The 104,599-nt window shown below is 43.5% G+C and overlaps 4 protein-coding genes and 1 pseudogene across 8 annotated transcripts; 2 read left to right on the top strand and 3 right to left on the bottom strand.

Moving 5' to 3' along the window:
- Positions 1 to 19,115: 19,115 nt before the first annotated feature.
- On the bottom strand, positions 19,116 to 21,218 carry LOC129853420 (60S ribosomal protein L35). The gene is made up of 4 exons (XM_055919444.1): positions 21,120 to 21,218; positions 20,505 to 20,641; positions 19,607 to 19,688; positions 19,116 to 19,305 (listed from the first exon to the last, which is right to left on the bottom strand). The coding sequence occupies exons 1-4, from the start codon at positions 21,120 to 21,122 to the stop codon at positions 19,156 to 19,158; spliced, it is 372 nt and encodes a 123-aa protein (XP_055775419.1). The 5' UTR covers positions 21,123 to 21,218; the 3' UTR covers positions 19,116 to 19,155.
- Positions 21,219 to 22,362: 1,144 nt separating this feature from the next.
- On the bottom strand, positions 22,363 to 34,868 carry LOC129853419 (golgin subfamily A member 1-like). Of its 3 annotated transcripts, none has more exons than XM_055919440.1 (24): positions 34,621 to 34,868; positions 33,740 to 34,060; positions 32,275 to 32,365; positions 31,527 to 31,601; positions 30,670 to 30,767; positions 30,557 to 30,589; positions 30,307 to 30,435; positions 29,896 to 30,065; positions 29,544 to 29,655; positions 29,301 to 29,384; positions 29,047 to 29,172; positions 28,836 to 28,931; positions 28,597 to 28,692; positions 28,397 to 28,492; positions 28,110 to 28,262; positions 27,614 to 27,709; positions 27,294 to 27,383; positions 26,960 to 27,062; positions 26,689 to 26,849; positions 26,379 to 26,534; positions 26,172 to 26,231; positions 25,839 to 26,063; positions 24,651 to 24,737; positions 22,363 to 24,350 (listed from the first exon to the last, which is right to left on the bottom strand). In XM_055919440.1, the coding sequence occupies exons 2-24, from the start codon at positions 33,866 to 33,868 to the stop codon at positions 24,270 to 24,272; spliced, it is 2,547 nt and encodes an 848-aa protein (XP_055775415.1). In that variant the 5' UTR covers positions 33,869 to 34,060; positions 34,621 to 34,868; the 3' UTR covers positions 22,363 to 24,269. The 3 variants fall into 3 exon arrangements, with proteins under 3 accessions (XP_055775415.1, XP_055775416.1, XP_055775417.1); XM_055919441.1 differs by having other exon boundaries at positions 28,110 to 28,259; XM_055919442.1 differs by lacking the exon at positions 31,527 to 31,601.
- A 3,732-nt stretch (positions 34,869 to 38,600) lies between these two features.
- Positions 38,601 to 41,481, bottom strand: LOC129853418 (serine/threonine-protein phosphatase 6 catalytic subunit-like). 2 transcript variants are annotated; one of them, XM_055919438.1, is made up of 7 exons: positions 41,324 to 41,475; positions 40,860 to 40,955; positions 40,667 to 40,732; positions 40,391 to 40,532; positions 40,167 to 40,246; positions 39,789 to 39,998; positions 38,601 to 39,626 (listed from the first exon to the last, which is right to left on the bottom strand). In XM_055919438.1, the coding sequence occupies exons 1-7, from the start codon at positions 41,396 to 41,398 to the stop codon at positions 39,378 to 39,380; spliced, it is 918 nt and encodes a 305-aa protein (XP_055775413.1). In that variant the 5' UTR covers positions 41,399 to 41,475; the 3' UTR covers positions 38,601 to 39,377. The 2 variants fall into 2 exon arrangements, with proteins under 2 accessions (XP_055775413.1, XP_055775414.1); XM_055919439.1 differs by lacking the exon at positions 40,860 to 40,955 and having other exon boundaries at positions 41,324 to 41,481.
- A 1,484-nt stretch (positions 41,482 to 42,965) lies between these two features.
- LOC129853417 (multiple epidermal growth factor-like domains protein 9) lies at positions 42,966 to 87,100 on the top strand. 2 transcript variants are annotated; one of them, XM_055919437.1, is made up of 6 exons: positions 42,966 to 43,701; positions 46,921 to 47,119; positions 76,441 to 76,580; positions 77,522 to 77,671; positions 84,455 to 84,724; positions 84,837 to 87,100. In XM_055919437.1, exons 1-6 carry the CDS (start codon positions 43,149 to 43,151, stop codon positions 85,349 to 85,351), a joined length of 1,827 nt encoding a protein of 608 aa, XP_055775412.1. In that variant the 5' UTR covers positions 42,966 to 43,148; the 3' UTR covers positions 85,352 to 87,100. The 2 variants fall into 2 exon arrangements, with proteins under 2 accessions (XP_055775412.1, XP_055775411.1); XM_055919436.1 differs by having other exon boundaries at positions 84,834 to 87,100.
- A 2,650-nt stretch (positions 87,101 to 89,750) lies between these two features.
- LOC129852774 (DNA primase small subunit-like) lies at positions 89,751 to 90,971 on the top strand (annotated as a pseudogene).
- Positions 90,972 to 104,599: the final 13,628 nt, after the last annotated feature.

The raw sequence follows: 104,599 nt of genomic DNA, 5'->3' as shown, positions 1-104,599 counted from the left end.
CCCTCAAGGACTTGGGAGAGCAGGCAAGAATGGTTTGGAAAACGTTGTGGTGGAAATGCTGAAAGGCTCTGTGTTACAGACACACTTTTTTCCCAATGCACTAAAACAAAATATCATTACTGAATCCATTCCAGAATGACAAGCCTTGTATATTGATTATAATGTATTGAGATAGAAGTTAGGTTACGAGAGAGCAGTTCTTGGGATTTGGGTCTGAATTGTTCCCAGGTTAAACTGTATCTCTTGCATTGAGATATTCCCATCTAGTTAGATTGACACCAGACCTGTAATCAAAGTGACAGTTCCATCCACTGTGATCCTCTAATCAGGGCCTGCTCTGTAAACTCACCTCACAACTGGTTATGATCATCACTGAAACCTTAGCCAAACATTTACCCTTCAGGTATTAGGCCTGATTACTGCCCACTGTCATTCTCACAAACAAAAAATAAAGGCAGACATAGTAGACCACAATGTATACAGTACTGCTTCCAGTGACAGGATCATGTTGTATGATTATATGTATATGCATATACATGTGTAAATCTTTGATATATAAGTGTTGGATTGTTTCTATTATGATATTGCATTGATATATGTTTTTAATACCTTTGCAAAGCAAAAAAGCTAAACATATTCACTTTTCTATTTGAATGCACTCATACATACATGTTCTCATTGTATCAGGCATTTTAATAAAATGTTTTGTGTTAAAATAAAGAAAATGATATGTGCCTAATTTGCATAATATGCTGGGCGTATTTGCATATATGAATGAATTTAACACAAAGGGGTTGAACATGGCTGCAACCACCAACCACTTGCACCTGTGCGGTCTAGACTGCCTCATTAGTTACTGTTGTTGTTACATTATGTTGCATAATTCAACAAGTGCCAATTGCAGGATACCCTTGGAATAAAAATCAATACCTATTTAAATAATAATAATTTTTTGGCACACGCGCCGAATACAACAGGTGTAGACCTTACAGTGAAATGCTTACATACAAGCCCTAAACCAACAATGCAGTTTTAAGAAAAATAAGTGTGAAGAATGTATTTACTAAAATAAATTATGAGAAAAATTTAAAGAGCAGCAATAAAATAACAGAAGCGAGGCTATGTACAGGGGGTACTGGTACAGAGTCAATGTCAGGGGGCACCGGTTAGTCGAGGTAATTGAGGTAAAATGTACATGTAGGTAGAGGTAAAGTAGAGAGGGGGGGGGGGGCAATGCAACTGGTCCGGGTAGCCATTTGATTAGATGTTCAGGAGTCTTATGGCTTGGGGGGTAGAAGCTGTTAGGAATCTAATCTTGGTGCTCCGGTATCACTAGCCGTGCAGTAGCAGGGAGAACAGTCTATGACTAAGGTGGCAGAAGTCTTGGCAATTTTTAGGGACTTCCTCTGACACCGCCTGGTATAGAGGTCCTGGATGGCAGGAAGCTTGGCCCCAGTGATGTACTGGGCCGTACACACTATCCTCTGTAGTGCCTTGCGGTCGGAGGCCGAGCAATTGCCATACTAGGTGGTGATGCAACCAGTCAGGATGCTCTCAATGGTGCAGCTGTATAACTTTTTGAGGATCTGAGAACCCATGCAAAATCTTTTCAGTCTTCTGAGGGGGAATAGGCATTGTCGTGCCTTCACAACTGTTTTGGTGAGTTTGGACCATTTATAGTTTGTTTATGATGTGGACACCAAGGACCTTGAAGCTCTCAACCTGCTCCACTACAGCACATCGATGAGAATGGGGGCGTCCTCGGTCCTCCTTTTCCTGTATTTATATATACTTTACACTGTTTGTGAGATCTGACATAATATCGCTACAATCCTACTCAGTGGCGATTTTAGCATGTAAATCTTGGTGGGGCAAAACATAAAATACAATTGGGATGCATGCTAGCAAAGCCAATACACAACACAACACTAAACAATATATTACTGGCACTATAACGTTGACAAACGGTGCCCACATATTGTTAGGGCCTACATAAAGCTGTCCCAACAGCAGTCCCAACAGCAGTCCCAACATCTTACCACTGCTACACCTGGCTATCAGCGGAGCCTTGTCTGGCAGTGGAACAGTTCATTCAGCGTCTGCCTTTACTGCCTTTAAAAAAAACATAGCTGATATGGCTTAAACAAATGTGGTTTCTAATGACAATTGAGATGTATAAACTATGGCATAAGGCAGGGGTGGGAATCTCCAGTCCTCGGGCGCCTGATTGGTGTCACACTTTTCCCCCATCCCTAGCACCATCTCCATAGATACACAGTGTTAGTGTTCAGTCTGTGTATGTATTGATAGTGTTCTGACAGACATGTTCAAACATCACTATACTCAAACATCTGCATTTCCTATGTGTTTGCAGGCATGTGTGTGTAATGCTCCAGAAATGAAGTTTCATCTTCTTTTGCAGATGTTGTGTCCTTGGCGATTCAGGTTTAAGAATTGTGCAGCATCTACTGTACCATGAGTCACAGCCAGCTGCACTCTAATTGTATGCATTTGATTTTAATAAGGATTTTTTTATGAAATGAGCCAAAGAGAAAAGTTTAATATACTTCAGAGACCGAAGTCTGTTTCTATCAACAAATAGGGTGTACTCTGCATGGTTACCAAGGCCAACATCCTAGTTACAAAGACCAACATGCTGTTTCCAGAGGGGATCCCTCCGAGCAATACCTTCACATCCACAGCCACAAAATCAGAACACCTCATTCCTGATTCAGTACTCACACAGGGGTGGGGTGGAAATTAGTTTTGTGCATTAAAGCAATATCAAAACTCTGTTGGCGTTAGTTTCATTGTAAGAGCCTGTTCTACCTCTGCCTGTGTTCTCTCAGCCTAGTACTAACGATGCACTCTGCAGCAGAGGCCCAGCAGCAACAGAGCTAGGGTGACTCCCAGGAACAATGCCAGCGAAGCGGGAGGGAGAGGGATGCCAGATAGCAGTTCTCTGGGTAGACTGGAGAACAGCCTGTTACTACACCTGGGGGAGGAGGAGGGCGCAAAGGTCCGGGCCATGGAGCTGAAATCAGGTACAGGACTAGTAAACACCCTCGCCTTAGTGGAAAATATTGAATATATTCCAACAGTCAATTTTTTTCTGACATACAAATCATATGATCTTCTTCTATCAGGGCAATAAATGACAGGACGTGCAACTCTTTCTAGCATAGACCTGCCATGCCTCCTCTCCTCTTACCTCTCCACCAATGTAAACATTGTTATCAGCTTCAGAACTATATCTCCTCATTTTTCATCTCCTGTTTCTATTCCGCTTGCTTACACAGTCCCTTAATCCACAAAGCAAACATGGAAGGCACGCTAGCTTCTTTGCCTGTAACAAATCAAACTATCTAAAGCCCAATTAATACTGCTTAAGTGGCTAACCTGACCCAGACTGCAGCATCTGCAGCTAATGTATAATCATCACTGCCATAATGGGCGACTGAGGCTGCTGTTTACCCTCAGTGCTAACCACTCAAAATGCACTTTGATCAGAGGGCTGTCTTGAGAGTCAACACTAGAGCTAGACACACAGGCTTCCATCTGCCTCACAAATCCCCATAAACATAACCAAACAACTAACATTTTCACTTTCTGACTTCAGTCAAAACAGCTGTGGTTCAGTTGTGGTTTCCCTAACAAATAATCAACCAATTTTATTACACTCACATGAAGTTGTCTGTGTGTGTGTTAGTTGTGCGGTGGTGTGGGTTTTTGAGCTGCAGCTTTTGTTAATGACTTTCGAAATCTTCTATCAATAATGGTCACACTGTCTTAACACTGCTTCAGATATAGTCATGCTCAATCTCTTATACGCTGACCATGCTAATTTCAAGATGTTGTTTTTGGGACATCAGCCAGAAGTGAATTTCATCAAACATCTGCAGCTGTAGTTTCATAGAGTAGCTGTTGACACTCCAAAACCACATACCTCACATTCAGACTGATTGACTTTGAAACACATTTCTTGTAAGAATGTCCCAGAGTGCCCTGCAACGCCAAACATGACAACACTCCTGGACAGCAGCAGGACACGTGGTGTGGAGAAGGCCTTTCTCAACATCATTCACACTGCATCTGTATCTGCCCTCGTCATCGTACTATGAGGATGAAGTGCAGGAGATGGAGATAGGGATAGAGTTGGAGAATGAGGAGGATGTGAGGTATGGTTTCAGTTATGAATGTTACATGGGTGTTATTTCATACATACACATTATACGTAAGCATCTGACCATCTGCATTGTTAGTATGGGTTGTTCCTCAGATAATATACACTGCTCAAAAAAATAAAGGGAACACTTAAACAACAAAATGTAATTCCAAGTCAATCACACTTCTGTGAAATCAAACTGTCCACTTAGGAAGCAACACTGATTGACAATAAATTTCACATGCTGTTGTGCAAATGGAATAGACAAAAGGTGGAAATTAGCAAGACACCCCCCAAAACAGGAGTGATTCTGCAGGTGGTGACCACAGACCACTTCTCAGTTCCTATGCTTCCTGGCTGATGTTTTGGTCACTTTTGAATGCTGGTGGTGCTTTCACTCTAGTGGTAGCATGAGACGGAGTCTACAACCCACACAAGTGGCTCAGGGAGTGCAGTTCATCCAGGATGGCACATCAATGCGAACTGTGGCAAAAAGGTTTGCTGTGTCTGTCAGCGTAGTGGCCAGAGCATGCAGGCGCTACCAGGAGACAGGCCAGTACATCAGGAGACGTGGAGGAGGCCGTAGGAGGGCAACAACCCAGCAGCAGGACTGCTACCTCCGCCTTTGTGCAAGGAGGTGCACTGCCAGCGCCCTGCAAAATGACCTCCAGCAGGCCACAAATGTGCATGTGTCTGCTCAAACGGTCAGAAACAGACTCCATGAGGGTGGTATGAGGGCCCGACGTCCACAGGTGGGGGTTGTGCTTACAACCCAACACCGTGCAGGACGTTTGGCATTTGCCAGAGAACACCAAGATTGGCAAATTCGCAACTGGCGCCCTGTGCTCTTCACAGATGAAAGCAGGTTCACACTGAGCACATGAGCACATGTGACAGACGTGACAGTGTCTGGAGACGCTGTGGAGAACGTTCTGGTGCCTGCAACATCCTCCAGCATGACCGGTTTGGCGATGGGTCAGTCATGGTGTGGGGTGGCATTTCTTTGTGGGGCCGCACAGCCCTCCATGTGCTCGCCAGAGGTAGCCTGACTGCCATTAGGTACCGAGATGAGTTCCTCAGACCCCTTGTGAGACCATATGCTGACACATGCACATTTGTGGCCTGCTGGAGGTCATTTTGCAGGGCTCTGGCAGTGCACCTCCTTGCACAAAGGCGGAGGTAGCGGTCCTGCTGCTGGGTTGTTGCCCTCCTACGGCCTCATCCACGTCTCCTGATGTACTGGCCTGTCTCCTGGTAGGGCCTCCATGCTCTGGACACTACGCTGACAGACACAGCAAACCTTTTTGCCACAGTTCGCATTGATGTGCCATCCTGGATGAACTGCACTCCCTGAGCCACTTGTGTGGGTTGTAGACTCCGTCTCATGCTACCACTAGAGTGAGAGCACCGCCAGCATTCAAAAGTGACCAAAACATCAGCCAGGAAGCATAGGAACTGAGAAGTGGTCTGTGGTCACCACCTGCAGAATCACTCCTGTTTTGGGGGGTGTCTTGCTAATTTCCACCTTTTGTCTATTCCATTTGCACAACAGCATGTGAAATTTATTGTCAATCAGTGTTGCTTCCTAAGTGGACAGTTTGATTTCACAGAAGTGTGATTGACTTGGAGTTACATTGTGTTGTTTTAGTGTTCCCTTTATTTTTTTGAGCAGTGTATTTCTCGTCATAGCTGTGCTTTTGCCCTCCTTACAGAAATAACAGCCCTGAAATAGATCTCATTAGTGATGTCACTGAGTGGGTGGGGAGACAAAAAAGCTTTTGATAGAGACATGCAGGGAACACCACATGAACAAGTTTGCCCATAGGCCCTCAGCAGGAATTCATGAGAATGTGTCATATCTCCCATGGTATCTTGCGTAGAAATACGATAACCACTGATCAAATTATAGCAGAGGAACACATATGGTGAGAAGTTTCGCAATACATGTTAACTTAGTGAGGCCAAATTAAACATTTGTCATCCATTTACAGTCTAATCATTATCTGTTTACCACAGGCCTAGAGTAAAAAAACAACAGCCTACAAGACACAACAAACATCATCAGAATGCTGACCACCTCAAAAGAGTTAACTATGCAGAACCCTAATAAAAACAACAGTCTACAACCGGATCATACTGAAACCGTCCGAATACAGTAGGCCCCTACATTAAAACCCAGTCTACAGGGCCCCTCAGAGGACATCATCAGGCCACAGGTCCCTACAGAAGACATCAGCTGTATGGATCCCACTGACAACCCAGGATAAGATACTATATTGCAGAACAGCTGGCGTTGTGGTCCCAAAGCAGAGGGCACTTGGACAAGACATGGAACAGGAACAGAAATGCATCCCTCTCCAAATAATGCCTGCAGCTGTTCATAAAGAGAGGGGCCCTACGTCTGTTAGGCAGCATGTGGTCAGACTCCCCAAAATAAAAATCACTAAGACCTTTTGTATGGTGCCTCTCTGGACCCCTGGAGATGAAGAGTGTATCTGTTCTGCAGAGCCGTATTGGCAGATACACAACAAATCAGACATGATAACAACATTCACATCAAATCCCTTGTCAATCCATATCTTAGGTTGGAATATCTTACCTGCAATGGAGACCAAACAGATTCATTCCAACCATAAGAATGAGTCAGCTGAAAGGTTAGACCTTACATACAGAGGGAGCTGTGATTGCATAAAAACACAATCTCACATAACCTGACCAAAGGGAATGCCAGAGGCAAAAAAGATATTGTGATCTTACTTCCAGTTAAAGAAAAGGCAAATATTTCTGTTGGTCTCTTTTTTGAGTGGAAGAGGGTGTAGGTTTCCTGATGATAAAGCATGTAAACATACAGTGCATTTGGAAAGAATTCAGGCCCAATTACTTTTTCCACATTTTGTTACATTACAGTCTTATTCTAAAATGGATCAAAATAAAAAACAATCCCTCATCAATCTACTCACAATACCACATAATGACAAAGTTAAACTTATAAACATGTTTTACATAAGTATTCAGACCATCTGCTATGAGACTAGAAAATGAGCTCTGGTGCATCCTGTTGCTATTGATCATCCTTGAGATGTTTCTACAACTTGATTGGAGTACACCTGTGGTAAATTCAATTTATTGGACATGATTTGGAAAGGCACACACCTGTCTATATAAGGTCCCACAGTTGACAGTGCATGTCAGAGCAAAAGCCAAGCCATGAGGTCAAAGGAATTGTCCATAGAGCTCTGAGACAGGATTGTGTCGAGGCATAGATCTGGGAAAGGGTACCAAAACATTTCTGCAGCATTGAAGGTCCCCAAGAACACAGTGGCCTCCATCATTCTTAAATGGAAGAAGTTTGGAACCACCAAGACTCTTCCCAGAGCTTGCCCCCTGGCCAAACTGAAAAATCGGGTGAGAAGGGCTTTGGTCAGGGAGGTGACCAAGAACCAGATGGTCACTCTGACAGAGCTCCAGAGTTCCTCTGTGGAGATGGGAGAACATTCCAGAAGGACAATCATCTCTGCAGCACTCCACCAATCAGGCCTTTATGGTAAAGTGGCCAGACAGAAGCCACTCCTCAGTAAAAGGCACATGACAGCCCACTTGGAGTTTGCCAAAAGGCACCTAAAGGACTCTCAGACCATGAGAAACAAGATTCTCTGGTCTGATGAAACCAAGATCGAACTCTTTGACCTGAATTCCACGCGTCACATCTGTAGGAAACCTGGTACCATCCCTACGGTGAAGCACGGTGGTGGCAGCATCATGCTGTGGGGATGTTTTTCAGTAGCAGGGACTGGGAGACTAGTCAGGATCGAGAGAAAGATGAACGGAGCAAAATAAAGAGAGATCCTTGATGAAAACCTGTTCCAGAGCACTCAGGACCTCAGACTGGGGTGAAGGTTCACCTTCCAACAGGACAATGACCCTAAGCACACAGCCAAGACAACGCTGGAGTGGCTTTAGGACACGTCTCTGAATGTCCTTGAGTGGCCCAGCCAGAGCCCGGACTTGAACCTGATTGAACATCTCTGGAGAGACCTGAAAATAGCTGTGCAGCGACGCTCCCCATCCAACCTGATAGAGCTTGAGAGGATCTGCTGAGAAGAATGGGAGAAACTTCCCAAATACAGGTGTGCCAAGCTTGTAGCGTCATACCCAAGAAGACTTATGTAAATGTGATATTTCAGTAAAAAAAAAAAATTACACTTGCAAAAATGTCTAAAAAACATTTTTTGCTTTGTCATTACAGGGTATTGTGTGTAGATTGATGAGGGGGGGGGGGGGACTATTTAATTAGTTTTAGAATAAGGCTGTAATGTAACAAAATGTGGATAAAGGGGTCTGAAAACTTCTCAAATGCACTGTACATATATATTACACACTTAGCTCTGGGCTAACAGAGACCTGGCTCATGTTATCATATGAGATATCATGAAAGTATGCAAATAGATCACAAACAAAAGGGCACTGTGTCCATGTCATGACTGGGTTCTTAAATTTTCCATATCCCTTTAGACATAATATAAATAACATTAAAATAATGGTGTAGCGAATACAGAACTGAAACAAGAGACGTAGGAAAATACAAATGTACTCCATGGAAAACAGCAAATGGATGGGAATCACATAATATTTTGTTCAATCTCACTGTTTCTGTGTGCCATGGCCAGCAGCTGAGACTTTTCCCATCGCCGTATAAGCAGAGCAGTGGAAAATTCTGGCAAATCAAATTCCTTAAGCTACTGACTTAGTAATGCCTATTCCCGGAGCCCCTTGTTTCAGCTTTCCTTATCCAAATGTCACACGGGCACAAATAACATTACTTACTACCTTACTTTGGTTGATACCTTACCGTAGAGTCGGCCCTATGGCCTAGTTACATCAAAGTATGTGTGGATACATTTTGCCCCCTTGTGGTGGAGTATGTACATGCATCCTAGAGTAAATCTTGGTGGGGGAAAAAAACTAAATGTGGGGTGCATGCCAGAAAAGCCACTACACAGCACAACACTAAACAATACATTAATTGCACTATAACGGTGACAAACGGCTCCCACAAACTGTTAGGGCCTACATAAAGCTGTCCCAACAGTAGTCCCAACACCTTTCCCCTGCTACACCTGGCTATCAGCGGAGCCTTATACAGTTAATTCAGCCTCATTTACTGCCTTTTAAAAAACATAGCTGATATGGCTGACTTGTAATAATTCTACGGCTGGCCATGCTTTCCACCTGGCTACTCCTACCCCGGTCAACAGCCCTGCACCCCCCACAGCAACTAGCCAGAGCCTCCCCCATTTCTCCTTCTCCCAAATCCAGTTAGCTGATGTTCTGAAAGAGTTGCAAAATCTGGACCCCTACAAATCAGCCGGGCTAGACAATCTGGATCCTCTCTTACTAAAATTATCTGCCGAAATTGTTGCAACCCCTATTACTAGCCTGATCAACCTCTTTTTCGTGTCGTCTGAGATTCCCAAAGATTGAAAAGCAGCTGCAGTCACCCCCCCTCTTCAAAAGGGGGGACACTCTTGACCCAAACTGCTACAGACCTATATCTATCCTACCCTGCCTTTCTAAGGTTTTTGAAAGCCAAGTTAACAAACAGATTACCGACCATTTCGAATCCCACCTTACCTTCTCCGCTATGCAATCTGGTTTCAGAGCTGGTCACGAGTACACCTCAGCCACGCTCAAGGTCCTAAACGATATCATAACCGCCATTGATAAGAGACATTACTGTGCAGCCGTTTTCATCGACCTGGCTAAGGCTTTCGACTCTGTAAATCACCACATCCTTATCGGCAGACTCAACAGCCTTGGTTTCTCAAATGATTGCCTCGCCTGGTTCACCAACTACTTCTCCGATAGAGTTCAGTGTGTCAAATCGGAGGGCCTGTTGTCCGGGCCTCTGGAAGTCCCTATGGAGGTGCCACAGGGTTCAATTCTTGGGCCGACTCTCTTCTCTGTATACATCAATGATGTCGCTCTTACATTTACATTTACATTTAAGTCATTTAGCAGACGCTCTTATCCAGAGCGACTTACAAATTGGTGCATTCACTCTTGCTGCTGGTGAGTCTCTGATCCACCTCTACGCAGACGACACCATTCTGTGTACTTCTGGCCCTTCTTTGGACACTGTGTTTTAACTACCCTCCAGACGAGCTTCAATGCCATACAACTCTCCTTCCGTGGCCTCCAACTGCTCTTAAATACAAGTAAAACTAATGCATGCTCTTCAACCGATCGCTGCCCGCACCTGCCCGCCCGTCCAGCATCACTACTCTGGACGGTTCTGACTTAGAATATGTGGACAACTACAAATACCTAGGTGTCTGGTTAGACTGTAAACTCTCCTTCCAGACTCACATCAAACATCTCCAGTCCAAAATTAAATCTAGAATTGGCTTCCTATTTCTCAACAAAGAATCCTTCACTCATGCTGCCAAACATACCCTAGTAAAACTGACCATCTTACAGATCCTCGACTTTGGCGATGTCATTTACAAAATAGCCTCCAACACTCTACTCAACAAATTGGATGCAGTCTATCACAGTGCCATCCGTTTTGTCACCAAAGCCCCATATACTACCCACCACTGCGACCTGTACACTCTCGTTGGCTGAACCTCGCTTCATGCTCGTCGCCAAACCCACTGGCTCCAGGTCATCTATAAGACCCTGCTATGTAAAGCCCCGCCTTATCTCAGTTTGCTGGTCACCATAGCAGCACCCACTCTTAGCACGCGCTCCAGCAGGTATATCTCACTGGTCACCCCCAAGCAAATTCCTCGTTTGGCCGCCTCTCCTTCCAGTTCTCTGCTGCAAATGACTGGAACGAACTACAAAAATCACTGAAACTGGAGACACTTATCTCCCTCACTAGCTTTAAGCATCAGCTGTAAGAGCAGCTCACAGATCACTGCACCTGTACATAGCTCATCTGTAAATAGCCCAAACAACTACCTCATCCCCTACTCTATTTATTTATTTATCTTGCTCCTTTGCACCCCAGTATTTCTACTTTGCACATTCATCTACTGCATATCTACCAGTGTTAAAGTGTTAAAGTACCAGTGTTAAAGTGTTAAAGTACCAGTGTTAAAGTACCAGTGTTAAAGTGTTCCAGTGTTAAATTGCTATATTGTATTTACTTTGCCACCACAGCCTATTTATTGCCTTACCTCCTTACCTCACCTAATTTGCACACATTGTATATAGATTTGTTTTTCTACTGTATTATTGACTTATTGTTTGTTTACTCCATGTGTAACTCTGTGTTGTTGTATGTGTCGAACTGCTTTGCTTTATCTTGGCCCATTCGCAGTTGTAAATGAGAACGTGTTCTCAAATTGCCTACCTGGTTAAATAAAGGTTAAATAAATGTTTAAAAAATTTAAAAAGGGAGGTTTTCCAATGCATCACAAAGAAGGGCACCTATTGGAAGATGGGTAAAAAATAAAACAAAGCGGACGTTGAATATCCCTTTAATTATGGTGAAGTTATTAAGTACGCTTTGGATGGTGTACCAATAGACCCAGTCACTACAAAGATACAGGTGTCTTTACTTACTCAGTTGCCGGAGAGGAAGGGTTTTCACCATGAGGACAATGGTGAGTTTAAAGGCTGTGATTGGTGAAAAATACGGATGGATCAACAACATTGTTTTTACTACACAATGCTAACCTAATTGACAGAGTGAAAAGACGGAAGCTTGTACAGAATAAAAATACTCCAAAACATGAATTCTGTTTTCAACATGGCACATAAGTAATACTGTAAAATGTGTCAAAGCAAATAACTTTTTGTCCTGAATGCAAAGTGTTATGTTTGGGGCAAATCCAATGAAACACTTTACTGAGTACCACTCTGCATATTTTCAAGTATAGTGGTGGCTGCATCATGTTATGGGTATGCTTGTAATTGTTAAGAACTGGGGAGTTTTTCAGGATAAAATAGAAACTAAATGGAGCTAAGCACAGGCTAAATCCTAGAGGAAAACCTGGTTCAGTCTGCTTTCCACCAGACACTGGGAGATAAATTCACCTTTTAGCAGGACTGTGGTAGGCCTGATCACCGACAACAATGACCCAGCCTATAGGGAGGAGGTCAGAGACCTGGCCGGGTGGTGCCAGGACAACAACCTATCCCTCAATGTGATCAAGACAAAGGAGATGATTGTGGACTACAGGAAAAAGAGGACCGAGCACGCCCCCGTTCTCATCGACGGGGCTGTAGTGGAGCAGGTTGAGAGCTTCAAGTTCCTTGGTGTCCACATCACCAACAAACTAACATGGTCCAAGCACACCAAGACAGTCGTGAAGCGGGCACAACAAAACCTATTACCCCTCAGGACTGAAAAGATTTGTCATGAGTCCTCAGATCCTCAAAAGGTTATACAGCTGCACCATCGAGAGCATCCTGACTGGTTGCATCACTTTCTGGTATGGCAACTGCTCGGCCTCTGACCGCAAGGCCATATCTACAATGGAGTTGCTTACCAAGAAGACAGTGAATGTTGCTGAGTGGCTGAGTTACATTTGACTTAAATCTGCTTGAAAATCTATGTTAAGACCTGAAAATGGTTGTCTAGCAATGATCAACAACCAATTTGTCAAAGCTTGAAGAATTTTTAAAAGAATAATGGGCAAATGTTGCACAATCCAGGTGTGGAAAGCTCTTAGAGACTTACACAGAAAGACTCACAGCTGTAATCGCTGCCAAAGGTGATTCTAACATGTATTGACTAAGGGGGTTGAATACTTATCTAATCAATATATATTAGTGTTTGTTTTTCATACATTGTGTACAAATGTTAGAATTTTTCTTCCATTTCGACATTACAGAGTATTTTGTGTAAATGGTTGTCCAAACATGACAATTAAATCCATTTTAATCACACTTTGCAACAGAACAAAATGTGTATAAAGTCAAGGGATGTGAATACTTTCTGAAGGCACTGTATGTGTGTGGAGCTGTGCTATGTCCCTCATAACCAATGTTTCAGCGAGCCTAGTGGTTAGAGCGTTGGGCCAGTAACCGAAAGATTGCTGGATCAAATCTCTGAGCTGACAAGGTAAAAAATTTGTAGTTCTGTCCCTAAGCAAGGCAGTTAACCCACTGTTCCCTGGGTGCTGTGGATGTTGATTTAGGCAGCCCCCCCGCACCTCTCTGATTCAGAGGGGTTGGGTTAAATGCAGAAGACACATTTCAGTTGAAGGCATTCAGTTGTACAACTGACTAGGTATCCCCTTTCCCCATAGTCTATGACCTACACTCTAAGTAACCTGAGGTCACTCTCACTGGTTCTGTCACTCACTCACTGGTTCTGCCCTAGACTGTAAATATTCGCCAAATAATCATCCTACCTGACTTCAAAAGGAATATGTTGCAGGTGATCTGCAGGACTTTTTCCACATTCAAAATAAACAATTATGTGTTGGAAAGATCTAAGGGCAAATCTGTTTGTAACAGCACTTCCACAATCTCCCCTTCACAACCAGACAACCAACCATTCCACTAGTTGAGTATCCCCAGCATCATTCAAGCTGAGATAACATTCCAGTTCATTGGCATGCAAGCTGCATCTGCTAAGTGCCTGCATCCAACTGTTATAGAAATAGAAACTGATCACCACACTGCCTTGAATATCCTACCAGTCATACAGGGAGGATACTGCCCTTGTCACTGCAGCTTGCCCAGAATGACCAGTTAGCTGTGCTACCTGTTCAGGCCCCAGAACTACAACCACTACTGGCTACTGGTCAGGCCCCAGAACTACAACCACTACTGGCTACTGGTCAGGCCCTAGAACTACAACCACTACTGGCTACTGGTCAGCTCTCAGAACTACAACCACTACTGGCTACTGGTCAGGCCCCAGAACTACAACCACTACTGGCTACTGGTCAGGCCCCAGAACTACAACCACTACTGGCTACTGGTCAGGCCCCAGAACTACAACCACTACTGGCTACTGATCAGGTCTCAGAACTACAACCACTACTGGCTACTGGTCAGCTCTCAGAACTACAACCACTACTGGCTACTGATCAGGTCTCAGAACTACAACCACTACTGGCTACTGGTCAGCTCTCAGAACTACAACCACTACTGGCTACTGATCAGGCCCCAGATCTACAACCACTACTGGCTACTGATCAGACCCCAGAACTACAACCACTACTGGCTACTGGTCAGGCCCCAGAACTACAACCACTACTGGCTACTGGTCAGACCCCAGAACTACAACCACTACTGGCTACTGATCAGGCCCCAGATCTACAACCACTACTGGGTACTGGTCAGGCCCCAGAACTACAACCACTACTGGCTACTGGCCAGGCCCCAGAACTAAAACCATTACTGGCTACTGGTCAGGCCCCAGAACTACAACCACTACTGGCTACTGGTCAGGCCCCAGAACTACAACCACTACTGGCTACTGGTCAGGCCCCAGAACTACAACCACTACTGGCTACTGGTCAGGCCCCAGAACTACAACCACTACTGGCTACTGATCAGGTCTCAGAACTACAACCACTACTGGCTACTGGTCAGCTCTCAGAACTACAACCACTACTGGCTACTGATCAGGTCTCAGAACTACAACCACTACTGGCTACTGGTCAGCTCTCAGAACTACAACCACTACTGGCTACTGATCAGGCCCCAGATCTACAACCACTACTGGCTACTGATCAGACCCCAGAACTACAACCACTACTGGCTACTGGTCAGGCCCCAGAACTACAACCACTACTGGCTACTGGTCAGACCCCAGAACTACAACCACTACTGGCTACTGGTCAGGCCCCAGAACTACAACCACTACTGGCTACTGATCAGGCCCCAGAACTACAACCACTACTGGCTACTGATCAGGCCCCAGAACTACAACCACTACTGGCTACTGATCAGGCCCCAGATCTACAACCACTACTGGGTACTGGTCAGGCCCCAGAACTACAACCACTACTGGCTACTGGCCAGGCCCCAGAACTAAAACCATTACTGGCTACTGGTCAGGCCCCAGAACTACAACCACTACTGGCGACTTTGTCTCCTCCCCCTGTTAGGACACACTCATGTCCAAAGACTGAATCAACCTTGCACACTGTTCCAGTGGGGAAAAGAGGGGAGATGTTAGAGCTGTACATATACCCTACACGAGTGGCTGGCTGCTGCATTACTATTGCTTTCCTTTAACTTGGTTACACCCCTATGCGCTTGAATTGTGAAAAACATGAACACACATTGAAAAGGTAGTTGGCTTCAGCTATTTAAACACAACAGAGACATTCTAGTGTCACTCATAATCCTAGTTATACCAAGAGATCGTATGAAACCCTTTTAAAGACAGAAAAATGCAATACAAAATAAATCAGGGCAATTTATATGCAGGTGAACGTGTTTGAGTGTAATTATGTCGGCCTTATTCGATTCAGAATAACATTGATTTACACCAAAACAGTCTTTATGGGCATGAGTGTTATACACCATTCTGAAAAAATGCCTCATCTACAAAATTCATATTTATACGTGATTTGACCACCATCAAACGGTATTATGGCAGCCATATTCGATTTCTGATGCCATATTTTATATTAAATTGCAAGAGTAGGGGCAAAGCTACAGAATTGTTCAAGGATGTAGTTTAGATGTCTGAGCTCACTTGTTTCCTTAGTGCAGATTACAATAGCCACAACATCAAAATACATTTGTCACGCAGGACCATACAGCACTCAATGAGAACACAGACTTAGAAAGTTGTCTATTAATTTTTTTTTTATCACTTTGGTACTTTCACAAGTATGTGGTAAAAACATAAAACAGATTATCAAAAAGGCTGTTTTTCAAAAATTTAACCACATTTTTAATTGACTAAGTACAACACACAAAATCACACAGTGCCTTTTTCATCAAACCTCATTAGTTTTTCATCTAGAAATACCTTTCATATAAAGTAATTGCCTTTCACAATGCAATGCTCTCAATACTTTTCATATGATTCTCTTCTCATTTGTTTAAATACATTTGACCATCACTTAATCCAACTGTGCTTAACAGTTAATCACTTAACTGTTTGGTAAACCTATAGATTTTAAACTGGTTTGTCTACTATATGTGGATTTTGAGAACTATAGAAATAATATTTGTGCTTGCAAACTATAAACATCTAAATGACATGTATGATATATACCCATACATAATGACTACTTGTTATTGCTAATTGATTTAACATAGTGGTAACCACAATTGGTCACCATATAAAAGGTTGTGTGTGAACATGGAGCAGGATAGACAGCAAGGGGGAGGAAGAAATCAAAGAGCTCGTGGACAAGGGCCCCGTCAAAGAGATGGGCATGGGCCCCGTCAAAGAGGTGGGCATGGGCCCCGTCAAAAAGGTGGACAGAGAGAGACAGGCAGACGGCAGGGAACTGTTGTCTAATGAAGTCCGGGCCATCGTCGTTGACCATGTGGTAAACAGAGGACTTACCATGGCAGAGGCTGCCAGATTAGTTCACCCCAATCTGCAAAGATCCCTGTCAATTCGATCATGAGAACATTTCACCAAGAAAACTGGTAAGTCTGCAGGATATGCACTTTGCTTTAGCATTACATTTATAGTAAATGACACATTGTAATGCATCTAAATTCACAAAACATGTTAGTATTCTTACAGTATGATCTATTGACAGTATACTCTGTTCTACTCTCAGAATTGACAGAAGACCCCATGGTGGTTCCTGTGGCCGTGTGCTGACCGACCAGCAGGAGTGGGCAGTGGTGGAAATGGTGAGGGCCAGGAATGACGTACGGCTGTCCGAAATAAATTAGGACATTGAAGAGAAGGATGACACCTTTGCCAATGTGTCATCCATCAGCCTACCAACAATCACCTATGTCACCTATGTCATTGTGTGGGACAATGTCAGGCCCATCCCTGGTTCGTGACCCTATACCTGCCCCCATCCTCTCCTTTCCTCAACACTATTGAGAATTTTTTTTCAGCATGGAGGTGGAAGGTGTACGATCGCCATCCCCACGACGTGCCACCCTCCTTCTGGCCATGGATGATGCATGCGACAACGTCAATGCAGACCAATGTCAAGCTTGGATTTGCCATGACAAAACATTTTTCCCACGGTGCATGAACAATGAGGACATTCACTGTGATGTGGATGAGAATTTATGGCCAAATGCATTTCATTTCTTACATTTGATTACAGACAGTACACCTATGTTGAAATTATATCTGAAAAATACGTTTTTTTGCATAAATGATTGTAGAGGATGTCTTCATTGATCACACCTTTGATTAAACATTGGAAAGATATTATGGAAATTCGTTTTTCTGTCAATTTTGTTGGGTAATGTAAGTGCATTGCCTAATGTGAAAACTGTAATCTACTGTAATTTACTGTACTGTAGCATATTACTTTCAGCACTTCTAAGGACAATTTTAAACACGTATCTTGCATTGCTTGCTATTGAATTAACTGGTAGTTAAAACAACTAAATTGCAAAGATTTGTGTTTTGGTGATTAAACCAATGTTCTCTTTACATTTCACAATACTTACATTCATCATAAATATTCATAGTTTACATTTCCGCCTATAGTATCTCTGCATTTAGGGGTCTATATTTCCAATATGCATTAAGATATCCTATTGTTTATTTTGTGTAGTGCAGACAACTGACTACATCAAATTTCAGCAACGTCAGAGCTTGCAATGAACTTACATGGCCCATCCTCTCCCCAGCCATTATTCTGCACTTTTTGAGTTTATGGGGTCTCACAATATCTATCAATTTAACCCTTTTTGTAATAAAATTAGAAATATTTAACATTTCATAAATGGAAGACAAAGATTTGAAAAAAACATTGTTTTACCTCAGGTAAGGGCATCTTAAAAAAGTGGAGGCCTTGCCACTAGCCTAATATGCCCCGCGTTAACCCATCTCCCATTACAAACCAGTGCAATTAGGGTGAAGTACTGGTATGTCCCAAATGAATTTGGTAATGTGCTTAGAGATTTAAAATGTGTGGATCTGCAAACAAATGTCTTCTCCTGAACACATGAAATCAGTTCCGTGTTCCCGGAGCGGTCCAGATGACGTTAAATGACATTTTATGGCCAGCTGTAATATCTGCTGTGTGGACACATTTCAAGAGACTCACCAAATCAAAATGGAAAACATTGCACTTTACAAGACAGGTGTGGGACGCATGCTGTCCTTGCAGACAAATGTCTGACGTTTCCCCAACAACCTTCCAAGTTTCCTGGTACCAAAAACTATTTTTTTCTCCCTACTTTCATCTGAGTATTATAAAGATATTGCACATAGAATATAGATGGATAAGACAGGAAGTATGGTACCAGGCTTGTTCATATAGCCCTATGATTCCTTTCATCATAATTTCATACCTCAAATACACAAACCAATATGCAGGGGCGCAACAGTCACTGAGGACACCCCATATTTTATAATTGGATTGTGATACAAAACTAGGCAACGGTGTGCTTTAGGACCATGCGGACGCCTCCGAGTGGTCGGGTAGGCTGTTTGGAGTGTTCATCCAACTGGATATAAAAAAAATTGTCCCCCACTTCTAAAACCAAAGTTGCACCCTTGTCAATGAATACATGCCACAGGTCTTTACAGTCCTGCTATGAAATACAACATTCTTCAGATCAGTATTTTAGCAAAGGCATTGCTGCTGTCCCAATTCCAACTAAGAGCATTTTCTAGCACAACAGGATCCTCGTCAGCATACATACCATCCATTAACAGTGCATATTCACATTACTAAGCGGATATAAAACATCTCACCAAATATTTACTCTAAATATTTGCAATCGATATTCCACCTGCTCACTGAAGCAGATATATTACCACTAATGATTCACAATTTGGAGTGCCATCCCTTTACAGAAGACAACACACTTCTCTTTTTAGTCAATTTATTTGTACAAGAGAAACAGCCTTAAGCCTTGACAGCAAATTTGCGAATGGAATACAGGCGGTCCTTCCTCTGCATCTTCTTGGTTCTGAGAGACTCCTCATGCTTGTTAAGTCTCCTGCGGATGGCACGGGTCTTTCTGGGTCTCAGATCCAGGGGCTTGTACTTTTTACCCTGAAATGGCATTCACAATCAAATTAAAGTAAACACTACATGGCCATTTAAACCAATACAAAAAAAAAAAATCAGAACTGTTGCTGCTATTGCATTTTGTTCAATTATGGTCTTCAGCACTTAGATGGGCTGAATAGTCAGGGTAGGCACTCATCCTAGTGCCCAAATATTGAGGTTACATGGGTCACTTTACAAACGAATCTGCAGAATGTTTAACAAGTGGTCAAGGTTGACAAGAGACAGGTTCTGTTTTGCTTAACAGATTTGTTAAATACGTGTGTATGGATGGCATTGCTCTTACCTTGTAGAACTTCCTCAGGTTCTCCTTCTGCGTCTGGTTGATGACAGTCAGAACGCGGGCGATGGACTTGCGGACGACACAGCTAGAGGAAACAGAACCAAAAATAAGGGTTAATTAAAATGCAAGGAAAAGAAGCCTCAACTTAAAGGGCGTTTGAGATTTGAGTAAAAGCGAAGCACATTTTATTGCCCTACTACACCTAAATACCTTGACTAATAAATACAAATTGAATACCAAATATTGGTACACAGTTAAACACTGCAAAATCATGGAGATTTAAATTTCAAGCCTGAATATTGAATCTAATTACATTTGAACTTGCTCTACCGCTTTGTCTGTGTGCTTGGTACTTTAGTTGCTCGAAATTTGAGACAATTTCCACAGGAATATCTATCGCCTGACATGCACAAAACCATGGTAGTATGCATGCATCGAATGCATGTACTTCAGTCTTGTTTGCTCATGACTGAAGACACGTGCACATCTCGATTGCCACACAGACCCGTGTCTGAATTCTGTTTAATAATACCTTGCTGGGGATATTTAAACCTCACATTTTGACCACTTGAAGGACCAACACCACAGACAATCGGCAGAGTAAATTCAAATAAAATTGTATTCAACATTCGTGACAAACGGGAAGTGTCGTTCTTTTTATCCCCCAGTGTAAATGTGCATGGCGTTGCCTACACAATTGAAGGCATGCCATCTTCGGTGACTAAAATATCTGCATACCAATAATATAATAATATACCCACCGCCTTACTCAGATTACAACTGAGAAACCACTCATTTCTCCACCATGATGTAGCCATAGATTGTGTGACAGTGATAACTACAGCCCACTCAGAACACAGGCCAAACTAACTAGCATTTACGTAGTGCAAATAATACTCACATCTTGGAGAGCTTGGAGGCAGCTCCACCAGTAACCTTGGCTACGCGGAGCTGGGACAGCTCTACCTTTAGGTCGTCTAGCTGCTTGAGCAACTCCTCCTTCTTCTTGCCCCGCAGATCTCTAGCCTTGATCTTGCCCTGTGAAGATTGACAAACGGTCATACATCTAATTCTTTTTTAACGTTAACTTACTTAGCCAGCGACCTACCCCTTTTGTCCACAAAACGTCAACGTGAGCTGAAAATGAATATAATTATTCTAAGTGGCAACATACGTTAACTACATCGAAAGCATTGTTCTGAAATATTTGAAAGTTAACCGACGTAACTAGTTAGATAGCGAACCACCATTTAATTTGCAAGTAGTATAGCTAGACATGTTTGATAGCCGACGTTGCTAACTAGACATCCATGCATTTGCTAGTCGCGGTAGCTTTTAGCTTGCTCGCGTTTGGTTATTATGGTGGCAAGTGACAGATGAAGGACCTCTTTCGAGCAGTCACAAACAAGTGGCAAGACAAGATATTTATGCTCATGGATGTTATCAACTGTGGTCGATTTATGTGGACTAGACAGCGCAATTTTACTGAATTGAACGAAAGACGCGACCCTCTCACCATGTTCCTCGTTGCTGCCACAGGAAAAGAAAGACCGACAACGTGTTAGCTTTGAAGCCAGCTTCCGGTCCGAGGCGTTCTTTTGTTGCGTATCGGTGAAAATGCCCACAGCGCCACTCAGTGGATTTAGTTTGGAATTATTATTCCTTACTTTGTTCTGCTGCATCTCTGCTTAGAATCACGTGGAAAGAACCAAAAAACGTCCCCAAGAAAAAGTAATGAAAACAAAGCTTTATGCTTTTTAACATTTATTAACAAGAAATTAAGACAAAACAAAATACTTTGTAGTGGTAGCGCTTGTTAAAATGAGAATTAATAGAATCTGTTGTGATTTATTAGATTGTTTGTTAAAAACCAGAGTTGAACACATAGCGGAATCAAACAGAAATGAAAAAAAATAAGTGCATAAGGTTTTTTTATGGTGACCTTGCAGTAGTCATAGCCACCTGTGCTGTGATATTATTGTAGTTCTATGGAATTATACTAAATTTCTGGTACCAGATACTATTCAATAACAGGTCACTTAACACAGTGTGGTGATTTGACATTGAATGTAGACCGTGTCCATTTTATGAAGAAGCGGAGGACCTTGTTCACACAATGCATCATTGTCACCTTCCTCTTCGACCTCCCAGCCCCAGAGTTGACTGACCGCACAAACCCAATGAATGTGACATCAAATGCTACAGTACTGTACTGTAACATAACCAGACACATGGATATTTCTCACATGATATGGGAGTAGAATTCAGAGTGCAGACTGGTGTGTTGCAGCCTCACACCTTAGCCATTAATATGGTTCACATTCTATTCAGAATGTAAGGAGACAGTTTTTCCCTCTGCAGAGATCCAATGCATTCTGCTATAAGGCATGCATACTGTATTAAAGGGTCTTTCCTCCAGTACATTGTTAATGCCCTCACATTGTAAGCACACACAAATGGTCACTTAGTTCTGACAGGATGTCAATGAACAGTGAGACAGAACATCAAGCCAAGACTGGCTACATGGACAGACAGGTAAAACATGGTGTAAAATACTGCAAGAGGTTAAACAAAATTATTTACACCCAGTGATTTATAAAGTTCTCAATGTATATGTACAGTTATCATATATAAATAGACATGGAATGTACTGTCATTTACACAAACACAAGGCAGGTAAAGGTAGAGCACATCCTTCGATAATATTCTGATTTAGATAGCTTTCAATAATTATTTAACATATTTAAAAAGTACTTTCCCAACCATAGAGACGGGATCATCAACTGGATCTAGCCGCAGGCTCATTTTTTGGGATGGTCGGGGGGCTGGAACATAATTACAAATATTTGTAGACTGCAAATTGACTGCAAGAATCCCAAACAGAAATAATATTAGACTAAAACAATTTCAGGAGGATATTTGGGAACAGATGTCCAAAATTAAAATAACTTGGAGCTGATTTCCTGGCGTTTTTACAGTCTTATGTCCAACAATATAAAAAAAACAAAAAAAATAATAATAGCGTTTTTGCTCAGAAAACATTGGGGGCCAAATAAAATCACACGCAGGCCAAATTCAGGCTATCACACGCAGGCTAGTTGGGGAACCCTGCCGTAGGTAGTCATCGGCAGTAAATACCGTTTTCTGTCTAAATTAAAGAAAAAACATTGGAGCACAGAAACAGAAATAATCTTCTCTGTCAAAAAGAGTTGTGACAGCCTGGTAGGCCTGACCCATCTCACTCTTAATAACACCTGGAGAATAAGACATACACCATATATACACAAAAGTATGTGGACACCCCTACAAATGAGTGGATTCGGCTATTTCAGCCACACCCGTTGCTGACATGTGTATCAAATTGAGTACATTGAGCCACACAAACTCACAGAACAGGACCACTGAGTGCTGAAGCGCATGGCATGTAAAAAATGTCTGTCCTCGGTTGCATCACTCACTACCAAGTTCCAAACTGCTTCTGGAATCAACGTCAGCACAATAAACTGTTCGTTGGAAGCTTCATGAAATGAGTTCCCATGACTGAGCAGCCGCGCGATCACTATACGCAATGCCAAGCTTTGGCTGGAGTGGTGTAAAGCTCACTGCCATTGAACTCTGGACTAGTAGAAACGCGTTAGTGAATCACGCGTCACCATCTGGCAGTCCGACGGACAAATCTGGGTTTGGCAGATTCCAGGAGAACGCTACCTGCCTCGATGCATAGTGCCAACTGTAAGTTTGGTGAAGGAGGAATAATGGTCTGGGTCTGTTTTTCATGGTTCGGGCTAGGCCCCTTAGTTCCAGTGAAGGGATATCTTAATGCTACAGCATACAATTACATTCTAGACGATTCTGTGCTTCCAACTTTGTGGCAACAATTTGGAAAAGGCCCTTTCCTGTTTCAGGATGACAATGCCCACGTGCCCAAGATGAGGTTCATACAGAACTGGTTTGTTGAGATCGGTGTGGAAGAACTTGACTGGCGTGCACAGAGCCCTGACCTCAACCCCATCAAACACCTTTGGTAGGAATTGGAACGCCGACTGCAAGCCTGGCCTAATCACCCAACATCTGTGCCCGACTTCACTAATGTTTTTTTATCTGAATGTAAGCAAGTCCCCGGCGTCAATGTTCCAACGTCTAGTGGAAAGCCTTCCCAGAAGAGTAGAGGCTGTTATAGCAGCAAAGGTGGGACCAACTCCATATTAATGCCCATGAATTTGGAATGAGATGTTCGACAAACAGATGTCCACATACTTTTGGTAATGTAGTGTACTTGTACTGTGTCCATGACAGAGCTAGATCTAATGTTAAACTCATTCCAAGGGGAGGGAGGAGCGTTTCTCTTAAGGTTAACATTTTACATGTAAATAAAAATCACCCCCCCCCCCCCAAACAAAAACAGACCATATTAAAAAGACTTTGCCCCTCTAAGTCATTGTAGAGCCATTCTCTTTTCTCTTGAAGATGAAGATTTTTTTTTTCTCAGGAGTGATTGAGGAGCTACAGTACATAGGAATCTGTGTCATGTCAGAAACCATTTTAAAGCTTGGGTTGTGTCCTCTTTACAATGTTCATTTGGTTGCCACAGTGGTGGGAGCAGTCATGCAAACACATGATAAAAGTACTGTTTGTGTGTCTGTCCCCTCTTCCTCTCTTGGTCCCCTCAGCTCCAGTGAGCAGGTGCCCCTGAAAGTGATGGCCGGACAATACCTTTCGGAGAAGGCTTGGATCCAAACCAGGACATCTGAAAAACACAACGATAGTGACAATTATATCAAATGAAATATCATTGGACTATTAAAACTAGTATTACAACTGGTGAAGGGTCTATAGGTAGCAAAAATAACAATTTCCCTCCAGATGCAGCTTAAGTCATTCTAAAAGAAACAACAGATAGCTCGCACATTTAAGAAATGACAACATTTGAGGACAAAATAGGGTCATGGCCTATTTCATGTGATACACACTGGCTGTGGTTCAGGCCATAACATCCACTCATTTGACATGAGTTTCAGGGGAACGAGATGTGAAAGGAGAAAGCCACCTTGTACTCCAGAGTCTGCTTCAACATGTCCTCTTCCTCACCAGTGAAGTTCAGCAACACAGACACTGCTCTGATCAGCTGATAGGCCTAATACACAAAGAGATGGGGACACAGAGAGAGAGAGATTTAGACTTCATCCATGACCATAGACATCAGATACACTCACCAGGAATTTTATTAGGTACACCCATCTAGCACAGTCAGTTGAATCTGGAGTGCCTGGCACCGACGATCATACCATGCTCAGTCGCTTAAGTCACAAATTTTGCCCATTCTAAAGTTGAATCGAACAGTAACTGAATGCCTCGATGCCTGTTTTATATAGCAAGCCACGGCAACGTGACGCACTGTCTGTAGGAGCGAACCATTTTTGTGAATGGGGAGTTGTATCTAATAAACTGGCCGGTGACTGTATACACAGAGTATACCAAACATTAGGAGCACCATCCTAATATTGAGTTGCACCCCCTTTTTCCCTCAGAACATCCTAAATTCACCAGGGCATGGACTCTACAAGGTGTTGAAAGCTTTCCACAGGGATGCTGGCCCATGTTGACTACAATGCTTCCCACAGTTGTCTGGATGTCCTCTGGGTGGTGGACCATTTTTGATACACACGGGAAACTGTTGAGTGTGAAAAACCCAGCAGCATTGCAGTTCTTGACACAAACGGGTACACCTGGCACTTACAAACATAACCTGTTCAAAGGCATAAATATTTTGTCTAGCCCATTCACCCTCTGAATGGCACACATACACAATCCATGTCTCAATTTATTTTTTATTTAACTAGGCAAGTCAGTTAAAAACAAATTCTTATTTACAATGACGACCTACCCCGGCCAAACCCGGACGACACTGGGCCAATTGTGCGCCGCCCTATGGGACTCCCAATCACGACCGGATGTGATACAGCCTGGATTCGAACCAGGGACTGTAGTGACGCCTCTTGCACTGAGATGCAGTGCCTTAGCCCGCTGCACCTCTCAAGCATTAAAAATACTTATTTAACCTGTCTCCTCCCCTTCATCTACACAGATTAAAGTGGATTTAACAAGTGACATCAATAAGGGATCATAGCTTTCACCTGGAAAAAGCAGGTGTTCTTAATGTTTTGTATACTCAGTGTATATGGCCTAGCTGTGTATATGGCCTAGCTATAACAGCGACCAGGTGGACTGCTCTCACCTCAGCCTCTCTGGATGACATGAATTTTAGCACCACGTGTTTGAGGTACTCAAAGTTGATCTCTCGTGAGTCATTGAGATCAGATGTGTTGGTGACAGTGGTGTTTGGGCCCGGGGCCGGGCCTGGAGTGGGCTCTGTAAAGATTCTGTCTGGCCTCTCTTGCCTCTCTCCTCTCCCTTCTTGGGCCCTCTCTTTCCCATCGGACTCTGTTTCAGGTTTCAGCTTCTGCACCAGAAACACACACCATCACAAACAAAACAATATTTTAATGAACTGAGAAAAATCTATTTGATTTAAATATAATACCCATACTAAGTTATCTAAATGTCTCACCAGCTCCTTCTGCAAGGTCCTCTTTAGCTCTGCTAGCCTCTGCTGCAGCTGCTTAATGGTCTGTAAAGCAACAGTCATCCAATCAATAACAGCACACAAAACACACAGGAATAATGAAATGGTCCTGCTCCAGCTATTTCAGACAAGCATTAATTATCTGACCATGCCTGTGTGGTGATCATGGTTTCTGGTTCGTCCAGTACTGACCTTGTTCTTGTCACTGAGCTGCTGCTCCAGGTCTCGGTTGGCCTTCTGCATGTAGTCCAGGTCATCCACCGTCACAGTCCCATTCTGGTCCAGTTCACACAGCTCTGGAGTCTGCTGCAACGTCAGAGTCTCTACCTCTACCTCCAGCTCTGATACCTGGGAGGGACACAGACACACACAGAGGCACAGTCAGACAACTATAGACTACACAGTCAGACGACCTAACTTGATATGTAATGACAGACTTTGGACTTATGTACAGTATGTGAGTTAAAAGCTTAATGGCTGTGCTCCCTGTGTGTGTTCTGACCCGTAACTGGCAGGAGTCCAACTGCTCGTTCTGGGTTAGGAGCTCCTGCCTCAAGCTGACCAGCTGGCTGTCCTTCTCCTCCTGTCTCTCCTGGGCTGCTGCCTGCAGCCCCTCCGCCTCCTCTTGCAGCTGGGACAGGGAGCTCTGGCCGCTCTGCAGCTCTGCAAAACAAACAGCGTGGAAGGGAACATCAGACAAACACGACAACCTCTGAATTCACAGAGCATGGGAGATGGAGGAAAAGGCACCTGTGGACAGAGAAAGTGTTTACCATTGCGAAGTGTTTGGAGATCCTCTTCTTTCCGCTTCAGCTGCTCAGTGACGTGGGCCAGTTCCTGCGATGTTGTTTGAAGTGACGCCATCATCTCTACTACCTGGAAAAGGAGAAACATTATCATGTATTTACGAGCACATAATCAACACAAGCTGAATTCATGGCTTTGTAACAGATAACTCCCATACTGCCTGAGTATGATTAAGGCAAATGCATCTGCAATTGTTTTAAACCTCGTTCCAACACAGTGTATAGAATCTTGTTTGTTATTTCAAAGAGTACAGTAAAAATGTATGATGTGAGAGTAAGTATGTATCATGCATCTCCAGACCTGTAGTTGGAGCTCCTCCTTCTGTCTCCTGGTGTCCTCCAGAGCCATGGCTATCTCCACACTCACTGTCTGCCTGCTGCTCAGCTCTGACTGGGGACACATATAGTGACATCATTACCCCGTTTGTACAGGCAACAGGACAATTTTTGGGGAGTTGTAACGTAGGAATGCAGTTCTCATAGAAATGGTGTGGCACAGTATGCAAAATATCTGGAGTGACTGAAGAACACAATTTAATTCAAAAACTCTTGTTCCTCAGGAAATCTGTGACTTCCTGTTTTCAACTGACTGCCTAATATAAAGCAGGAAGTGTGTCTGACCCTGGCCTGCTCGAGCTCCTCTGCCTGCCTCCTCAGAGCCACGTCAGCTTTCTCCCTCCCCCTCAGCAGAGACGCTCTCTCTTGCTCCAACTCACTCTGGGAAATACAACACAGATGGGTGAGACAGAGCGAGAGAGAGAGGTTGGTGAGGGAGAGAGAAGCAGAGACAAAGGGATGTTTGAGAAAGAAAAGCAGAAATTAGAATACATAGGAACACAGTCCAATATCGATAGATAAATATTTGATGGCCTTGTTTGATAGTCCAGTTTCATGCCAGCCACGTAGCAGAGAAATTACATGGCAACCGATTATGGACAATTAACAATGCACAGAGACCAATGGATAAGCTGATCAAAATCTGCATAGAAATGATCAAATACCAAAGATACAGTTGACCTTAATATTCAGGTTACAAGACTACGCAGCACATTTCACTAAGAACAGTATTGTGAATTAAAATGTACAGAGCAAGTGAGAGCTGAGAACTGTAACTCACAATCCTGGCTTGGGCAGAGGTGTGTTCGGTGTCTCTCTCTGTCTGCAGTGCAGTGAGCTGCTCCTCCAGCCAACCTGCCCTCTCCTGGCCCTGTTGCCGCTCTGCAGACACCTGCTGCTGCAGACTGTCCCTCTCCACACTCCACTCTGCCTGCTGGGGGAGGGGACCACAGGGGAAAGGGCCGTCTTAGCATCACACATACTCACATTAACTGTCTCTACATGTTCAACTTAATCCATGAACAGTGGTGGCAGAGCATCTTTCACCGTAATCTGACATTTATTTACCAGTTTGTCTAGATGTGCTTGTTTGTCAGAGATCTGCTGCTCAGTGTTCTTGAGCCTCTCATTGCTCTCCTGCACCTGCTGTTCCAGACCTGCTATCTGAGACAGAGACATGAGGCTGTGTGAGAGACTGAAGGTAGAGAGAGAGCGCAGGTCTTAAATGCTTACATTGTTCTCTCCCACCAGTGTGCCTGTTCTCTTACCTGTGCGTCCGTTCTCTCTCTGTAATTCTTGGAGGAGTCGTCTTTGTGTCGTAGCAGGGTCTGTAGTTCAGTCACGTTGTTGTTGAGTCTGGATATCTGGGGGAGTTGAGATACAATATGCTTAACAGCCGAGTTCATACAGTTTTTCATGTATTACTGTTAACTAATGGAGCATCTAAGCCAGTGGCATGTGAAGAAGTATATCATTCTGATGAAGAGGTAGAGAGAGGAATGTTTACCTGAGTCTCCAAAGAGCTAACCGTGTCTGCATGGTTGGTGCGTGCCTCCAGCAGCTCAACTCTCGTTTCCTCCAGCCTCTGCTCCAGAGTGGACTTCTACATATCAGGAAAAAGGAGCTAAGAAATGAATTACCATTCTCTGTGGTATTTTCTTTAAACTAATTCCACTGGAGTCCCTCTGTCTTTAGGATTAGCTGACTGTTTAAGTTACCTCTTTGAGCAGCTCCTGGAGGAGCTCGTCTTCACTCAGGTTACCATGCAGATGTCTCTCCAGAGATGAGTTCTTCTCCTGCAGGTCCAGCAGCACACGCTCCTTGTCCTCATCAGTCACTGCAGCCTGGGGACCACAGCAAGGATAGAGAGGATTGGGTCAATACACAGCATACTGTACCTCCCTCCACAGGGCAAGGTGAGGAGAAAGAATAGGGGGTAGATATAGGTAGCTACATGGCGGTCTGGTCTTACTTTGTGTTGCTCCAGCTTCAGGGCATTGTTCTCCATTTGTAACGTACGGAGAGACTTCTCTACAGCTGCTGCCCTGCTCTGCGACTGAGAACATACACAATTAGATCACTAAATCTGAAATATTTGATAAAATATTATCACTTTTAGTTTACCGTATTCATATGCTGTCATTACAGATCTGTACCATATCAATACAGTGAAAGGATTTTGGTAAAGGATTTATCTCAGGGTTAGAGGGCTCACCTTCTGGAAGTCCTCAGATACCTGTTGGGTGACCTTCTGCAGGTTCTGGCCTCTGCCCTCCAGCTCACTAATCTTTTTCTCAGCCTCCTCCCTGAACTCCAGCAGGTCCTCTCTAAAGGAGACCACACACACCCTGTACTGTTAGACAACCACCAAAACCACAGACATACCCGGAAGAAAACAGGCAGACTTCATCAAAAGAATTGACATACTAACTCTCCCTTATAGAAAAGAGGTGAGGGGAGCAAGCTCTACAATGAGTAAGGTCATTACTTTCAGTCATCAAGACCAGCATCTCTGCAACTATTGAATTCATGGCATTATCAAGGCAATCTCTGTGTCCTGTCCTTACCTCTCCATCTCCAGCTCCGTGTTGAGCCTGCAACTTTCCTGATGCTCCTCTCGCAGAGCCCGCAGCTGCTCCTGGGCTTCGGCCAGAACCTTCTTGGCCATCTGCAGCTCGGCACCCTTCTGGTGGAGCACTCGCTCCCTTTGGACCAGCTGCTCCTCCTTGCTCAGTAACTACCATAACATAACAGAATCAACCACAGAAAGGACTTCACTATAACAAATGTTGAAATACAATTATTGTCTAGGGTAATAGGAAAATGTGTGATGGATCATTACTGACACAGCTACAGCTTGAATCAGAATAGGCAGACAGATAAAGCATAAACGGACAAGTCTACGTTTAACTTTCCTCATACATGCAATGTGGTGGGTTAGAGTTAGACAGCGGGACCTTGTTGTCCGTAGTGTGTACCATGTGTTTGACTTTGGCGAGCTCCTGCTGCTGGAAGCCCTCCAGCTCGTCCAGGTCATCCCTCTTCTGGAACAGAGTAAGGCTCTGCTCCATCATATCATCTAGCCTCACAGACAGAGACGCTTTCTCCTGAGGAACAGACAGGATGACCCCAGTTAGATCTCTCATCTACACATGCAAAGACTGACTGGCTGAATGAGAACCTATAACTTTTGTTAGATGTTAGAATGCAGTTTAGATGTTAGCGTACCTGCTCCAGCGTAGATATCCTTTCCATCCATTCCTACAGACAAAGACAGGAATTAATCTAAGTATAAACACACACAAATGAATGCCTTGTGGTGCAAAGGATATGATGCTCACCTGATCCTTCTTGTCCAGTGCCAAAGCCATGCCTTCGGCCATTTTGGCTCTATTGGCCTGGTGAGTCTCATTCTGGTCCTGCAGTTTCCTCATGGAGGCTGGATAGTGAAAGAAAGACAGACAGACACGAAAGAGGATGAACACAACAGGCTAGCCAAAGATGGCTTGGTTCAAACAGCTGGTTGTGGAATTGTCAGTGGTTAGTAGCTGCTAGCTGAGAAAGGGTGGTAAAATTGACCATAGAATGTGTCCAGTATGCCAAACTAAGTGTTCCCCAGAAGCAAAGGCAAGCTGTGCATCTAAGCATGGCCAACACAGACATCCCACCTGGACTTACACGGAGTATACAAAACATTAAGAACGCACGCTCTTTTCATGACACACTGACCAGGTGAATCCAGGTGAAAGCTATGATCCCTTACTGATGTCACTTGTAAAATCCACTTCAAATCAGTAAAGATGAAGGGGAGAAGACAGGTTAGACAGATTTTTAAGGCTTGAGATAATTGGAGACATGGATTGTGTATGCGTGTCATTCAGAGGGTGGATGGACAAGACAAAAGATTTAAGTGCCTTTGAACGGGATATGGTAGTAGATGCCAGGCCAACCGGTTTGTGTCAAGAACTGTAACGCTGCTGAGTGCCACAAACATTTATAAACAATTATATATGAACAAGCATGTAAGTCCTTGGTTTCATCAATTTATTTGTTTATATGGAAAGCTATAGAAGTGACAGCATGATTCTCAACCCCTCCGCGAGCGACTGATGGTGCTTCGGGTGACCATTACCCCAGCTAGCAGACAAACAAATGAGACAGAAAGGAAGCAAAATGGGAGGAGAATAAAGGTACGTACAATCCTGATGTTTTTCTAATGCAATTTCAAGCTTGTCCTTGGTCTTCTGCATAAGTCGGAGCTGCTCAGCGTAGTCTATTGGCAGGAGGTGGGGTGATGGGATACCAACATCACAGAAACACACAAGTACACACACACCCAGGAAAGGGGGATGGGTGTATGAGAGTAAAGGGTAAAGGGACAGGGAGGAGTAGGAATAGAATAAATGAAGAGAGGCATACAAAAGGAAAGAAAACAATGATTTTCTTAGATGAGTAATCCATCCTGGTTAAGACGCTGCATGAGGACGTGCAACTTTTAACCTCTTCTAAGGGGTCACACACACACCACATCTGAGGGAGGAGTAGCTATCACATTAATCTGGGAGAGAAGACACACAGAACACCCAAAGGTAGACTAAAAGCCATGGCATTTGCTCTTAACGTTCACCGAATGGGAATGTGGTAAAGAATAAAGAAACATTGTAAGAGTTACCCCCATCATACCTTATGAGGGTCAGTGTTGAGAACAAAGACCTTGGAGGTCTGAAACCAGACATCACCCGTGGGTTATGTGACCTTTGACCTGAGTGAACTGCTCTGGGTAGAAGTTGTCTCTAAATACATTAGACACAGATCTAAAATCAGCTTATCCACCACCAAACCTAACCTTAACTATTGAATGGGGAAATGTAAAACTAATCTTAGATCAGTGTGTAGGCCACCTCATCTTACTCTGTTTATACTGGCTCAATACAAACATGTTTTACCTGATAGTTTGGCCTCCAGCTTGCGAATCTGATCATTCCTTCTGAGGATCTGGGAGGAGAGGTCATCCCTGGAGCTACTGCCATCAGAGGCCTGGAGGTCAACACAAACACACAGAACAGAGGGATCCTCATCAGCACAGCAACTCAGCAGGTCACACTGGAGCTTCCATAGTAATGGGTCAGCAGGTACTAGAAACATCTACGTTGTGGGTGTTGTAGAGTCTATGAAATATCACACTGAGAAGATCAACACTGACTATACCAAACATTAGGAACACATTCCTAATATTGAGTTGCCCCCCCCCCCCCCCTTTTGCCCTCAAAACAGACTAATTTCGTCAGGGCATGGACTCTACAAGGTGTCGAAAGTGTTCCACAGGCATGCTGGCCCTTATTGACTCCAATGCTTCGCACAGTTGGCTGGAAGTCATTTGCGAGATGGACTATTCTTGATCCACACGGGAAACTGTTGAGCGTGAACAACCCAGCAACATTGCAGTTCAACACAAACTGGTGTGCCTGTGTGTTATATGTGTCATGTGCGGTCAAGTGAACAGAGCATTGCAGAGCAGACACCCGAGCATGGCTTCAGGTTACACAGGTTTGCGCCTACAATTTTAGAATTCATGTCATCATTTACAAAAGAGCGGTCGTATCGTACTTGTATATTTACACTACACCGTGGCATCCACTGGCTTCTGGATGCCAATCTCCAGACACACCCAACCATATAACAATAAGCTAGCTGACTCACAGACCTAACTCATAATCCAAAAGACAATGTCATCAAAATATAGGCAGGGCTACTCGTTAATAAAGGACAAACTTAGAAATGCAGCAAATGACTTTACTGCTCTTTCCCTGGCTCTGCATAATGTAAGTCTTGTACATTAGGCCTACAATTTTGCTGAAATTCATAAAGCCATTATTAGATATTGATCTCATAAAATGTAGGGCTATTGACATCACGGTACAGGGGATATCTGATATGCTCCATGTATATGGTGACTTACAGCATCATGACAGTCCCAGGGGCTCCATTACATAGGAGAGAGCCACTGAAATGCTTTTACCAGGCCACAGAGAGAAACACTAATGGAGGGCCTGGGCCATTACTGTCTGGGAGGGGCCTCAGAATATCTCTAAACACGGAGAGAACTGTAATATAATAATACAATAGCCTATGTTGAATTGAAAGAGTGTACAGGATAAAAAATTATCATTGTTTGCATTTCATAAGTGCAAAGTTAAAGCCTAATAAAATTAGAGGCCAAAAGTAATAATTTAAAAGAAACCTCCCTTCTCTTCCATGATGCCTCCTTTATAGAATAGCTCTGGAAAACTTCTTAAGCGAACAGAATCGTGTGTGATTGTGTTTCGTATCATGTGACCAACTACTCTTGGTGGGTTCAAAAGATGACTGGCATGGACAGAGTGACAGTGAGGTAACAAAACTGGTACTTACAAAATCATCCCCCGAGTCTGCCCCCACTGACGTAATGGACTCTTTGCTGTAGGAGCGAAGCATGCGGACTCCGGTCCGGGGGGCTGTGGCTGCCTCCTCAGCAATCTTCTTTTTCAGTTTGGCAAACATCTCCACCTTGCCTTAGTGTTTCTTTACCCAAGTGTACTGCTTGCTACTCTCCCAAAAAACTCCACAATGCAAGTCCTCTGTCACACAGGCTGTGGTTCTTCAAGGTCCCTTGTTTTGGTCACAGAACAGCTGTATTCCAGTGTAGCCTCCTCTCACAGGCAAGGGAACTGTCATTGTCATTCCTCCTTCAATCTGAAACAGACAACAGAGAGAGTGTCACAGTAATCAGCATGAAGACTATTACTATTAGAGATGTGGAATGAGGATATAATGAGTGATGCATGTTTCCTGGTAGTTGGAAAAACTTGGTTGCAGATAGTCCTTTTGTGCCGCCCTTATGATTTGACATGTCACCAGATCAGTTGACAGATACGTGACTGCAGGTTTAACTAGTAAGTTTGCTAAAAGAGACATCTAAAAGAGGCTAATGATATTTTAGCTGGATAATAAGATGAGAGACGATGTAGCTAGCTACTCACAGTGTTGGCAATGGCTGCTCGCTACAAATTAGCTACAGTTAGCAGTTTGCCAACTAGATAGCTAACTGAATAGTTCATTATAATTCTGTAAATATTTCAACATTTCGAGATTTAAGAAATCCGTCAGTCCCAGTTTAGTTAACTGTTCACGACTTGATCATGAAAAGACAGATGGTTTCAACAATGAAGATGGCTAGCTAGTATAGCTGACGCTGTTATGGTTACTGTTATCCTCTAGCTAACAGTAGCTAGCTAATCAATGGAATCTCTTACCGTATGAACTTCGAGAAAGTAAAACAATCCAAGTGAAGTCCATTGTGTTAAACGTATTCTCTGCAACGAATATAAACTCTACCGTTTCCCAATGTAATAACTCTACAAATATACTGCTTTACGACAAATGTCTTTCTATGTCTGGACTGTATTTTACTAGGCTAGCTCGCTAACATCAATACGTAAACTGCTACTACACTCACTGTGCTGACGTTTCATATGGGTCCATGTTCATTTGACATATCCGATGAGAGAGGGGGGGGGGGGGGGGGGTGGTAGTGGTGGTGGTGGTGGTGGTGGTGGTGGTGGTGGTGGTGGTGTTATTCTTCTTTGTTTGTGGGATTTATCGGGGGTTGTTATCCAACGTTATGGAGCATTCCTGCCACCTACTGTACTGGAGTGTGGGCCGGAGACAGGGAGAAAGTAAATCCTACCTGCCAGCCCTCTTTCTCTTATTTAGACTGCATCTAAAAGCGAGGTGTGAAAAATATTCACTCTACTTCATGTCAGTCAACTAAAACAGGGCGATGGACACTGGGGGGATTACACCTGTGTGTGCATAAAATGGCACAGACAGATATGGCAGCTCTGCTCCTAGCTCCTAAGCAACTTTGCAGGTTTTTTGTTGTTGTGTGTGTTATTTCTTACATTATTACCCCAGAATGTTTTTTGTGTTATTACATTCAGCCTTGTATTTTTGTTGGTATATCAGAGTGGCGGTAACTCACCAGCATTACGACCAGTAATACGATTTTCCCGAATGATATCCTTTGTTCGTACCCCCCAGGGCAATTGAACTTATTCCAGAGGCTGCTCCAAAACCGCCAGTGGAGAAGAGGTATTCGGAGTGGACTTATAGTACGGTAGAACTTCTACCATCACATTGACTGTTGTACTCGCTCTGATCAACTTTTCGAAATGCCTACAAGGCCCTCCCCCGCCCTCCATTTGGCAAATCTTATCACAAATCCATTTTGCTCCTCCCTTCCTATAGGTATAAACTCAAACAAGAAGTATCCGTGCTAAGGTCTATTCAACGCTGGCCTGACCAATCGGAATCCATGCTTCAAGATTGTTTTGATCACGCAGACTGGGATATGTTCCGGGAATAACATTGACGAATAACATTGACCAATACACGGATACGGTGACTGAGTTTATCCAGAAGTGTATAGGAGATGTTGTACCCATTGTGACTCTTAAAACCTACCTAACCCAGAAACCGTGGATAGATGGCAGCATTCGCGCAAAACTGAAAACGCGAACCACCGCATTTACCAATGACAAGGTGACTGGGAATATAGCCAAATGCAAACAGTGTAGTTAATCCCTCCGTAAGGCAATCAAACAGGCAAAACGTCAGTACAGAGACAAAGTTGAGTTAGAATTCAACGGCTCAGACACGAGTATGTGGCAGGGTCTACTAACAATCAAGGACAGCAAAGGGAAAACCAGCCACATCGCGGACACCAACGTCTTGCTAAACACCTTCTTCGCCCGCTTTGAGGATAACACAGTGCCACCGACGTGGCCCGCTACCAAGGACTGTGGGCTCTCCTTCTCCGTGGCCGACGTGAGTAAGACATTTAAAAGTGTTAACCCTGGCAAGGTTGCCGGCCCAGACGGCATCCCTAGCCGCATCCTCAAAGCATTCCCAGACCAGCTGGCTGGAGTGTTTACGGACATATTCAATCTTTCCCTATCCCAGTCTGCTATCCCCACTTGCTTCAAGATGTCCACCATTGTTCCTGTATCCAAGAAAGCAAAGGTAACTGAACTGAATGACTATCGTCCAGTAGTACTCACTTCTGTCATCATGAAGTGCTTTAAGAGGCTCTACCTTACCTGACACCCTAAACCCTCTTCAATCTGCTTACCACCCCAATAGATCCACAGACGATGCAATTGCAATCACACTGCAAACTGCCCTGTTCCATCTTGAAAAGAGGAATCAATATGTAAGAATGCTGTTCATTGTTCATTGACTATAGCTCAGCAGTACCCTCCAAGCTCATCATTAAGCTCGTTGGCCCTGGGTGTGAACCCTGCCATGTGCAACTGGGTCCTGGACTTCCTGATGGGCCTCCCACCAGGTGGTGAAGGTAGGAAACAACACCTCCACTTCGCTGATCCTCAACACAGGGCCCCCACAAGGGTGCGTGTTTAGCCCCCTCCTGTACTCCCTGTTCACCCATGACTGAGTGGCCACACACGCCTCCAACTCAATCATCAAGTTCGCAGATGACACAACAGTAGTAGGCCTGATTACCAACAATGACGAGACAGCCTACAGGGAGGAGGAGAGGGAGAGTGGTGCCAGAAAAGAACCTCTCACTCAACATCAACTAAACAAAGTAGCTGATTGTGGACTTCTGGAAACAGCAGAGGGAGCACACCCCTATCCACATCAACGGGACCGCAGAGGAAAAGGTAGAAAGCTTCAAGTTCCTCTGCGTACACATCACTGACAATCTGAAATGGTCCACCCACACAGACAGTGTGGTGAAGAAGGCGCAACAGTGCCTCTTCAAACTCAGGAGTTTGAATAAATTTGGCTTGGCCCCTAAAACCCTCACAAACTTTTACAGATGCACAATTGAGAGCATCCTGTTGGGCTGTATCACTTTATGGTACGACAAATTCACCGCCCGCAACCGCTGGGCTCTCCAGAAGGTGGTGCGCTCTGCCCAATGCATCACCGGGGACAAACTACCTGCCCTCCAGGACACCTACAGCACTGTCACAGGAAGGCCAAAAAAATCATCAAGGACAACAACCACCCGAGCCACGGCCTGTTCACCCCGCTGTCACCCAGAAGGCGAGGTCAGTACAGGTGCATCAAAGCTGGGGCCGAGAGACTGAAAAACATCTTCTATCTCAAGGCCATCGGACTGTTAAACAGCTATCACTAGCCGGCTTCCACCCGGTTATGCAACCATGCACCTTAGAGGCTGCTGCCCTATATCCATAGACTTGGAATTACTGGCCACTTTAATAACGGAACACTAGTCGCTTTAATAATGTTTAAATCATATTTACATACTGCTTACTCATCTCATATGTATATACTGTATTCTATTCTACTGTATTTTAGTCTATGCCACTCCGACATTGCTGGATCTAATATTTATATATTTCTTAATTCCATTTGTGTGTGTTGTTGTGAATTGTTTTAGATACTACTGCACTGTTAGATACAACTGCTCTGTTGGAGCTAGGAACACAAGCATTTTGCTACACCTGTAATAACATCTGCTAAATATGTGTATGTGACCAATACATTTTGATTTGATGTGAAAATGACATTTCTCTGTGAACATAAGATCCATTGATAGTATTTCTACATATTTAATGATTTACAGTAATAGCATCATCCCTCATTTTGATAGCCTACGAGCTCACAAGCTCATTCTGTATCACAGACAGTTCCCACAAATAACCACAGCCAGGCTTACTGCTGAATCAGGTTATCTACAGACATATTAACTGTTGTGGAAATTCTTACACAGGGACACTCGAAGTCAATCTTAAATGAATCCTTGTTTTTATCAGCTTGCTGGAGAGGTTCCAACAAAGTTGATGCACCATCGTGAACGTTTGTCAGGAGCTCTAACGGGGCAGTCCTGATTTAGCTTATTCATAATTAATGAATCACATTTATTTCATTCATGTGACTGACCAATACTGGGTCATGCATGTGACAGACTAATACCTCACAAGGCTTCTTCTCTCTAAGCTGAGACCTTGAAACTGAGATATCCCTTTCTCTAAACAAGGGTCTGGGCGTACTGCCAAATTGTAGACACTAACAGTGAGGATTCTTTCAATCAGTCACTTGCATGAACACAGAAATTGGTTTGTAGAAAAGCACAAACACAGAAATTGATAAATAGAAAAGCACCAACATACAATTTTCCATCACAGAACCTATCTATATGTTTTAGATCAGTGATGTTCATTATAATAATTTCTCACCTCAATTATCAGGCTTATAGCTTTATTATAAGACTACATAAGACAACTAAGTCAAGTGCATGAGTAAATTCTCATTTAAACATATTTCTAATTTGAGTGCTTTATACTGTATATATATCTACACGATGCATGAAATTCAATAAATATACATTACAAAAATAAAAACTAACATCTGACAAATAACATCTTCTACAGTATATTCCTAATAGGTTGCAAAAAGACCGAAGTCAAACTGAAACGGTGACCTCTCCCTGTAAAGTGGCTAAAATAAGTGTTCCTGTTTCACTTCACGTGTTCTTATTGTAATCTACCATGATTCATTAAATCTAACATGTGTTTGATAAAAACATTAAATATTGACACTGCTATCACCTAAAACATTTGAAACAGAGTAGTGGCATTACTTGATAGAGTACTTCTGTGTGAACACACGTGTTGGCACACAGAGCTACAGCAGACACAAAAACACACAGTGCTGTAGCCTACAGTAAAATACAGTGGAGGCTACTGATGGGACGATGGCTCATAAGAATGGCTGGAATGGAGTCAATGGAATGGTATCAAACATGTGGTTTCCATGTGGTTGACACCATTCCATTGGCTCCATTCCAGCCATTCTTATGAGCCGTCCTCCCCTCAGCAGCCTCCACTGGTAAAATATGAATGACATAATCAGTAGTGTCACTTCAACGGGAGTTGTTGTCGCTCCACTGTATGTGATGCATTACAAATGTGGTGCTTGATAACAGTGCGGCCAAAGATGATGATAGTTAGTGCAGTGTTTACAGGAAATATGGTGTCGTTGTTCTGGGTGGAATGACTCTCTCCGAGTCGGGCACCGCCCGGAACAGTTTGGGCTCCCTTGTATTGGCGTCTTTGAAGACCATGATGGAGGCAATGTTGCCACAGCGATAGCAGTAGTTAGGAGCTGACCAGACTGTGACCAGCTTCTCATCAAACATGAACTTGTAACCTTCATGGACTAGTTGATGTGCCCGACAGATCAACGTCAAGTTGTTGATGTGAACAAACTGCACATCGAGGGATATATAAACAAAAAAATAAAGAGAGTGAGATGAATGTGAAAAATAAAACATGACTATTATCCATTTCATATATATTGCTGTGTGAAATTGACAATGTATGTACTGCAGTGTGCATCTCTAATCAGTGGTGAACAAGACTAATCTTACCTCATTGGTGACCTTTGCACCAAACAGCCACCCAGCTCCCCTGGGGCTGATGGCCCAGGTGTCGACGTCCTCGGGGTCTGACCAGACAAGGTCACAGAATGCTCCCTTGTGGGGGATCTCCTGGTTCCGCTCAATGGTTCTGATTTGGTCCAGGGTCTTTATGTCTGGGGAGAGGCCCCCATGAACACACAGAATCTGCTCATCCATCAGCTGGCACAAGAAAACAACCAAAGTACAGCATTAGAATAACTGTGATAGTAGAACATTTCTTAAGGCTCATGTGTAATCATCTCCATGTTGGCTTGATATGCTAAAATTGTGACATGGGGGATTTGACTGCAGGAAATCAGAAATACAAAGCAATAGAGTTGTACTCACCGCTGCAACTGTTAACATATCAAACACTTTGGTACAGTAGCGCCAGGCATTGGCATTTCCATATTTGGTTTGGCATTCATCTGAAAGGAAAAATAGACCGGGGACATCCCATTTACAACCAGTGCACCTGGAGTCAATGGTTTGGATTGAACGATAACTACTAATGTAGCCTATTATTGCAACATTTGGTTGGGCTGGATATGGTGAAGTAATGAAAATCTCACCATAAAAGCCATATACTTGGGTTATTTGTCTGCTTTCGTGGTTTCCTCTTAAAAGCGTGATGCGGTCAGGCCATTTGGCTTTTAACACCAGCAGGTATGTGAATGTCTCCAAGCTGTAATATCCCCGGTCAACAAAGTCACCCTGTAGAGACACAGACACCAAATCATGATGGGGTGATTCTTGATGGACGTTGTAAACATGAAAAAACAATAACAGTCAAATCAATTAAGATAAATGGGAGTGGACAAGAGGAGAATAGTTGAGTTTTAACCAACCATGAAAATATAGTTTGTGTCTGGGACCTGTCCTCCGGTTCTGAAGAGTTCACACAGATCATAAAACTGAAAGAAGAAGAAACAACCAAGTTAACTTCATAACTACTGAAAATAAATGTAAAATCCATCAGCTTCAAACACAAATATCTAGCAATGTTGCTGTAAAGCTGTGATGGTCAATAAAGTAGCCTACCTGTCCATGTATATCTCCACACACAGTCACAGGGGTGGACACAGGCTGGACATTGGATTCCTCCAGCAATAGGTCACATACATAATCACATAACCTCTGAGGAAAAACCCACACTTGGTAAGAATAAGAAGCCTAATGTAACAGTTTCAGAGACTTCAATGTGATGTGTCATGCAATCGTTTAATGAATGAATGGCATAGTAGAGAAATTCACAAGTGACAACTAAGCTACTGTAAATAACACTCTCATACCAATCATTTCGTCAAGCATGATGATGGCATCCGTTGAATTATAATTCTAGGCTATGGCATCACAGTCTGTGATTTCAGGTCAGGATGCTTTGATATGATTAGAAGTGATACTGATTTGGCTGTTGCTCATATCTGATAAGTAGGCTTCTATGCGTGCTGCTCATCAGGGTTATTTTTAGAGGTGATTGCCATTGCTAAGGCATTGATTCTCACCTTGAGGTCGTTTTCAGGTAAATATTTACACTGCTTGGCAATCTCCGCGTATTTATCCAGGTCCAGTGGCGCCATTGTATCAGCTGTTCGCTAATGTTTCTACTACTATGCATGTTCGGTTCCGTCAGTCAGATTTACTGAACAGTTTGCGTTGTGCTGCCATCTGCTGTGTGGGATACGCACATGCATACTATAGGCCTTAGAATTTGGTTTTATATCCTCCAGACCCGGACAGTGCATATTGTGAGCTCTTTAAGTCTTGTTAAATTATAGTCAAATGAGTAATTATTGGATGTAACAGTTCTGTAGCTCTTGGCTTCATAACTAGCGTCTGGTATCATGTTGTGCAGCTCATGTCACTCCTGATCAATGTAAATACTGCTGACAACAAGTGTTAAGGCCTGTAGCCGCATAACGTAGTGTTAAGGCCTGTAGCCGCAAGTGTTAAGGCCTGTAGCCGCATCACAAGTTGCACATATTGAATATATTGGACAATATTGAATGAGCCAGCACTGCTAATACACACCAATACAGCACTATGTACACATTCAGAGGGTAGCTGTTTTCTGTATTACAGTTCTACCTAGTATTCATACCACAGACAGACTTTTATGAGCTGTTTTGACTGTAACTAAACATATATCTAAGGTCATTTTTGATTTTGTACACGTTCATACATAGTTATAACCATAGGCAAGTACATTAGGTTCTCCATTTCTGCAGGTGATCTGTCTATCAGGCCAAGATCACTCCAACAGGTCCCCCTCCACCCTCTGAGGATATGTATAATTTAATATTATGTCTCCAGAGAAACCAGAAGGCACAAAAATAAGGTTGTTTTTGGTTTTGTACACAGCCATACGATGTTGTATAGAAAAGTACAATCTCAGGCAAGTACATGGAGACCTATATCTCTACAGATTATCTGTCTATCTGGTCAAAATAACTGATACAGGTCCCCCTCCACCCTCTGGTGGTATGGATAACTTGTTATTATGTCTCCAAAGAAACCTAAATTCAAATAAAGGTCATATCTATCAAATTACTATAGGCAGAATTAGTGTTTTGGGCTGGGGGCAAAATTGCCCCAGCAGATTAGATTTTTTTAAAGTACAGAAACATTAAATAATGATTTTGATCAAGTTGGTTGACAAAGTCATGAAAAATTTGAAGAATTAAAAAAAAAAACATTTGGGTTATGATTAAAAAAAAGACCCTAATCAGTAGTATGAGGGTTAAATGTACCTTTTTTGGCCTACACTCACTTTCTATACATGTTGTTGCTTATATGTGGAAATCGTTAAAGAGGGGCCTCAGTTATTTATTGAGTAGCCTAGCCTAGGCCGAATGTCCCAGAAACGAATTGATGTCGGCTCGCAGCCTAGGAACATAAAGTTATGTAATCTTAGAATGTAATATTATTATTTGATTTGAGTGTATCCCATGATGTTATCTTTGGGCTAATGAGGAAAAGTAAAACAGACTTCTCATTGCACTCAATGTGCACTCGCTCAGATTAGGCTACGCATTGAACCAATCAAATGCCTTTACGAAAGGAAAACAAACGCACCTTAACGTACCACGAGACCTCCCATCAATGTCCTCATTGGCTGAAGAGTGTAACAATTTAGAGCGTTTCATTGCGCTGTGCTAGACTGAACGGAAAGTGAAGCCAAGAAACTGCGGGTAGTTCGGTTCACAATCACTGAGAACAGCCGCTGAGGACGTCAATGGTGGAGTGGAGTACGCGAGCTAGTCCATTCGGGGAAAGGTCTGAGACAGACCCTTACTAGGTAGGGCTTTACATGGAGAGCTGAAATTTAATATGAGGTTAACGACCTTAATGATGTACATATCCCCGGCTTTGCTATTTATTTTGTATATTGGATTTTCTGATGCTGCACCTCGCGTCAACTCCTACGATGCTTCGCCTATCTCCAGGAAGCCTCGCTCAGCCTCCGAGAGCTTGGAACCGCTCTACACCACCTTGCCTAATCGTTTACCTGAGAGCAGGTTTGTGCTCGGCCAACTAACTGGGCTCACGCCGTCCCCTACTATTGGTTTCACCGGAGTTGCCAGCAAAACGATACGGGTCTCCACGACTCCTGTCTCGCCAACTGCAACCACCATTCAGCCACCAACAACTGACCCTACAACCCCAAGGCCAAGCACAGAAATGCTTTTCAACACTAGAAAAAAAAATACGTTTTTGAGCTCCAGAACATCCAATTCAAGCAAAATATCTACTGATGGGCAAGCATTAGTTTTTCCTCCAGAAAAAACGAACATGGTCTCCATGGTTTCTCGGCGGACGACTAATGATGCATGGTCTTCAGATAACATCGATGCATCGATTTCCTCCTCCGAGAATGGTCAAGGTGAGTAGCCTATGTTTGTTCTTGGGTGTGATTCTAAAATATATAATGTTCGAAGAAGCATGCAATTGTCATTTTATCTTGTGTATTGTACAGAATATCCTTAGACTGCCACACCTGGTTACACGTAATTATAAATAGACGGATATATGAACGGATTGAGTCACTGGACTTTAATTAATCACCTCACACATTCACCTAGGTTTGCAGAAATTGCCCTTTTGATACAGAAACTCAATTCATATGTGGCCAAAGGCACAGTCAAAACAATGTCGGTATTATGGCTTTTGACGCAGAGCACAGGCGGGCTAAGAAACTGACAGCTTGTAGAAACAATAGATCACGGACCTCAAACCATGGACGGCAGTCTCCTTGTAAAATGATCAAATAACCGAATGATCCATATTAATTACAACACACCGTTTCAATGTTTACCAATTGAGCACGTTTTGCGCTCACAGAGATGGGGCCCTTATTCTGAGGTAGGCTATGTGACAAGTGTGTCAGATATTATGGTGATTGAATCGGGGGGGGGGGGGGGGGGGGGGGGGGGGGGGCATTTAAGCCATGTTTTTAGTTATCCATTCCCAGACTTCTCCATGTCCGCATAAAACCATGAGATTGTATTTTTCATACAAGCAGACAATAACACATGTCGTTTGGATAGTGGTTTGATCCCTTTGTGTCTATTCAACATCCTTAGACCACGGAAGAGGGATAGGGGAATGTGCTACTCCGCATCCAATCAAAATGACCAGACCAAGACATGAATGAGCCAGCACTGCTATATGCTCAGCGGCTTGTCTCTCACCTCCGCTGCTCCGCTATTCGTATGCATCGCAGATGATAAACGTCCCGACAGAGCCTCTGTGCAGGTTGGGGTGGGCAACACTTGTTTAACAGCTATTTGTCACTGTATAAAATGGTCTCCCAGGTGAGTATCAGGGGGCTATGAAATTATACCAGTCCGATTTGGGGGTAGTTAGCTAGTCAGCGATTCTACAACCTTGTCGAGGCTCCGTTGTTCTCGGGTAAAGGTCACTCTGATAACAATATCAACAACCTGGGTTAATGCCTCACCTCACTGACACAAATTCTCTGCTTGATGTAACACATTTCTGGTGTGTCACTGTTAGTGTGTTGACATGTACAGGCTTTATTTTTACCCCTCCAAATCATTCAATGCAAATCATGGTGATAAACTATCACACTCTATGCTTCCCACATTTCCCGGAGTTTAAAGCACAGTAGCCTACAGTTGGAGAGGTGGTACCACCCTCCCATGTTTTTTGTTAGTAGCATAAACACTGTCATAGGAGGGTGTGTAACTTCAGACAGAGGTCATTTTACAGCAGCAGTTTGTTTTGAATCATCTCTGTCACATGTGTCCGTCTGTATACTTGAACCATGCCGCCACACTGCTTCACTTTGCTGGAACTAATTACTATGAGGAAGATGGACATTTCCTCATCTCCTTTTTTCACTGTGCTTACATTTCCCCTCAAACCAATTTTCTGCCGCTTTGAAATGTAACACAAACAGACATCAGTCATGTGCACATTTCCTCTGCACACACATTGCATGGGTTTTTGATCCTCCATTCTTATAGTATGTGGTTTGCACCTGTACTTATTATTGCGTAATTTGGTTCCAAGGTTAACCTCTCTTCCTCTGTGCTTTGTGCCCAGATAGGAAGTAACAAGTAACTTGATGTGATGGATCCTACAGCAGCTCAGTGCTATTTATTTGTGTGTAACATGGTTATAAATGTGTGTGTGTGTGTGTGTGTGTGTGTGTGTGTGTGTGTGTGTGTGTGTGTGTGTGTGTGTGTGTGTGTGTGTGTGTGTGTGTGTGTGTGTGTGTGTGTGTGTGTGTGTGTGTGTGTGTGTGTGTGTGTGTGTGTGTGTGTGTGTGTGTGTGTGTGTGTGTGTGTGTGTGTGTGTGTGTGTGTGTGTGTGTGTGTGTGTGTGTGTGTGTGTGTGTGTGTGTGTGAGAGAGAGAGAGGGAGCTGCACGGCCCAAGATCTCACAGAGTCTGGGGTGTGATCTTGGCTGACAGTTGTACAGGGAAGATGACTTCAGTGAACAAATGGAAAGCTGACAGTGCTCTCCATGCTTGCGTAACCGTGCCCTTTCCCTATTACATAAAGCTGGAACAGTGGCCAGAGATGGAGAGGGCTAATCTGAGGAGGAGGAGGCGACTGTTTCAGAAAAGGACATTAAGTCCTCTCGAATGGCCAAGCTGATGTCTGAGAAGATGGCACAACAATAGAGTACAGTGTTCTGAAAGTTTGAAGGTGTTTAAAGACGTTCCGCGGTAAACTGCGATTGAACCGCGAGAAAATCCGCCTACCGTGTGTAGAGACCAGCGGTCCTGGTTTTTATCAGCTCGAATTGACATTGAAACATTGTTTGATTGGTTGTCAAGATGAACTCTGCTCATTGGTCAACCATGCGCGGCGGCCGCTCAAGACTTCAGCTAATTTAATCTTTTGGCGCTTCGAGCCAGTGGCACCACCAACCATGCCTCTTGTAAAACAGTACCCTGTTGGATCATAGGACACACTTCTATTTCAAACCCATCATTCTCAGTTTCAATCTCCTACATGGACCTTGCAAGGACAAGCAACCTAGTCAACACACTATCAATGTCCAACTGTTCATTTTCTCTAGTCATGTGTATAATATGACACATATTCAACAATTAACAATTTCCACAATCCTCTGTTTTGTTCTCAGCTTTCAACGTACAGTATTGTATAATGGTTTACAGTATGCAGCAGCCCTGCCTGCTTCTCACATCATTCCTGGAAATTAGGCTATGTGAATAACAGCAACCTGTCTCCTCTCCTGTAAGAACAGCCCACATGTGTTCAACACCACACCAATGGCAGCCTGGTATTTCCTCTGCATGTCATGACTGTTGTGTCTCCCAGAAAAAAAACAGAGTAATCTCATACTCCAACAGCAGCAGTCTGTATCCTACCTCCTCATCCTCCTCCTTCCCCTCCATCTCTCTCTTAGAAACAGACGGGAGAGAAACACTCAGACTCTATGCTCATCATGCCTGAGCTCAAATAAATAATACATGCCCACTCAGCAGAGTCTACACGGTCATGCAGATATCTGGCACCTCTCATTGTGTGTGTGTGTATTTACAGAATATCCAAGTGGTGGTGTATTATAACAGTCTCCCCCTCTTTCTTGCTGTCTGTCCCTGCAGAGTCTCTGTGTAACTGCAGCAGTGAGGGGGCTCTAGATGTGGATGACTGTGACAAGAAGACAGGTCAGTGTGTCTGCATGTCAGGGTACACTGGGCTGCTGTGTGAGGACTGTGAGGAAGGACACTTCACCAATGGCACCACCGGCTGCATACCCTGTGGCTGTGATTCCTACGGAGCTGTCAACCACCTCTGTGACAGGTAAGAGCTCTCGCTTCCCATGGGCACTAATGGCACTGGGAATGAAACACTAGACACCTATTTTTATTTTATTTTACTCGGCAAGTCAGTTAAGAACAAATTCTTATTTACAATGACGGCCTACCAAAAGGCCTCCTGCGGGGACGGGGGCCTGGGATTAAAAATAAATACAATATAAATATTGCACAAAACACATCACACAACAAGAGACAACACTACATAAAGAGAGACCCAAGACAACAACATAGCAAGGCAGCAACACAACATGACAACAACATGGGAGCAGCACAACATGGTACAAACATTTATTTGGCACAGACAACAGCACAAAGGGCAAGAAGGTAGAGACAATAATACATCATACTCAGCAGCCACACATGTCAATAGGAGTGTCCATGATTGAGTCTTTGAATGAAGAGATTGAGATAAAACTGTCCAGTTTGAGTGTTTGTTGCAGCTCGTTCCAGTCGCTAGCTGCAGCGAACTGAAAAGAGGAGCCACCCAGGGATGTGTATGCTTTGGGAACCTTTAACAGAATGTGACTGGCAGAACGGATGTTGTATGTGGAGGATGAGGGCTGCAGTAGATATCTCAGATAGGGGGGAGTGAGGCCTAAAGAGTTTTATAAATAAGCATCAACCAGTGTGTCTTGCGACAGGTATACAGAGATGACCAGTTTACAGAGGACTATAGAGTGCAGTGATGTGTCCTATAAGGAGCATTGGTGGCAAATCTGATGGTCGAATGGTGAAGAACATCTAGCCGCTCGAGAGAACCCTTACCTGCCGATCTATAAATTATGTCTCCGTAATCTAGCATGGTCATCTGAATCAAGGTTAGTTTGGCAGCTGGGGTGAAAGAGGAGCGATTACGATAGAGGAAACCAAGTCAAGATGTAACTTTAGCCTGCAGCTTTGATATGTGCTCAGAGAAGGACAGTGCACCGTCTCGCCATACTCCCAAGTACTTGTATGAGGTGATTACCTCAAGCTCTAAACTCGCAGAGGTAGTAATCACACCTGTGGAAAGAGGGGCATTCTTCTTACCAAACTAGATGACCTTTGTTTTGGAGGTGTTCAGAACAAGGTTAAGGGCAGAGAAAGCTTGTTGGACACTAAGAAATCTTTGTTGTAGAGCATTTGACACAACATCCAGGGAGGGGCCAGCTGAGTATAAGACTGTATCGTCTGCATATAAATGGATGAGAGAGCTTCCAACTACCTGCACTATGTTATTGATGTAAATTAAGAAGATCGTGGAGCCTAGGATTGAGCCTTGGGTACTCCCTTGGTGACAGGCAGTGGCTGAGACAGCAGATCTTCTGATTTTATACACTGCACTTGTTGAGAGGTAGTTAGCGGACCAGGCCAAAGACCTCTGAGACACCAATACTCCATAGCCGGCCCACAAGAATGGAATGGTCTACTGTATCAAAAAAGCAGCACAATATTGCATTGTATAATATTGCAACCTTTAAGGTTGCAGTGATACATCCATAATCTGAGCAGAAACTAGATTACATACCAGAGAGAATACTATAGACATCAAGAAAGCCAGTCAGTTGATTATTGACAAGTTTTTCCAACACTTTTGATAAACAGGACAAAATAGAAATATGCTTATAACAGTTAGGATCAGCTTCATCTCCCCCTTTACATATTGGATGAACTGTGGCTGGCTTCCAAGCAATGGGAACATCCCCAGAGAGGAGAGACATGTTAAAAAGGTTGGAGATAGGCTTGGCGATGATAGGGGCAGCAACCTTAAAGAAGAAAGGGTCTAAAACATCTGACCCAGGTGGTTTTTTGGGATCAAATTTAAGAAGCTCCTTTAGCACCTTGGACTCAGTGACTGCCTGCAGGGAGAAACTTGGCAGGGGGAAAAGAGGGAGAAGCATCGGGGATACTCACATTAGAAGGGGTGGGAGATGAGGAAATGTTGGACAGGCAAGGAGACATGGCTGAGTCAAATAGGAATCCTGACTTAATGAAGTGGTGATTTAAAGAGCTCAGCCATGTGCTTCTTGTCAGTAACAACCACATCATCAACATTAAGGGACATGGACAGCTGTGAGGAGGAGGGTTTATTCTCCAGGTCTTTAACTGTTTTCCAGAACTTCTTGGGGTTAGACCCACAGAGAGAGAACTGCTCCTTAAAGTAACTAACTTTGGCCTTCCGGATAGCCTGAGTGCACTTATTTCTCACTTGCCTGAACGAGAGCCAGTCATCCTGAGTATGGTTGTGCCGAGCCTTTCGCCAAATGGAATTCTTGAGGTGAAGAAACTGCCAGATCACGGTCGAACCAGGGGCTGAACCTGTTTTTAATTCTCATGTTCTTTATGGGGGCGTGTTTGTTAACAATACCACTGAAAATATCAAAAAAAGAAGGTCCAAGTGTCTTCGACAGAGGGGATCAAGCTGATTCTATACCACTTTATAGAGGCGACTTCATGAAGGAAGGCTTGCTCATTAAAGTTTTTTTATCAAGCGTCTATGACAAGTCAGGGCAGGCCGTTTGTGATCACTAAGGTCATTACAGAAAGCACCAGACTGATACCTATCAGGATTATTTGAGGATAACATCGAGGAGAGTAGCCTTTTCCGGGTGTTTGGAGTCATACCTTGTGGGATTGGTAATAATCTGAGAAAGATTATGGGAGTCCCATTGCTTTAGGACTTGGTCATGTGGTTTAAGCGTGTCCCAGTTTAGGTCACCTAGCAGGACAAATTCAGACTTCGTGTAAGGGGCCAGGAGAGAGCTTAGGGCAGGTAGGGTACAGGCCGGTGCTGATGGAGGACGATAGCACCCAGCAACAGTCAACAGAGTATTTGAAAGGATATTTCTAGCTAATAGCTACCAAGCCAGAATTAATTTAAATTTTTCAGTCCATATATACTGCATCTTTGGCAAACATTTAGGGAGATGTAGTTTAGAAGTCAAATCTGTTTGAATAACTGATTTAGCAGATGCTGTTGTGCATAAAGATACTGCTCTGAAATGTATATTTATCTTGTCACAGAGGAAGTTGTAGAGTTAGAGCTGCTCCAAATAGCTAGTGTTTATGATATACCGGATCCATCTTGTGGAGTCATTATCCTCCTGGTCTTGTTCAGCAGCCATGCCACCATACCCCTGGCCTTTGTAGGAAGACACAGTGGGGCTGCTATACCTCGGTTTGGTCTCATATCTTGAGCTAAACAACACACTGCCACAGATGCAGCCTTACAGTTTGTGGGAAAGAGTGTGACTTGGAGAGAGGCAGCGTGTGTAGCTTAGGAACACGGTAAAAATAGCTGTCATATTTTTAATTTTAAACCGTTGAAAGAGATGTGTCTGGTCAGAAATCTGAGTAAACATCCTTGAAATCCGTGTGATGTTTCTAATCCCTAGTGGCAGTGAATCAGCTGTCAGAATATACAGCAGGTTGGGCCTCCCGAGTGGCGCCGTGGTCTAAGGCGTCACTACAGACCCGGGTTTGATCCCAGGCTGTGTCACAATTGACTGTGACCAGGAGTCCCATAGGGTGGCGCACATTTGGCCTAGCGTCATCTGGGTTAAGGGAGGGTTTGGCAGGGGAGGCTTTACTTGGCTCATCGTGCTCTAGCGACTCCTTGTGGTTGGCTGTGCGTCTGCAGAATGATTTCGTTCGTCAGTTGAATGGTGTTTCCTCCGACACATTGGTGCTGCTGGCTTCCAGATTATGCGAGCGGGTGTTAAGAAGTATGGATTGGTGTGTCATGTTTCGGAGGACACATAACTCAACGCCTCTCCCGAGCATGTTGGGGAGTTGCAGCGTTGAGACAAGATTGCAATTGCATATCATGAAATTGGGGAGAAAGACAGTAAAATACAAAATACAGTTGAAGTCGCAAGTTTACATACACCTTAGCCTTAGTTTTTCACAATTCCTGACATTTAATCAGAGTAAAAATTCCCTGTCTTAGGTAGGTGAATTTTGGCCTGTTTCTCCTGACAGAGCTGGTGTAACTGAGTCAGGTTTGTAGGCCTCCTTGCAATCACACGCTTTTTCAGTTCTGCCCACAAATGTTCTATAGGATTGAGGTCAGGGCTTTGTGATGGCCACTCCAATACCTTGACTTTGTTGTCCTTAAGCCATTTTTCCACAACTTTGAAAGTATGCTTGGGGTCATTGTCCATTTGGAAGACCCATTTGCGACCAAGCTTTAACTTCCTGACTGATGTCTTGAGATGTTGCTTCAATATATCCACAGAATGTTCCTTCCTCATGATGCCATCTATTTTTGAAGTGCACCAGTCACTCCTGCAGCAAAGCACCCCCATAACATGATGCTGCCACCCCCGTTCTTCATGTTTGGGATGGTGTTCTTCGGCCTGCAAGCATCCCCCTTTTTCCTCCAAACATAACGATGGTCATTATGGCCAAACAGTTCTATTTTTGTTTCATCAGACCAAAGAATATTTCTCCAAAAAGTACAATCTTTGTCCCAGCATCTTCACAAGGTCCTTTGCTGTTGTTCTGGGATTGATTTGCACTTTTACCAAAGTATGTTCATCTCAAGGAGACAGAATGCATCTCCTTCCTGAGCGGCATGACGGCTGCGTGGTCCCATGGTGTTTATACTTGCGTACTATTGTTTGTTCAGATGAACGTAGTACCTTCAGGCATTTGGTCCCAAATTGCTCCCAAGGATGAACCAGACTTGGAGGTCTGCAATTTTTTTCTGAGGTCTTGGCTGATTTCTTTTGATTTTCCCATGATGTCAAGCAAAGAGGCACGGAGTTTGAAGGTAGGCCTTGAAATACATCCACTTGTACACTTCCTATTGACTCAAATTATGTCAATTAGCCTATCAGAAGCTTCTAAAGCCATGACATAATTTTCTGGAATTTTCCAAGCTGTTTAAAAGGCACAGTCAATTTAGTGTATGTACACTTCTGACCCACTGGAATTGTGATACAATGAATTCTAAGTGAAATAATCGGTCTGTAAACAATTTTTGGAAAAATGACTTGTGTCATGCACAAAGTAGATGTCCTAACCGACTTGCCAAAACTATAGTTTGTTAACAAGAAATTTGTGGAGTGGTTGAAAAACGAGTTTTAATGACTCCAACCTAAGTGTATGTAAACTTCCGACTTCAACTGTATATATATTTCTTTAATATACAGCAGGTCGACAACCTGTAGCTTTATATTTTATTGTGCCAAAGTAAGTCTATGACAAACATTCAACATATATGTTGCTGTTTTATACATGAATGTAAGTATATACAGTACATAGGACTCACGTTGTAGAATTAGGGTTACAAAGGGAGGGTATATTACTAGAAACTTTCAAAGTTTACCTGTAAACTACCAGACTTTTGGTAACTTTCAAGTTTTTATTTTATCAGATGACATCTAGTGGCCTTTGAGTACCTCAAATTATCACAGGTGTCTGTAATTTTCTCTGGCTCTCTGTTTGGCCTTATCACATGTAAAGTATATAAAATACTCAAATAAGATTTGAAAATAATAAATAGAATGACAAAGCTGTGAAACATTATCCTAAGTAAAAACCATCAACTTAGTGAGTACCAAATGAGGGTTTCAGCATGAAATATCCCCAACATTTTTTTAATGCACTTTTTATTTTACTATGTCAATATGTTTTGGCACCAAACTGGTGGCAGTTGTGAACAGTCAATAGTTGGAAGAGTTGCCGAGTTCATTGAAGATAATTCCGTTGTTTATTAGATGCTTTTTTCAATAAGGCTATTTTCTCTCGAACTATATGGTCTATCCACTAGAAACAACATGGACACATATCTATATATATATATACGTATGTATGTATATATACATATATATAAAAAAATACTATGAATAACTTCAAAAACGTTATTCAAGTATAAAATACCAAAGTTACCATAGATTAACTGTTATTTACCAATATTATAGAAGATTCCAGTCAATTTGGTAAATTACAAGTATCTTTACAACCCTATGTAGGATAAAAATGTCCACCTTTTGCCTCGTTGTCTCATTTGCCACAGAAAATGAATCAATAGAGCAGGTATCATCAACAAGATTCAGCCGCGGGACGATTTTTTTTCTTGAGTAGATGGTCAGGGGGCCAGAACATAATTACAAATCATTTGTAGACTGCAAATTCACCACAAGAAGCCCAAACATATTGACTAAACATAATAATTTCAAACCATGTTAACATTTGTATTGGATCCAATATCATCCAATATCATTGGAATACTTTGGAAAATAATACTTTGGAACAGATTTCCATAATTACAAATCACTTAGAGCTGATTTGCTGGTGTTTTTTATGTTTTTTATGTCCAACAATAAAAAATTAAAACGTAAAGAAAAATGTTTTTACTTGTGCCGAAAAATAAATCACTTGCCGGTAGGCCAGTTGGGGAACCCTGCATTATAGTATAGATCAAGTGAGAAGTGGGTGAAGGGTCAACTAGGCCAGGGGGTTATTCTGAGGGCAGGGACATATGGGGCTAGCCCTGCCCTCACACAATAATACTACCACACATAATATGATCCTGCTCAGACAGTCTGAGCCAACAGTGCTAACCCAGCTAATGTAGCAGTAGTCTAACCTAGGTCTCTCCCAGCTGGTAAGCACTGTGATTTACACAGATTAGCTGGCTCCCAGACCCCCCAGTCTCACGCTTTAGGGGATTTCTCTCATATACTGATGGACCATCCAGCTTTTCTGTATTACAGTCATAGTCCTACTCATATTTAACTTTGGCATTCTATCACATTTGCTATTGGAACTTTGTCAGTGTGTCTGTGTGTTGTTCTCACTTAGGTCTATTTAATTGCATGGCCAGGAACCGAGGGCTAGGATTACATTTATAACCTACTGGTTCCAGAACACAGCATACTGACCTGATCCAGCCTGGAACCTGGGGGAGGACCAAGATGTAATAGTCTTGCAGACACCTGGATCAGAGCTGCCTGCCTGGTATTTCTTCGCATTTCATCAAGGACATATGAACTGATCGGGTCTAGGATGAGCATACTTCTGATCTGTAAAGTGTCTCTAGTAGTGCCACAGTTCTCTTCATAAAGACCAAAACAGGGTCAATCAAATGAAAAGATTTGTCATGGGTCTTCAGATCCTCAAAAGGTTCTATAGCTGCACCATCGTGAGCATCCTGACTGGTTGCATCACTGCCTGGTATGGCAACTGCTCGGCCTCCGACTGCAAGGCACTACAGAGGGTAGTGCAAACGGCCCAGTACATCACTGGGGCCAAGCTTCCTGCCATCCAGGACCTCTATACCCGGCGGTGTCAGAGGAAGGCCCTAAAAATGGTCAGACTCCAGCCACCCTAGTCATAGACTGTTCTCTCTGCTACCACACGGCAAGCGGTACCGGAGCGCCAAGTCTCGGTCCAAGAGGCTTCTAAACAGCTTCTACCCCCAAGCCATAAGACTCCTGAACATCTAGTCAAATGGCTGCCCAGACTATTTGTATTGCCCCCCCCCCCCCCTCTCCACATCACTGCCACTCTCTGTTGTCCTCACTTTAATTAACTCTACCTGCATGTACATACTACCTCAACTAACTGGTTCCCCCGCACATTGATTCTGTACTGGCACCCCCCTATATATATATAAAACATTTTTTTACTGCTGCTCTTTAATTACTTGTTACTTTTCTCTTATTGTTATTTGTATTTTTTGAAACTGTACTGTTGGTTAGGGGCTCGTGAGTAATTATTTCACTGTAAGGTCTACACCGGTCTACACCATTCGGCGCATGTGACTAATAAAATTTTATTTGAAAGTAGTTGACGATGAGGTACTCTATGTGGATGTAGCACGGTATGAGATGTACTGTTTCAGTTATCTTGCATAGGAAGGATGAGCTCCTCTTTGTAGCGCCACTATATTGCAATAAGAATCTGCTTGGCTCCCAGACCACTAGACCATGTTGGTAGGAAGTTGTTACTTTTTAATTCACTCGTCTGTAAGAAGCTATATTTTACTGTGTCCCCGCTGTGCTCTTTACCAAAATAATTCCACAGGGGACCAACAACAAACAGGGAATATATCCTTGGCCACAGGGCTCATCAGTCAAAACAAAGCTACTGAGCTGTGAGCTCGTCTTAGAGCCTTTGTTTTCAGGCATGATGATTAGTGCTAATGACTTGACCTGTACCCATTAGGCTGACAATATGCTCATTAGCACATACAATATGTGCACACTGCACATATACAGACAGCCGAATGCAGGAGGTGAAACATACATGAACCTGGCCAGTCTTTTCTTTAGCACTTCTCTAAATCATGATGTGCGTTAGCAACTGGTCAATTCCATGCTAACGGAATTACGCTGAGACTATTTTTTCTCTTTAAAATGTATACCAAACAAAAACCATTGAAATCAAATACGGAGTCTCACCGTAATTCCATTACCATGGAATTGCCCAACCTTAACATGTGAATGTGATATGATGCCAATCCTCGGCCAAACAGGATGGGTTTTATACCAGTTCGTACTGCTGACTAGCTCTTGTACGCTGATTCATCTTGGTCCTCAATCATTGGCGATTTGAGCATGTACATCTTGGTGGGGCAAACTCCCCAAGCAAAGCCACTACACAAGACTAAACAATACATTAATTGTGCTATAATGGTGACAAATGGTACACACAAACTGTTAGGGCCTACATAAAGCTGTCCCAACAGCAGAGCTTTCTTTTCAGCACCATGAAATGAATCCTTACCACTGCTACACCTGGCTATCAGCGGAGCCTTGTCTGGCAGCGAAACAGTTTACTGCCCTTTTAAAAAACATAGCTGATATGGCTGACTTTGTCACACCCTGATCTGTTTCACCTGTCATTGTGCTCGTCTCCACTCCCCTCCAGGTGTCGCCCATCTTCCCCATTATCCCCTGGGTACTTATACCTGTGTTCTCTGTTTGTCTGTTGCCAGCTCGTCTTGTTTGTCAAGTCAACCAACGATGTCTCAGCTCCTGTTTTTCCCCAGTCTCTCTTTTTCTTGCCCTCCTGGTTTTGACCCTTGCCTGTCCTGACTCTGAGCCCGCCTGCCTTGACCTGTTATTTAACACAGTCTGCACTTGGGTCTTACCTGAAACCTGGTAATACGACTGACCCAGCAGACTTGGACCAGCTCCTGCAACGCCATCTCCTCCCAAGGAGCCACCATTGATAGGCACGAGGAGTTGCTTCGCGGTCTGATGGAAGGGTTCCAGGCCATGGCCGAACATCACAACCTAGCATTGGATGCATTGTGGGAGAAATTCCATGGGTTGCCTACTAGGCAGCCTACCACGATGGTAACCTCCCAGCCCCTCAGTAACCCGGCGGGTAGCCGTTCCCCTCGGACCGCTCGAGGATAGCGCACATCATTATGCTGATGTCCGGGAGGGCACTCACCTGGGCCACGGCGGTGTGGGAGCAACAATTCGCCGTCTGCCTCAGTCTGGAGGAATTCGTGGCAGAGGTGAAAAAAGTTTAAGGTTCCGATGTCCGGGCGAGAGGCTGCCCGGAAGTTACTCCAGCTTTGGCAGGACTCCCTCAGTGTGGCAGACTATGCAGTGGATTTTCACACGCTAGCAGCGGCGGGTGCCTGGAACCTGGAAGCGCTGTTCGATACGTTCCTGCATGGATTATCGGAGGAAGTAAAGGACGAGCTTTCAGCCCAAGAACTACCGATAGATCTCGACTCACTCATCGCTTTAACCATCCGGATCGATGGTTGCTATGGGAACGTAGAAAGGAGAAGAGGTCTGATTGCGGTCCCAATCGCTCACTCAAGGATCCCACCTTGCATCTGATGAACTCCGGAAGTCCCCGGCGTCTACATTCCCGAGAGGATCAGAGCTTCCCCGAGTTCTTCCAAGAGCCCTCGAAGTCAGCCGATTTGCTTCTTCCTGAGCCGATCCAGCTCAGCAGGGATAGGCTGTCTCCAGCCGAACGCCTACGCAGACATAACACCCAGAGTTGTCTGTATTGCGGTACTGCCAGTCATTGTGTGTCTACCTGTCCCTTCAAGAGACATAGCTCATTGGTAGGAATGAGGACTCTGGTGGTCTTAAAAATAATTTTGCTTCTCCCCTTACTCGCCCCCCTCTCCATGCCACCCTGCTGTGGGACGACCAGTCCAAGTCTCTCCAGATACTCATCGACTCGGGGGCCGATATGAGTCTTATGGACGTTATCCTGGCGTCCGAGCTGGGCATCCCCACTCAACCCCTCTCCATTCCCATGGATGGTAGAGCACTGGACGGTTCACTCTATAGGCCGGTTCACCCACTATACCACCCCCATCAACCTACGAGTGTCAGGGAACCACAGTTAGACGATCCAATTCCTGTTAATTGAGTCTCTGCAGGTTCCCTCGATTGACTGGTCTACTGGTGCCATCGTGGGCTGGTACCCGTTCTCTCACACTCATTGCCTGAAGTCAGCTCTGCCTGCCCCAGGACGTCTTCCTGGGGGCATGGAAATTTCCCTGAACCTCTCTGCCATTCCCGCGGAGTACCAGGACCTCTGGGGTTCAGTAAGACCCGGGCCACTGCGCTTCCACAGCACCGACCGGTATCCAAGAAGGTCAAGCCAGATGCGCCGGCACGCCGCTATAGCCCCATGACTACACCCCCGGACCCCGAGACCTTCCCGCTCCAAGATCATTAGTCCCTCTGCTGTTCGTCCTCTGTTGCCCCATACCCTCCGTATACTTCCTACCTTTCCTGTGTCTAGAATTAAAGCCATGTCTCACAGCCCTGTGTCTCCTGTTTCCACGTGATAGACTTGCTTAAACAAATGTGGTTTCTACTGACAATTGAGATGTACAAACTATAGAACAGGGGACAACGAGTGGATAGAGTTGGTTCAGAGGCTATCCCTAATTTTGATTAAGACATTAATGACCGAGCTAGGACGGACGTAGTCAATATAATTAGTTGTTCAGCACTTTTGAAATGTACAGTGACAGAATTCAGAACATAGAGTATTCTATGTACCGTTCTTAGAGTATTCTCCCTGTTCACCAAGTCAAACCCTTGGATAAATATAAGCACACAAAGAAAGCTCTTACAATATTCAATGATTACATTTCTCTAAAACAGGCTATAGGTTTCAAAAAAGACCCAAGTGCAAACTGTTGAAGTAACAATGTTTATTGTAACAAAAGGGGCAGGCAAACGACAGGTCAAGGCAGGCAGGGGTCGATAATCCAGAGTAGTGGGGCCAAGGTACAGGACGGCAGGCCCAGGGTCAGGTCAGGCAGAGGTTGGTAATCCAGAATAGGGGCAAAGGCACAGGATGGCAGGCAGGCTCAGAGTCAGGATATGCCAGGGTCAACACCAGGAGGACAAGAAAGAGACTGGGTAAAAGCAGGAGCCGAGACAAAACGCTGGTTGACTTGAACAAACAAGACAAACTGACCCAGACAGACAGAAAATATAGTTAAAAATACCCAGGGGATAAGTGTGGAAGATGAGCGACACCTGGAGGGGGGTGGAGACAAGCACAAGGACAGGTGAAACAGATCAGGCCGTGACAGATCTTCAGGTCGGAGCTCTAGAAAGCCGCCCGAGTTGGATTACCATTCAAAACGTATTTTCCCAGTCGGAGCTATTATTTTTCCATAGTTACCAGTTGTCTTGAACTCACTGAAGTCTGAGATTTCCCAGTTCTGAGTTTCCAATTGTTTTGAACATGACATACAGCTGAAATTGGAAGTTTACATACACCTTAGCCAAACACATTTAAACTCAGTTTTTCACAATTCCTGACATTTAATCCTTGAAAAAATTCCCTGTCTTAGGTCAGTTAGGATCACTACTTTATTTTAAGAATGGGAAATGTCAGAATAATAGTAGAAAGAATGATTTATTTCAGCTTTTATTTCTTTCATCACATTCCCAGTGGGTCAGAAGTTTACATACACTCAATTAGTATTTGGTAGCATTGCCTTTAAATTGTTTAACTTGGGTCAAATATTTTGGGTAGCCTTCCACAAGCTTCCCACAACAACTTGGGTGAATTTTGGCCCATTTCTCCTGACCGAGCTGGTGTAACTGAGTCAGGTTTGTAGGCCTCCTTACTCGCACACGCTTTTTCAGTTCTGTCCACAAATGTTCTATAGGATTGAGGTCAGGGCTTTGTGATGGCCACTCCAATACCTTGACTTTGTTGTCCTTAAGCCATTTTGCCACATCCTTGGAAGTATGCTTGGGGTCATTGTCCATTTGGAAGACCCATTTGTGTAACGGCAGCCTTTCCTCTCTTCACTAGAAGAGGGGGTGTAACAGGGATCAGACCAACACGCAGCGTAGCCAGTGCTCAACATGTTTTAATTAAACGAATAAACACTTACAAATACAAAATGTGGCAAACCGATACAGCCCTATCTGGTGCAGAGAAAACACAGAGACAGGAAACAACCACCCACAAAAACCAACACAAAACAAGCCACCTATATATGATTCCCAATCAGAGACAACACAAAACATCTGCCTCTGATTGAGAACCATATTAGGCCAAACATAGAAACGGACAAACTAGACACATAACATAGAATGCCCACCCAGCTCACGTCCTGACCAACACTAAAACAAGCACAACACACAAGAACTATGGTCAGAACGTGACAATTTGCGACCAAGCTTTAACTTCCTGACTGATGTCTTGAGCTGTTGCTTCAATATATCCACAGAATTTTCCTTCCTCATGAAGCCATCTATTTTGTGAAATGCACCAGTCCCTCCTGCAGCAAAGCACCCCCACAACATGATGCTGCCACCCCCGTGCTTCACGGTTGGGGTGGTGTTCTTCGGCTTGCAAGCATCCCCATTTTCCTCCCAACATAACGATGGTCATTATGGCCAAACAGTTCTATTTGTGTTTCTTAAGACCAGAGGACATTTCTCCATAAAGTATGATCTTTGTCCCCATGTGCAGTTGCAAACCGTAGACTGGCTTTTTTATGGCGGTTTTGGCGCAGTGGCTTTTTCCTTGCTGTGCGGCCTTTCAGGTTATGTCGATATAGGGCTTGTTTTACTGTGGATATAGATACTTTTGTACCTGTTTCCTCCAGCATCTTCACAAGGTCCTTTGCTGTTGTTCTGGGATTGATTTGCACTTTTACCAAAGTATGTTCATCTCTAGGAGACAGAACGCGTCACCTTCCAGAGTGGTATGACGGCTGCATGGTTCCATGGTGTTTATACTTGCATACTATTGTTTGTAAAGATGAACGTGGTACCTTCAGGCGTTTGGAGATTGCTCCCAAGGATGAACCAGACTTGTGGAGGCCCACAATTTTTTTCTGAGGTCTTAGCTGATTTCTTTTGATTTTCCCATGATGTCAAGCAAAGAGGCACTGAGTTTGAAGGTAGGCCTTGAAATACATCCACAGGTACACCTCCAATTGACTCGAATGATGTCAATTAGCCTATCAGAAGCTTCTAAAGCCATGACATAATTTTCCAAGCTGTTTAAAGGCACAGTCAACTTAGTGTATGTCAACTTCTGACCCATTGGAATTGTGATACAGTGAATTCTAAGTGAAATAATCTGTAAACAATTGTTGGAAAAATGACTTGTGTCATGAATAAAGTAGATGTCCTAACCGACTTGCCAGAACTATAGTTTGTTAACAAGAAATTGGTGGTTGAAAAACGAGTTTTAATGAATCGAACCTAAGTGTATGTAAACTTCCGACTTCAACTGTAAGTCATGCTTGATTGACAGCATGGCCAATGTATTCAACCTTTTCTGGCCCATGGTGTTGAATGTTTATCCTTTTAAGCTTGGAAAAGAGACCCTTAAACCCAGACTACGATCACACACCCACTCCACTGAATAGCAGGCTAGTGATTGCTTTGCAATGCTTGCAGTTAGCCACTGATTCCTTCCAATCCACTCATTGTTGAATATGAGATTTCCAACTTGTTGTGTAATGTTTATATCCAATGGCCAATGAGTACCGATACCTGTTATCTATAATTTACCTTCATATGAAAAGGATTGACACGATTTTCCAGTCGATTGTCGACGTGATTCAAATCAAATTGTATTTGTCACATGCGCCGAATACAACCGGTGTAGACCTTACTGTGAAATGCTTACTTACAAGCCCTTAACAAACAATTCAGTTTGAGAAAGAGTTAAGAAAATATTTACTAAATAAACTAAAGTATAAAATGTGCAATAAAATAACAATAACGAGGCTATATACAGGGAGTACCAGTACTGAGTCAATGTGCGGAGGTACAGGTTAGTCAAGGTAATTTGTACATGGAGGTAGGGGTAAAGTAACTATGCATAGATAATGAACAGTGAGTAGCAGCAGTGTAAATACAAAGGGGTGGGTGTCAATCTAAATAATGAATAAAGAAGTTGTTGTGCTCTCTTCATGACTGTCTTGGTATGTTTGGACCATGATAGTTTGTTGGTGATTTGGACACCAAGGAACTTGAAACTCTCGACCCGCTCCACTACAGCCTTGTCAATGTTAATTACAGCCCCGTCGATGTTAATGGGGGCCTGTTCAGCCCTCCTTTTCCTGTAGTCCACGATCAGCTCCTTTGTCTTGCTCACATTGAGGGAGAGGTTGTTGTCCTGACACCAGACTGCTATGTCTCTGACCTCCTCCCTATAGGCTGTCTCATCGTTGTCTGTGATCAAGCCTACCACTGTTGTGTCGTCAGTAAACTTAATGATGGTGTTGGAGTAGTGTTTGGCCATGCAGTCGTGGGTGAACAGGGAGTACAGGAGGGGACTGCGCATACAGCACTCCAACCAGACATGCTTTATCTACTAATTTGCTGGATGCAGAGTTCAACAGAGTACAAGTGAAGGTCAAGCAAATCATAGAGAAAGCAGACTGTATTGCAATCATCTCTGATGGGTGGTCGAATGTTTGTGGGCAAGGAATAATTAACTACAACATCTCCACCCCTCAACCAGTATTCTACAAGAGCACAGCCACAAGTGACAACAGACACACCGGCCTCTACATTGCAGATGAGCTGGTAGTCATCAATGACCTTGGACCACAGAAGATATTTGCACCCGGTCACAGACAATGCTACGAACATGAAGGCTGCTGGGTTAAAGTGAAGGAGTCCTACCCTCACATCACACCCATTGGCTGTGCTGATCATGCATTGAATCTGCTCCTCAAGGACATCATAGCACTGAAAACAATGGATATACTCTACAAGAGAGCCAAGGAAATGGTTAGGTTTGTGAAGGGTCAACAAGTTACAGCAGCAATCTTTCTCACCAAGGAAAGTGAAAAGAATAAGAGCACCACATTGGAGCTGCCCAGCAACACCCGTTGGGGTTGAGTTGTCATCATGTTTGACAGTCTCCTGGAGGGGAAGGAGTCTCTCCAAGAAATGGCGACATCACAGTCTGCCATATGGACGGCCCCATCAAGAGGATCCTCCTGGATGATGTATTTTTTGGAGAGAGGGGTAAGCAGCCTGAAACTCCTGAAACCTATAGCAGTAGCTATTGCATGGATTAAGGGAGACAATGCCATCCTGTCTGATGTTCAGACTCTGCTTGTAGATGTAGGAGAAGAAATCCATACTGCCCGCCCACTTCACTGTTGCTCCAAGCAGATGAAACTGCAGTTCTGAAATACATCAAAAAGCGTGAAGACTTCTGCCTGAAGCCCATCCACGCCGCAGCGTACATGTTGAACGTATATGCTGGCAAGAGCATCCTGTCTGGTGCAGAGATCAACAAGGCCTATGGTGTCATTACTACCGTGTCTCGCCACCTTGGCCTGGATGAGGGCAAGGTTCTTGGCAGTCTGGCAAAGTACACTTCCAAGAAAGGGCTTTGGGATGGAGATGCAATATGGTAGTCGTGCCAACATATCTCATCAGCCACCTGGTGGAAGGGACTTTGTGGATCTGAGGCTCTTTCCCCTGTTGCCTCTGTCATCCTCCAAATCCAACCAACATCAACCGCCTCAGAGCACAACTGGTCCTTGTTTGGGAACACACACACCAAAGCATGCACCAGGCTGACCAATACAAGGGGTTGAAAAATTGGTAGTCATCCGGGCAAATTTTAGGCTTTTTGAGCCTGACAACGAGCCATCCTCAACAAGGTTGGAAAGTGACAGTGAAGATGAGGTCTCAGAGTCTGATGTTCAAGAGGTGGACATTAAGGAGGTCCAGGGAGAAGACATGGAAGCCTGAGAGGAAGACAACCAAAGCTTTAGTTTCTAGACTATCATTTTACAGATGTGTGTTGAAAACATTTTTGGGAGATGCGATGGATCATTGGGGATCATTCAATATTACCTTTCTTTTGTTGTTCGGTGAAATCATCCCATGTGAAGAGTCAACTCAATTAATTAATGTTCAATTCTTAACTAAATAGTTTTTTTGATTTCTATTGCAAGGTTTAATCATTTGCAATTATGTTTCTGTCTCCATATGATATGGTAAATATAACCAATGCAAAAAAAACAGCTAAATTTAAATGTATTAATATTGCATATATATCAGTTAATTCCCATGTATTCCTGTTAATTCCCACAGAAAGTTTCCATCTCTGAATATTCCCCAAGTGAAGACACTTGCCAGTTGGTCCGCGCATGCTTTGAGTACACGTCCTGGTAATCCGCCTGGCCCCGCGGCCTTGTGAATGTTGACCTGTTTAAAGTTCTTGCTCACATCGGCTATAGAGAGACGTGATCACACGGTCGTCCGGAAAAGCTGGTGCTCTCATGCATGCTTCAGTATTGTTTAACTCAAAGCAAGCATAAAAGACATTTAGCTCGTCTGGTAGGCTCACGTCACTGGTTAGCTCAGGCCTGGGCTTCCCTTTTGTAGTCTGTAATAGTTTGCAAGCCCTTTAGTAGGATTAAATCTTAGTCCTGTATTGACGCTTTGCCTGTTTGATGGTTCGTCTGAGGGCATGGCAGGATTTCCTATAAGAATCCGGATTAGTGTCCCACTCCTTGAAAGTGGCAGCTCTAGGCTTTAACTCGGTATGGATGTTGCCTGTAATCCATGGCTTCTGGTTGGGATATATACGCACGGTCACTGTGGGGATGATGTCGTCGATGCACTTATTGATGAAGCCGGTGACTGAGGTGGTATACTCCTCAATGTCATTGGATGAATCCCGGAACTTATTCCAGTCTGTGCTAGCAAAATAGTCCTGTAGCGTAGCATCTACATCATCTGACCACTTCCGTATTGAGCGAGTCACTGGTACGTCCTGCTTTAGTTTTTGCTTGTAAACAAGAATCAGGAGATTTGCCAAATGGAGGGCGAGGGAGAGCTTTGTATGCGTCTCTGTGTGTGGAGTAAAGGTGGTCTAGAGTTGTTTTTCCTCTGGTTGCACATGTGACATGCTGGGAGAAATGACATTAAACAGATTTAAGTTTGCCTTCATTAAACTCCCCACTTGGAGCACCGCTTCTGGATGAGCATTTTCTTGTTTGCTTATGACCATACACAGCTCATTGAGTGCAGTCTTAGTGCCAGCATACAGCTTATCATGAGGTACTCTACCTCAGGTGAGCATAACCTCGAGACTTATTTTAATATTAGACATCGTGCACTAGCTGTTATTGACAAATAGACACCCTCGTCTTACCAGACATAGCTGTTCTGTCCTGCCGATACACGGAAAACCCAGCCAGCTTTATATTATCCGTGTCGTTGTTCAGCCACGACTCGGTGAAACATAAGATATTACCGTTTTCAATGTCCGGTTGGTAGGATAGTCTCGAAAGTAGAATCATCCAGTTTATTTTCCAGTGATTGCACGTTGGCCAATAGAACGGATGGTAGAGGCGAGTTACCCACTTGTCGACAAATTCTCTTAAGGCACCCCGATCTCCGCCCCCTGTATTTCCATATTTTCATCACGCGAATGACAGGGATTTGGGCCTGGTCTCAGAGAAGCAGTACATCCTTCGCGTCGGAATCATTAAAGAAAAAATCTTCGTCCAGTTCGAGGTGAGTAAATGCTGTTCTGATATCCAGAAGCTATTTTCCGTCATAAGAGACGGTAGCAGCAACATTATGTACAAAAAAGTTACAACAATGCGAAAAAACAAACAAAATAGCACAATTGGTTAGGAGTCTGTAAAACGTCAGCCATCCCCTCCAGCGCCATTATCTTGATCATTCATGATGAAGTCTGCTTGTCTAGCATGCTAGCTAACATTTTGGAAGTATGTGGTTGACATGATCAGTCCAATCAAAGCTACGGTAGATATGACGTGATTTGACGTAATTTTATCTGTGGCCAATGACCTAGTGCCTTTTTGTATGGGCACTTCCAAGGTAACTCTATGGCAGCACCCAAGGGGCTTGAATTTTTGAGCTCTCCCCATAGATTTTGCAGTGACGTAGTGTCCCCATGAATGACAGAACACTGAGCCAATCACGGCGCAACTAGAGAACATTACCAACCCCTACATTCCGTATTTTCCGTTGGCTGTCCCACCACCACAGAAAGCACTAAGCTAGGCTGAAACACCTGCATTTTGGAGCTTCGTTACTCAAGAAAGCAAAAAAGAGACCATGTTTGAATGCAGATATTATTATTTTTTTTACATTGCTTGCAAACTAATATGTGACATGTATTAAAGCCAAAATGTCTTGCTTAACAGGTGGGGCTATCACGGCTCAGGCTAAGACCCAGATGCAGATACAGGAGGCGGATAGTACAGGTCTCAGAGTTTATTATAGTACAAGAGGCAGGAAAAAGATAAGTGAAGGCAGGCAAATAGTCATAATCCAAATCAGAGTCAGGCAGGTACAGAACGGCAGGCAAGATCAGGGTCATTGCAGGCAGAAAGGTCAAAACTGTGAAAACTAGGAAAAACAAAAACTAGAGCACAGGAAACACAGGAACATGCTGGTAGGACTTGACTGGGACGAACTAGCAATAGTTTGATGTATACGAGGTATAAATACACAGGGGATAATAGGGGAAGATGGGAGACAACCGAGTGGTGCAACGGTCTAAGGCACTGCATCTCAGTATGCCGTCATTGTAAATAAGAATTTGTTCTTAACCGACTTGCTTAGTTAAAAAAAAAAGTTTAAAAAAAAAAAAAAACACTTGGTTGGGGGTGGAGATAAGCACAAAGTCAGGTGAAACAGATCAGGGTGTGACAAGAGCTCTAAACAGGTGGTCCACCTGCCCTAAATTAATACTAAACAATTAGGAGTGTAGCATTGGAAACAGTGCCAACTGCACTTTCTGTCTCCGTGTGTATAGGCTGGGGGCTTGATGAACAGATAAACTGTACAAGGACAGTAGGATGTCTGATAAATGTGTTTTTATTACCATTTTCATTATTTTATTTCACCTAGTCCTGCATGTTTTCACTGTACCCTGCAATCACACCTGCAACCCTGTACATGTGACTATTAAGCACTCTGAATTTGAATCTAAAAATGAGACTAATCTCAAGCCTGTGGAAAACTAGCTGTTGCTAAGAGACAGTAGTATCGAGCCCCAGATGATATTATAGGGGGCTTCATAATGCTGTATCTTAGCAACTTAGTTAATGATTGTATTCTGATATGAAATGGTACAGCTCTGTAATCGCACTACCATTATTTAGCTCCACAGTTAAATCAATATACTACCAAAAACAATAATGTTCTAGCTCAGATTAATTCCTTTTGCCATAAATATCAATAGTTTATTTGGGTGAATTCTTAGGGGCACTGTTTTCAAAGTTGCACATTTATTTTTCACCCTCGTCCTCTATGGAATGGGAACAGTCTGTAATTAAATATTGATTTGGGTGCAGCTGTTTCCGCCTATTCCTTTAGTCTCACGCTCTCATACAGTGGATTAAGCAAATTACAATAACAATTTGTTTGCATATTTCTTGTCAGGAAGGAATTGAGAGATTGTGAGCCATTTTGAAAGAATACAAAAACACGTCTTGGTGTAAATGTGTTTCAGGTGCTTGAATTTCTTTATTTTGGGATATTCCGTTGAAAAAGCTCTCTGTTTTCAAGGATCACAGAGCAAGTATCTCCCTTTTCCTGTAGGTTTGATTGAACAACTTAGAATTACTGGGGCAATCAATGGAAACCCGGGGAGCTCACTCTCAATATCCTCCCTTCCCTGTGATGGGGTCATGTCATTATGAACCAGCTTAGCAGAGCACAGTGGGGTAGCCGAGGTGGTTGGCACCAAAGTGATGCATCAGTTCACGCAGTGAAGTCCTTTGCTCAGACCTGAAATAAACTGTTATTCTTTCCTCCAGAGTGACAAGCTAGCCTCTTGATCTAGTGGTGCATGCAATTCGCTCTGGAGTGCAGGTTGTAGGTAGGTGCATGGTATCCAAACCTGACAGGACTCATCTGGTATATGCTAGACCGGCCCAGCTGTGTGCTTTCTTTGACAGGGAGGAAGAAAGAAGAAGAGAGTGCTGTGTAGTAAGAAGCCTAGTGACAGGGCACTGCAGACGACCCCACACTCACATTAGCAAGTGGCAGGCCGCATCCCAGGCTGTATTAGTGTAAGGAACCCAGTGGGGAGGCTTTGTTGCTCTAATGGCTGGAGTGCAGTGCAGTGGCCTTGACTGCCAGCACATTCTGTCTGGCTTTACTCTGAGCTCAGTTACATAACTGGCCCAGTGTGTGATCCTGAGCCAGGGGCTCTGCGGAATGGATCACAACTCTTGACCCTTGTTGTTGAACATTCTCTCTTTGAAGATCTGACAGAGTGAGCCCTGAATCTAAAACCTGCTTGGTATAAAACGGTGTATGTTTGTCCTGACTGACGACCCTGCTCCCACCCCGCATGGTCTTATACACCCTGTGGCTAAAGAGGATGCAGCCAGTGCTGCTGCATCACAGATATGTGCTCAGTCTATTGTGATTCCCCAGACATACACGAGCAACGTATTGGAGGCATCGTCACGGCAGCAGCAGAACGGGGTTAAGCTAAGCCTGGTTGCCATGTAATACTGACCTAGTTAGTATGCGGCTGTAACGCGGAACTTAGTGGCTGGGCTACCCTACCACAGCGCAGCCTGCAGCCCAGTGAAACCCCTCCAAAAACAATAATAAGCCCCTCCTTCCCCTTCCTCTTTCCCCCTAGCCACACTCTCACTGGAGAAAACACAGCCCGGTCTATGGGACCATGAGCTGTAACCTGGGCCTTTAGTAAAACTGCTCATTGACAAGCTAGGTAGGTGGTCATTGTGAGTGTGACTAGCTTTTCAACCATATCCTGGTCGTAGGAGGCATTTCCATAGAGGCCCCAGCCCTGCTCCCCATACCAACCTTTCTAATCTAAGGTCTGTTTTGCCCTAAATGTCTGTTTGAATGGATCCTGTGGTTTTTATTTCCTCCAGTCATAACTACTCACAGAATGACTTTTATATATATTAAATATTTGTCATATCATCATCTATATTTTAGATTCAATTTGAAAGAGTTTCATTGTGACTCAATAGATGTCATCACAGATGGTGGCTTCTAGGGTGTGTGTCATCGCAGGTTGGTTTGGAGGTGATATCAGTCAGGGAGAATTGGGCCACCAAGGATGAGATCAGTGCTGTAGTATAACACTGATTACGTCCTGTCAAACATATAAAACTCTGATTTTTTCACCATCTGCTCTCTTTGGCAAGAAAAGAAAAGCCTCTTACATCAGAGAGACCGAATCACTGACAGTGACGCTGGGAACCTGCCTCCATATTCCTATGTGATTTTTACCAAATAAGAGGGCTGTCAGGAATCGAAGCAGCGCCACAACGTGTTATATTTTATAGCGAAGGCTGCAGCAGAAGTCAACTCCTTTGTCTGTGAATCTTTCGTCCGCCCGTGTGTGCACAATTGGCTGGGGAACAACGTGTGTGTGCGCTGGTGGCTCCGTGGCACTGCGGGGTTCACTTATATATTGGTTCACTTATGTCCTAAAATAAATGTGTTCATATGAGCAGAATATTGTATAAAATGAATAAATAAAAATGGGCTGCAATCGTTGCCTTCCTTTTAGACAGAATAAATAAAACAAGGTTGGGCGAATAACTTGAAAAATGTCATCTATAAGTCTAATAATACATTCATTAATCAATAAAAAAAATCCTCATATCAAAAAAATATATTTCAACATTGTAATAATAACTGCTGCACTGCATCTCAGTGTAAGAGGTGTCACTAAAGTCCCTGGTTCGAATCCAGGCTGTATCACATCCAACTGTGATTGGGAGTCCCATAGGGCGGTGCACAATTGGTCCAGTGTCGTCCGGGGGTAGGTCGTCATTGTAAATAAGAATTTGTTTTTAACTGAATTGCCTGGTTAAATAAATAAATACACTTTTTTTTAAAGTTTGTCAGCAGCACACTAAAGCTTGGAAGAGTATTCTATATGAAAAGGAGAGGGAATTATGAATGACCTGCACTGCACATAGGAAAGTGTCCAGACTAGATTGTGCTATTAACGGCAGCACCACTATTTGAGGCTACACCATGAAAACTGTTTTAATGGACACACAAACCCAAAATGATGTATGCAATTGCAAAATTGAAATCTTCTAACCAAAAGAGTCACCTAACTTGTGTGGTTCTCCAATAGGCTTTGTGTAGACTAATATACATATTTGTTGGGTGCGCATTTTGTATCCAGCTGTTTAGTTAGGCCTAGTGATATTGTCGACCATCATCAGCTGATCCAGGAAATATTTTTCTGAATGACAGTCAAGTGACAGCTGTTGTGATCAGCCTATAGCACCCGATACAAAAACAGCCAGTGCGTAAAATACTGTTCGGGAAGAATGTCCAGAATATTATGATGTCTCGTTCGTTGTGCCAGTGAAGACTGTTCCAATGACCCTACAGTTATGTTGATTATCTACTATTGTCTGCTTGAATTACAGCAGGGTCTGACAACTTGGATGGAAAATTACTGAGGATAATAGCGGACGATATTGTCACTCCTATTTGCCATGTCTTCAATCTAAGCCTACAAGAAGGTGTGTGCTCTCAGGTCTAGAGGGAAGCTAAAGTCATTCTGCTACCCAAGAATACTAAAGCCCCCTTTACTGGCTCAAATAGCTGACTAATCAGCCTGTTACCAACCCTTAGTAAACTTTTGTGGAAAATGGTGCTTTACCAGATACAATGCTATTTTACAGTAAACAAATTGACAACAGACTTTCAGCACACTTATAGGGAAAGACATCCAACATGCACACCACTTACACAAATGACTGATGATTGGCTGAGAGAAATGTATGCAAAAAAATATTGTGGGAGCTGTTTTTTTAGACTTCAGTGCGGCTTTTGTCATTATCGATCATAGTCTGCTGATGGAAAATGTATCTGTTAGGATTTTACAACCCCTGCTATATTGTGGATCAAGAGTTACCTGTCTAACAGAACACAGAGGTTGTTCTTTAATGGAAGCCTCTCCAACATAATCCAGGTAAAATCAGGAATTCTCTAGGGCAACTGTCTAGGCCCCTTACTTTTTTTCAATCTTTACTAATGACATGCCACTGGCTTTGAGTAAAGCCAGTGTGTCTATGTAACAGTTTACACGTCAGCTAGTACAGCAAGTGAAATTATTGCAACACTTAACAAAGAGCTTTCCGAGAGTTTCAGAATGGGTGGCAAGAAATAAGTTAGTCCTAAATATTTTCAAAACTAAAAGCATTGTATTTGGGACAAATAAACTAAATCCTAACCCTCAACTAAATCTTGTAAGGAATAATGTGGAAATTGATAAAGTTGAGGTCAAAACATGTTGATGCAACAGTAGATAAGATGGGGAGAAGTGTGTCCATAATAAAGCGCTGCTCTGCCTTCTTAACAGCAGGTCCTACAGGCCCTAGTTTTGTCGCACCTGGACTACTGTCCAGTCATTTGGTCAGGTGCCACAAAGAGGGACTTTAAATGGGGCATACAACAATCTCAGCTCTGTAGATGCAAAGAGACAGAATCACTAGATCATTTATTCTGGCATTGCCCCTATGTAGCTTGTTTCTGGTCACAGGTTCAGGAATTGAAAAAAATCACAACATTCACTTAAAAGGAACCTTACAAATAGCTGTGTTGGGAGATTTGGAAAGCCATTGTCAGTCAATAAATAATATAGTAATACTCGTAGGAAAGGTTTTCATCTTTAGTTCACAATCTGTGAATACTATGCGATTAGAAAGGTTAAAAATGTATGTAAAACATCACAGCACAATTGAAACATGTATGGCACATGGAAACTAAACGAGGGTGGTCTATGGTGATAGGTGGGATGGGCTGAGAGTGGCTGAGGGTTGGGATTAAAGAACTTATGTTTGGTCATGTTTATTGTTATGTGACTGCTTTTTATAAAAGTACCATGTATGTAAAATGTATGTATATGTAGGAGAAAAGTTGTAAAAACTCCAAAAGATGTGTCCTCTGAAGAGTGGCAGTGGTGGATGGCTTAAAAATAATGTAAAAATTTAAAAAGAGGGACTTTGGAAAATTACAATAGGCTCAGAACAGGGCAGCACGGCTGGCCCTTAAATGTACACGGAGAGCTAACATTAATAATATGCATGTAAATCTCTCATGGCTCAAAGTGGAGGAGAGATTGGCTTCATTACTACTTGTTTTTGTAAGAAGTGTTGACATGCTGAATGTACCGAGGTGTCTGTTTAAACTACTAGCACACAGTTCGGACACCCATGCATACCCCACAAGACATGCCACCAAAGGTCTCTTCACAATCCCCAAGTCCAGAACAGACTATGAGAGGCGCAAAGTACGACATAGAGCCATGGCTACATGGAACTCTATTCCACATCAGGTAAAAACAGATAAAAATACACCTTATGGAACAGTGGGGACTGTGAAGAGACACATACTCACAGGCACAGACACACACATACACATGATAACACATGCACTCTACACACACATACAGTATGTATTTTGTATTGTATATACACTATATATAGAACAGTATGTGGACACCTTCAAATTAGTGGATTTGGCTATTTCAGCCACACCAGTTGCTGACAGGTGTATAAAATCGAGGACACAGCCATGAAATCTCCATAGACAAACATTGGCAGTAGAATGGCCTTACTGAAGAGCTCAGTGACTTCCAACATGGCATCGTCATAGGATGCCACCTTTCCAAAGTCAGTTAGTCAAATTTCTGCCCTGCTAGAGCTGCCCTGGTCAACTGTAAGTTCTGTTATTGTGAAGTGGAAACATCTAGGAGCAACAACGGCTCAGCCGCAAAATGGTAGGCCACACAAGCGCACAGAACGGGACCGCCGAGTGGTGAAGCGCATAGCACTTAAAAATCGTCTGATCTCGGTTGCAACATTCACTACCGAGTTCCAAACGGCCTCTGGAAGAAACATCGGCACAATAACTGTTCTTCGGGAGCTTCATGAAATGGGTTTCCATGGTCGAGCAGCCGCACACAAGCCTAAGATCGCCATGCGCAATGCGAAGGGTCGGCTGAAGTGGGGTAAAGCTCACCGCCATTGGACTCTGGAGCAGTGGAAACGCGTTCTCTGGAGTGATGAATCTTGCTTCACCATCTGGCAGTCTGACGGACAAATCTGGGTTTGGCGGATGCCAGGCGAACGCTACCTGCCCGACTGCATAGTGCCAACTGTAATGTTTGGTGGAGGAGGAATAATGGTCTGGGGCTGTTTTTCATGGTTCGGGCTAGGCCCCTTTGGAAATCTTAACACTACAGCATACAATGACATTCTAGGCAATTCTGTGCTTCAAACTTTGTGGCAACAGTTTGGCCCTTTCCTGTTTCAGCATGACAATAACTTGACTGGCCTGCACAGAGCCCTGACCTCAACCCCATCAAACACCTTTGGGATGAATTGGAATGCCGACTGCAAGCCAACCATAATCGCCCAACATCAGTGCCTTACGTCACTAATGCTCTTGTGGCTGAATGGAAGCAAGGTCTGTACGCAGTGTAGTTCTTTCCACAAAAGTTTTGCTCATCAAGATGGAAGCGTCAGGAATAGCCCTACGGTATTAGCAGTGCTATTGATTCTGCAACACTTTAACAGAAAATAGCTGTCACTTCCCTACTGTGTCACGTCCCTATTGCTCACTGTCCCAGTCTACTGCTACTGTAGCATTCTCCTCTCTGCCTCCACTCCCATGGAGTCATATGATTGTACACGTGTGTTTTTCTTCTTTAAAAAATATCTAGATCTTTTTTCTTATTTTTTTACACATGCCCCACTAAGCATTACCATCAACATTAGAATTGCATGAAGAGCAGTGTTTTAACAAAGCCTCATTTGAATAAGGCCCACGCACTCATGGGAAGGCATTGAGGCAACTGCTCTGTCACTTCTTGGGAGCTGGATTGCTATTTGCTGGTTGTAGTCCACAGATCTATTTTGTTGATTGTTTTTGATGAAAGGGAGTGATCAGGCGTGACTCATCGCTGTGTGTTTTTCCTTTGAGACTCTGGGATCAGCACACATGATGATTGGAATCAGAGAGCGTGTGTGTACGTAGTCTATAGATGTGCAGCCTTCAGTCTTTTTTCTTTTTCTTCTGGTACATTTTTAAATGTTTTACATTTATTTTCTGTGAATGAACAACCCCCTTTCTTTTCCTCCAGTCTGTCTAATGTATGATTCAATAGGAGCATCAGCTCGTATGTTTGGCAGGCTGACCGCGCAGCAGTATGTGGAATGTGCAGGTGAAATGCAGTGGAGTGTGTTGGCATTAGCGAATGAAATAAGTGATGTTCAAAGCTCGAAGGGGTGCTAAAGAGCTCAAGTTTAATTGGATTTTATTCGGCAAGAGCAAGACTGGATAATCAAATAGAAAGCACCCTCTACTGAGAGCTTAGTTCCAGCTGTCAGCAATCATACACAGCTAGTATAGGCATCATCATCAGCAGCACACTAATTCATTGTTTAGTTTTAGCCCGCCATTTTATTATCTCAGAGATTTAGATTGACATAAACAAATGATAAACAGTATTTATTCTTGTGTGTAGTCATTTTTCTCTTTTATCTCCTTCCAAAAGGGATTGTATCATAATCAAAACCACAGTGAATTCTTTGTCATGAATGACTTGCCTGTTTTTTTTTCGATCATAGCCCAACCCTGCAGAGCCCCACGGTACAGTTCAGGGTTGTTATAAATTGCATGTCAGTCCATGATGACCTGAGGCAACTGGGTGTGAATTAGTTATTGCTCGAGACAGATCTTTCTTCTCTTTAGTCATAGCGACCGCTCTTTCTACCCAGCAGGAGATGGGGCTGTGTAGGAGAGGGTTTGTCCTTTTGTGTCTTGCTGAGGGGCCCTTGAGAAGGGCTGAATTCCTGAAGAGGGTCCCACAGGTACCCATTCACTCCAAGGTCACTCTTTAATAGTCTATAACCACGTTTCCATCCATCCACAGTTATATGCAAGTAAAGTCATACCATATAAAAAAAATCACGTCAGCTGTGATGGAAAAAGGACGTTTCGATACAATTTTATAAATGCTGACCGATAATTTTTCATTTGACATGGTGGGATCTAAAATGAATTATGCAAGAAATATGAAATATTGATATAAAAAAATATATCAAAGTATATTTTTCGAGTCACGCGATTATATGTTGCGTGGTCCTCCCACTACGACTCAGGAAACCATGCCATCAATTAGGTTACAGATGAAATAAATTATGATGAACTTCACAGGGCATTAAAAGTGCACAGTGATGAGCTTGATGCTCAGTTCCAATAAATATTGAGGGTCTTATTCTGGTGACATGTTGATCAATGCTTGACTGCTGTTTGACAAATTAAAATATTCTTGCTCTTATCCATAATAATCTCAATGTAGACTATCCTATCCGCACAGCCTACCCGCACTGTATCTACAAGCTGTTGGCTAAATCCCACATACTTTAAAACACATAGTCCCCAAATACAGAACAAATTCAAGAAAGTGTACAGTATTATATAGAGCCATTATTGCATGGAACTCCCTTCCATCTCATATTGCTCAAATCATATAAAGCAACACCTCACGACACAACGCCTCTCCCCAATTTCACCTAGATAGTGTGTGTATGTACTGATATGTAGGCTGTGTGCTGTTTTTAAGTGTTTATACTTCTGTCCTTGAGCTAATCTTGTCTATTAATGTTCTGTGTTATGTCATATTTTATGTTCTGTGTGGACCCCAGGAAGAGTAGCTGCGGCTTTCGCAGCAACCAATGGGGATCATAATAAAATGCCAAGACCAGAGTCTTTTTTTGTTTTTGTGACAACTATCGGTAGAGTTGAAAATGCAGTGGAAACACATTGTCAAGCCCTGATCTGTTTCACCTGTCTTTGTGATTGTCTCCACCAAGATGTTACCAGTCTTCCCCATTATCCCCTGTGTATTTATGCCTGTGTTTTTCCAGTTTCTGTTTTTCTTGTCCTCCTGGTTTTTGACCCTTGCCTGTCCTGACCCTGTACACGCCCGCCTGACCACTCTGCCTGTCCCTGAGCCTGCCTGCCGTCCTGTACCTTGGCATCTACTCTGGATTATTGACCCCTGCCTGCCTTGACCTGTCATTTTCCTGCCCCTGTTGTTACAAAAAACATGGTTGCTTCACACATTTTGCACTTGGGTCTTACCTTGGTACCTGATACACATTGAACTTTAGATTTTTGTAGTCGGTACATTAAAACTTAAGCGAAAAACGTAAATTTTGTGTGCACTGTCATCATACACTGATTTTTATCTGTCGCCAATTGGATGGCAACCTAGCTTGTGATGAGAACCTGGCAGAAAGAGACTCTGCTAGGCTGAGTATAATCATACCTGGCCTGTAGGCTGTGTGATCCAGGCAGCTACTGTCTACAGCCTTGGACCAGATGTCCCTGGAGTGCTCCAGGTTGTGTTCCAGACTCTACCGTGCTGCCCTTGCCCCCAGAACATGCCAAACATGTTAGTAGAATCATATATGAAAGGCCTAGACAGCTTAGAACTGTGGAGGATGGGGGGCTAGGCTATCCCATGTTATTGAAACTGACTGGAGTAGCTGTGTTCTGTTCACCACAGACAGAGTGAAGGATTTGGTTAACCAGGGAAGGGATTGTGATGGGAGTTATGGGTAGCAGATGGATTGATGGAAGAAACCACTCAGGGGGAACCTGTAGGATGTCATGCATGAAACCACAGAATGTCATGGCTAGTACAATCCTGCCATCAGAAGAGTCTCTAACCAAATAGAGCAGTTCCACCATTACAGCAGTACAGTTAAGTTGTTACAGAACCTAAAGGCTGGACAATCAAATAGAAAAGAGTCAAAGTATGTGACCGTGTGCTGACTGTGCGCTCCTGTCCTTTCAGCTCAGGAATGTGTGTGTGTAAGACGGGAGTGTACGGGCCCAAGTGTGACGAGTGCCACCCAGGCTTCTTCCGTTTCAGCAGCACGGGGTGCCAACCCTGCCAGTGCAACAACCTTACTAACTACTGCCACCCACAATCTGGTGAGTAATCCACTACACCACACCTTCTATCAACAAACCACAACAATCACTCTTTATTTTTTCTGCTACACATTAATCCTGTTCGTCTCCGTCCCCGTCTCCACAGCTGTGTATTGTTGTGTGAGTGGACACAAAGATATTGAGAGGCTTGAAGGGGGTGAAGTTGGATGGAATTGTAGAAACCATCTGTTTGCTATTGTAATACATAGCCAGATGGCACAGTAGTCTTTCCTGGGATCAATGGAGGAATGCCGTATATTTACTTCCTTAGCTCAGGTCTGATATCAACTAGAATGACCCTCTCAGTCAGCCAGGAAGCGTTACATAAGAAACCTGAGGGCATGTTAAAAAACAAACAGACTCTCTGTCTCTTCCAGATTAACATGGCAGTAACCAGTTCCATTTCAATCAGAAAACTGGAAAATCAAGATGATTGTTCCTACCTCTATAGGGTCATTGATTTTAGATAGAGAACACCACTATCACTCCTATCGAGAAGGACAGAGAAAACAACAGTGTTCAGTGTATTCCTTCATTTTAGAGAACAAAGGACGTCTGCAATGTCCCACTATACAGAATCATTTCTATTCCACAAAAAACACTCAACTCCATCACTATGTAATTACCAATGAAATAGTCAAGTAAGTATATAAACAGTATATTAATACAATAGTGTTACTAGGGTAATTACAGCGTTACTAAACAGGCATAGAGTAACAGAAGAAGTTCACCATCCAGCCCAGGCAGAGTAAAGACCCAAGAACAGGTAACTCAACAACCTGAGGCTCAAATTCAAATCAACAGGATAGCAGTATTTGCTGCTCTAACGTGTACAAACAAAACCACCATAGGGTTTAGGTGTGGTCAACAAATGGCATGTATCATATTTCCGACAGTTTTCAAAACATTTTAACCATAATATTCTCTCCTTTTCCACACAGGCATCTGTCTGAACTGCCAGGGCAACACTCAAGGACCCAACTGTGAGGATTGCAAGCCCAGATTCTACCGCAGCTCTGGTGCTGCCACCACCGATGCCTGTGTCGCCTGCCCCTGCTCCAACACCACCTCCACTGGCACCTGTCACACCGGTGAGTAGCCACTACCCCCTGCCTCAGTAGTACCCTTCTTAGTTAGGTCGCCTTATTAGAACCCTTGCCGGTCTGATTGCTACTTCTATTTTTTATTTATTTAAACTTTATTTAACTCGGCAAGTCAGTTAAGAACAAATTATTATTTACAATGACAGCCTACCAAAAGGCCTCCTGCGGTGATGGAGTCTGAGAAGAAAAAAATATATATATAGGACATAACACACATCACAACACTATATAAAGAGAGATCTAAGACAACAACATAGCAAGGCAGCAACACATGACAACACAGCATGGTAGCAACAAAACATGGCAGCAGCACAACATTTAACATTTAACATTTAAGTCATTTAGCAGACGCTCTTATCCAGAGCGACTTACAAATTGGTGCATTCACCACAAAACATGGTACAAACATTATTGGGCACAGACAGCAGCACAAAGGGCAAGAAGGTAGAGACAATAACTTACGCGAAGGAGCCACAACAGTCAGTAAGAGTGTCCATGATTGAGTCTTTGAATGAAGAGATTGAGATAAAACTGTCCAATTTGAGTGTTTTTTGCAGCTCGTTCCAGTCGCTAGGTGCAGCGAAATGAAAAGAGGAGCGACTCAGGGATGTGTGTGCTTTGGGAACCTTTAACAGAATGTGACTGGCAGAATGGGTGTTGTATGTGGAGGCTGAGGGCTGCGGTAGATATCTCAGATAGGGGGGAGTGAGGCCTAAGGGTTTTATAAATAAGCGCCAGCTATACAGAGATGACCAGTTTACATAGGAGTATAGAGTGCAGTAATGTGCCCTATAAGGAGCATTGGTGTCAAATCTGATGGCCGAATGGTAAAGAACATCTAGCTGCTCGAGAGCACCCTTACCTGCCAATCTATAAATTATATCTCCGTAATCTAGCATGGGTAGGATGGTCATCTGAATCAGGGTTAGTTTGGCAGCTGGGGTGAAGGAGGATCGATTACGATAGAGGAAACCAAGTCTAGATTTAACTTTAGCCTGCAGCTTTGGTATGTGCTGAGAGAAGGACAGTGTACCGTCTAGCCATACTCCCAAGTACTTATATGAGGTAACTCTATATGACCTCAAGCTCTAAACCCTCAGAGGTTGTAATCACACCGTTGGGGAGAGAGGCATTCTTCTTACCAAACCACATGACCTTTGTTTTGGAGGTGTTCAGAACAAGGTTAAGGGCAGAGAAAGCTTTTTGGACACTAAGAAATCTTTGTTGTAGAACGTTTAACACAAAATCCGGGGAGGGGCCAGCTGAGTATAAGACTATCATCTGCATATAAATGGAGATGAGAGAACTTCCTACTGCCTGAGCTATGTTGTTGATGTAAATTGACAAAAGCGTGGGGCCTAGGATCTAGCCTTGGGTACTCCCTTGGTGACAGGCAGTGGCTGAGACAGCAGATGTTCTTACTTTATACACTGCACCCTTTGAGGTAGTTAGCAAACCAGGCCAAAGACCCCTCAGAGGCACCACAAGAATGGAATGGTCTACCGTATCAAAAGCTTTGGCCATGTCAATAAAAATAGCAACACAACATTGCTTAGAATCAAGGGCAATGGTGACATCATTTAGGACATTTAAGGTTGCAGTGACACATCCATAACCTGAACGGAAACCAGATTGCATACCAGAGAGAATACTATAGACATCAAGAAAGCCAGTTAGTTGATTATTGCTAAGTTTTTCCAACACTTTTGATAAACAGGGCAAAATAGAAATATGCTTATAACAATTAGGATCAGCTTGATCTCCCCCTTTAAATAAAGGACCCACCATGGCTGCCTTTCAAGCAATGGGAGCCTCCCCAGAGAGGAGAGACAGGTTAAAAAAGTCAGAGATGGGCTTGGCGATGATAGGGGCAGCAACCTTAAAGTAGAATGCCGCTCGCTCATTTGTATACTTACATGTGTAACAGTATAACTTTAGTACCTCCCCTCGCCCCGACACGGGCGCGAACCAGGGACCCTCTGCACACATCAACAACGGTCGCCCACGAAGCATCGTTACCCATCGCTCCACAAAGGCCGCGGCCCTTGCAGAGCAAGGGGCAACACTACTTCTAGGTTTCAGAGCAAGTGACGTAACTGATTGAAACGCTGTTAGCGCGTACCCGCTAACTAACGAGCCATTTCACATCCGTTACACATGTACATATTCTCATTCCCCCCTTTAGATTTGTGTGTATTAGGTAGTGTTGGGGAATTGTTCGATTACTTTTAGATATTACTTCACTGTCGGAACTAAAAGCACAAGCATTTTGCTACACTCGCATTTACACCTGCTAACCATGTGTATGTGACAAATAACATTTGATTTGACTTGAGAAAGGGTATAAACCGTCTGACCCAGATGGTTTTTTGGGGTCATGTTTTAGGAGCTCCTTTAGCACCTCAGACTCAGTGACCGCCTGTAGGGAGAAACTTTGTAGCAGGGCAGGGGGAAAAGAGAGAGGAGCATCGGGGCTAGTCGCATTAGAAGGGGTGGGAGATGAGGAAATGTTGGACAGGCAAGGAGACATGGCTGAGTCAAATAGGAATCCTGACTTAATGAAGTGGTGATTTAAAGAGCTCAGCCATGTGCTTCTTGTCAGTAACAACCACATCATCAACATTAAGGGACATGGGCATCTGTGAGGAGGAGGGTTTATTCTCCAGGTCTTTAACTGTTTTCCAGAACTTCTTGGGGTTAGACCCACAGAGAGAGAACTGCTTCTTAAAGTAACTAACTTTGGCTTTCCGGATAGCCTGAGTGCACTTATTTCTCATTTGCCTGAACGAGAGCCGGTCAGCCTGAGTATGCGTGTGCTGAGTCTTTCACCAAATGGAATTCTTGAGGTGGAGTAACTCTGCCAGATCACGGTCGAACCCAGGGCTGCACTTGTTTTTAATTGTCATTTTCTTTATGGGGGTGTGTTTGTTAACAATACCACTGAAAATATAAAAAAAGAAGGTCCAAGCGTCTTCGACAGAGGGGATCAAGCTGATTCTATACCAATGTACATAGGCCAGGTCATGAAGGAAGGTTTGCTCATAAAAGTTTTTTAGCAAGCGTCTATGACAAGTCAGGTCATTACAGAAAACACCAGACTGATACCTATCAGGATTATTTGTGAGGATAACATCAAGGAGAGTAGCCTTTTCTGGGTGTTTGGAGTCATAACATTGTGGGATTAGTAATAATCAGAGAAAGATTTAGGAAGTCTCATTGCTTTAGAACTTGGTCATGTGGTTTAAGCATGTCCCAGTTTAGGTCACCTAGCAGGACAAATTCAGACTTCGTGTAAGTGGCCAGGAGAGAGCTTACAGCACCGGCCTGTAGGGTACAGGCCGGTGCTGATGGTGTACGATAATAGACAGTCAACAACAGTCAACAAAGAGCTATTTGAAAGTTTATTGCATAAAACCATAAAATCGAATTGTTTCGGAACAGAGAGAGCAGTGGAGGTGTTCCTTGGTAAATATTGCCACTCCACCACCTTTGGAAGATATGTCTTGCCGATCTGTGTTTTGAACACCTCAGTGTTCAAAACACTCTTTCTTAACCACGTCTCAGTAATGACCAACAGATCTGGATTGGAGCTGTGAACCCACACTTTCAATGGATACATTTTAGGTAATAAGCTTCTAGTGTTAACGTGCAGGAAACCCAGGCATTTACGAGAGCAGAAATAAGTGAAGCAGATATCAGAGCACAAGTCAGAATTGGGGCTAGCAACAGTAGATGGGCCAGGCTGTACATGCACATTTCCAGATATCATCTACTTTAATATAATCAGGGCACAGCAGAGGACAGGGAGAGCTCTGCAGTGTTGATGTATGACATTTGAATGTGCATTAGATAGCAACAAGATAATATTGTACAGCAATTTCATCAGGTAACATGAATACAAAGCCAGCAAGTGGTGATTAGAATAGGATGGGAGGCCAAGAGTCCATGTAACCAATAGAGAGTCAGAGTCCCAAGTGTGGGAACAAACATACTCTGTCCTACGGTTGGGTTAACAAGCAAGTTCATAGTCAACAAAGCACGCATGAGTCATGAGGCAAATAGCATAAAGCACAATAAAAAGAATACGACTTGGGGCTAGCCATTGTACGTTCAGAGTCACTCGCCCCAATAGTGCGTGTGTGCTGGAGGCGAGCGAAAGCTCGGGAGAGAGAGGGGAGTGTGGCGGGGGTACCTGTACCAGATGGAGAAACAGGCCATGGCAGACAGTGATCAAATTGCCAGGTGGAATCCAAGCAGCAGTGCAGCAGGCAACAGGAGTAGGTGTCACACCCACTTGGGAGAAGCTTTTTTTGTGTGGCAGATTCCTTGTAGAAAATCCCAGCTAGCTAGCTAACATAGCTAGCAAGTCTCTGTCCAGCGTTTTTTTTCCACGTGGAAAAGGAGGTCGTTAACTAGCTATATCTCTTCAGTTTCGGCGAATGGTCCTTTACGACGTCCCAAAAGAATTGTCCTGTTGTGGCTGTTATGTTTTGGAGATTGCAAGGATGATATCTTTTCAGTTCCAGGTTGGATGGTGTTTTCGGGTTTCTTGTGGTTCTTTTACTAGGCTGGTGTATCTGTCATTATGTCTTGGTGTGCCCTGCCTGGCAGAGAGAGAGTGACCACAGAAGGTAGTGTGCCAGAAGTACTCTTAATGTTCCAACAGCAAAACACCATCAACAGTCACTGCCAGGGATGAAGGCTCTAGTCCCCATTACCAGGGGTGCAACTTTGGTTATAGAAGAGAGAGGGGGGGGGGGGAGCATCTCTAAACAGCTTACCCGACTGCTAGGAGGCATCCGCAAAATCCTAAAGCACAGCGTTGACTCGTTTTGTATCACATTCCAATGATAAAACTGGGGGGAGACAAAAATGCAATTAGAATGTGAGGCCCCCGTCCCCAGTGAAAGTTGCACCCCTGACAATTATTATAGCCCCATCCGCAGGGATAATTGCAATTTACTTGTGATGGTTTGTCAAAGAATCAACATCTGGACCCTCTGGTTGATGATGTTTAATCCCACATATCTGTCTTATCCCTGCTGGTCATGTTGTTTCATCACCGAGCATGGGTCTGCTCACATCAGCTTCATCACAAAAGTCTAGGTCACAGTGTATGTCTGTGCTCATGTAGACACGTATTTGATATTAAGCATATTAAGTTTTAACCAGGCAAGCCAGCATTAGTTTGTACCCATACTAAACTGATACCTCAGCAGCTGAGGCCTGAGCCTTGGTGACACAGACATACATAGAGTCCCTGTCTGTCTTTCTCTCTCACCTCCTCCCTACCTCTGATCTGACCAATCAGCCGCAGCCATGTGACTGCTGATAGCCTCCCATTGGGTCCCAGCAGCCTGGCAACAGCCATGTGGAGAGGGTTCTGAAGCCTGTCAGGTTGTTTGCCCGGCCAAGGCTGAGGGGGGCTGAGCTGAGCAGCTACATCACTGCACTGCGAGGGGAAGGGACACACACACAACATGATCCTCCTATTGCTGCCTTGTGAAGTCAATGGAGTGTGGTGCCAACCCCCGTCTGTTCTGTTGCTGCCTGACTAGCTTGCTGTGAAGTGGCCCAGCTGTGCCCATGATGTTCAGTTGCTCTATGTTCAGCTCAAACTCGGCCTTTTGTGTGTGTGTGTGTGTGTGTGTGTGTGTGTGTGTGTGTGTGTGTGTGTGTGTGTGTGTGTGTGTGTGTGTGTGTGTGTGAGAACTGGATTGAAAATGATGTTCAGGCCTGTAAGTGACTGAGCTGGCTGTATTGCAGTAGACAGGGAGGATGGTAAAGGTATTGGATAAATATCCAGGTCAGGTTGTAGAGTATCATCATGTGAAGGTTTGCCCCCCAGCCGTCACCGTGCTGACTGGGTCATGTTCTCTCCTGGTGATATAACACATCGGCTCACTCTGACGGAAGCCTTTCCACTGCCAGCAGTCCGGGGTTAAAACAGACCAATCACAAACTGCCTATAGATAAGAGTTGTTATCACTCTTACACTTTGTTGGTCTAACTCTTTTCTATAATTTTTATTGTGGCTTTAAAAGTGTGTCTGTTGTGGGCAAAAAATATTGTTCCCATAAGTCTGAACGAGTTAGATATGATTTAGAGATGAATGATCTTGAGCAGACTAAAGCCTGCAGCACAAATTTGAGGTACCATTAAATGTGTGGTTATTTTCTTGATTAACTTGTTTAGTAGGAGGGGATCAACACTTACACTAATGACATGCAGCAAGCCTAATTACTGTGCTCAATTATATTTGGTGTCAGAGCTCTTGGCCCTTAATGGATGTGACAACATCAAAAGGGGATATATCACAGTTAGTGAAGCCATTAGGAGAGAAGGAAGGCACTGTATAGTAGCATCATATTACTAAGGTCCAGAGGCTGGAGGAGAAAGCTGACTCCTGATAATGAGGAGTGATGATGATGCTCTGATACAAGGGATCAGTCTTTAAAAACAGTTCAACTGAATTGATAAAAGTGTCTGCTAAATGGCATGTTATTATTATATTATCGTTGAATATTTTCACTGAGTCTTTTGGGGAAGTTACAAAATGTCTCATTCTTCAACAGAAAATTGTATTATTAGCCAGGGTAGTCTTATATAACCCATGTTTAGCCCGTATGTAGCCCGTAGACTACTAGACACTGCCATAGGGCTTACCCTCTGTGTTGTACAGTATTAGTGCCATCTAGTGGTGGTGCATCAGCCAAGTCTATTTTATGATTTATGACTGACATGTATTAGCGTGTGTTTTTGTTTCCCTAGACTCTGATGGGTTCCCAGTGTGTGACCAGTGCCTGTCTGAGTACAGCGGTCAGCAGTGTGACCGGTGCAAGGCTGGCTTCTACAGTGCCAATGGTGTGTGTGTGTCCTGCGACTGCAGTGGGAACGCAGACCCTACGGGGCCGGCCCAGCTCTGCCACCCTGACACTGGCCACTGCCTGAGCTGCACCGTCAACACCACGGGGCCTCAATGCCAGCTCTGTGCCCCCGGCTTCACAGGGGATGCCCTTGCTCACAACTGCACTCGCCCAGGTAAGCGTCATCCAATAATTTGGTGCAGAGGGGTATTAGTAGTTGTGAAGTTATTGAATGAGCCATGATTAGCTCAATTCATTCACATTGTGAATAATTTGTTTTCTAGCAGCACGGATCGTTCTTACCCCAGAGCCTGCTACAACAACAGAGACCCCTAAAACCACCACTACAACCTCTGCTCCAACCCCCAGCAGCAAGGGCCTGACTGCCACGGTGCCCACCAGTGCTCCCCCTTCCACCACTAACTCTAGCATCCTACTGAGCATAGCCACCACCCAGGCCCTGCTCACCAGCCTGGGCAGCCCCACAGTCAATACCACGGCCGCTCTCACAGAGGTCTCCTGGACCCAGTTCAACATCATCGTCCTGGCTGTCATCATCCTAGTAGTGGTGCTGCTTCTGGGCTTCGTGGGAGGAGTGTACACCTACAGAGAGTACCAGAACCGCAAGCTCAACGCTCCCTTCTGGACCATTGAGCTGAAGGAGGACAACATCAGCTTCAGCAGTTACCATGACAGCATTCCCAACGCTGACGTGTCTGGCCTGCTGGAAGACGAGGCCAACGAGGTGGCGCCCAACGGCCAGCTGGCTCTCACTAACCAGGGCAACTGCTACAAGGCCTAGCCCACAGGGTAGACAGACAGCACACTGCGGACAGACTGGACACTCAGAGAGGCTTCCGGCCTGGCTGCCTGCTTCACAGGACAGAGGCATGAAATGGATAAAGACTTTCAAAGCTGCTGGACACCAAACCCAAAGCTCAATGTGTAACTCGACTCCTTCTACCCAGCTCCTCTCTCCTTCTGTGGAGCAGAAGGACACCAACAGACTGACAGATGTTTGCAAAGAAAAAGGGAATGGTATGTTTCTGTTTGTCCTTACGTTTGGGCTCCATTTCAGATTTGAGTGATTCACGTAAAAGAAGAAGTCGATGAAGGGTCCAAAGAAGAGTAGACTTTTTCAATTCAGTTGTGCCTGCAGAGGGCACTATAGCAGATGTGGATGCTTGTGGTAATGGGGAGTTTGCCCATGCAAGAGTAGAGGACCATGGGAGAATCTCAATTGCATACTCTTCGTGTTATCTCTCCGAGCCTCCTTCTCCAAACCGATTGGATGAGAGTGAAAGTCAGATGTCCCTCCCCTCTGAAGGAAGTGAGGAGAGAGGACACGAGGAGTATGCAATTGAGATTCTTCCCATGTCTCTGTTGTATGGCACACTGTTCCTTATGCAGCTCAAGGGACATCAGACTACACTAGGAACCCTAGCATTTCAGACACTTTTAAAACAAACTAACAGTTTAAGTTATAACTTGAACAGAGATCTAGTCTAGACGATGATTGTTATTCCATTTATTTTTATTCATTTCTTATTTATTTTCAAGTTTTGATTTTGGGATAAATGTTGCGCATGTAAGATGTGCTTTACATGGTGTTTTGAATTGTTTGCTATATTGAATGCAAATTGAAAAGGGCAAAATGTTTTCATATGTATTTATTTTTTGTGAGTGATATAGGAAATGGGAAGGCTGCTGGCTTAATGATATCCTCTTTTGTTTTCAGTTGTATCCTGTATAAAGAATTTCCAGGTCCTTACCTTGAGTATTAACGAGGGGTGTTTAGATGATAAAACAAACATACATTGTATCCTCTCTCTACTCACTACTGTTCACTGCAGGGCAGTAGGTCCTATTGTTCGTTATGATTATCACTTTGACCTATTTACTGATAGTGTGCTAATCTGCTGGTTTGAGAAATGCCTACCTCAATGGAAGTTGCTTAACAAATTCTTGCAAAACAAATTAGTACTAGTCAATTTAGGCTGGTTTCATTTAAGTAATCCACTTCTAGGACACAATGATGCCAGCCACAATTTCTTATGTAAGTCTTAACAGTACAAAATAGAAACAGATCTTGGTGATGTGTTGCTGGCAGCATCACCGTTAATCCCGCTCGAGTGTTTTTAATAAACTACAATTGATGTCCTGGATTTGTTTCTGGTAAAAGTATCATGAGTGAGTTAAGCAAGTAAGGGAACTCACTCCTCAGGGAATGCCTCTTTCCCCAGTGTGATCGCTGTAGATAAGAGTAGGACGTTGTACAGATTAATGTGAATAGGATCATTATTATTGTACAGGTAGAGTGCAGTTTACGCTCAGAACAGTCAGTACCCTTACACTGAAAGACTCAAATATGGGCTCGGCACAGTCCACACAGGAAATAAACTATCAATAGACCTACCCTCTGTATTGTGTTGCAGGACATGCTACATGCCATCATCCCTAACTACTGTTAAATAATGAATGGAAAAAACTGTAAATAGTACAAACTGAAAATGTCACACACAATGCTAAATAAAATTGGGTTTATTGGTTAGTCTGTAACTGTGTTTAACTCCTTTACATTTGCATGTTAATCCTACCTGGAATTTTCTTTCATTATATTGTTTTTACAGTGGCAGCATTTCTGTGAATTGAAGGCTTAACGACATCAACTAAATAATGATGCCAATCGTTTGAGTCACTCACCAGTGCTAATGAAGTGTAGCGTAATTTCAACAGGGAAGACTGGGCTGATTGTTTTAATTTGTTTGTTGTTTCATATTGTCATAGTCTTTGCTTCCTTTTTATTGGCATACGCGGAAACATGGTAAAATGTGTACATGACTTGGTACTTAACAAGTAACAGTAGCTCCACCTCAGCCACTGCTGGGACCCCAGGAGCTCTGGAACAACGGAGGGGTGTCCTGTCAGTGCCAGCCTGGGCAGCCAAGCAGCAGTGTTCATTTTGGTAGCTATTTTAGTTTTACTCTTAGGTTTTAGTCTTAGTCACATTTGAGTCATTTCATCCTTTGCTGGTTTAATTACCATCAGTTGACTACAACTCTGGACAATTTTAGTCTAGTTTTAGTTACAGCCATTTTAGTCACATAATTGTCAGTGCATTTTTTCTATTAAATAATGAATATTTAGGCTACCTCAAACTTACATCATATGCACATTCAGATAGCCTTGTCCAATTAGGCCTACTGTCCCCTCATATACCTTTGCTGGATGGCAACATTGGTAATTCTCCCCCCCGCCACAATATCAAACTCCTAATATTCAACAAATAGCATTTGTTTTTCTCAGGAAAAAAGCAACCACTCACATTTGTGGACTGCGGCGCAAGAGCTCCAACACAGATGAATGAATAGCAGCACACATGGGAAAATAGGGCTTCTGGTGTGATCAAAGAAAAATTATAAGCTGGCTGGTTCGACCCCTGAATGCTGATTGGCTGACAACTGTGGTATATCAGACCGTATACCACGGGTATGACAAAACCTTTATTTTTACTGCTCTAATTACATTGATAATCAGTTTATAATAGCAATAAGGCACCTCGGGGGTTTATTGTATGTATAAACCACAACCCCTCTGGCCTTAATGCTTAAATAGGTACATGAAAATGAGAGCGAGAGTAAAGATTGTTGTTCCTAGTTGAGGTTAGTTACAAGTCAAGTATCCTGGCACCTGGCTTCGCATCAGTTCAAAAGATTGACGAATGACTGAAGTTTTGATGTAGAGTCTGGGCATGTTGCAGCAGTATGTCGGAGGGAGAGTCCTAGATGTGAGAAGTGTGCAGGAGGGCGTGAGACAAAGGAATGTGTCGTTTCAGTGGCGAAAGTTGTGTGTGTTAGTTGTAGGGGTGCCCACGGGGCTGGAGATCGGAGATGTTCGGTGAGAGAAAGGCAGGTTTAGGTTGCCAGGGTCAGAGTAGTAGAGAAAGTGTTGTATGCTGAAGCAGTGAAGAGAGTGGTAGAGGAAGATGGGTACAGGGTGAGGGATCCTAAGAGGATTCCTTTGAGAAGGCAGAGACTAATAGAGAGTGATGGGAAGAATATGTGCTTCAGTGAGGTAAGTTTCTTGGCATTCATAGCTATGGTTGTCAATTGTACTGCAGAAATGGATGGAAAGTCCCAGAAAATAGAGGTTGCGGTGGCTGCGGGAGAGAAATAATTTGGATTGCGAGGTTTTACTGCAGAACAGTTGCAGGGGGTGATGAGTGGGTAGTGTTCTGTCGCCCCAGACCGTTGGTCTAGATAGGGTAAATAGTAGAATGGGGTGTTTTTTTTGTGTTTTTTTTAGAGAGGGCTAATAGTTGGCAAGGTCATATCACAAAGAATTGAATGTAGGTAGCTGTGAATCACCCCACACTCCAGTACAGTAGGTGTCGGTGTATGCACCTTTAAATTGGATGCAATCCGTTAACACAATTCCAAAGAAGATGAAGTGACCACCTGGGAGCTGTGTGGGAGGAAACCCGGGCAGATCAGCTCAAACTGAAATATGTAAATTCTGCAAACAAACCGTTTTCATCTGTTTTGTCCAATGAATTCATGCAGAATATTTCATGCAATCCTTTCACTCCAAGTATGGATAACTGCATACTTGGAGTGTGTCTGAAAGTGGGTGTTGCAAAAGAAGTGGGTGGATCAATAGCTATGGACGTAACATTAATGGGTGGATCAACAGCGATGGGTGTAACATCAGAGCTCCTATATTGTTTAGACCAGCCATTTCCAGGTGCACCTCAGGTCAGCTTAATTTTTATATAGCAGGATAGGATAATTAACGTGTCAGGTTAGAGGAATGAGGTTAAGGTTAGGAAAAGGGTTAGGCTTAGCTAAAATGCTACAGTTGTCAACAATCGACTCGTCGTGCAACCCAATCAGCCATGCAAAATGGTCTTGAGTGGCAACAAAACTGCCCAATAGCTGATTTCCATACACCCACTTCTGTTGATCCACCCACTTCTGTTGACATGCCCACTTTCAGACACACTTCATGTATGCAGTTACCTTAGACTCTATCATCGGCAGAATTGTCTCCCACACAGCTCCAGGCGGTCACTTCAGTTACTTGTCAATCGTTTGAACTGATGTGAAGCAAGGTGCCAGGACACTAAAACAATTGCGGGGTACAGTCGGCTATCAACATTTTAGATGTTTTCTTATTATTTTCACTTAAATCTATACATTTGCATAATAACTTCAGAAATGCCAGCTGCTGATTACGACCAGGCCTCTCTATCGGACCTATTGCCCCTCCACTACCGCCGAATTTTCCCTTTCTCTCAATATTACCGGTGGCCGAAATATGGAGGAGTGACAAAGACCTACTCACATTGAAGGATGACATCTACGTACGATATCAGTCATTCAGCACTCTGAACGAGCTGGAGAAGGAGATGCAGAAGATAAATCTGTACAAGGTCTATAGTCACGGTCTATAGTCACAGGCCTAATCAGTATAACACAGTCAAGTCTGGATCCTTCCAGGCTCTGGAGAAGGAGCTGGTGTTTGATGTTGACATGACAGACTATGACAATATCAGAAGCTGTTGCAGTGCTGCAGACATCTGCCCAAAGTGCTGGACTCTGATGACTATTGTCATCCGTATCCTGGACAGAGCCCTTGGAGATGTCTTTGGTTTCCGGCACTGCCTGTGAGTGTACTCGGGCAGGAAAGGGGTGCATTGCTGGGTGTGTGACAAGGCCTGAGTCTGGTCAAGGATGAAGAAGAGACGGTGAGTAAAGTAGTGCTGTCAGACCCAATTCATCCATTCATCAAAGAATCCCTGACGGTGGTGTTGCACCACTTTCCCCAGTACTTTCTAGTGGAACAGGACATACTGGGCAACAAAGAGGTTGCAGACAAAGTGCTGGCCCTCGTGCCCAAAGATGTTCGAAAGGAGCTTCTGCAGTGCTTCCAGACTGAGAAAAACCCTGAGAAGCGCTGGGGAAGACTTAAGACTCTGGTCCAAAACAAACGTACAACTGCCAAGGGCTACTACTTTGAGAAGGAGGTCATGCTGCAGTACTTTTACCCTCGGCTCGATGTGAACATCAGTAAAGGAGTCAACCACTTGCTGAAGTCCCCATTCAGCATCCATCCCAAAACCAGGGGGATTTCTGTTCCTATTGACCTGAGAAAACTGGATCGCTTTGACCCCTTTGATGTGCCCACTATCAGTCTGATCTGTGAATTGGATCGACCTAAGACAGCAGAGGAGGAAGAGGAGGAGGAGGAAACACCAAGGAAAATGAGAATGAGAGAGAAGCAGGAGAGCGACGGAAGATAAGAGACTACAAACTAACAAGCTTGGCGAAGTATGTGAAACTATTTGATCAATTCCTGTAAGGGATGGCTCTCTCAAGGAAAGGGGGCATCTTAAAAAGAGTCATCTTCAAAAGGACTTCTAACCCTGAGCAGTGTCCAACGGAACACTGTTGCTGGGATTGGTACCTACAATGGTTGGCTAATCTTAACAAGCCCATCATATCAGTTGTTCATGATCTGACAGTTAAAGATGGATAACACACATTACAGATACACTGTAGCAGATACACTGTAGCAGATACACTGTAAACAAATGTTCTCAGTTTGAGAATTGTCATGCAAATATTTGACTCTTTATCATTGATTGAAAATCACAGTTGTGCAAAACTTTTATAAAGCCTATTGCTGAAAAAAGTGGCAGGACATGTAGGCAATTTTTGCTTTGATCACATCAGAAGCTCTATTTTCAAGTGGGCTGTTATTCTTTCATCTGTGTTGCCGCTCTCGCACCGCAGTCTGCATGTCATGTCAAATTAAATGTCCATTGGTCTCACGTGGAATTCTCGTCTCGTCACATTTTCGTTGACTAAAATGAAAAGTAATTTATAGTTTTTTAATGATAGTCGTCTCCTCCTCAAGGCCTACTACCCACAATGGGACTGCCTTTCTCAACGTGGTTGTGTTCTGGCGCGCGATGTGGATGTATGGCAGATCCCTCTGAGCACATGTCTGTTGAGCTGCTCTTGCAACCACATCTACACTCTGTGCCCTGTGTTGGAGGTGAAAAGCAAGCAGAGAGCAACTGGCAAACGCCGCCAAGGCCGATGTGGTGATACTAATGATTTCTCGGAACTGATTGCCTGATTGGCATCTATGGCTGTGGCTAGATGGAGTACAGCTACGGACAGAAATTACTTTTAGCAGGTTAGGAGAATTAGTGTAGCAGGTTAGGAAAGGGGTTAGGTTGGGCTGAGCTAAAATTCTACAGTTGGCCCTGACGCAACAACTAGATGGAGCTGTACTACATCTAGCCACAACCGTAGAAACCATTAGTTCATGGAGAAAACATCAGTAAGGTTGACGGCACTAGGTTGACGGAATATTTGGAGGTGGGGTTTACACACATTTCTTTTTGCACAACCATGAGTGAATGTCATGCCAGTTTATGTGTTCTGTTGTGTTATGACGATAGAGCATGTCCACAACCAGTTATGGTCAAAGAGCTGTAACTCGAATCCATTGTTGTTGAATCATGATATTTGCTACAATATCTTGCTTGGTAAGAGTAAGGCTAGGTTCCCATTAGCTCTCGAGAACCCAAGGGGGGTACAGTGGCTTCAGAAAGTATTCAGACCCCTTGACTTTTTCCACATTCTGTTACGTTACAGCCTTATTCTAAAATTGATTAAATAAAACATTTTCCTCATCAATCTACACACATACCCCAGAGTGAAAACAGGTTTTTATGAATTTTAGCATATTTATAAAAAAGGAAATACCTTATTTACATAAGTATTCAGACCCTTAGCTATGAGACTCGAAGTAATGCTCAGGTACATCCTGTTTCCATTGATCATCCTTGAGATGTTTCTACAACTTGACTGGAGTCCACCTGTGGTAAATTCAATTGATTGGACATGATTTGGAAAGGCACACACCTGCCTATATAAGGTCCCACAGTTGACAGTGCATGTCAGAGCAAAAACCAAGCCATGAGGTTGTAGGAACTGTCCATTGAGGTCCAAGACAGGATTGTGTCGAGGCACAGATCTGGGGAATGGTACCAAAACATTTCTGCAGAATTTAAGGTTCCCAAGAACACAGGGGCCTCCATCATTCTTAAATGTAAAACGTTTGGAACTACCAAGACTCTTCCTAGAGCTGGCCGCCTGGCCAAACTGAGCAATCGGGGAGAAAGGCCTTGGTCAAGGAGGGGACCAAGAACCCGAAGATCAGAGATCCCCTGTGGAGATGGGAGAACCTTCCAGAAAGACAACCATCTCTGCAGCACCACCAATCAGGCCTTCATGGTAGAGTGGCCAGACGAAAGCCACTCCTCAGTAAAAGACACATGACAGCTCACTTGGATTTTGCCAAAAGGCACCTAAAGGACTCTGGTCTGATGAAACCAAGATTGAACTCTTTGGCCTGAATGCCAAGGGCCTCGTCTTTACGAAACCTTGCACCATCCCTACGGTGAAGCATTGTGGTGGCAGAATCATGCTGTGTAGATGTTTTTCAGCGGCAGGGACTGGGAGATGTCAGGATCGAGGAAAAGATTAACTGAGCAAAGTACAGAGAGATCTTTGATTAAAACCTGCTCCAGAGCGCTCAGCACCTCAGACTGGGGTGAAGGTTCACCTTCCAACAGGACAATGACCCTAAGCACACAACCAAGACAACGCAGGAGTGGCTTAGGGTCAAGTCTCTGATTGTCCTTGAGTGGCCCAGCCAGAGCCCGGACCTGAAAATAGCTGTGCAGTTACGCTCCACATCCAACAGAGCTTGAGAGGATCCGCAGAGAAAAATAGGAGAAACTCCCAAATACAGGTGTGCCAAGCTTGTACCGTCTACCCAAGAAGAATAGAGGCTGTAATCGCTGCCGAAGGTGCTTCAACAAAGTACTGAGTAAAGGGTCTGAATACGTATGTAAATGTGATATTTCATTTTTATTTTCTAAATTTGCAAAAAATTCAAAATACCTGTATTTGATTTGTCATAATGGGGTATTGTGTGTAGATTGATGAGGAAACAAATACAATTTGATCAATTTTAGAATAAGGCTGTAATGTAACAAAATGTGGAAAAAGACCAGGGGTCTGAATATTTTCCAAATGCACTGTATATTGGTGGCTCTGTCTTAATTGGGTAATTAATTACTGGTCAATTGTGTGAGTCAGGTGCTGGACCCAAGTCCATAGGGGTCCAAGAGGCAAAACATAAATTATATAAATAAACATATATATATATATATACAGTTGAAGTCAGAAGGTTACATACACTTAGGTTGGAGTCATTAAAACTAGTTTTTCAACCACTCCACAAATTTCTTGTTAACAAACTATAGTTTTGGTAAGTCGGTTAGGACATCTACTTTGTGCATGACACAAGGAATTTTTCCAACAATTGTTTACAGACAGATTATTTCACTTATAATTCACTGTATCACAATTCCAATGGGTCAGAAGTTTACATACAATAAGTTGACTGTGCCTTTAAACAGCTTGGAAAATTCCAGAAAATGGTGTCACAAGTTACCTGTGGTGTCTAGATATAATTTGCCTTCTACACCATCAAAAGGAAAATCAAACTCAACATCCCAATTAGGATCTGTCAAAAAATACTTAATTCAGTTATAGAACCCATTGCCCTCTATGGTTGTGAGATCTGGGGACCACTCGCCAACCAAGAATTCACAAAATGGGACAAACACCCAGTTGAGACTCGGCATGCAAAAATGTACTTTCTGTGCAACGCAAAACCGCAAATGCATGCAGAATTAGGACCAGACCCGTTAGTTATCAAAATCCAGAAAAGAGCTGTTAAATTCTACAAACACCTAAAAGGAAGCGATGCCTACACATTCCATCACAAAGCCCTCACCTACAGTGAGATGAGTCCCCTCAGCCAGCTGGTTCTGAGGCTCTGTTCACGAACACAAACAGAGCCCCAGGACAGATACACAATTAGACCAAACTATGAGAAAGCAAAAAGAGAACTATTTGGCACTGGAAAGAATCAACCAAAAAGCTGAGTGAATTGGAATGCTATCTGTCCCTAAACAGAGTACACAGTGGCAGATGCCAAGCGTTGGCTGGAATGCTGTATACCTCGCCGCCATTGGACTCTGGAGCAGTGGAAACGCGTTCTCTGGAGTGATGAATTGCACTTCACCATCTGGGAGTGCGACAGACGAATCTGGGTTTGGCAGATGCCAGGAGAATGCTACCTGCCCCAATGCATAGTGCCAAATGTAAAGTTTGGAATAATGGTCTGTGGCTTTTTTTGATGGTTCGGGCCAGGAACTTTAGTTCCAGTGAAGGGAAATCTTAATGCTACAGCCTACATTCTAGATGATTCTGTGCTTCCAACTTACTGGCAATAGTTTGGGAAAGGCCCTTTCCTGTTTCAGCATGACAATGACCCCATGCACAAAGCGAGGCCTATACGGAAATGGTTTAGCGAGATCGGTGTGGAAGAACTTGACTGGCCTGCACAGTGCCCTGACCTCAACTCCATCGAACACCTTTGGGATGAATTGGAACGCCGACTGCATGCAAGGCCTAATCAACCAATATCAGCGTCCAATCTCACTAATGTTCTTGTGGTTGAATGGAAGCAAGTCCCCGCAGAAATGTTCCAACATCTAGTGGAAAGACTTCCCAGAAGAGTGGAGGCTGTTGTAGCAGCAAAGGGGGGACCAACGCCATATTAATGCCCAAGGTTTTGGAATGAGATATTTCCAACCTTTGTGAATGCAATGTTTACTGTTAATTTCTCATTGTTTTTTGTTGATATTGTTTTTTCTTCTCACGTTTGTTTATTGTTTAATTGACTTGCTTTGGCAATGTTAACACATGTTTCCAACACCAATAAAGCCCCTTTGCATTGAAAGAGAGAGAGGTATGGAGGTCTTTCCAATACACTGTAGATGTATGTGTTCCAGAGTAGAGAGACACACAGTATGTTACTACTGGAATTGAAAACTGTCAGTGTCTGCTGTGGCAGGTGAGAAAGTGCAAGTTACCTGAATGTCTTGTATTGTATTTATATTGTGTTGGCTTTTTTATTTTTTATTTTTTTATTTAACCTTTATTTAACTACTCAAGTCAGAACAAATTCTTATTTAAAATGACGGCCTACCAAAAGGCAAAAGGCCTCGAGTGGACGGGGGCTGCGATCTAAAAATAAATAAAAAATATATATATAGGACAAAACACACATCACGACAAGAGAGACACCACAACACTATATAAAGAGAGACCTAAGACAACAACATAGCAAGGCAGCAACACATGACAACACAGCATGGTAGCAACACAACATGACAACAACATGGTAGAAGCACAACATGGTAGCAGCACAAAATATGGTACAAACATTATTGGGCACAGACAACAGCACAAAGGCCAAGAAGGTAGAGACAATAATACATCACACAAAGCAGCCACAACTGTCAGTAAGAGTGTCCATGATTGAGTCTTTGAATGAAGAGATTGAGATAAAACTGTCCAGTTCGAGTGTTTGTTGCAGCTCGTTCCAGTCTCTAGCTGCAGCGAATTGAAAAGACGAGTGACCCAGAGATGTTTGTGCTTTGGGGACCTTTAACAGAATGTGACTGGCAGAACGGGTGTTGTATGTGGAGGATGAGGGCTGCGGTAGATATCTCAGATAGGGAGGAGTGAGGCCTAAGAGGGTTTTATAAATAAGCATCAACCAGTGGGTCTTGCGACTGGTATACAGAGATGACCAGTTTACAGAGGAGTATAGAGTGCAGTGATGTGTCCTATAAGGAGCATTGGCGGCAAACCTGATGGCAGAATGGTAAAGAACATCTAGCCGCTCGAGAGCACCCTTACCTGCCGATCTATAAAGTATGTCTCCGTAATATAGCATGGATAGGATGGTCATCTGAATCAGGGTTAGTTTGGCAGCTGGGGTGAAGGAGGAGCGATTACGATAGAGGAAACCAAGTCTAGATGTAACTTTCGCCTGCAGCTTTGAAATGTGCTGAGAGAAGGACAGTGTACCGTCTAGCCATATTCCCAAGTACTTGTATGAGGTGATTACCTCAAGCCCTAAACCCTCAGAGGTAGTAATCACACCTGTGGGGAGAGGGGTATTCTTCTTACCAAACCACATTACCTTTGTTTTGGAGGTGTTCAGAACAAGGTTAAGGGTAGAGAAAGCTTGGTGGACACTAAGAAAGCCAGCTGAGGGGCCAGCTGAGTATATGACTGTATCATCTGCATATAAATGGATGAGCGCGCTTCCTACTACCTGAGCTATGTTGTTGATGGGGCCTAGGATTGAGCCTTGGGGTACTCCCTTCGTGACAGGCGGTGGCTGAGACAGCAGATTTTCTGACTTTATACACTGCACTCTTTGAGAGAGGTAGTTAGCGAACCAGGCCAAAGACACCTCAGAGACACCAATACTCTTTAGCCGGCCCACAAGAATGGAATGGTCTATCGTATGAAAAGCTTTGGCCAAGTATATAAATATCAGGACAACATTGCTTCGAATCAATGGCAATGGTGACATCATTGAAGACCTTTAAGGTTGCAATGACACATCCATAACCTGAGCGGAAAACAGATTGCACACCAGAGAGAATACTATAGACATTATTTTGAATAGAATGGATTATTTTTGTATTTTATACAACATTCTTAGTAGATTTAATCTCTCAATGTTCATCTCAAAGAGCAATACATTTCTCCCTTTAGATGTTGAAATTGCCTAGTTATGGGAAGTTCGGCTCTTTTTACTGACTCTGATCTTTTCGACTATTTCAGTGAAAATGACAAATGTTTCTACTCATTTTGTTCATATGAGTCTTTAATGCTCAGAGCACGCAGGAACCATAACGGCGAACGATGAACTGAAAACTGTAGATAGTCATGATTCTGCAAGCTTCGCGTTCACGTTGTTCATTGCTAGACATACAAATCAGATAATTTCTTGGTACATTTGAAATGAGGTCTGGTTGTGGTTGCATGCAGACTAGACTGTGAAGGACTCTTGGCGGACTGAATTTATATATTTTTATCTTTTCTTTTCATTTTAGTTCAAAATGAAATAACATACAATTAATTTAGCACATTTCTTATACATTTGTACATTAACTTGCGTTGAATATTATTTTCAGTGATTTTTAAGGTTTTCCTAATGTTAATAATTCAACATGACGCCTGAATGTACAAACTTGCCTTTGTGACAGTTGAAAACATTTATTTATTATGAAAAATAAGATGCTTACACCAAACCTTTTCGTGAGATTATGACAACAACCATATGATTTCCCTATCTAAAACAAATCAATCAATGTAAATTATACATAATATACTAATTTACCTCAATGACAAGGTGTGGTGGAAATAACATATGTAAAAAAAAAAAGATGTACAAAAACAATGTTTTATTGCAAACATTTTGAAGAACAACCATTGTTAAACAATTAATTAACATAAGACAAAGTAAGATTCCAAAAGTAGCCGATGGGCAGAGCTCAAGGAAGTTAGCCAGTATTTTTGAGAGATGGGCCCAGATTGTAGAGAGTTCATCCGCATAGTAGAGCTCAGTGAGCAAAGTGAAACTGTATCATTTGTGGTATATACAACACAGGTGTGGAGGGTCACCTGCTTGTGAGAATCACCAAAGTGAACTGCCGGATTTCACTGGTGTATTTACACAGGTAGTTCTTTGCAAAGTCAATATGCACGAAGATCTCCTCTTTCCGCAGATTCTATTTTAATTCTCTCAGTTTCGAGTATTGGTGTCGAATGTTGTACATGTGTTTCCCCAACTTCTCTTTCAATCCTTTGGAGAAGTCCTCCAGTAGAATCTGTAGTGTGCCACACCTTTTCTTTTACTGTCAAATGTACAGTGAACTTCTCCATGTGTCCCTCTTTGTTTCTCTTCTTTCTCTCTCTTCAGGTTTGTTTTTCCACTCAAACCACCATGTCTGCTCACCAGCATCAAAGTCAGATGTTTTAAGCTCTTTGGCTTGGCAAAGGGAGCACTCTGTCTACATGCACTCTTTCTTCAGGTTCTCACAGCACAAAGACACTATAAGGTTCTCAATGTTGCTGCAGCTGATCACTTTGTGATACTGTAGTTTGTCCGCCATGAACTGGAGGTTAGCGTAGGTTTTGCAGAGACATGTGTCTCATATCTTGGACTATTGGCTTCCAACCTTTTTCCTTCCAGCAAGTATTCGACTTCTCATTCCTGTTGCAGACGATGAGGAAGGGGTATCAGGGCGTGGATCAGAGGCAGGTATGTTAGCCTCATGTTCTGGCTGCAAGTCATCTGGTGACTGAGGTGGTGTGTTGAATGATAGGTAGGTCTCCATTGCAACTGTTCTCTTTAAAGTCTGTCTTCTATTCCGTTGGTTGCATTTCTATTGCCTTCTCTTGCTTCTTTCTCCTCGCATTGTAAGCTCAGAGATAGATTTCATTTCTCCCTTCTCTTTTCTCTTCCAGTATCTCTCCCTGTCTTTTTGCAGATGTTCCTATTATTTCTATGTGTGTGACATCTATTTCTCTGTGCTGTTTCATGTAACATCTTCTAATTAAATGATTTTAAAACATGATTAAATAAGCCTAAAATAAAAGAAAGTACGTTCTGTCATTACCACCACAGTTCAAGTTTGTGATGGAAATAACTGATCTAAATGACGATTCTACAGTTTTTGGAGAAAAATGACAGACTGCTTAGCATGCTTTGGCTAGTATTACAGCTATTATATAGTTAGCTAGCATACACTAAATACATAAAATATACTTTTTTCATTTTATTATTCTACCACAAATTAAAGAAATTAAAGCCTGTTTGGAAATGACTGACAATAAAAATATTCTCGACAAAAGCAATATTTACCTACATTTTTCCTCAACTTCTGGACATCACATCTGGAACAACTGTCCACTGCAGCCATGTGCTTCAGAGTCACAAGTTTCCATGTTAACTAAATTAACATTCTCTTGACAAAACTTTATTTCATGAGGAATAGGTCCTCAGTGGTGGAAATGACACCACTAACAAAGGACAGGTATATTTTGTGTAAATAACAATATAAAGGGCATACTCACAATAACTATTGACATAGAATTTTATTTAATAGACTCTTTCTCTAATAGATAGCATTATATAATTAAGCAATAAGGCCCGGGGGGGTGTGGTATATGGCCAATATACCATGGCTAAGGGCTGTTCTTAAGCACGACGCAACGCAGAGTTCCTGGACACAGCCCTTAGCCATAGTTTATTAGATATATATCACAAACCCCCGAGGTGCCTTATTGCTATTATAAACTGGTTACCAACGTAATTAGAGCAGTAAAAATAAGAGTTTTGTCATACCCGTGGTATTGCTGTCAGCCAATCAGCATTCAGGTCTCAAACCACCCAGTTTATAATGTGTAATTATTCATGTTTTCTCCTATAAAAACTCAAAAGTCTTGGTCAGGGACAAGGGCAAAACAGTGAAATTGAGGTAAAAAATGCATCTGAAATGTTACTAAAATACACTGCTCAAAAAAATAAAGGGAACACTAAAATAACACATCCTAGATCTGAATGAATGAAATATTCTTATTAAATACTTTTTTCTTTACATAATTGAATGTGCTGACAACAAAATCACACAAAAATGATCAATGGAAATAAAATGTATCAACCCATGGAGGTCTACAACGCCTGGGCATGCTCCTGATGAGGTGGCGGATGGTCTCCTGAGGGATCTCCTCCCAGACCTGGACTAAAGCATCCGCCAACTCCTGGACAGTATGTGGTGCAACGTGACGTTGGTGGATGGAGCGAGACATGATGTCCCAGATGTGCTCAATTGGATTCAGGTCTGGGGAACGGGCGGGCCAGTCCATAGCATCAATGCCTTCCTCTTGCAGGAACTGCTGACACACTCCAGCCACATGAGGTCTAGCATTGTCTTGCATTAGGAGGAACCCAGGGCCAACCGCACCAGCATATGGTCTCACAAGGGGTCTGAGGATCTCATCTCGGTACCTAATGGCAGTCAGGCTACCTCTGGCGAGCACATGGAGGGCTGTGCGGCCCCCCAAAGAAATTCCACCCCACACCATGACTGACCCACCGCCAAACCAGTCATGCTGGAGGATGTTGCAGGCAGCAGAACGTTCTCCACGGCGTCTCCAGACTCTGTCACGTCTGTCACATGTGCTCAGTGTGAACCTGCTTTCATCTGTGAAGAGCACAGGGCGCCAGTGGCGAATTTGCCAATCTTGGTGTTCTCTGGCAAATGCCAAACATCCTGCACGGTGTTGGGCTGTAAAGCACAACCCCAACCTGTGGACGTCGGGCCCTCATACCACCCTCATGGAGTCTGTTTCTGACCGTTTGAGCAGACACATGCACATTTGTGGCATGCTGGAGGTCATTTTGCAGGGCTCTGGCAGTGCTCCTCCTTGCACAAAGGCGGAGGTTGCGGTCCTGCTGCTGCGTTGTTGCCCTCCTACGGCCTCCTCCACGTCTCCTGATGTACTGGCCTGTCTCCTGGTAGCGCCTCCATGCTCTGGACACTACGCTGACAGACACAGCAAACCTTCTTGCCACAGCTCGCATTGATGTGCCATCCTGGATGAGCTGCACTACCTGAGTCACTTGTGTGGGTTGTAGACTCCGTCTCATGCTACCACAAGAGTGAAAGCACCGCCAGCATTCAAAAGTGACCAAAACATCAGCCAGGAAGCATAGGAACTGAGAAGTGGTCTGTGGTCACCACCTGCAGAATCACTCCTTTATTGGGGGTGTCTTGCTAATTGCCTATAATTTCCACCTGTTGTCTATTCCATTTGCACAACAGCATGTGAAATTTATTGTCAATCAGTGTTGCTTCCTAAGTGGACAGTTTGATTTCACAGAAGTGTGATTGACTTGGAGTTACATTGTGTTGTTTAAGTGTTCCCTTTATTTTTTTGAGCAGTGTATATATGGGATACACGACGCAACTAAAGACTATTGATGATTTGAGAAAGTTGCAAAAAAAGCTTGCACTCTGTTCCTTGGCTCAGGCTGCACAGCTGTTCTCGCAGCAATTGGTCATATTTTCACCCATCAGACTATTCTCAATTTAATCTTGTCTTTACTAATAAACTCAGTCAAAAAAGAAACGTCCCTTTTTCAGGACCCTGTCTTTCAAAGATAATTCGTAAAAATCCAAATAACTTCACAGATTTTCAATTTAAACACTGTTTCCCATGCTTGTTCAATGAACCATAAACAATTAATGAACATGCACCTGTGGAACGGTCGCCTAAGACAGCACTACAGGGATACAGGACGGACAGCTGATCATCCTCGTAGTGGCAGACCATGTGTAACAACACCTGCACAGGATCGGTACATCCGAACATCACACGGGACAGGTTGCGGGACAGGTACAGGATGGCAACAACAACTGCCCGAGTTACACCAGGAACACACAATCCCTTCATCAGTGCTCAGACTGTCCGCAATAGGCCGAGAGAGGCTGGACTGAGGGCTTGTAGGCCTGTTGTAAGGCAGGTCCTCACCAGACATCACCGGCAACAACGTCGGCTATGGGCACAAACCCACCGTTGTTGGACCAGACAGGACGGGCAAAAAGTTTGTCTCAGTTGTTGAATCTTGTTATGCTCATACAAATATTTACACGTTAAGTTTGCTGAAAATAAACGCAGTTGACAGTGAGAGGACGTTTCTTTTTTTGCTGAGTATATGTAAAATTATACTGAACCCAAAAATAAACGCAACATGCAACAATTTTTAAGAGTTACAGTTCATAAAAGGAAATCAGTCAATTGAAATAAATAAATGAGACCCTAATCTATGGCCTAATCTATGGATTTCACATGACTGGGAATACAAAATCTGTTGGCTGTAAAATACCTGTAAATCTTTTTTAGGGAGGGCCTCCCGAGTGGTGCAGCGGTCTGAGGCACTACATTGCAGTGTTGCGGTGTCACTACAGCCTGGGGTTCAATCCCAGCCTGTGTCATTACCTACCCTGACAGGGATTCCCATAGGGCGGAGCACAATTGGGAGGGTTTGACCGGGGGACCTTTACTTGGATCATTGTGCTCTAGTGACTCCTTGTGGCAGTGTTTCCTCCAACACATTGGTGCAGCTGGCTTCCGGGCTAAGTGAGCAGGTGTTAAGATGTGTGGTTTGGTAGGTCATGTTTTGGAGGATGCATGACTTGACCTTTGCCTCTCCTGGGTGCGTTGGGGAGTTGCCGCGATGAGAAAAGATTGTAATCACAAAATTGGGGAGAAAAGGAGGGGTAAAAAGGTAGTGGTGTGGATCAGAAAACCAGCCAGTATCTGGTGTGACCACCATTTGCCTCAAGCAGCGTGACACATCTCATTTGCATAGAGTTGATCAGGATGTGGCCTGTGGAATGTTGTCCTACTCCTCTTCAATGGCAGTGCGAAGTTCTTGGAAATTGGCGGGAACTGGAACTCGCTGTCGATCCAGAGCATCCCAAACAAACTCAATGGGTGACATGTCTGATGAGTATGCAAACCATGGAAGAACTGGGACATTTTCAGCTTCCAAGAATTGTGTACAGATCCTTGTGACATTGGGCCGTGCATTATCATGCTGAAACACGATGAAGGCAGATGAATGGCACGACAATGGGCTTCAGGATCTCATCTCGGTATCTCTGTGCATTCAAATTGCCATCGATAAAATGCAATTGTGTTCTTTGTCCGAAGCTTATGCCTGCCCATACCATAACCCCACCGCCACCATGGGGCACTCTGTTCACAATATTGAAATTTTTGCCATACACGTAGTCTGCGGTTCTGAGGCTGGTTGGACGTACTGCCAAATTCTCTAAAACTACGTTGGAGTCGGCTAATTGTAGAGAATTTAACATTAAATTATCTGCTAACAGCTCTGGTGGACATTCCTGCAGTGCCAATTGTAAGCTCTGTCAAAACTTGAGACATCTGTGGCATTGTATTGTCATGACTTGACTATTAACATTAATCTGAAGACTGTTATTTATCTAATCAACTAACTATGTTTAATTGTTACCCGATTAAATTAATCATGTAACAATTAACTCAATAGGATCTGGGGCACCACGAGAGCAGTTCTTTAAGGAGTTACCATCTCCCGAATTAAACTCAAAAGCTCGTTACCTATCACATCTATAAACAGTCAATTTATTAATCATAACCTCGTATAATATCATCATTCTGAACAGTCGTAACCTCCTTGCATCTGCAAAAACCCAAGCCTTACTTATGATTCAGTACTACACAAATTGCTTTAATTATTTATTTACTAGCTAACTAAATGGTAACACAGGATAAACATACACACTTAATACATTAAAAACAGGTCCCTAGTGGACTGACAACAATATGGCTGCTTGTTACAAAAGACATGGAGAGGATGAGAGAGAGGGACAGAGACATAGAGACAATGTTGGTACATTTAGAAACTACTCTCACTTATAGTACTCATACTTTGCACACGATCCGCCGCCTGCTTGGAGTAAGAAATCATGAATGTATTTACGTGCAATTCCTTGGTTCGCCGTGTATCTCTCGTAACCGGGCCTTTTCGATGTCCGAAATGGTTCCGACAAGTCTTCTACTGTTGTCATTTTCTGTAGTTGTCCGGTATCCGGTGACTTGTTGTGTAGTCCCAAACAGAACTTCAGAGTTTATTCTCCTTCCATTCGCTCTGGATGATGCTTATTTGACAAGCTAGCCAGCCGAGACGATGGTTCTCAGTGGGGTGATGAGCGTAGCGTAATAAGATGGTTTGAGTAGAGTAGTAGAATGGTCCGACTTAAATTCGCATTTCTAGATACTTTACCTAGGACAGCTAATCAAGCGTACCAGTGATTGGTCGTGAGGATTATCGTCTCTACCTCGTGTTGAGATTCAGAGTTCAAACCATTTTAAATGTGAGCTGCAGCTCAATGTCTATCTGGTGTGATATGTTCATTCTTAACCCATCATTTTATATAGTTTATTAGAAAGGTGCGGTTGCGTTATGCTGACACGCT

Source organism: Salvelinus fontinalis, chromosome 4 (assembly GCF_029448725.1).
Source record: "Salvelinus fontinalis isolate EN_2023a chromosome 4, ASM2944872v1, whole genome shotgun sequence".
NCBI classification, from domain to species: domain Eukaryota; kingdom Metazoa; phylum Chordata; class Actinopteri; order Salmoniformes; family Salmonidae; genus Salvelinus; species Salvelinus fontinalis.
The sequence above is the reverse complement of the archived record's forward strand: the minus strand, read 5'-3'. Positions and strand labels throughout refer to the sequence as shown.

Coding starts and splice junctions, on each gene's coding strand:
- LOC129853420 (XM_055919444.1), bottom strand. Junction 19,689..20,504: donor GCCTCCAAGCTCTCCAAGAT/GTGAGTATTATT, acceptor TGTTTCCTCTAG/CTGTGTCGTCCGCAAGTCCA. Junction 19,306..19,606: donor ACCTGAGGAAGTTCTACAAG/GTAAGAGCAATG, acceptor ATGCCATTTCAG/GGTAAAAAGTACAAGCCCCT.
- LOC129853419 (XM_055919440.1), bottom strand. CDS start 33,868: ATGTTTGCCAAACTGAAAAAGAAGATTGCTGAGGAGGCAGCCACAGCC. Junction 26,232..26,378: donor AGCTCAGTGACAAGAACAAG/GTCAGTACTGGA, acceptor GTTGCTTTACAG/ACCATTAAGCAGCTGCAGCA. Junction 24,738..25,838: donor TGTCATCCAGAGAGGCTGAG/GTGAGAGCAGTC, acceptor TTTGTGTATTAG/GCCTATCAGCTGATCAGAGC.
- LOC129853418 (XM_055919438.1), bottom strand. CDS start 41,398: ATGGCGCCACTGGACCTGGATAAATACGCGGAGATTGCCAAGCAGTGT. Junction 40,247..40,390: donor CCAAGTATATGGCTTTTATG/GTGAGATTTTCA, acceptor TTTTCCTTTCAG/ATGAATGCCAAACCAAATAT. Junction 39,999..40,166: donor ATATGTTAACAGTTGCAGCG/GTGAGTACAACT, acceptor TTCTTGTGCCAG/CTGATGGATGAGCAGATTCT.
- LOC129853417 (XM_055919436.1), top strand. CDS start 43,149: ATGAGGTTAACGACCTTAATGATGTACATATCCCCGGCTTTGCTATTT. Junction 43,702..46,920: donor CTCCTCCGAGAATGGTCAAG/GTGAGTAGCCTA, acceptor CTGTCCCTGCAG/AGTCTCTGTGTAACTGCAGC. Junction 77,672..84,454: donor CACTGGCACCTGTCACACCG/GTGAGTAGCCAC, acceptor TTGTTTCCCTAG/ACTCTGATGGGTTCCCAGTG.